Raw genomic sequence first — 144,179 nt, 5'->3', positions numbered from 1 at the left:
CTCTATGTGTTTGTATCTTATGGCACCTCCCTTCTAGCATTATGAGTTTTTGTCTCTTAAGCTATGGAAGAGGAATGATCACAATTATATGTGTGGAGATATTAACATCTACAAACTACCATCCAATGGTAGAGGAGAGTTGATTGAATAACTTGTCCAAGTGAGACTCAATGTATACTTCATAGTTACCAGAATTTCTTATAGAAGTCATCATAACCCAAGTGAGAATGTTCTTTTATATATTTTTGTTTACTCTATTGGCTAGCTAGGAAAATTACTTTAAAATGTTTGGTAAAATTACACATTTTGAAGAAGCAATTTCCACAGAAGCCACTTTTCTTCCTACATCACCCCAAAGGCAGTGGTTTCAAAGGACAAAATTTAAAAACCATTTTATTATTTGTGAATTTCATATCATGCACCACAATCCCACTCACCTCCTTGTCCCTCCATATCTTCCTTCTGTCCTAGCAACTCCCCCCCTACAAATAAAATCTCTCTGTGGAAGCTGTAGTGTGTCATGGTGTGTTCCTCAGTCTGCCCTTTTGTCTAAGCAGCTTTATTTGCAAATTTTCATTAAAAGGATTCACAAGGATTAATTCCTCCAATTTCTGCTATACTCTCAGTTGGATCCTCATAAGGACACCTCTTGGCTATTTTGTTACTGTCCTGCATTGGTTCTGCAGGACCAGTCTCTTCACATGCTCCAGAAGTCAGATGTTGGGTACACCAACTCAAAGCCCTGGATCTAGGTCTGGTTAGTAGCTGAGTTGGTCAGCCCACCAGCTCTCCTATGCCCATGCCACTTGTACCAGCTCTCCCTGATTGCCCAGGTGAGAAACAGAGCTAGCTCTACTGCTCTAGGGTGCAGGACAAGCCCTCTGGATCTCAAGCCATCAGAACCAGCTATCCTGCACTCACAACACCAGGGCCAGCTCTTACATGGATTCCAAGTTCATTTAGAATTACTCTTATATAATAGGTCACTGAATTATATAATAGTTCAGAGAATTTCAGTGTGATGGACCAAACTTTTGTCTCATCACTCACCTCCATACACATGTTGACATGGAATATTGACATGGAACATGCCAGAATTAGAAAATGGAATGTTTAGGTGTACGTGAGGTCATAAGGTTGGGACTCTAATGAATGAGAATTGTGTCTCTAAGTTTCTCAAGAAAGCTCTATAACCCTCTCTTCTCTCCATCTGCTGTCGAAGTTAACATTGGAAATTGTCAGTGTGCAAGTCAGAAGTGAACTCTCACCAGAGCCCAATCAGGTTGTTGCCCTAATTCTAGGCATTTACTCTCCAGATCTGCGAGGAATAAATTTCTGTTGCTTAGAAACTAGGCTATAGTAACTTGTTATAGCAGCCCAGACTCTCCAAGACTGAAATTTTTACACAGAGTGAAGGGCATCTGTTTCAAGTGCTTAAAAATAGGAAAGTTGTTTTGGAGGTAGATAGTGAGTAGAGGCTGGAGGAATTTTGCAGTGATGCAGAAAAAGTAAAATGATTAACACCAGGACTGATGAGAGTGAGAGATGGAGAAACTTTTATTTATTCTTGGAGCTTAATTAAGAAGTCATGTATAATATACTTGTAAAAACATGATAGGTACGGTGCCCATGAGGTAGTCTTTCAATGTGAGCTTGAAAGCCAAAATTTTATCCACTTAAGTATTTAGAGGGTGGTATATGGCTCCAAAGGAGATTAGAGATTACTCATTATTCTCCAACCTTAGAATATCAGAACTCACCTCCAAGTTTCTTAGGTCCATTACTCCTTCCTTCCTTTCTTCCTTCCCTCCCTCCCTCCCTCCCTCCCTCCCTCCCTCCCTCCCTTCCTCCCTCCCTTCCTTTATTTCTTTTGGTAGTAGGAATGTCTTTCTTACCATTGGTTATGTGTGTTTCTGTTTGTGTAAATAAACATGTAAAACATGTATTTCTGTTTCTGTGTAAACAAATATGACTTTTGTGAGGTTGTTAACAGGAATACGGGTGAGAGATTACATACAAAAGCAGAGACTGCTCAAAGACAGCTGCATCACCCAAAAGCTCACCAACAACCTGGGTGACAACTCAAGAAAGCTACATCACTGTAGCTCTCTGCACAACGTACATGCAGCTTGCTAGATCAAGAAGTTTCTTCTGGGTAGCTTCATGGTCTAAGAGCCTCCTCCAGACAGTTCTTCCTCCTCTCTTCTCCCCAGCAATTGTTATTTTTGAGAGCACACACTGACTGATTTCTCAGACTCAGGTTGGATTGGAAAGGAATTTTTTTTAGAATAAACAATGTCATGAAACTCACCTATATGTAGATTATATTTAGATAAGTTTTAGACATTAGGCTTCTGATACTGATATGCAGCAAACACATTGGCCTTGTTATGCTGAAAAGAAGACTTTTTACATGTAAGGTGAACATGAATTTTGAGGCGTAATGGGTACAATGCTGTGGACTTTTACATGTGACTCTCCAAATTTAACTTTTCCATCTTATCACCATTTCTGAAGTCCCCTGAATGGATGTAGAGAGCTCACCAGCTTTCCTTTTGACCAAATGAGGACACAATGAGATATGAATAACCATGACCAGGAAGAATTCCCTTACCAGAATCACCTCTGCCACTTGATTTTTAGATTCTAGCTTTTGGAAGCATGAAAAAGAAAATACCGTTGTTCTTAATCCACCCAGTCAATATTTTGTTATAGATCGCAAAGTAAAACCTTCCTTGTAGCTGGGTGGTGGTGGCACTTGCCTTTAATCGCAGAGGCAGAGGCAGAGAGGCAGAGGCAGAGAGGCAGAGAGGCAGAATCTCTGAGTTTGAAGCCAGCTTGGCCTACAGAGCAAAATTCCAGGAGAGGCTCCAAAGCTACACAGAGAAACCCTGTCTAGAAAAATCAAAACCAAAACTACATAAAACAAAACAAAACTTTCTTGTGCTTCATGATGCATTGCTCTGTTGAAACCAAATAGGAATATATGCACAATATTGTCAGTCTGGGGAATTCAACTGTGTCTTTGGCATCCAGAATTTTTATTGGGGCTCGACAGCATGCAAATAACAAGAATAATCTTTATACCCAATCGGTACAGTTAATACCTCCATTCTCCATTTCCTCTGGAGTTTTAAATTGCTATAGAATATCTCAAACTTCTGTAAGAAACCAGTATTCAAAGTGCAAGTCCTCTAAGCAAACAACTCACTCTTGTGAGGCAGGATGCTGCATCAATTTAGAGATCACCTCTTAGTAGCTAATGGTACATGCCAGACATTTTAAATGGTAAGCTTAATTCTTCACAGCATCTCCTCAAGACACATAACCTTGACCAGATATGCATTTGGTATGAAAACTGAGACACACAACAGCTGCTTGAGGTGCTATCTTTTCTTGGCACATTACTTTCCCCTTAAAGTCAAGGATGTTCCTCATGGAGGAAGAGTGAACATAGAAAGCACAGACACTGGCTGTATTTTGCTATAGCATTGACCACACACATAGAATAATAAACACATTATCTTTCTGTCTGTATAGCTATTCTTTTCTCCATCATTCCTATTCTGGGATATTTGGTCCATGACACCATATTTATTCTCCCAGGGTTTAGACTTAAATTTTTGTTTGCTTATTTTTTGAGAAAGCATATCAAAACACCTCCCCTGTAGTTCTGGCTATCATGGAACTCACTCTGTGGACAAGTCTAACCCCAAACTCATAAAGATCTTCCTTCCTCTGCCTCTTGAGCACTAGGATTAGAAGTATTCACCACCACTTCCTGAATAGATTTCTAATTTTTGTGAAGTTAGTTATAATAGCCGATGGCTCCCTTCAATCCTCTTCCGTGTGTGTGTGTGTGTGTGTGTGTGTGTGTGTATGCATGAATTCACAAGGGCATGAAAAAGATAATGTTGTTTGGTGTTCTTCCTTATTTCTGAGACAGGGTCTCATTGATCTGCACATGGCTGAAGATTTAGGCTGGCTGGCATAAAGTTTGAGAGATCCACTCTCTTGCCCTTCCTAGTACTGAGATTACAAAAGCATTACACTGTACTCATTTATTTCGTGTCATTTTTGGATTAAAACTCAGGCTCTTTTGCTCACAACATGTGTACTATATTGAATGGTCACTCGGGACCTTGAGGATTTGAGAATCTACAATAATACTCAGGAACTGTTGTTGGACCTCATAAATCATGAGCTGCCATCATGAGTTTGTTGTAGGAGAAGTGTAGATACTACATATTCTCTTTCAATGGCCATATTCAAGCCATTTGTGTACAAACTTTGTTTATTAATAAAAAAGAAGCAATATAAGAGGATCAAAAAGAAGGCTAAATACATTGGAGCACCGGTTATCCTTCCAGAGGACCTGAGTTTTATACTCAGTGCTGATATGACAGTTCACAACCATCTACAACTTCATCCAATCCTAGGACATCTGTAACTCTCTTCTGGTTTCAGACATGCAAAGTGCACAGACAAACATTTAGGTAAAAATACTCATACATATAAAAATTAAAAAATTATATTAATGAACAACTAGTAAATCCTTAAGTTTAATAAACATGAGGGTTATAATCCCCTTACCAGCAGGAAGTAGTTTGAAAAGAACGACGCCCAAATTCCCAAATATTGTGTATAAATGTTTGTTTTCATTTAATTGGACTGTTATATAAATTAAATAAAATTAAAAAAAATAATGAGTATTTTGTTTTATCAAGTGGCTAGTTTTTTTTATATTCATCTATGGTAGTTGTATCACAAAGCCTGATCAAAGTGTCCCCTGAAAAACAATTTACTTGAAGTGGCAATCTACTGTTTTACAGTGGGTCTGTCCTATACTACTTCAGGTCATTGATGTGAGGAATAATATGGTAATACAGCTTTACCAATAACAGCTGTTTTTTTGACTTCTATTGGAATTCCTCTAAAGTTTCTATAGCTATTTATCTAAAGAAAAGATTCATATGCTTTTCAAAAATGGATATTTACTAGTAGTTTTTAGAACAACTCATTTAAAATTATCTCTATTGGAGGCAGAAGTAGAGTATACTCCCAGTAGTTCCCTTTCCCAGAGTTGGAGATAATTATACTGAGTATGACTGATACCATAAATAAGTACTTTTGAGAATTAGGGAAGGTAGCAAATATGTAAATATTGAGGAAGGATGATAGCTTGGGTAAAAAGATGTTTTGTAAATAGGAAAATTTATTTAACATCCAAGTTATTTGCAATAATTTGAACAGAATTAGCATGGGATCCCACTGTAGATAGTTTAGATGATGGGAATATAATGACTTAATTTTGAAAATGACAATGTACAAGTAGAGATTTTCTATGTACTTAATAATATATTTGAAATTGCACTTTTTCAGGTATACATTTTCTTGTTAGTAGTTGAATAATCTCCATGAATTTCCTAATCAGAAGCTGAGATGTTTTCAAATGTTATTCTAAGGATCAAAGTGTCTCTAGATATGATTTAGAAGTTCACTGTTTTCAGTTTCAGAATTATTAAATGAGTTACAGTGATGGTTTGTGGATATTCCAGATTAATTTAAACTACAGTGACATACTTCTACTGTGTAATATATACTGAATTTTAATAATTTAAATCCTATTTAAAGAACTTTTTCCCTGTGGCTTTTATGGCATCTTTGACTTCCTTGTTTCTCAAGCTATAGATCAGAGGGTTCAACATGGGAATCACAATGCCATAAAACACAGAGGCTACTTTCATATTCTCCTCAGAATTGTCAGAATGAGGCTGTAAGTACATGTAAGCGAGAGTTCCATAGAAAATGGTGACAGCTGTCAGGTGGGAGGCACATGTGGAGAAGGTTTTCTTCCTCCCTGCAGTGGAGGACATCTTTATGATGGCAGCCATGATGTATATGTAGGAGAAGATGACGACCAACACAGTAAATGTCAGGTTAAATCCAACAAAAATTAAAATTAGCATGAAGTTAGTGTCATTGTTGTAGCATGAAAGAGTGACAATTGGGGGAATGTCACAGAAAAAGTGATTGATTTTTGACTTACAGAAGGACAGTGAAAATGTAAATCCTGTGTGTACTGAGGAATTTATTGATCCCATGAGATAAGAACCAGCAACCAACTGAATACAGATTTCTCGAGACATGATTATGGGGTAGCGAAGGGGCTTACAGATTGCCACATAACGGTCCACTGCCATAACAGCAAGGAGGTAGCAGTCACTGGTTGCAAATATTGCATAAGTAAACAATTGCACTAAACATCCCTTAAAAGTTATTGATTTATCGTCTACTATGAAGTTCTGCAGCATTTTGGGAGTGATGGCAGATGTGTAACAGATATCAACAAAAGCCAGATGTTGCAAGAAGAAGTACATGGGGGTCTGAAGTCTGGAATTAGTGTTGATGAGGAGAATCATCCCAGTGTTACCCACCATGGACGTCACATAAATGATGAGAAACACAATGAAGAGGACACACTCAGTATCATGTTGGACTCCAAATCCAAGAAGATAGAAGTCAGCGACTTCGGTGTCATTTCCTTGTGTCATGGCTATTAAGAGTCTGTAGGTGATTAAGAAAAGAAGCAAAATAAGAAAGAAAAATCTTTCATCAAATTTAAGAGAACCTTATATTTTCATTTCATTCTTTATTTTGACATCCATAACAAAAACTCACAAATGGGCTTTTGCTTTGCATGCATATTGTAGCAATGGATTCATTTAAAGGTAAGGAATACTTCATGGAAAAATCTACTCTGAATACACAATTCTAAGGAACACAAATCTCATACTTTTCCATTTTATTGTACATTCTTTTATATTTGTATAAGGCAATAAACAATTATAAATTTGGTCCTTTTTACTCACTTATATTTTTAGTCTCTTAATTGTACTTCAAACTCTAGAATTTAGTAATAAAAATTTTTGAGACATTTATAAGGTCTATACAATTTTATTGGCTTTATGGCCTTTTTTACCTGTTTGTGCTAAAAGAGGCTAATTTGCATGGCATTGATGATTTACTTTTTAGCTCTTACCAAGGTTAAGGGAAAACTATGTGCTAACTATTTTATATAAACTGGTAGATCATTTTAAAATCACATATATCTTTTTTTCTTTAGATTCTCTGTGCCTGGGTGAGTATAGAGCCAATGTGCATTCATATATGGCCTTTCATATAGTGTAGAATTTTCAACCCCAAGATTCAGTGTCTTTACAATTACTCTCTTCCAGATATCAAAGCACTGTTCAAGGTTGGAATTGTCTATTGTCACCCCCAGTGTGGCAGAAATTGGTTCCCACCCCACTGATACACCTGTCTTCTTTTCAGGGAACAGTAATGAGTTGCAGTTCCAATCACACTGTACACTGAGATGATTTCAAAGCTCACCATTATGCTGTTAGACTCTGTCCATTAGGACACTAACGAAGGTAATGCATGTGACATGGTAAGCTCATCTAGGCCTCTCATGCCCATTCCTATGGAAACTGAAATTATACAAATATCCACTTTTTAAAATTCCTCATCTGCTATATGGATCAACATTTAAGAAAGTTTTGTAAGTAATATATTAAGGTGCCTGCATAGCAGGAAGGACATCAGGTTAAAAATGTGAATTTTATCAAATAACATGATTTCCATCATAATGGGCCTTTAGATTTTTTTTAAGGGATGCCTAAAAGTAATGTTATTTACTCTTTATATGAGTAAATTTTTAGCATCAAGTTTATCTTTTTATGAAGTCTGATATTTTGCTTCTGTTGCTTATTGAGGCCTATTTCAAATGTGCAACAGATATCAACAAAATCCAGATGTAGGAAAAGGTACACGGAAGTCTGAAGTCTGGAGTCTGTGTAGCTGAGGATGAGCACCACAGTGTTATCTGACATGGAATAAATTTGTAGAGCAGGCATCCTCTCTTACTATATGTTGTGTTATTATAACACTTGGTAATTTATAAAGAAACTTGATAATTCATGCATAAAAATAGATGTGTTTGGATCACAGTTCTGGTGGCAGGTGAGTCCAAGAAGAGAGGCTATACATCAGGTTAGAGCCTTCGTTTGCATTGCTGCATGGCAGAAGGTAGATGGGCAAGAAATGGTGACAACAGGGGAGAATTAAATCTCTGGCATGACAAATCAATTTTACATGATATCTGACTTTGTCCAACAGCAAAGCCATTAATTCAGCAGCAGGCATAGAACCTTCACAGTCTAATCACAGTTTCTTAGGGAATGAGCCAACACTGTTGCCTTTTGAGATATTTTCAGAGGTGAACACCGGGGGAACACTGAAATTAAATAAGTCCTACAGTGTACTTCTTTCATAGTACTTGATATGATACAGAATTCTGTTGTTTAGGTCAATGAATTTTAGGATTTTCTTCTTTATAACTGTCTCATTTATTTTTTAAAGAGCTATTTTGTTATTTTTAGTGTGTGTGTATGAGAGAGATGGGGGGCATACACAATAAATGAGTAAAATTGAAAACATATGGAGAATTCACCAAAATTAAAGAGCAATTAAATACTGCATGGAAAAATGATTTGTGACATATACCGAATGACTTCTCCCTATTATTTATAATGCTAAATATGGAGAGCATGAAAAGAGAAAACTGCTCTCCAACATTTCACAGAAGCAAGGATTTTTAAAAACCAAATCAGCAGTTTAAATTGAACACACATGTAGAATTGCATTCATGATCAAATGGGCTTTAGTCCATGATTACTCTGGTCTCAGATATGGGAGTCAATCAGTGTAATCAAATATATTCATAGCAGAAAGAAGAAGAAATAGTTACATATATTTATGAGCACAAACATTTGGAAAAATTCAACACTTCTTCACTATTGCAAAAAAAAGCTCTTAACATTAGTTCTTAACTTGATGGGGAAAAAAATTGCAGAAATCACCTTTGATGATTAGAGATTAAATGTTTACCTTCTAAGATGAAGAAGGTGAACATATTCTCACCCCTGTTAAAATATTTGTCATACTTCTGAAAGTTCTACCCAGTGCCTAGATGTATGAAAATGACACATTTCAGGAACCACAAAACAGTACTGTCCATCTTGCAAAAGACACAATGCTCTATGTTAAGGAGCTGAAGAAATTTCAGAACAAAAGATGACCATATGAACATCAATAGTATTTCTATACTAGCAATAGACTGGTGGGAATTGAGACAAAACATATTTTTGCTGATGGCTAAAAAATATGATATTTAAGTATAAATGTAATAAAATGTACATAAGAGTAGTACACAGAAAGTTAGAAAATATTGACAAGAAAATAAAATATATTGGAAATGAACACTTTTAATGGGTTGTAACACTCAACACAATGAAATATGAGTCTTAAACTAATAAACAAATGTGGCAATGACTATTAATTTTCAAACATTATTTAAAAATTGATGCTGAAAAGAAAATTTAGAATAAACCAATTAATAAAAAGAATTAAGTGCATGAATCACGCCCTTCCCCATGTCCAAGACTCTTAACATTTGCGTTGTCAAATCCCAAGGGATGATTGCCAAATACTGCCAATTTTTGGCTATCTAGGTTTTAGGCCATAGTGTAGAATCAGCTAGCATTATTTTGTAGAATTGAAATAGCATTAAAGCAATTCCCAATAGCTTACCATTATGTCCTTAGATTAATGTATCTCTCAATTCTTAACAGAGAAGCTTCTTTATGTGGTAGATGGCTATGAATACAGATACCCACAACTTGTCAAGGTGAGAGAATGAGACTGCAGAATTAGCCTTAAATTGCACATCTATACCACACTTCTTCTATACCTCAGGGATCATCAAGGAAAAGAGGGCATAAACAGTGTAAGATCCAGCGACAGTGGATGGCAATAAGGAAACTGTTTTCAGGGTATAACGGTTGCACACATAAACTAATAGTAGTTGTGATAACATGCACAAGACCTGTGCTAGCTCAAGCTAGACAAAATCCCAGCGTGGAGAGAGGAGGTGAGCATGAAGTCAACTCTACTAGCAACTGATAGCTGCTGAGAGAAGGGCAGTCAGTTTTCTTTATGGGTGTGGCTCCTGGTAAGCTGACCATGCTTCAGTGATGACCTCACATCTAAAAGTATTTCTGTAATGCAAATTGGATTTAACATGTGTGTGGGGGGGCATGAAACAAGGTTTGATTAGTAAGAAAGAGGGTATGGATTTTGGAGGAGTTGGGGGGTGAATGTGCTAAAAGCACATTACATGAAGTTCTCAAAGAATGAACATAAAATGAAGAATAAAGGGCATGCAGCAGTCCAGTTGTTTCCAGGATGTTTTGTGCCACTGTGCTAATGAACACTCCAATACTAGAGGTGCATAGAGGAAGCACAGTAGGGTTCCCAAGAGTAAACTACATGCAGGCACATCCACCGGCTTTTGATAAAGATGCAAAATTATTGAAAAAAAGAAAACCTAAAATTTGGTAACATATATGAAAAGACTATTTCACCAGAAGGACATATGTATAAATATATTAAACCTGTCAGGCTTATTAGCCACTAGGAAGATGTGAATTATCAACAGAATAGGATATTATCACACTAAGCATTCTGAGTTATTACTGCACAGGCATCATCATTGCTAACTAAAAACAGTGACAACATTAAAGCTGGCAAAGACTCAGAGCTCTGGGTCTTTTATAGATTGTTGTGAACATGGAAGATGGCATAATCATTGTGCAAAAATAATTTGGTAGTATTTAAGGAATCCAAACATACAGTCCAGTTTGTACTCAGAGCCAATTTTGCTTACATGAAACTTATGTTCATGTCAAAATGGGGAAATTTTTAAGCAAGTTTCATTGGCAATAATTTAAGAGTGTCAACATTCTTCAGAAAACTGTTGGTTAAACAAATCACATAACTACACTGTGAAATAGCACTTAGAATCCATGAGAAAGAAACATGGACAAATGGTGGCTCTCCAGTGGCAACACCTAATCTGCAAAACTCCTATAGTATATGATTTTGCATATAACCTAATCAAGATGTTAAGATTTTTAAAGTAAAGTAGGGACTAGTGATTGACTTGGGTTAGAACTAGTAGGTGGTTGGGGTGGTTGTATTTGTAAGATGCAAATATACAAGAAGTTTGTATGGAAGAAGATCTCTGATGGATATTTGATGTCTTGACTAACATGGTAGCCATGGGAATATATATAACAAATGAGAACATGTCATCTAACTACATGGATACTGTACCAATAACAAGCTCTGGTTTTGATGTCTAGAGTTATTATGGAAGATGAAACCATGCAGGGAGAATCTTCCAAAGGTGTAAGTGGTATTTTCTGCATTATCTTTCAAATTTCCTATAAGTCTCTAAGTATTTAAAACCTGAAAATAGAGTTAGTAGAAAGTCAGGGTCTGCTGTGCAGCGATGCAAGCATCAAACAAGCAAATTATGCAAAATTCTCAGCATAGGAACAGACACTGAGTTGAGCTCACCCAAATGGCTGTGATAACACATGCCAACCAATGGTTAGTTGGCTTTTACAGTTATTTGTTCTCTATCTTCTTTCACAGGAAGCACTCAGCCAGATGAAAACAAACCCCTCACCCCACTGCTAGTGGTGGAGTGCATCCTCTGGGCCTTAGGTGAAACATTCTGGAACTTTATCTCTGACCCTTCTGTTCTGCTGCTTCCTGTTCACACTGCAGTGATCACAGCAGATGCTGAAAAATGACATTTGTTTTGTTTTACTTACACTGGCGTTGATTCCAGTTTTTTTCTCTGCACTTGGTCAAGCAAAGCCTCTGTTTCTTTCTCATCTGAGAGTTTATATCTGGGGCCTAAAGGGATTTATATTCTCTTGACAATCTGAGGTCTCCAGGGCTGACATGGGATTGGATAAACAGCCATCACTAGTGATTTTAAAAATTATGTTAATCATAATAAAGGGTTTCATTATGATAATTTTGTAGGGACATATATTTTGATTATGTTTCCTATTAACCTCCCTTAGTCCCTTCCACTCTTTCTGCTCATCTTTATCTTTTATAGTTAGTAATTTTAATTTTATTTATTCATATGTTTGTGTGAATGTGTGCACATGTGTGTGAAGGTGCAGGAACCTGTGAGTAGGCAGAGTCCAGAATGAGGCATCTAATACTTTGCAGCTGGAGTTACAGGTGATGTGGGACTCCCTCCTTGTTAGGAAAGTCCTAGGACTTGAACACTGGTCCTTGTGAACAAGTGTACTTAACTGCTAAACCTCTTCATTCCTCTCTTGCCACTAGTTACTCATTTTTGACTAATTAATTAAAAATTTCCACATAAGGCTTTTTATTTAATATTATTTTATTTATAGAAAGAACACTTCTTTCTATAAATACTATCTCTTGTCATTAATCAAGTTCAGCATCTTTTTATATTGTTCAAGGACCAATATTAATAAAGATATTGGTGTAGAGAAAAATATAAGTCAATGTAATCAGTGAAAAAAAAAATCAGTATCTAAACTAAATGTAAGGGCATTTTGTCCCCAGTGTGACAATGAGGGAAAGTGCTTTGTAACATCACATTGACTAACACTATTTTACATTTCTTCTTTCATTCACCCTAAAAAATTCTGTGTTCCTTTAGTTCAGCCCTAGGCAAAGACATGTTTTCCACCTGTACTTTATAAAAATACTTCTTTTTGTGATTATAATTTCATAATTTCCTATTTCCTTTTCCTCCTTCAAAATCCTCCCATGTACTCTCATTTTCTGTAGCTCTTAGTAGTGCAAACAGTCATTATTTACATGCTCTTTATAAATGCATTGTAGTTCTTAGACATCTATTTCTAAATGTATTTTATCTACAGTAGCAGAAAATACTTTAATGAGTTCCTCCTTGGACAGGAAAAAGATGGAGTAAAAATGATGAGGGTAATTAATGACAGAAATAATTGCTCTGAAGTGCTAAGAATATAAGATATGTGAGATATATTTGGTCGGAAATACTACTTGAACCGTAAGATAATATTAAAGTGACATGATTTATATATAGATTTGTGTAACAATTAGAACTAAATTTATAAGAAATTTTATTGCATGTGATTTAGGAAATTTTAAATATTAATATTGATTATATAGAATTTGTAGCATGAATAATAAAATTCAGAGACAGATATTGGGGTTCAAGCTGAAGATCAGAGAAGCGTAGCAGCCAGTCAGTAGCTCTTACCTCTACCAAGGCTGAAATGGAGATCCTGTCTTCCCTGTGACTGGAAATTACATCTCACATGAGACCCTTTGCTTCTTCCTTATATATCTTTCTAGTGCTGGGATTAAAGGTGTGAGCCCTGTGACTCTCTTAGCTTCAGTCTTGTGTAGCCATTGGTGGTACTGGACTCACAGGGATCCATCTGCCTCTGTCTCCTGAGTCCTGGGATTAAAAATGTGTGCCACTACTGACCACAAAAATGTGTGCCACAGCTTCTATAGCTAACTAGTGTGGTTTGCTTTGCATTCTGATCCCCAGGCAAGCATAATTAAATCATAAACAATATATTACCACAAGAATTGGATGATTTTCTATCCATTAACATATTTGAAACAATATTTTTTAAACTTTATGTATGTTTCTTAAATTTTCAAATAATGCCTATAAAGACTTCATCCTGAGAAATGTTACATGCTAATGTAACATGCTTTTTAAATGACATTACATAAAAAGTCAGTTTTGGGAGCAGGTCTTGGGGTATTTATTTTCCACAATCTAAGTTATTACATATTGATATATGTAGCACTGATTCATAGCTGAATATGTTTTCAGATTCAGATTATTAAGTTGTGTTAACACATGTTTAACAGACACTTTCAGTTTCCCATTTCAATGCTTTGCATCCAATGCAAAGAACTTTTTGCTCATTGTTTTTAAACCTTCTTTGACCTCCTTGTTTCTCAAGCTATAGATCAGAGGGTTCAACATGGGAATCACAATGCCATAAAACACAGAGGCTACTTTCATATTCTCCTCAGAATTGTCAGAATGAGGCTGTAAGTACATGTAAGCGAGGGTTCCATAGAAAATGGTGACAGCTGTCAGGTGCGAGGCACATGTGGAGAAGGTTTTCTTCCTCCCTGCAGTGGAAGACATATTCATGATGGCAGCCACGATGTATATGTAGGAGAATATAATGACCAGCACAGTGAATGTCAGGTTAAATCCCACAAACACCATAAGTAGCATGTAATTAATATCAGTGTTGGAACACGAAAGAGTGATGATTGGGACAACATCACAGAAAAAGTGATTAATGCTTTTGGAATTACAATAAGACAATGAAAATGTAAATCCTGTGTGTACTGAGGAATTTATTGATCCCATAAAATAAGAAAGAGCTACCAACCGGATGCAGATTTGCTGAGACATGATTATAGGGTAGCGAAGGGGCTTACAGATTGCCACATAACGGTCTACTGCCATAACAGCGAGGAGGTAACAGTCACTGGTTGCAAATGTGGCATATACCAGCAATTGCATTACACATCCTGTGTATGGTATGGAGCAGACTTCTACCATGAAGCTCTGCAGCATCTTGGGAGTGATGGCAGATGTGTAACAGATATCAACAAAAGCCAGATGTTGTAAGAAGAAGTACATAGGGGTCTGAAGTCTAGAGTTAGTGTTGATGAGGAGAATCATCCCAATGTTACCCATCATGGATGTCACATAGATGATGAGAAATACAATGAAGAGGACACACTGAGTATCATGTTGGACCCCAAATCCTAGAAGATAGAAGTCAGTGACTTTGGTGTCATTTCTTTGTGCCATAGCTGCTAAAGAGTCTGAAGGGGACCAAGGTAAGAGGGGAAAACAGGAGTTATTGAATGAAAGGATTCTTATATTTTATATTGTTTATTAATAACTAATTAATTAATTTTACATTCCAATTGCAGTTACCTCTCCCTCCTCTCCTTCCATTGCCTACCCATCCTCCCCTCTGTCAACCTACCCCTAACCTCAATCTACACTTCCATTTTTATTCAGAAAAGGAAAAGCCTCCCATGCATATAAACAAAACATGGTGTATCAAGTTGCAGTAAGCCTAAGGACCTACCCTTGTATTAAGCCTGGGGAAAGCAACCCAGTATGAGGAATAGGGTCCCAATGCCAGCAGAAGAGTTAGAGACAGCCTCTTCTCCCACTGTTAGAAGTTCCACAAAAAGAGCACACTATACCACTGTCCCATATATGCAGGCTCCCAAGTTGTCAGTTCAGACTCTGTGAGCTCCTTTATGGGTTAGTTGATTCTGAAGGTTTTCGTGTGATGTCCTGACCTTCTGGCTCCTATAATCCTTCCCTTGCTAGGATTCCCTGAGCTTGGGCTAATGTTTGGCCATGGGTCTCTGTATCTCTTTTCATCAGTTGCTGAATGAAGCGTCTCCGCTGACAATTGGGCTATGCACCAATAATCCATCCTGAGACCCATGTCACATTACTTTTGAAAAAGCTTTATTTATTTTATTTTTTGTGTATGAGTGTTTGCCTACATAGATGCATGTGTACCATGAACATGTAGTGTTCACAGAGGCCAGAAGCAGGTGCTAGAATCATCAGAACGGGAGTTGTAGACAGTTGTGAGGAGACATGTGCATGCTGAGAACCTAACCCAGGTCCCCTGCAAGAGTAGCAAGTACCCTTCACTGCTGCTCTCTCAAGTCCCTAATATATTTTTTTTAACCGAGGTGTTTATCACAAGTACAATTATTTTTGATAGCCTCTAAGATAAGATGCTAGAGCCAGTATACAGTCAATGTATTTGAGCCAGGAATTCATTTTCAAATAAATTGTACTTGATAAAAGAATGCTGCCTTTTTATGCATAAATCCAAGAAATTTAGGCTGACATACCTTTCTGCTGTAATAAAAGTTTTTATGTTTACATAAGTTAATATAATTTTTTTTTATCTTTTTTTAATAGCCTATAATTTTTTCTATTCCTTTATTCTTTCAATCACGTAATTCTAGTCATAGATGTTGCAATTATTAGTCTATGCAAGAAAAAGGTTCTGAGACATATTCATGATCCTCACATTTTATCATATGACTTATTGTTACCTTTTTCTTTTACAGCTATCATATAAAGAGCTTGCCTCACAAAATGGATATGAGAGGTAAATTTGCATTTTCCATGCCATTTTCAATTTTGGTTCAGCCTTAAGAAAAAAATTCATGTGGTAACAGTTTAATATTTATGGTATCTTATTTTAAATAGTAACAATCTTTGTTTTTCTTCCATTGTCCTCTTAAGTATAAAGCAAACATGCATTCACACAATGTTAAACTAAAAACTGTGATCCAGTGCCATTATGCTTAAACTTCCATCCATACTGCCAAGGATTGCAGATTATAAAACTATATCTGATGGCCTTTTTATGGCGTAAATTGACTTCTTTCCCAACAATACTTGTGTTTTTTCTTATGGGACTAGGGATAGACTTCACTTCTTAAAAAAAAAAAAAAAAAACCTCTGATTATATATTATTTATTTACGTGTGTGTGAGTGAGTGTGTGTACATGTGTGTGAGTGTGTGTGTGCTCATGCTGCAGAGCATGTATGGTGTGTTATGGTCAAAGGGCAACTTGTGTGAATTGATTCTCTCCTTACTTGACTTGGATCTAGGGGATCACACTCAGGTCATCAAGCATGTCAGGAAACAGTTTGATGTTCTGAGCCAACTTGTTAGACTATAGACCCCATTTTGAATCACACTTGCTTGTGTGTAGTCATGACCCATATCCATACTCTACCCAGTGGAGCACAGACAATCTCCCTACAAGTTGAATCAATTCTTCATCTTCACTGTTACAGAAACTGGGGCATCTGGATATCAGCTCCTAGGAATCTTCCTTTGTTAGCTAGGTATTAATAGTTGTGGAACTTGGCATGATGTATGTTAAGGTTGCCATTTGTAAAACCAATTTAAAGTGTAGATTTCAGATAAACACTGTAATATTACTAGAAATGTGATCTAAATATTATATGAGAAATATTAAGAGATGAAAAATTTTAATGTATTTGGAATCCAAAATTAGCAGACATCCTATGTTTTTAAGTCTGGTGATGCTTCTGCTGTTTCATGGGAACATTGGTCTACTTCAAGTTATTTCTGAAATCACATTGGTCTTTTTTGTTTTGCTACATTAGAATATTAAATATTTGACAATTTGTATAGATAATGGAATTTTACTGGACTCACAGTTTTAGAAGCTAGTAGGTCTAAGATGGAATAACACTTTCTGAGGAACTTTTTACTGTATCACTCTAGAGTGGAAAGGCAAGAGGTGTGAGAAGAAGAAAGACTTAAGAACACATCAATAATAGAGGAGACCAATCCTCTCCCTTCATAACTTGAACATGAGAACAGAAGTTTCACAGACCTCTAATAAAGATTTTTATTTCTTTAATATGCACCTGCGAAGGATCCTATAACAATGGTACAACTTTCAACCTAAAACTCATGTTGATGATTCATTACTGATTTATCAAACACAAGAAGATAAAATACTGGGTCAGCAACAGGGAAAGTTGAGAGCATCAGCTAGATCCACACTACTGAATCCTCTAGGAATGGTAAGAGGGTCTGAAAGAATGAGGATTGGTTCAGATCCTTCGAGAATAGTTTCTTGGGCATTTTGGGTAAGAACCAGTGCATACCCTTTCATAACACAACTTATAGCTTATAAATTTTGGTTATAACTGACAGGCCAATAACTCAGGGGAGACACTAGAACTTCCCTGGCTTACTAACATTAGCTGCCAACATCTGATATACAAAGAATGCAGAAAGATACAAAGCCTATGAAGGAAGTAGAAACTTCCAGGATAAATGACCATTTTTGAAGCTCTCAAGCAACCACCAAACACACAAACAGACACAAACACAGACACACACTCACAGACATTCACAGACACATACAGACACACAAACATATATACATACACTGACAGACATACATACGACTGCTGTGGATTATAAATGTGAATTAATTATTGAAGGGTGTATCAGGTTATTCAAAAAGACCTTAGGCACTGTGGAGTATTGGACTCAAGGGAATACATGCTAGGCAAACACTTTATCCTTGAGCAATATTCACAGCCCCAGGCTATTAAAAACTAGCTATCTAATTATATCATGGCTAAATATGTGATTTAATTTTTGCTTAACACTTTTGTTCATTTTTTGTATGTGTAATGTGTTATGTTGTAATGTAACCTATAGAGGAAAAAATGTCTCACATCCCCAGCACATCAGTAGAGCATTCCATTACTCTTCTATCAGTAACTCTCAGCAGTGTTGTGTCATCATAGAGAAACTGGTCAGGAGCAATTGATTTTTAGTGACAGAATATGGAAAACTATGTCAGTGTTCACAATGGCTTCTCAGGTACTTTCAATTCTTTGAGAAATAAACACCATAGGACATATATAATTAATAAGAAAGACACTGCTGATTTCAGCTTCAGTTTAATGAGGGCTGAAAAGAAGTAAATTCTAGGAAAATTGTTTTGTCATTTAAATCTGTCAGAAAATAGGCAAAATGGAGTTCTTCAAAGGACAGATTCTACCTTGAGAGGAAAAGCAATTACCAGGCAGATCTATACTAGGTCCACTCCAGATAGACAAGGCTTTATAAAAAATATATGTGGGATGTGACAAACTTTGATGACTCCCTATGAGAAGCTCCACCCTCCCTGAGGAGTGGATGGGGGTTAGGGTGAGGGGCTGGGGGATGAGGGGATGCTGGGGATGAGGGGCTGGTGGGGATGAAGAAAAGGCATGTTACAATTCAAGGATTTTTGGTAAGATTGCCATTTTTACTATGTTCATCCTACCTATCCAAGAGCATGGGAGATCTTTCCATTTTCTGGTATCTTCTTTAATTTCTTTCTTTAGAGCCACAAAGTTCTTATTATATAGGTCTTTTACTTGTTTGGTAAGCATTACACCAAGATACTTTATGTTGCTTGTGGCTATTGTAAAGGGTGATGTTTCTCTGATTTCTTTCTCTGTCTCTTTGTCGTCTGAAAAAAGTAGGGCTGCTGAATTTTTTGAGTTTATTTTGTATCCTGCTAGTTTGCTGAAGGTGTTTATCAGCTGTAGGAGATCCCTGGTAGAGTTTATTGGGTCACTTATGTAAACTATCATATCATCTGCAAATAGAGACAGTCTGACTTCTTCCTTTCCAATTTGGATCCCCTTGATCTCTTTTTTGTTGTCTTATAGCATTAGCTAGACCTTCTAGTATGATCTTGAAGAGATATGGAGGGAGAGGGCAGCCTTGTCTTGTTCCTGATTTTAGAGGAATTGGCTTAAGTTTCTCTTAAGGACCTTGAGAACACATCCCCCATGGAGGGATAACTGCCTTAACCTAGAGACAGGAGAGAAGCCCTAGTCCCTACTTCAAATGACCTGTCAGATCTACATGACCCCAACTGGATGGCATTGCCCTACATATGGAATTGGGGTGGGGGGATGGGAGGGGAGGGTGGTTAGGGTGCATGTGAGAGGGCTGAGTGGGTAAAAGGGAGAAAGGGAAGGAGGGAGGAAGGGAGAGAGGGGGGAGGGAGGGAGGGAGAGGGAACTGGGATCGACATGTAAAATAATAAATTAAATAAAAAAACAATTCAAGGATTTTTTAAAATGCACATATACAATTCTAGACTTTGCATGGAATGTTAAGGAACTCTCAAACTGAAATTTTTAAAAAGTCAAGTTAGGAAATTAGTAAGCTACATGAAAAAGTGTTTCACCAGAGTTCTATATGAATTGTGATTGAATATATGAAGTATTTCCAATGTCATTGCCTGTTGTGGACACACAAATTATGAGTACCATGAAACCATCACACTAACATGATGATAGTATGGAACACACACACACACACACACACATATATATATACATACATATATATATATATATTATATATATATATATAATATATATATATATATTTAATCTGGTGCTTCATAATTCTGTTTTTTTTTTCATAGCACTTTTGGTTTATTTATTTATTTTTTTTATTTTACATGTCGATCCCAGTTTCCTCTCTCTCCCTCCTTCTTACCCTCTCTGCCCCCTCACATACACCCTGACCACTCTCCCCTCCCATCCCCCCACCCCAATTCCACATGTAGGGCCATCCACATGGGGTCATGTAGAGCTGTCAAGTCATTTGAAGTAGGGACTAGGACTTGTCTCCTGTCTCTAGGTTAAGGCAGTATCCCTCCATGGGGGATGTGTCTGCAAGGTCCTTTTGTGCACAAGGAATATATTCTGGTTAGTATGGAACACATATTATGATTGCCAAAATAAAAATAATGACAATACCAGATACCAGAAAAGATACATGATTGCTGAATATCTCAACATTGTTGTGGACTGTAAAATGGTAAATCACCTGACTGAAAGTTTAATAGTTTCTAAATTCTAGAATTCTAAATATATGTTCACCATGTGGCACTGAGTTTGTTCTTTTGGTTTGTACAAGACTTACCCCCACAGAAGCACACAGAACCAAATTGTTAGAACTTTTACCTGTAATGGTTTCCACCAACCCAAATGCTTAATAAGAGAGTATTAGTGAAGCAAATGTTGAACAACCATAGTGTGAATTAGTACTTAAAAAATAAAGGAGATTCCACTATTGGTATATGTGACAATTTGTATGAACTACAATGAAATTTTGCTAATTCAATGAAAAAGCTTATTTCCAATATTTATATATTGCATAACTTCCATTTCATAACATTTTGGAAATTGCAAAAAAAGAAGGGGAATAAATTAGTGATTAACCAGGCTTGCATGTAAAGATGGAGGGAGTTGGTGTGTCTATGCATGGTAACAAGCTAATAGTTTGTATGGAATACAAGATCTGTGATGGACTACCTTGTATATTGATTTTTATGATGCTAATATATGAATTCACTAAAGTGACAACTGGGTAGAGTCATGTACACAATAGTAACATCAAAGTCTTGACTCTGGTGTTGTAGTGCAATATATAAGATGTTAACTATTATAGGCTTGTGGGAGATTTCTGCTGTATCTTTGCAAACTTCCTGTGAATCTACACATTTTCAAAATAAAAATATAATAAGAAGGAAAGATAGATTAGGCTTCACTGTAATGTGCAGTTCATTTGAGCAGTGTATAAAGTTTCTGGAACAGGAGTCCACACTAAATGAATGCTCACCAAATGGCCAAGCTAGCACACAGGCAACCATGCTATGCTCTTCACTATTATTTGACTAATGAACTGGAAGTTTCACTCTCTTATTCACTCATTCACTTTCTTTCCCAGGCAACACTGACACAATTCAAACCTCTCACTCCATTTCATTACATCACCAAAGATGAGTAGTGGCCTTCTGGTCTTGAGAGAGTCATGCTGGACTCTACTTCTGGCTCATTTGCTTTGCAGTTTCTTGTTCACTGCAGAGCAGTGCAATTACCTTGGTGACAGGCTTTACCTTGTTTGATTTACCTTGACTTTGCCTTTGCCTCCAGAGTCTTTTTCTTTGTTGCAGCTGGCTAAGGTAATTGCCCACCTAAGCCTCTCTGAGTACTTTTATCCTTCAGGAAGTGAATAGCTTGGGCCTAAGGGATTAGTATTCAGAGAACCTGAGGCTCCTGGGTCTGAGATGGAATCGAATCAACAACATTCATTTGTTATTCCCTGATGAAAATCATCACTTTCCTGAGGGGGCAAAATTTGTTTCTGTGTTACTTTCATTAGTGTCTGTCTACTAGACTTTTGAAATATTTCAGTTTATTTCCTCTCTCCCTTGCATCCTCCATCCCTCCCTCCTCTCTCCATTCTTCCTTAATCACTCTTCTTCCTTTGTATTCCTAACTCTTCCCTATCCTCACTTCTTGTCTTCTTCCTCCTTTTCTTCTAGCACCCTCCCTGCATTCCTTCCAGTTTCTGTCACTCTTGCATTTCTCCTGTCTTCTCTCTGAATAACAAGTAATTGTATGTCAACAATTTGAAATGCAAATGTACATAGTATAAGAACCACATCATCCTCCTATAGGGAGAAATTTCCAGTTTTTCCTCCTTGGTGATCACCACTGCCTTGGCATCTTGTTACTTGGCAAGCTATAAGCTATGCATTGTGTTTGAAACATACTAATATTTATATTCTTTATGCTGGCCCCACATATGCCAGTGCTCTTCACAGTACTTTGCAGCTAGCATTTCACATTTCACTTAGTGTTCTGTCTGATCTAAGTCAATCTGTACCCAGAGAAGCCACAGTCCTTTGTGGTTCCATGGTATTTTGCTGAAAGCTTTATTTCCTCATCTGCTTAATTTATTTTTTTCTCAATTGTGTGACATGTGGAATGTCTCTAACACTTTTTTACTAACATAGGTGATGATAAATATCAGTATGTATCCTCAATTTTGATATTTTATATGTCATGCTTTTTTTTTTTTTTTTTTTGCTCCTAATTTCTATTATTCTTTTAAAAGCATGCGTTGTGCCAGGTTGTGGTTGTTCATGCCTTTAATCCCAGCACTCAGAAGGCAAAGGAAGGTGAATCACTGTGATTTCTAGGCCAGCTTGGTCTACACAGTGAGTTCCAGGACAGCCAGGGCTACACAGAGAAACTCTGTATCAACAACAACAACAATAACAACAACAACAACAATGAAATAAGAAACCCTAATGACAACAAATAAAACCACATGTTGCTTTTGTATCTCAGCATTCAATTATCTTATTTTTTTGTACAATTAATAGTTTAAATGTATAACAATCTAGTGAGAATTCAACTTCAATCATTCTTGACTTATTTACTTGACTCCTAACCAAGTTCCTCCTTTATTTTTCCTCTAAATGTGTGTTTCACAGGACTATGCATCAAATGCTAAGCAAGCATGCTGCCAGTGTAACTTCTCAGCACTTCCCCAAACATTCTTGCTAAGGTATGTACAATTTATAAACAAACTGTGCACATTTAACAAATATGACCAATGTTTTGGAGGCATACTACATTTTTAAAGTCAGCTACAATCAGTGACATTCATCAACTCCAAGTGTTTTTCAGTAATCCCTGTATATGTGTGGTAAGAAAACAAGTTTTGTCCTACTAACATTTTAAAAGCCTAATTTTTGATTTAAGACATTTATGTGATTACAATCCCATATCACTTAATGATGATGAATCAATGCATCATGAGGTGATTCCCCTGTTGGACAAACACCAGTAGTCGTACTTCCATAACTGGTATAGTTTTGCCACATACTTGAGCTACATAGGATAGCCTATTGATAGTAGGCTACAAAATTATGTTGCTGAACTAAGTTCTTTAGGGAATTGTAGTACAATGTAAGTATTTGTACATATAGAAAAAAGTACATAAAATATAATATATAAATCAAACATGATAACTTGCTGTGATGGTTAATATTGGCTTTTAACCAGATATAACTTGGAGGAAGGAACACCACTTGAAACAGTGTTTCCATCAGATTGGCCTGTGGGCATTTTCTTGATTGCTAATCTATGCATGAGGGCCCAGCCCACTGTGGATGGGCCTGGATTATATAAAATGGTCAGTGGAAGTGATCTAGGGGAAACAATCCAGTAAACATTGCTGCTCTATTATCTCTGTTTCAGTTCTTCCTTGAAGTCTCTGCTTTGGTTTCTGCCAATGGTAGCTTGTGAACTGGAGGTATAAGGTGAAACAAACACTTTCAATCCAAGTTGATTTGGTTGTGGTGGTTATTACAGCAACAGAAACCAGCATTTATAATCTGAGTAGGATATTGATCACAAATAGTACTTTGAGCCCTGGAAGTTTCTTTGAGTGAGTCAGTGACTAATAGGTGGGTTTTTGTGGAAGTCCTGAATGTAGTCAGACTTTCTAAGCACTGTACATTTGGGTCACATGTGTTTTATTAAAAATATTAATAATAATTACTAATAAATTACCTTAAAGATTTTAAACCTTTTGACTCCTGTAATAGCACAAACATGTTATAACCACAAGAAAATGTCTTCTTCATAGATTTTTCTTCTATAAGCTTTTCCTGTACATTTTTGTCCTTTCAAAACTTAATTAAAAAATGAGCATACAGATGTTTTCATCTAATGTCTATGGAAGGTGCAGAAGAGGTAGGAGAATGGAAGATGTCATATGCCCAAGAGGGTAGAGAGGAGTGCTATGAAACTGCCTTTGGGTATTCTATGGCTATTGCAATCCTGAATATTCCACAGCTGTGGTTACCTGCAGAAAAACTGCATATAAAATAAGACATCAAAGAGGGCAGGGGACTAGTTGGGAGGGGAAAGAGAATCAGTGTAAGGAAGAGAGAGATTTAATGATAATGCGGAATTATTATTATGAGGGTCACTATGTGTTGTACACCCAAATGAAAATTTTAAAATGTTCTAAAATCAAGCACACATATGTGCACACATGAACCTCCCCCTTACCACCCACATGCACATGTCTAAGCCTACATAAGATGGAGATTATTAGTATAGTTTTCTTCCACCCCCACAACTTGTTTTATTAAAGATTTAAATGAGTAAAAACATGGGTGGAGCACCGCTGTCACCTTATGTGATGACCACACCCTGTTCTGGAATCCTTCCTGAGGGACCTCCCTGAGACTCTTGTGACTCTTGATAAATATATTTATCCTAGTTTGCCCTTTCTCCTCCATTACATATTTGAACTCTGGACATTTTGTTCTACTAGTGAAAACATTTTTGCTGTGGGGTCCATTTTCTCTACCTCAAGGAGCTGGCTGAATTCTCCAAGAAATATTTGAAGAGATTTCTGTGTTTGTCTTAGAGTTATTTTCTTCTGCCATGCCCTTTCCTCTTCTGAGAGCTTCATGTTCCTGTTTTAGTGCCAATAGCTCCTCCTTACTCAGTTCCTTGGGAACTACACCTAGGAACTCCTCAGCATCATCTTTATCCAGGATCAGGCTAGGTGTATTCATCCAGGTGTATTCTATCTGAACTATAGTCTTAATGAGTTTTGGAAGCTCTTTTTTTGAAAAACCCTTTGAAGGCATGAATGAACATTTTCAGTGCTTTCTTCCAGCAGTGTTTGACATTACATTACATTCTGGTTGACGTTAGCCTGAGCCCATGAAAGGTTCTTGGTGTAGTCACTGATGTTGCAATCCTTCCAAAACTGCAGCTATGTGCTTTCTGTGTCTTTCAGTTGTAGCAATGGCCAGGACAAAGGTTATTTCAGACAGTAAATAGGTTTTAAATGCTCCTTGGTATATCGTCCTATTATATAAACAGTGATATTTAAGGAATTAAATACTGCTTTGATGTTGGTATGAAAATCAACAAAATGAAAATGTATAGAAATATTATGAGCATAAATAAAAGAATAAAAGGAATATTATTTTCCAAACAATACTTCTCAGTTTTATTGGCATGAAAATTTGAGGGAGCATCATGAAAAAAGATCTGGGTCCTCACTGCTGCCTTACTGCTCCTGTGGTACCCTGAAGATATTTATATATGTAAAAAGACTGAAAGTTCTCATTGCTTCAGATCCCAGAGTATCAGTTTGTAGTTAGCAATAATAGCTATAGACTAAATGTCATCCTATTTTTAAAGGTTTGGTACTAGGTACTGCCTGGGTCTTCCTGTAGGTGAAAGTCCTATGTCTCCAACATATGGAGGTCTCACAAACACTGAAGGCTGACTCTGCTAAAGATTTCTAATAGCTCCCTAAAGTCTTCAGCTGATCTCTTAGCAGCACTTGCAGCAATACCCTTCATCTTCACATTGGGCAATGCACAGTAATCATTGGACAATTGAAATCATTCATATTCAGTAGTAAATCAATGTGTGTACAGATGTGGCCTTTCCCAACATCTAATATTGTTGCTTTGGCTGTGGCCCTTATGGTGCTGAAAGAAATACACACCTGTGACTGTTCTTAAATCAGCTCTTCACAAGTTTCTTTGTATCTGATACCAGCCTTTCTGAAAATTTAACTATAGATTTTTTTTTTTTGCCTCTGACAAAGAAGATCCTTCAAGAGCTTCTATCACTTCACTTTGTTTTATTATTTCTCCCTCTACTCTTCCCAATACCTCCCACTTCCCCTCCCATCCAGATCCACCTCCTTTCTGTCTCTTATTAGAAAAGAACAGGGTTCTAAGAGATAATAACTATACATAACAAAATGAAATAAGATAAAACAAAAACCATCACATCACTTTTGTGGGCCTACATAAATTTTAGTAGTAGTTTTTCCTTTGTTCATTAACAAAGAAGTACATTGGAGTTTCTTTGGTGACAATATGGAATTTGTAGGTCACCTTGGGAAGTGTGGGCATTTTATTCAATATTGCAACTCATAAATAGATTTTCACTTGATATTTCTTTTAGGAAGTGGCTTTGCTTTCTCTTGTGTTGTCATGGTCACATATTGAATATCTGCATACTGTGTGTTCACTGACATATGTTTATGATTATTTTGCATTAATTTTATCTTTGAAAGTCTGTAAGATAAAATAAAAGTGTTAAAAATAAAAAAAATCAATACTATAATACAGCTTTATCTCTGTGTGAGTGTGTGTGTGTATGTGTGTATTTGCATGAACATACACAATGTCTGTGTTGCGGTGGCTAGATGTTGGTGTTATGTTTCTTTACAATCATTTTCCACCTTGTTTTTTTTCTTAAAATGACTTTAAAATCTTTCACTGAATTTGTTCTTTGACAGTTTCATGAATGTGTGAAGTACATTCTGATTGTGGATGGAGTTATTTTCAGACAGTTCTTGCTTGTGCAGGACATATTTGCAGATGTTTCTCCAATGTTCTCTTCTACCAGTCTCAGAGTTTCAGGTTTTACATGAAGGGTTTTGATTCACTTGTAACTGATTTCTGTGCAGGGTGAGAGATGGGATCTGATCTCATGATTCCTTGTGGACACTCTGTTTCCTATCATCATTTGATGAGCAGATTATCTTTTCTTCAGAGTATGATTTTGTCATCTTTGTAAAATAAACACCCCAAACAAACAAACAAACAAACAAAAAGCAGGTGATCTTCCCTGGGAAAGAAAGACTATTTCTCAGCATTCTTTACTTGCCTGTAGTACTTTGTCTATGGCTGAGGTCTTGTGTGGCCTCTGCCTTCCAGGTTAGCAACGTTATAGAAACTGGGCAGTTCTTTTTTTTTTTTAATTTTGTTTTGTTTTGTTTTGTGTGTGTGTGTATGCGTGTGTGTAGAAAACTGAAAAAAAGAGGAGGCCATGAATTTTAAAGACAGCAAAGTGGGGGTGTGGTATATGGGAGGGTATGGAGGAAGGGGGGAAGGGAGAAATGATGTAATTGTGTTATACTCTCACAAAATAATATATAAAAATAGGAGGTAGCAGACCTCTATTCTATTGTTCCACGTGTCTCTTTTCTGTCACCTCCACACTGCTTTGCTACTATGGCTCTGTAGTATGATCTGAAACCAGGAATTTCATTACTTCCAGTATAGTTCATTTTACTTATGGTTGTTTGGCTTTTCAGTCTTTGCGCTTCCAGATGAATTTTAGGATAGCCTTCACTATTTCTGCGAATAACATAATTGGAATTTCATGGGGATCATATTGTATCTCTAGATGACATTTGGTAATACAGATATTTTCATGACATTGATTATAATAATCTAGGATCCTGAGAAATCTTTAATTTATTTCTTCTGTTTAAAAAATTTTTTCTTGGTGACAATTTTTCGCTTCCTTTGATTTATTCCCAAGTACACCTTTTCTTTCTTTCTTCCTTTTTTTTTTTTTTTTTTTTTTTTTTTTTTGTATTTTATGTTTATGAGGTGTCTTTAGAGGCCAGAGAGATTGTTGGCTCCTTATAACTAGAGTCACAGATAATTATGATCTGCCACATGGATGCTGGGATTCTTGTTGGAATGGTAGAGAGTACACTTAATTATGAAGCTATCCCTTCAGATCTGTGTTCTAGACTTTTAGAAGGCGATTTTGAATGGATTACTCTACTGATTTCCTTCTCAGCATGTTCATTTTAGGTGTGTAGGAAAACTACTGCTACTTTGAATGTTGATTTTGTATCCGGCTGCTTTGCTGGAAGTAAGTCTTTAGAATCCCTGGAATAAAGGATCATGATACCTTCAGATAGCTATATTCTGCATTTTTACTTTCCTTTTATTTTCTTTTTTTTCCCTCTAGCTAAGACATCAAGCATTATATATTGAATGGAATGAAAAGACTAGACATATTTATCTCAGTAAGACTTGTCTCAAGTAGACGTTAGGAGAAGTGTTTTAATTTTTTCCCCTTTGACTTTATTATTTTGAAAAGTGTTCATTTTACCCCTAATTTCTTCTAGGCTTTAAACTAAAGTTCTATTGGACTTTGTCAAAGGTCTACGTGTATCGAGATTATCATATGATTTCATTCCCTGAATACATTTGTAAACTGTTACATTTATTGATTAGGCACAATGAATTATCTTTGCATCCTAGAATAAAGCTTGTTGGTTTTGATGAATGATCTTTTGAATATGGTGCGGTACTGAATTCAGTATACAAATGTTCTATTGAGAATTTTAGCGTATGTTTTTGTCATGGAGGATTGTCTATAATTCCAGTTTTGTTGTGTCTTTATTATTAGGATAATTCTTCACAATTGTCATCCCATAATTTACATTTTAACTGTTTAATCCATTAACACACTGTCCAAAGTTTGTTGCTGATGTTGTGACCAGATAACCTGACAAAGAGCAACTAAGGGGGAGAAAGAGTTTATTTTATTTCACAATTCCATGTTACAGTAAGTCAGTCATTGTAGGGAAGTCAAAGCAAAAGGAAGTCAAAGCAGCTGTTCACATCACTTTCACAGACAAGATTAGAGAGAATGAATGCATGAATGTCTATTTGTGCTGAGCTTCTTCTCTACATTTATGCAGCCAAGGCCCCAAACCAGAGAATGGTGCCCTCCCGCAAGAGGTGAGTGGGTCTTCCTACCTCAATTAGCAGTATCCCCACATATATGGCCACAGCCCAATCTAACCTAGAAAAGCCTCATTGAGACACCCTTCTCAAATGATTCTAGAGTGTGTCAAGGTGACAAAACTAACAACCACATAGATATTTTTGTAGTTGTAGTTATTTTAAGTTTTCTCCTAATGTTAAGAGTGACTCATGGGTTCCTATTATAGTAGTAAGAATATTCTGGATATTGGCATACTCTGTCTTTACCAAACATGTTTTATATTTCACACATTTCTGGTGGTACTAATTAAAACCCTCTAATTTCTTTTTTTTTTTAATTTTTTAAAATTTATTTTATATAACAAAGTCCATTTAAATGAAAACAAACATTTGTAGACAATATTTGGGAATTTGGGCATTGTTCTTTCCAAACTACTTCCTGCTGGTAAGGGGCGCTGTCATGGGGGATTTGAAGAAGATTCAGAAATCCTGGCTGTAGTCTGTAAGGCTGCTTTGTCCAGCTGTTTTGAATGTAGGATCACCTCATACTCTGTAAAACCCTCTAATTTCAATTGGAATGAGCCTCTTTAAAATTTCTCATAAAACAATTCTGGTGGTGCTGAACTCCATCATTCTTGTTGGCTTGGAATATCTTTCTTTACCTCTCTTGTGTATCTGGAGAGCAGATTTTCCAGGTACAATATTGCTAATTTTCATTTTCCCCTGTTAGCACTTTGCATGTCTCTCCTTTTCACTTCAGACCTACCAGCTTCTGCTGAGAACCTGTTGTGGGGGTTCCTCACATACAGGATTTTTTTTCATACTGCTATAAAACATCTTTGTCATTGATTCATGACAAATTGATTATAGAATATTGGTGAATTCCTATTTGGTATGAATGTCCTAAAGGAAAATGAAATGAAGCTTTGTAGACATTCATACATTTTTATTGCTTACATATTTCCCTAGAATTGGTGTGTTTTCTATTTTTGTTTCCTTAAGTCATCACTTTTATTTCTCTCATTTTCTTCTGACACTTCAGTAATCCATGTGTTAATTTTCTTGATGGCATCTCTTAAATGACTTAGGGATCTACTCCTTTACAGCCCTTCTCTTCACTGACTATAAAAGTTCAAATTGTTTATCTATTGCAGTTTCCATTTCATTCACTGTATTATTCTTATATAAGATCTTGTTCTTTTAAGGACACACACAACTCTATTGTTTGAATATCTACCAAGTAGTTGACAATCTTTAGTTTTATTCCTGTTGATTGAATGTTGACTTTACTAATCATTTCCTGGAGGACCAATCTGGGTTAAATTTGGTTGTAGTGATTACCATTGTTTATACTATCTTACCATGTTAAACTGTCCCACTATATCTCATCTCATAGCTATTTACAACATTCTTCTTTTCTATATTTGTTTCATTGTTTTAAAATTGCTAAACAGTAATTATTCAGTGATATAATAGAATATATTGACAAACATATGTTGTGCAGCACTTAAGATCTTCAACCTGTCTTCACCTCATGGTCTTCGCCTCATGGACTCAACCTCATGGACTTCAATTCATGTGCAGTAATACTTAATACTTTACAATGAAAATACCTTAAATATATTCCTTTAGCAATAAGGATATGACTTGTTTTATTGAAAGATTTAAATGAGTAAAAACATGGGTGGAGCACCGCTGTCACCTTATGTGATGACCACACCCTGTTCTGGAATCCTTCCTGAGGGACCTCCCTGAGACTCTTGTGACTCTTGATAAATATATTTATCCTAGTTTGCCCTTTCTCCTCCATCACATATTTGAACTCTGGTATCTGTCTTTGTGTGCCTGAAATATTTCTTTTAGAATGTTATCCCGTAGATTGATCCACATTGTCACAAATGAGAGTTGTTTATTTTAAAGGCCACGAAGTAGTATTCCACTATCCAAGTAGATTTGAAAGATGGAGGATATGTTCACAATGACCTTTTTACCTGGTCTTAGAACATGCCTTAGGAGAAATTAAAGTTCTCAAATCTGCAACTGAGGTCGATGGTTCTTTCCCACTGGCCTTAGTTATTGAACTTCCTGAAGTAATTTTGGAATCCGTGTTTCATGTGTTTTCTACTTTCCATCCTTTAGCCATTGTTTCAGTTCATGTTTTTTTTGCTTTTCTTTCCTTCTTATTTTCAAGAGATGGTTTCTCTGTATAACTACCCTGCCCAGGCTGTTCTGGAACACTTCCTGTAGACTACTCTGGCCATGAACTCACAGAGATATGCCTGCTTCTGCCTCCTAAGTGCTGAGAATAAAAGTGTGAGCCACAACTGCCCAGCTCATATCTTTCTTATTTCTGCTTCTCAATCAACTCCTTTCATACCAAGCTCACTTTTTTACAAATATAGACTCTTAAATACACAGTTGATGTTTCTCCTCAATTCCTTTCATCACTCCCAAGCTCTTTCACTATAAGGTTAAACACTTTGTCTCAGTAAATAGGACCTTTCACAATTTTCTCACTACTGATTGTACTGTTGCATCTCCTCAAACCAAAGCATTTCCTGCAATGAACTCTGAAAACTCCTTCTTCCCTTTCTGTAGACAGAAGTTTCTTTCCTGCCCAGTCCTGCAGCCCTTTAGTCCCAAATAAACACACAGAGGCATATATTAATTATAAACTGGACTATTGCTCAGTCTTATTACTAACAAGCTCTTACAACTTAAATTAACTCATAATTATTATCTATGTTTAGCCACATGGCTTGGTACCTTTTCTCAGTATGCCATTGTCATCTTGCTTCCTCTGCATCTGCTGGTGACTTAGTCTTTGCCTTTCCTCTTCCCAAAATTCTCTTAGTCTGGTAGCTCTGCCTATACTTCCTGACTGGCTACTGGCCACTCAACATTTTATTAAACTAATACAAGTGACAAATCTTTACAGTGAACAAGAGCATTATCACGTATCACCTTTCATTTCTCATCATTTACCCTTCTGGTTAATCAATACTTGTCCTTTAATTTGTCCCCTACTGTCACTGTCTCTCCATGTACTGGCTGCTGATTATGAGCATATCCATCCATGGTCCTTGTATGATAATTAGTAAGTGAATGATTTGCTTGCATCATATATTATATGCACCTTAAAGGCAAGTGCAGTGCTGTTTTGTGTAGTTGCATGCCTATGGAGTTTTATAGTGTGTCTGTAGCTAGTATCTTCATCTAATGAATGTGAATAAAAATACATGATTTGTGATAGAGAAATAAACCAAATTCTTACTTTTTGATGATAACAGCTGTGAACTGAAAACCAACAATAGCAACAATAATAAAGTTTACTGAGAGTTTAACATTTCAGGAGCTTATAATCTGAAAGATATATGTGTAGTGTTGTGTTCAATATATAAATAATATTGTCCTAAGGACTGTCAGTACCTGCATTTTACAGATAAAAGATCTGAGGTTCAGAGGCATTTGAAGGCACCAGTTGAAAGGATTGACTTTAGTGCTTTCTTTAATGTGTAAATCACTCTGTGTCATAAGTATTGTTCATATCTGCATTTAACAGATAAGGGAGATGAGACTCAGGCTTGAAGTAACTTGCCCCTGTTCACACTGATAGCACCTGTCAAAGCTAGAATTTAGATAATTAGCAAGCTAAGCAGTACTTAAATTTGATAACCATAGACAATGTACAAGCAACTAATGACTGCTGGCAGAAGGAGAATTAGCCTTTCCCAAGGATGAGGCCCATTATTGGTTGTTCAATACAGGCTGGTCAGCCCTGAAACCATATACACAGAAGCAGCAAGATCAGACACATCCAGTTGTGTATATATACATTTGTACAAATATGTACAAGTATGTATACATACTTTAATGTATAAACAATGCTGGGTCATGAGAACTATTAGTGTCTGCATTTTACAGATAAGTGGTCTGAGATTCAGAGACATTTGAAGGCACCAGTTTGAAAGAACTGATTTGTAATGCTTTCTTATATGTAAAGCATTTGATGTCATAAGTATTGTTTGTATCTGAACTTTACATATGTATATAACAATAAATATCAGAGTAAAAAGAGACTATCAGCTTTAGAGTGGGAAGATATTGAAGGGTTCTAGGGAGAATAAATGGGAAGGGCTGCAGGGATGAAAGGGAGAGGAAGTGATATAATTCTATTTCAGTTTCAAGCATGATAAAAACAATTATTTAAATAAAAAGAACTCAGATACCTTAATATCTTTGAGGAAGACCATAAACTCAGTGATCCCATGTTAAATGCTTCATGTTGTAGCTGGATCATGAGGTAGATCAATTCCCAATTTTCTGAGGAACCATCATACTGATTTCCAAAGTGGCTGTACAAGTTTTCACTCTCTCCAGTAACAGATGAGTGTTCCCCTTATCCCAAGTCCTTGCCAATATGAGCTGCCACTTGTGTTACTGATATTAGCCATTCTGACAGTAGTAAGATGGAATCTCAAAGTTGTTTTGATATGCAGTTAATTTATGGCTACGAATGTTAGAACATTTAAGTATTTCTCAGCCATTTGGGTTAGGGAATTTTGTTTAGAACTATACCCCATTTTTTATTGGATTATTTGTATCTGTGTGGGTTTCTTTTTTTTTTTGGTATCTAGTTTTTTGAGTTCTTTATGTATTTTGGATATTACCTCTTATCAGATTTGGAGTTGGTGAAAATCTTGTTCCATCCTATAGGCTGTCACTTTTTCCAAGCAATGGTGTCCTTTGTCTTCAGAAGCTTTTCACTTTCATAAATGACGCCTCATTTATTGTTTATCTTAGTGCTTGCACTATTTATTGGTGTTTTGATTAGGACACCAATGATTTCAAGGCTATTCTCCAGTTTCTCTTCTATTAGGTTCAGTGTATCTGGTTTTATGTGGGCTTTCTTTTTCCAATTGGAGTCGAGTTTTGTGCAGGGTAGTAAGTATGGGTCTATTTGTATTCTTCAATAGTAGACATCTTTTGGGCATACATCCAAAGGATGCTTCACTCTACCACAAAAATACTTGCTCATCCATGTTAATTGCTTCTCTATTCATAATAGCCAGAAACAGAAACAACCTAGATGTCCTTCAATAGAAGAATGAATAAAGAAAATGTGGTACATTTACACAATGGAGTATTAATTAGCTGTTAAAAATGACACCATGAAATTTGCAAATGGATGTAACCAGAAAAAAACAAAAAACAAAAAACAAACAAACAAAAAAAAAAACATCCTGAGTTACATAACCTAGACCCAGAATGTATTTACTTATCCTTGGATATTAACCATTAAATAAATGATAACCAAGTTACAATCTGTAGGTCCAGAAATGTTAGGTATAGATGAAGGAACTTGCAGTGAGGATGGACCTCTTTGAGAGGGGGAAATAAAATAGATTTATGGGTAAACAGTGCAGCTGGTGGCATGAACTTGAGAAGCAGGTGGAAAAGGGGAGGGGAGAGAGGGTTGAAGGAAGGAATAAGGGGGACAGGAAATTGGAATTGAAGGATGTTTGAGGAATGGCGTGGAAACCTAAGGCAGCAGAAACTAGAAACTTTCTAAAACATAGGAAGGTGATCTAAATAAGGTTTCCTAATAATGGGGGAGATGGAGCCCCAACTGACCATGTCTTATCACCAGCTGAGGCTTCCAGTACAGGGACTGTACTGGAGTTCAACTGAGTTGTTGGCTAAGGGGGTCTCATAGAGATTCCCAAACAATCAAGGCTGTTGCTATGAAACTGATTGCTCTCCACAAACTGACAGCAGGGCCTCATTGCTGAAGACAACACCTGAGCAAATCATGAAATCTGGAAAAGTCAAGCTGGTGCCGATACAGAGCCATTACCCCTGTGTTCTAGTGTCTTTGGGGCAGGGAGGTATTCTGCAGGCTACCAAATAGAAATGTAAACACCATCCCAGTGACAAAACATTTGACTAGATACCCCAGAGACCTAGGGTAAAACCAAACATTACTAATCTAAAAAAAAAAAAAAAATGTAGTGACAAAATGGATCCTAATGATGATCTATCTGCTTGCTATACTCATAGATAAGTGCCATCTTCAGTCATCGTCAAAGAAACTTCCTCCTGCAGATGGAAACAGATGCAAAGACTCATAGGGCGACAGTACACACACACACACAGAGACAGAGATGATAGATAGATAGATAAATTCATAGATAGATACATAGATAGAGTCCTTGGAACGCATCGCTCTAAATGGCACGTCTCCATCAATTTCCACTCCTCAGAGTTTAGGGAATTCTAAGGAAGAAGAGGCAGAAGGAATGTAAGAGACAGAGGGAATGGAGGACCCCAGGAGAACAAGGTCCTCTGAATTAACTGAGAAAGGGTCATATGAACTCGCAGAGGCTGAAGCAGCAAACACGGGGCCTACACTGGTCTGCACTAGGCTCTCTGTGTGTATATTATAGCTTTCTTCTTAGTATTTTTATGGTACTCCTGAGTGTGTGAGCAGGTGGGTCTTGGAGTTACTTTCCTTCTGTTTGGTTACCTTGTACAGCCTTGATGTGATGCCTTTTGTGTTCTCTTATTGTGTCTTGTTTGGTTATCATGTTAGGCCTTAGAAACATGTTATTTTCTAATGAGACAAAAAGGGAGTAGATCTGGAGGGTAAGAGAGATAGGGAGGAACTGAGAGGAATAGAGTGATGGGAAACAGTAATCAAGATAAGTTGCATGAGAAAAGAATCTATTTTTTTAATAAAAGGAAAAAAATGAAAAAATACTTCATGTTAACACAAAATTGTCCTGCATTAATGTAATAAGTATGAGTATTACTTGCATCAACTGTATTTCAGCACCAGAACAGGTAGAAAACATGCATGTATGGCTGTGACTATTGAGGAATCTGTATTCTACTGTATATAATAAAATATATAAATAAAGAAAACCATTTGTGGGTATTCTAATTTGTTGCTATGATCAAATACTCTGACCAAAAACAACTTAGGGAAAAAGGGCCTTACTTGGCTTATATGTCTAGGTCACAATACGTCATTCAAAGAAATTAGGGTAGAAACTAAGTGAGGGACCTGGAAGCAGGAACCATAGAGGAACACTACTTTCTGCTTGCTTGCTGGCCCATACTCTGTCTTGCTTTCTGCTTTTCCCTTAAATAGACAGATTTTGTTTTGTACAACTCAAGAACTCTTGCTGGTGGAATGATATTGCCAGCAGTGGGCTAGGACATTCCACATCAATTAATAATCAAGACAATGCCTCATAGACAACCCCAGAGACCAACTTTATCTAAGAAATTCCTCAAATGAACCTTCTCCTGTCAGATTCTTCTAGGCTGTGCAAGTTGATGTTTAAGGCTAACCCAGACCCTGGGCTATATAATTTCTGGGAGGTACAAGTTCTGTAATACCAATAATGTACTGTGATCAGTGATTGAGGGGAGGCACAACTATAGTTAGATGAAACTGTACAGAGTTGGCACACTATGAAGAGCAAACACAACCAAAGGGAACATAACATGGCATAATGTATAAAGAGGACTGAGCTTGATTTGCATTTACTGAGGACAAGAAGACAGGCTGATCATTTACATTGCATCAGGGACCCAAGCAAGGACTTACCTTGGAAGCCTGGATGTTATTCTAAGTATGACAAGGAACTGCTGTAGGAGAAGAGGGGTGAATGACACAAGATAAGTTAATGTGCTAGGGATATTGTTGCTACTGTTGACTGGAGTATAGATGTGAGAGCAAGCATGGAAGCCAAGATCATTTACAAGACTTTTGTTATCATTTGCCTAAAGAGTATGAAAACTTTGTACAGTGGGAGGGACTGGAGACCATGGTGCCTTATTACTCCAAGAAGGCAGAGTTTATACTGATGACTTTCAGATTGAATTCAGGAAATAAGATTTACTTTGACTCTTAGATTATAACTGTAATCATTCATGTGAGTGATAGTGCTGTTATCTGTGATGAAATGATGGAAAAATGGAAAGAAGGGGTTAAAATGAAATGCAGAAAAACCAGCTATGATTTTATAAAGCAACCAAGCATGAATGAAAGTAACCCCCTAGTCTCAGTTCTCATGGTAATTAAAATATAATAAAGCATATTACAAAAAGATATAAAAGACTTGGTAAAAATTGAAAAAAATGGTAAATGGTAAAAGGCTGCTAACAGGGATCCAAGGAGACAGAAATTGGATCTAACTGGCCCTTTCAAGGATTTCCTCAGTAGATGTTTAAGGCTTGCTGGAAGCACCTCTCAGCAGGATAGAGTATGTGCTGATTTAGACAACCTGCTGCAAAGGCTAAGGTCCTATCCATCTTGCTTCCTCATTCCTTAAAGTATCTTAAGGAAGAACAACTGGAGTCCACAAGGATTAGGTTAGCTAAGCTGTAGACAGCTTCCTGAAGACACAAACAGGTTTCCTACAAGAAATTCCAACACTTTGAGTGGCAGGAAGGCATATTTAGTCTCAAGACTATATCATTGCTGACAGTTTATAAACTTGTATTATGGAAGCATGAGTAAGATATATGATTCTTTTTTACCATAAATGCCTACTTGCTTACTGCCATACCATCCTGTTACACAGAGAATGTGAAACTTACTATAACACATGGCTCTTGTACTTTTTATTCACCTTCTTTATGTTAGCTAACACTGTGATTTAGTGCTCAGTTCCTATAACATTTCTTAATAGGCCATTCCCTGAATCAGTAATTCCTTTCTGAACATTTAAACAGTTAACTGGACACACACACACACACACACACACACGATACAATTTTATTGGATTTTTCTGCTGTCCAAAATGATTGATTATACATAATTCCTTTATGGTTAAGAGGTTTTATTACATAAAGTGGGAAGTTAAATTTATCTATTCAGTCATTCAATAGCTACTTATGAAGGCTTTGACTTAATTCTGGTGCTGCCCTAGATCTAACAATTAACAGAAGGTGGATGTGGGGCTGAGGATATTAAAGCATTGATTAACATACATGGGGTATTTTGCTTGATTATAAGAAAGAGAGAAACACACACAAAGATGTACAGATACATAGACACACACAAAGGGAAAAGGGAGAGGGATGGAGGGAAGGAGAGAGAGAGAGAGAGAGAGAGAGAGAGAGAGAGGAGACAGAGAGAGAAATTAGATTTGGGTTCAATAAACAATTGTCAGGCAGCCTAGCGTGTTTATTGAACTCCTTGCCAATGAGAGACTGTCTCAAAAAACAAGGAATTACATTGAATGTTGTCCTCTGACACTCCCCCTCCTAAGTACACACACACACACACACACACACACACACATCTGCTCATAGATGCACGTACTACATGAACACATAAAATAAAAATTGAAAGTAATGGTAGCTGTGATTATTCTATAAAACCATGCTAACCTGGGTATTTTTAATAGGCAAATTGAGTCCATTGATATTAAGGGATATTAATGACCAGTAATTATTAATTCCCGTTATTTTTATTTTTAGGTTTTGTTGTTGGTAGTGGTAGTGTGTGTATGTTTCCCTTCCTTGGGATCTACTAGTGCTAGATTAGCTATTGCCTATGTTTTTCTTGGTGCAGCTAAACTTCCTTGGGTTGCAGTTTTCCTTCTAGTACTTTCTGTAGGACTGTGTTTGTGGATAGGTATTGTTTAAGTCTGCTTTTGAAATGGAATATCTTTTTTTCTCTATGTGACTGAAGTTTTTCTGGGTATAGTAGTCTTGGATGGTGTCTGTGGTCTCTTAGTGTCTGCAAAACATCTGTTCTGGACCTTTTGGCTTAGAAAGTCTCCATTAGAAGTCAGGTGTTATTCTGATAGGTCTGCCTTTGTGTATTACTTGGCCTTTTTCCTTTGTAGCTTTTAATATTTATTTGTACTGTATGTTTAGTGATTTGATGATTATGTGGCGAGGCAGCTTTTTTTGGGTCAATCTATTTGGTGTTCTGTAAGCTACTTGTAAGCATGTCCTTCTTTCGGTTGGAAAAGTTTTCTTCTGTGATTTTGTTGAATATATTTTCTGTGCCTTTGAGCTAGCATTCTTCTTCTATCCCTATTGTTCTTAGGTTTGGTCTTTTCATGGTGTCCCAGATTTCCTGGATGTTTATAGAAGCACTATTGTTAATAGCCAGACCCTGAAAACACATAGATGCCCCTCATACAAAGAGTGGATAAAGAATATATTTACATAATAGATTATGTAATACATTATGTAATCTATTACATAATAGATTATGAGGATTACTCAGCAGTAAAAAACAATGCTATCATGGAATTCGCAGGAAAATGGATAAAATTAGAAAAAAAAAGTCATCCTGAATGAGTTAACCCTGAACCAGAAAGACAAGCACACTACGTACTTACTCATAAGTGGATATTGGATATAAAGCAAAAGATAACCTGTAAGGAATAGGGTTTTTCCTCCCTGCGGCCGCTGGTCTTGTCCCGCCGCCGTGCCAGCCCCAAATAATGCACAGAGACTCTGTATTTGATACAATGCTATTGGCCAGATGCTAGTTTCTTATCGGCTAGCTCTGTCTTAAGTATTAACCAATTCTGCTGATCTATGTATTTCTCTTACCGGGGAGCCAGCCGGCATACTGCTTTCTCCCAATTCTCCATCTTGGCTCCTCCTTACTACTTCCTATTTCCTCCTTGTCTCCTAGTCCCTCCTATCTTCCTTTCCTATTGGCCAACAGTGCTTTATTCATTAACCAGTATGAGAAACATATACAGAATGATATTTCCCATCAATAACCAGAATAAAATTCAAAGCACCAGAGAAGTTAAGTAATAAGGAAGACCCTAAGAAAGACGCATGAACCATCCTGGGATGAGACCTCCTGTGTAAACTGGGAGTGAGGGGGAAAGAGGGGAGAAGGTGGGTGATGGGAACATGAGTGACCGGGATAGTCTAGTTGTGAGAGAGATGAAGAGAAAGAGCAATGAAAGCAGTATCTTGATAGAGGGGACCATTTTGGGATTAAGGAGAAACCTGGTGCCAGAAAAATTCCCAGGAATACACAAGGATAATCCCAGATAATACTTCTAGCAATATTGGAGAGGATTCCTGAACTGGCCTTCTCCTGTAATCATATTAGTAACTACACTAATTGTTATCATAGAACTTTCATCTAGTAACTAACTTATGGAAACACATGCAGAGATCAACAGCCAAGCATTGGGTTGAGCTCTGGGAGTCTAGTCAATGAGAGGAGGGTCTGGATGAGCAAGATGGGGTCAAGATCATCATGGAGTCAAGATCATCATGGAGAACCCACAGGGACAGCTGACCCAAACTCATGGGAGCTCACACACTCTAGACAGACAAGCAGGGATCTTACATGGGACCAACCTAGGTCCTTTACATGTGGTGACAGTTGTGTAGCTTGATCTGTTTGTGGGGCCCATAGCTGTGGGGCCAGAATCTGTTCCTGGTGTATGAATTGGTTTTTTGGAACTCACTCCCTGTGGTGGGGTGCCTTACTTGACCTTGATGCAGGGGGTAAGAGCTTAGCCCTGCCTCAACTTGATATGCCATGTTTTGTTGACTCCCCTGGGAGGCCTTACCCTTTCTGAGGAGTGGATGAGGAGGTATAGAAAGGAGGTGGGGGGAGGGAACAAGAGGAGAGGAGAGAGAGGAAACTGTGGTTGATATGTAAAATAAATAAAAAAATGAAATTTAAAACCAAAACAAAATAAAAAAACATGCTGACGCTTACAGTTTATAGTAACTTTTCTTTAGCTGCCATTACTTTTGATATTGCCATGGTCAATCTTAATTTTATATAATGTGTTTTTAAAATTCTGTATTAGCTTTCTCAATAAAATTGTCAATTTCCCTATCAAAAGCAGAATGATTGCACTCTGAGTACTTGGAATGCACCTTGGCCACCATAGAGGCTCTCTTCAGTTTCTTTGAAGCTTAACATTAGAAGCATGGCTTTAACTTGTATACTCTTAGATATGCCTGGTCTTTGTAAACCACAACTTCAGCCTGGCCCAGACCATAACACCTCTTTGGATTACTATGAGAGATGGATGATGGCTTCAAAAGGGAGCTAACCAATCCAAGAACAAATTATCATTGAGTATGTACTATAGGTTGAGTACTGGTGCCAGAAATAAACTAGCAGGAGATTTGTTAAAAAACAAAAAAACAAAAACATGCTGTCAAGGAATTGATGCTCATTTTCCATTCTTATTTTCATTTATGCACAACAAGAACACACTAAAATTCATCCAACCATTCATCCATTCATCCACCCTTTAAGCACTCTTTGGGTTTCTGTGTTAAACTTCATCCTTCAATGGGATGAGATGACCATCAGTTCAAATGGTGCTAGATATGAAGAAAACAAAACAGGATGGAAATGATGTTATGACAGTCATGGTGAATAATATATTTTGTTTTTTTGATGAGAAAACAAATAGAAATTGGTAACCGACAAAGGTCAGAAACAGTACACAGTTTTGAAGGCTGAAAGCATAAGGCTCCAACAAGTTTGTTGTGTAGTGAGAGTCCTAGCCTTTACTTTTAAGATGCCACCTTGAACACTACATTTCCAAAGGAAGAAGGTAGTAGGCAGAAACCTCACTCCCCCAACTTTTTATAACATGGCATCAATCCATTCATGATGGTCTCATTACTTGAACATATATACTCAAAGGTAAAACTTCTAACATTACTTCACTGCAAATAAAACACCAATACTTGAGTTGGGGAACACATTATAGATTGTTAAATATATTATAGTGGGTCAGGGTGTAATGGTTGCATGTTTAATGACTAAATTCTGGTAAATATTATAAAACAGATTTCTATAGGAGGGAACATGAATAATGAAGAAGGACACGCCACATAAGTATGTGGAACAGCCCAGGCAGATATAGCACAGGCTTGAGAGGTGCTGATGACAGAGGGAAGGAGAAACTAGAAAACTAACACAATAGCTAGGCATCATGCTGAGTGTTCAAATACATCATAATTTAAAAATCAATCTGAAGATAAAAGAGGGCATCCATGGAGATGAAGTAGTATAGTAAGCTTATGACTACACAATGAGTTAGGACTATGGACTAGTATAAGTACTAAGAGATCCACACCACGGCGGGTTATTATACTCCTTATACAGCTATCCATAGAGTGCAGCAGCAAAGATTCATGGTCTTATCTCCCCCACGATTCATATCCCAGGTCTTTAACAGAAAACCACATATTAAATAACAATTCTTTTGGTACTATTTATTAGGTTTGCCTTAAACAAAAGGGGACCCAGAACACTCTTGGGACATCTTCCTCAATTAGTGGAGCAAATGATCCTAAGTAAAGGATTTAGAAATTCCATCTACTCAGAATTATTGTTTTGATCCACAGAATTGAATTCTGGGAAGCAATTACCAGGGGTTTTCAAAAAGTTTTTTAATGAGAAGAAAGATCATTTATTATTTCTTCTCCATGTTTGGACAGTTTGCAGCCACAATGATTGTCTTATTAGGAGGTTTTGTAAGCCACATTGAAGTGTGCAAGCTCAGAGCATCTAAGAACTTAGAGCTGACATTTAATTTTTGACAGGGTATTATTTTGCTGCAAGTAGAGTGCTTTTTGAGGACATTGAACAGGGATATACAGAAAATTATGCCCTACCTCCATTTCTCAGGATTATAGGTATGTATCATTTATGTCTGCCACCCCCATTGTGCAGGACTATAGGTATGTATCACCATGTCTGCCACCCTTATTTCGTGGGACTACACATACGCACCATTATGTCTACCACTCTCATTCTGCAGGGCTAGCACCCCATTCTGCTGTGTTAAAGGCATGTGCCACCCTGTCTGATTGTTGTATCTTCTTAAGAAAAATATTTGCTTTTATATTTGTGCTGGTAACATTTGTAAGTAAAATGGAGACACCCTGAGACATTTTATTCATTGATGTGTGGAAAACACTTCTTCCAGGCATTGACTTGTACTTCAGATGAGGAAGACATTTCATGGTTGCAGAGATTCTGACTCATGTTTGATGCTGAAGACATGCTTACTGTTCATTATCAATTGGGCTCTTAGTCTTTTTCTTTTGGTAGTTTAATTTAAATATTAAATCTAAATGTACTGCAGACTTATTCTGCAACTAGTGAAATTCCTCTAGGTTCATGCATGCTACTTTGTAGGTATCTCCACTTAGGGCTTTCCTTTAATGCTATAAATTTCATATGTTTCATATGAAAGCAACTCATGCCTTTTTTTACTTTTTAAGTTTTTTGAAATTATAACATAATTACAACATTTACTTCCCTTTCCTCCATCCAAACCTTCCCTGCCTTGTGTGAAATAATAATTCAGTTCTCATCTTCTTTTCCCTTTTTCCATTTAACTTTAGCTTATGTCAAGTGGACAAAAATCTAACTAGGAGACATGATCATAGATATACATCTATTCAATACTTTAAAGTAATATTTGTTTCAATCTCAGGGATTTTGCACTTGCCTCTGATCATGTCAGGTTCACCTTATGTTGATCTCCTTAATTATTTTCCTGTTGATGATTATGATGACTGTTATCACTGGAATTTGTGAGATAAGATCTCACTATATAGCCCTTGGCTTCTTGGAAAATACTATGCAGACCATGATGATCTCTAACTCACAGAGACCCAACTTCCTCTGCCTTCCAAGCTCTAGGCTTGGGCCTGACTAGCTTCCTGATTATGAACATCCTGACATTGTTCTTTATTTTCTTTATATGTGATTATTTTTATTTCTTTCACTTATATGCTTTTTAATGGATTTCTTCACTAGAGTGAAAATTCCTAGAATTTGTAGGGTTTCCCATCCAAGTCAAGGTGCTCAAGAAATGTCAAATGAAAGAATAATTAATATACATGAAAGATATATAGACACATGCAAATTGAAAGACACACACACAAATCTATATGAAAGTTTGTTCTGAATTGAGTTAATTGACAGTAACTGCATTATAATTCTATTGAAAAAAAGCTGCAATACACTTTTTAAACCAATTCTTTAATAAAGAGGACAAAACACATTATACATCTGATTACCTGAGGCTTATATTTTAAAGTGGCCCTTGGAAATTTCTTTGAAATGTATAAAATAGAATGGTAACATAGGTAGACTGAGGAGTAGTTAGGGGGAGAAATACAGGATGAAGCAAGTTTGCTAAAATATTGATGTTGAAATCATGTGTTAGCTACAGAGATGTTCACTGGAAAATTCATTTTGTTTTTCTGTTTCCAAGCTACATAAGCAACTCTGAGAAACAAAGTTAATACTCAGGTATATTCATACTTTCAATAAGTAAACTTGGGAAAGAAAAAAAATACCCAAGGATATTCACACTTTCAATAGAATTTAAATTCAAGCTCCTGTAATTTCTACAGCCCTAAAATTGAAACAGAGTAGCAGGCTATCAAAGAAGCATTCAAGAAAGTTCTTTATTATATATTAGTCAAAAAACAGTATTAAGTTTGGTAAGATTTTCTACAATAACAACTGGGCACTCATATGGTTAACCAGGGGTTGGGTAACTAGAATATTGGATCTCTTCTACCCTTTCAACCTAAGAACTGCATGCTGGTTCCACAGGACTGGGTACAGTCAGAACTTGTAGGTGGGTCATAATTAGTACTTGCTACAACAGGAAAAATCATGTTCTTATTTGTGACTCATTATCCTCTCATTTTAAGAAAGTGTCCTCGTCATCGAAAAGATGAGTCAGTGGCTTTCTATCCTGATGGTCTGTGTAACTTGTATCCCCTTTTGATATTTGTACTTCTACTATGGGGAAACCCCTCATTGTAATAATTATAATAAGAATGTAAGGGTATTCCCATGAATGTAAACATTCTATGTGCCTGACTTTTGATTATTACATTCATGATAGTAGTACATATAACCACATATTATGCACCATACCTATTTTACAGATGTGGAGATTTAGGTAAGTGGTCTTGATAATTTCATTGTATAGTATAAAGACAATGACTTAGAATTAGAATATAGATTCCTAACGCTAATTCATTTACCTAGATAAAAGCCTAGACCAAATTTTTATTCTTTTTTAAGCAAAAAGGATGAGGAGATATGATATGTGAGAATGCCGTCAAAACAGTACCACAGGAATTATGGATTTTAGCTGGGTTGATTCACATTTGTTACAAATTCTTAGATCAGTCCTAATATCCTGTTATTCTATATTTAATACAGGATCTACCTTTTTGAAAGGAAGGTTAAGAGCTAGCTTGAGTCTCTTCATGGGAAATTACCCTGATATTTAAAGGTTGGTGAGTAGAAGTCAGCCAAGAAGGACCTTTTCTGTGTTGTTTATTGGTAACTACTGCATCCTCCTTTCATATCTTCTGTGTAGGTCTCCATCCTGGTGAATCACTCTGATGTCGAGAGCTAAGTGGCCTTCTGTGCATTCTATCATCTTCCAGAAAGCTGTCAGAAATGTTCTAAAGATGCTCACATCTTTGAAAACCTCACCCAGTTCCCTCTCACTTGGGTTTCTTGTCATGGGAATTAATGAACATTGATGACAGACTCATATATTACTAGTTCTAAAATCTCCTCCAATAATTTATTAATTCATGAAAAATGTTCATTGTCTTTAAGCTTCACATTTTTAATTTTTATAATGCAATGAACTTTAGCATCTGCTACATAGGGCTGTGGTTATTAAATGGAAGAGTGTCCATTAAAATTATAGCTCATTACTCAATGCCTTGAACCATTAGTAAGAATTTTGTGCAGTTTTCCTTGTGTCTGAAATAATTGAAATTATGATGTCAAAAAGATATTAGTTTCTCATCTTCATTGCAGAAATATTCATTATAATTAATATGTGGAAAGAACCTGTTTGTCTTTATCAGTAGATGAGTGGTTTAAAAATGTGGAATGTGTGTACAACAGAATGTTATCCAGCTTCATGAGAGCAGAGAATTGTGTAATAAACAATAATATGAATTAACATCAAATATAACATACTAAATGAAATGAGAATATAAAACATACGACATCATTTTAATTTTTAAAAAGTCATTAGTTCATTTCTTGTGTGTGTGTGCTCATGCACAGATGTGTGCTAGCATTGTGTGGTAGTTAGAACACAGCTTGCTAAAATTCTCTTGATCATGTGAGACTCAGGTTGTCAGTCTTTGTGGCAATTACCTTTACCCACTGAATTATCTTACTGACCCTAGAAATGCTTCTTATATACTCAGTAAAACTTATTTACAAATGAAATAAGATTGGAAGAAATTACTTCAACATTTTTAATTCGGAAAAAGAATACTGCATCATGAAAAATATTAATGGTACTCTAGCTATGAAGTAAATTTTAATTTGTTTAGTATGTTGCTAGTCAATAAAATTATCATCTTCCTGAATTCACAATCCCAAATAATTTTAATTTTCACTGTGTTTGTACTTATGTCTTTTTATTGTTGAACTGTTCTGTAGAGGCAGAGAGCATACACCTGTTGTTTTTGCAACTCCTCTGACCAATGATCACAAGATGAGAATTTATTAGACTGATTCCATTGGTAACTTTAATTCTGCCCTTCACACTCCAAGAACTAAATGTGTGTGTAAAAAAAGAGAAGGTGGCTCAACTATCCTGGCTCTGGAGATTTTAAATGCAATGACCTTGAGAGTTATATTATAGGCCTATTGTTTAGTGGACGCCTAATGCACTTGTAATAAAGATAATCGCTCCTTCACTCTGAACCTCCCTGGCCCTTGATCATGCTACATTTTTAAGTCTTCATCTTCTTTCTTCCACAGGGTCCTTTCTCTTAATCCCAGTGTCTGACCTGTTCTATGACCTCACTTTTTACCCAGTTGAGGTGTCATTTATCTCTCTTCTTACTCTTTTCCACATGCCAATCCTCAATTTTGTTTCTATAATTCCTTTTGTTCCTTTTCTAACTACTCCTATGAATTACCATATAGTATATGGCTCAGTATATATTATTTTTACATAGAATTACAAAGGATGGTAGTGTAACACTACAAAAATTACACACTGTCAAGCTAACATTGATATAAATTCTTAGAATAAGTTAGCAAGACTGAATCATAATCATATAGATTAGGAAATATAAAAGAGTAATAATGACTAAAGATATGAGAGTAGAGTAGTAACCATGACTGGCCAGAAAATTAATTTTTGCTTAAGTTGTATAATATTGATGAACAGAAATAATAATTCTCAGTCACAAAGACAGCTCACTTTAGACTTCAGAACAGATTCAAAGCAGGCTGCTTGCCCCGAAATACAATATCTGGTTGCCCCTAGAGACAAATACACAAGGTAATTTTCACTGGCATTGTTTACTGATTGAAAGCCAGAGCTCAAAACAACTTTAGTCTGCATGTACTCCCTACCACTCAATGTCCAGCTAATTAATTGTTATTGTTAAGTCTTGATTTCCCATGTCATTTTCTGCCTGGGAACCCTCATCAATTTAGAGCTACCTGCAAGGCTACTTGCTCACTGGCTGGTCATTGTGACATTCTTAGCCTAAAAGAATCTATGTGACTTAACTTGTGTTTTGAGTTTGGGTAGGGACCTGGAAAACAACCTATAATTGTCCAGAACTTGGCTGTGAGAGAGGAGAGACAGCATAGAAGGCAGAGAGACAGAGTGAGAGCAGAGGAGAGGCAAGAGAGAGGGAAGGTAAGGCGGAGAGTGAAGGAGCAGCAATGAATAGCACCAGAGACAGAAGATAAGCAAGAGAAGGCTGCTATGGAGGAGAGAAGTGTGAGAGTTGAAGAAGCATGAGAGAAGTGTGAGAGAATGAATGAGAGTGATTAAAGAGTGAATGCATTGTGTAGAAGAAGTATGTGTTTGTGAGTGTGAGATGGGTGAAAGAGCTGCTGACCTACAGAAGTTGTGTCTAGGAGTTGTGTAAAGTGCTGTATGATGAGAGGATATATAAACGAGATATATAGCTATGGCTGTGTGGAGATTTGTAACTGTAACTGAATATAAAAATGTGTAACGGGCAGGAGAGAAATGTTTATATATAAAGGGAGACTGTCAAGAAAGAGTCTCTAAAAGAATGAGGTAAAAGAGAAGGTTATCATCAGGAAAGTGCATGCTTGTTCCTTGGTTCTTAGATTGCCAGTGGAAGGTGTGTGCTTATTTATTTTCCTCTCAGATAGAAAAGTCTAGTAACCCTCAGATAAGAATCTTTCCCACTACTCTGAGGATTTCTCTTCATTACCCTGGAGTGTATCTGGTGTGTGGGGGGAGTGGACCTCCACAGTCCATGATAAGTAACCAAAATCTTCCAAGAAAGAAAAGCCTAGGACTAGCTGTATAGATCTTTTTATTTATTTAACTAATTTTATATTACCACAATGTAGTCTTTCTACATTTCCTAATGTTTCTTCAAAAATTCATAGTAATGAAATGTTTGTAGAATTTCAATGGTAGCCAAACTGACTAGTAATTCCTTTGAAGTAGTTATGTTTGGCTATCAAAAAGGACCCCTAAAAAGAACCCAAGGAAAAACATGGCTTGATAGCCTCTAGGAACTGAATCAGTTATAAGTAGAGAAACCCACCAAATTGTAACTTCACCCACATGCATGTCTGAATCTGGACAGGAGAAATTACCCTTGGCTCTACTAGCATTAGGAAAAAAAATTCCCTAAATTGACAGAGCTCTGCATCCCCATCTTCTTGCTCAAATTTCCTATTGGACATTATGACCATGTCATCATTTCTTGTGCAGAGAGTTTTTCCTATTTTCTTTCCTTTGGTATATGTGTTTGTGAATCAGGAACAGTGAAGGACTGAATGTGCTTTTCTTTGCAAGGAATTGAATTAGAATGCAAACAAATGTAGAGTATTTTTAAGACCTTTTGGAGAATGAGTGAATGCCTACTGAAGATGTCAGAAAACAGATAAACCAACAACACTGGTTTGCTTAGAGCTATGGAACAAAACCTTGTCCTTACAGGTTTCCTCCCTGCAAGTAAGGTCAGGTTTTATTGTGCCCTTTATGAATGGCTTAACAAAAGAAAAAAAAAAAACACTGTGTACTGAAAAAGCTAATTCATTAGTGTTTGGTAACCCATAGACAGAAGATCCTACAATTAATAACGAATTAGAAAATCTGTAAAATGAGTATAAGTTCCTAGACACTAGAAATATGATGTGAAACCAAGACAGAACAAAAAGAATGGAAATTGTGATCACTCGTGCAAATAACTCATGAGAGAGAAAATGGTTAAAAGTAGACTTCATTTGCTTCAAACTTGAAAAAATAACTAGATATAGTCCACAGTTCCCAATATAGTAAATGCAGTTCTTCCCTTTATCCCAATGATCCAGTATGAACACTTGGGGACTTCTACTTTGCTGGGTAGAGGGTAGGAAACCTAATCCTATACTCAAGGGACACTCTATTCTTTATTCAAACAGAAGCTCCTTTAAACAGATATTCATCACTTGCTATTGGGTTTGGTTTTTGGTAATTCTTCAAGGAGACTTTATAGAAATTCTAGTTTCTCCACATGGAAACACATACATATATATAATAACTACACACATGTTTTAACCACAACATAGAAAGTCCAAATGAAGACAAACATTTGAAGATTTTTTTAATGTTAATTATGACCAATATTTGAAGAAGTTCCCCTATTTGAAAGTAGGTAAGCAAAACAAACAAACAAATAAACAAAGAAAAAATGGTACTTCAGCAGGGATGTTTTAAATAAACAATTCTCTTCTAAGGACAAGTACACTGATTTCCAATGGACTGTGTCAGGGATCTTTGCTTTTCTCACTTCCATTTCTCTCCACATCATCTTATACCCCTGTGGAAAAAATCTCATTGAGGTCTATAGGAACCATGTCCAAGATTATAGTGAAAAAGTAGGAAAAATGAGCTACCATTTCTCTTTTGTTATTCTGACCAAAGTCACCTTATGTTTCTTCCTCCTCTCGGTTACGGAGAAGACCTTCAGTGAGAGGTTATCATATGTCTTTGGGATTCACATTCTTGGCACACTCACTATGCCAACATTGCCAGTTAATTCTCAGTTAATCAGAGAAGAGCTCTTGCACAGCCACCACCCCTTTCAGAGATACCAATAAATGCACGGTTCTGCATCATTCATAGTAAGCATCCATCCAGAGGGAAGAAGACTTCTTCAAGGACCTAGAGGAGTAAACAAGATTGTCAGAAGGTAAAACTAAAAAAGAAAAGAATTTCCCATGAAACATTTATTGGATGTTTTGCTTGTTTTAAGACAATGTAGTTTCTAGCTATATTTAATAAATGTCACTGTTGGTTAATCATGGAAGGACATTAAATGCACTGAATTCCTTTCAGCAAATGAGTTTGGCTTTCTTCCAGGGAGTAGGTTTGAGTTTTGTTTTTATTTTATTCCTTAATATTCTATATACTTAAATATCAACTCATTTCGTATCCACCTACCTACTCTATTTTATAATGGAAGACATATTTCTAAGCTCTAGGCACACAACATCAAAAGGGACAGAAACAAGTTCTATCTATATAGACTCAGTCTTATTTTAAAGATAAGCATTAAATAATTGTTTACTTAGCAAGCTCTTTAATCAAGGGTGTGATAAGGACTGTAATAAGGATAGATTTAGTCTGGTGACTGGTGAAGGCTGACATAAGGGAAAATTGCAATGAACCTTAGAGAGTGATTGGGAATTGAGGAGGTGAAATGAGAAGTGGTAGTTTTGAAGAATGTTGCAGGCAGGAGAAAACATGGCTAAGGGATGAGACACTCAGGCATAGGGAGGTTTGCAGCAGCTGAAGGTAGATCAGATATCCATATGACAGGGAAGAAGAATGTAGAGAGACTGACAGAGATAGATGACACATCACCTCTGTCACCTCTGTGACCAAGATGGCCTTCACAATATTCACCTGATATTTTAAAAAGCAGGACATTATTAAACTCAGGCCAGTTTTATAAATACATCCAGTACCATGTCCTGCTGGAAAACGCATATGTATGCATATGGATTTGCTGTTAGACTCACTAGGCATGGCTGGTTACCCAGGCTGATTCTTGCCATTGCATTCCCCTAGATGGTAACAATTTCTCCAATGGATCAAAAGATTTGATGGCCTTTCCTACCATGTTAAATTCTAAAGAATGTCTAGAGATGTAAAGGAATACAAAGACAAATCCTACATTGCTATGATTTTAAGAAAATTGAACTATGTAAAACGCTGGGGTATTTCTACTAAGAAATACCTAGAGTCTAGTAGGTAAACAATAAATATGTGCCATTGTTATTGTTTGTACCTGTGTCTCTTAATGAATAGTTGTTGGATGAAAGATTCAAAAGCTGCTGAAAAGTTTGGGGGCTTGGGAGAAAGGAAATGAGAGTTATGAGCAAAGATAAGGTATGTTATTACCTGACAATATCTCCAAATGCCTTCAGTATAGGCTTATTTATATACTGCAATCCATGCTTGGCACACAGTGACTTCACCAGAGGTGCCACTTTGTGATAATTATGGCGTGGCATTGTGGGGAAGAGGCTAAGGGAACAAACAGGAGATGTGAAATTTACACCTAAAGAGAAATCCAAAGGAGTTTATTTATTTCTAAACAGAATCTTAACAACAAAGCATACCCAACCTTGAACTTGTACAAGCTTTTGAGCAAGCCAGATTGCCTACTCCAAAACTCTTATCTTTTAACATCTCTGTAAACCATGTGGATGGCAAATGTTTGGGAAACGCTAAGAGAATAAATAAGCTTCATTTAATATGCTTAGTTTTGGTCAGATCAAATGAGAATGTGGATTAGCTAACATTGTGATTCGCCTGTCTCTCGTCTCCTGTTCTTCCTATCTAAAAACCTATCTGTTGAATAGCTAAGTATTCACTCAGGTCTAGTTGTGACATTTAAAAGGAAGTTGTCAGGTTGAAAACTGAGGCAAGAAGATAATGGATTTTATCCAAGGTTTGGCCCTAATTAGCAAGGTAATCTTTCAGGACCTGAATACTTTCTTTAATAATATATGAATTGTGGTTCTTCTTTTGCTAGGGTGTTCAAGGATTGACAAAGCACAAAGAATGAGAAAACAGCATTAATATCATGAGAGCTTCTTTCTCTGACTCCTAGAGACAGCCTTGCAGAAGGAACCATTGTTTCTTGCTGTGTTTTCTGGAGGGAAATCAATTATCCAAATATTATTACTTCCCACTTCATTATTGTACATCCACTTAACTGATTAACTGGAAAAGTACCTTTATATTCACCTGGGAATTACAGAATTGGCTGGATTTCATTGTGGATTATTTTATAGTTACATTATACATTTCAATAAAACTTGATTACTCAAGTGCTATAATTTTTTCAGATTTCATTAACAAACCAAAAATGCATGGACAAAATGTACTCACACATCCAGATACTTTCTCCTCCTGCCCTATAGACATCACTAATGCTCAGTAACACAATATATGGAAACTAAGTTACTACTCCATTTCTGTTATTCCACTTCACTTTCCATAACTGTCAGATTTTGCCTTTTCTCCTTCCCAACCCAGCCACTGGCACTAATGGGCAACAGTCTTTAGAGAACCCTGGTTAAATTTTTAATTCTCTGAGATCCTTAATGGAATGGTTGCAGGATCTGCTAAATGGGTCAGCCCTTGCTCCATAATGGATCATTTGTATCACTCACTGGTGTTCAATTTGGAAGTTCAAGTGCCCAGTGAACCAGTCATTGAAAAAGGACTGTTCAATATTACAGGTGGCCACAATCTGTAAAGAAAAATCTTGCATTAGGTATAAGTGAGTCTAAGTGTTAAAAATTCTAATTACTTTATGTAATTATCTATCAACACATGGTTATTTTTTTATTTTTAGCAACTATGAGTGATATATAACAAAGTGCCAGCTTTCATGATGTTTACCATTTAAAACATACTAAGATATTTTGCTAAAAAGTACATGGAAAGCAAGATATGAAGGGATATGTAAGACTGAAAAAATGTCACAAAAGATACAGAAGGCTACTTGATCAAGAATGAGGAGCTTAGCTAATGCAGGTTCTTTTTTTTTTCAGGATTGTTGAAAAAATGTATGGTTAGGACATGCAGGCTTCTGAATGAGGTGGAATAATAAAATATTAATAAAGTCCTTCTACAATAAAATTACAGGGTTAAAGGCCAAGTAGGAAAATGTTTGTAATATATATTATGAGCAATATTTTAAAAGCCCTAACTTTTTGCATGACATCAAAAAAGTATTAATACTCACATAAACAAAGGGACAATGGTACTGGGAAACTATTTATATAAAGTGATATGCAAATAACTAAGGAAATGATGGGTAAAAACTAAAACATACAGAAGAAGTTCTCTGACTATACACCTGGCAACAATTCTTTGACTGTAAGGGGTTGGGGTTCTCTGAGTTTTTAGTATGTGTCTGGAGAAAAAGCAAGATAATGACCAAATTCCCCATTTTTGTAACAGTTAGTGGAAAGGACCATGACTTAGGAGGCAGGAAGGTTTTGGGTGGGCCATAACTTTGCTAAGCGTTAACTGTGTGTGAAAAGCATGCTATGCTCTGTGAAATGTGTTGTCCATATAGTAAAATCATGATTTTAGTGTCCTTACTACTGTACAACTCATCTTTTAATTTTGAGTCTTTGATTCACTTGAAAGGCTTTGTTAGATGAGTGACTAGAATAGGATGTCAACACACATTTTCTATAAATTCCCAGCTAATAAATCTTATCTTTAGATTTTTTAAACATATATATATATACATATATATATATATATATATATTTTACCAAAAGGAATTGTGTCACTTTCCATTTTCTTTTCTTTCCTACAGTACTTTCTAAGTATTGTCCTTTCATGCTCCATCCTATTCTCAAAATTATAGCCTTTTTCTTTGGTTGCTATTTTTACATATACATGTCCATGTATATATTTGTATATACATGTCCAAATATAATCCATTTCACAAATATATAAATATAATCCATTGAGTCTATTTTTATTGTTTGTGTATATATAGTTTCAGGGCTTGTCACTTTGTATTAAATAAAGGAGTGGTTTATAGTCTCAGTATAGTCTCTTAATTTTGTCATCAACAATTTTGTTATAGCATGAAAGTGGCCATTGATATATAAATAACTGAAAATGAACATGCATTAGAAAAACTTCATATACACAAACAATCTGTGGGTCAGATTTGGCTGCTGGATTATAGCTGACTGATTTTTACTTTAGGCAAGACTCTATAATTTAACTGTTTAAGTTTAAAACTTGCTGCTATCACTCATTAGTAGTGTGCCCATATACAAGTTACCAACCCCTTTTACAAGCCAGTTTTATCATGCTGTAAAGTAAGAATAGTCGTTATGTCTACCTCGTGGAGTTATATGTAAACTATTGCACAATGCCTGTCCTTAGGTAAGTGTTTTATGAAGGCAAGTTATTATCATTATTTGAAGTTAGCAGATTGTAAGCCAATCTGGTTAGAAGAATTGTCCCTTGGGAATGCCATCATCACCTGAGTGCTGAGCCAGTCATGGTTCTCTTCTCTGCTCATTTTCATTGGTATGTGGCTCATCTGGGTAACATAGGCAATCCAGGGGCTCTCAATAAACCTTTGGAGGAATAGAAAATGGTGACTCCTTTAGTGTGTTTTAGTTGCAGTCACTGAGTTTCTGTGACCTTTGGCTGAACTGGCCAAACATTGGAGGAAATTAAAGGGGTTCCAAGGTTCCAGTGGCTGTCCATTTCCTCTAAGAATGCCATTTGCATCTAGTGTTGACACACAAGCATTTGACAATGTTTTCTGTTCCACTTCTTAACTCATAGGAGCACTGCCTGTAAATAGTCTATTCTAGTTTTAGTGCAAGGATAAAATATAACAGGAACTGAGAGCTAGCCTGGTTCAATTCCCAGCACAAGAAAAACAAAAAACAAACAAAACAAACCAAAACAAAACCCGAGTTCTTTAAGGGCATTCATAAAGCAATTGACAGTTTGTCATCAGATAGAGCTGGATTCAAGTTCTGCTTGGCACCAGTCTTGGCCCTTACTTGTTCTGTTACCTTAGGCGAGTGATTTAATCTCTCCAAGCTTCAGTTCCCTGAGCAGAAAGATGATGCTATCTACATCATAAGACTATGTGAGGATTACATCAAATAAAATGACTGTCAAGCCCTTAACTGATTGTCTAATGCACAGTTGCTCTCATTATCTTTACAGCTAGTAGGTATTTATTATAGCAATGCAACTGAATGAGAAAGAAACAAATTAAAATTTAGAAAGTGCTATATATGCATGCTAGTGGTTTAACCCATTTTGGTTTGGGGGAAATTTTCTAGTGACAGAGCTTAATTTTTTCTTGCTTTACCATGATTGTTGACAGAGTTTATGATGCCAAACCACTTAAGCTTAGAGAACAACTGACATGGTTTAGTTAGGAAAATAGAAAGAAGGGGAAATTCAGCCTGGACAAAGTCTTATGTGGAACTGTGTTGTTCAATCATTTGAACTACTGTCTTAGCTTGCTTTCAAACTTCACATGGGAGTGGGCCATATTGTTAGCATATTTTGCTAACAACAAATAGCTCTGGTAAAAGAGGTTATAGAAATAAGAGAATATTCTTACTTGACCAAATATATGAGCAGCATTGTTCCAAAAATTCCATAGAAAGGGCCAAATGTGATGAAATATCGAATATAAAAGCTGCTAACCCAAGCGATGTCCTGCAGAAATAAGCATTTTGGTGAGAAGACTTGAACACGGTTTGGATACTGTCTCAATCTGATGTCCTGTTACTCGAGTAAGCTACACGTGGAGAATACTCAGCATGCTCGACTCATTTTCTATCAGGTCTAGATTTAGAAAATGGGAAGAGTGACTCACCATCCAGTACTTTCGAAGATACATCACTTGCATGGATTGGAGATTAAAGTAGACAGGCATGAGGAGGGGAAGTGCGACTGAAAAAGATCCAAAAGAGATTTAACAAAAAAAAAAAAAAAAAAAAAAAAAAAAAAAGAGCAATATGAAACCCAGTGCCAGTGTAAGCCAGTAGGTGTTCATTCTGCATGCCCTCCCCAGTGTGTTGGCCTTGAGAAGGGATGAAAGTTGGACATCCAGAACCATGATGTGGACTCCACTGGGTATTCATACCTCAGTGGCAGGAGAAAGAATTTGGCCAATAGTTCTGGGCTCCAGTTTCCTGAAGTAGCTAATGAAATATTGAAAGCAACAGTCATTTTGATAGACACTTCCTCTTATCTTCTGTTGGGACTTTTCAATGTTTTCTTAGGTCCTGGAGTCTTTTAAGCCCCCTAAGTCCTCAGAGATTGGTTCTATCACAGCACATTGGCATGACAAGATTGAGGTCAGAATACTCATTTCCTGGCTAGAGAGCCAGGATTTTTCTCATCACATCAGTAAGGCTTTCAAGAGCAGAAAACAATCTCTGGGACACCCTTTTGGCTTTGAACAAATACCTTCTGCCTGGTCAAACTTTAGTTAGCTTCCTTTGAGCTTTGTTCTCAATTAGATCTGAGGCTTGGCCAATGAGGATTGTAACTGTCAGCACAAATGACTTCTCACATAGTCACTGTAGCAGCTCAAACCAGAACACCCAGTCTCCTGAAAGATCCCGATTGGGAAAACTAAATGCTGGTTAAACAACTTTCTTTGTGGCATTCAACCTGACAAGATGAACCTGGCATCATTATTCTTAGAGAATTACTTAGAATATGAATAACTGCAAATTACTTCTCTCTTCCTTTGATATTGATTTGCTATAACTCAAAGAACAGGGAATCTTCCTTTTGAAATATTAGGCAGAACAAGGCCCCTCTTTCCCATTGAGACCAAAGCCTAGCACCAATTAACTACAGACTGCAAACAGAGATGGTCTAACTTTAACACATTCCTCTACCTCCCAGTCAATATCTTTGAATACATCTCTTCAGTATTTGGAAAATTTCCCTTGCACCAGGTGTTTCAGCAGCATTAAGCTCAGTTGATACTGAAATTTCTCAGCTTTTGCATTAGTCTGAATAAAATTTTCCTAACCATCTCTGACAGGTGTTTGACTATGTTTTCCCTGTGACAATCTGAGTCTGATTTATTTGCATTTTATGAGACTCAGCTGGCATTCCAAGAGAAGGGACACCTAGAAACTGGAGGATTTGTTTCATAGGCATCCTGGAGTGAGGCATCATTTCTCATAAGCTAAGGAGATGCTTCACTATTATAAAGATGTGTTATAAAGATACATTACTTAGTAAAGTTCAGAGAATAAACATTTTTGTCAAACTACATGTCCATTTTGGCTGGTGTCAGCTACCTTTTGGAATGTGACACAAAAAGGGTGCAATGATGGGGTACCAGGTTGAGAGTTCAAATCCTAGCATGGAAATGAGAGCTGGGATGGGTAGCCCCACTTGCCAAATAACTCATCCAGTCGTTGTCTTCTATATGCACGTTACATGTGACCACTTGTTGCCTGTGTGGGCAGATGGGAGCCTATGAGGACTTCTCAGTCTCAAAGTATTGATTTATATGCCTAGGTAATCATTTATTATGATTCTTGTGCATTATAGGATTTTTGTAAATGTCCCCCTTCTCTTCCATATTGAGAAGCAAAAAATGTCTCTAGACCTTGCTCAATTTTCCCTGGGAGAAAAATATTCTCAGTTGACAACCTGTGCTATATAGGTGGTGTTTGTTTCCTTTTCTGATATTGGTTTGTTTCACAGATATGAAAGTGTATTTTAGATCAGTGTACTTCTGAGCTACTTGAAAAATCAGTTATAAGTCACCAGGAGTTTGATTTTGTTTAGTAATAATAATATTGGTATCAGAATTATTAAACTAAATAGTTTCATTTTCAAGCTTGTCATTATGGTATCCATCCATCCATCTATCTACTTGCCTATCATCTAAGTGTCTGATTTGTGTGCATATGTTACAGCTATTTGTTGATCTCAACAGCTACAAGCTTTCTTCTATGTAAAAACTTATTGGATGTTCCTTTATTCTTCGATATATTTTTTTCTGGTATCACACTGCAAATTCTTCAGTATTGTTTTTCCACCCTTTTTCTCTCTACAAAAGTGATATTATTCTTTTATTTCAATGTTGTTTAATTTTTCTAAGATGAGGATGTTGATGTCCTCTTTAGCACTTTGCTTTCTGATCCTCTTTAAGTATTTATTTATTTATTTATTTATTCATTTATTTATTTTTGCCTAGTACCTAGTATGATGAGACACCTGTTAGAAATGCCTATTTACTTTTCTCTTTTCATTTCATGTTTTCCCACCAGTGAGTCTGAAATAAGATCTGTTTATTTTCTCACTAACAAATCAGATATGGCTTGGTTTCTGTGAGACAGTTCTAATCATGTCTTCAGCTTGACTAGCTCTTACAAGAAAAGTGGCTACAGGAGACTCACCCATGTAGAAGTACAGGTGTTGCTTCTCATAGTCAATGTATTTTATCTTCTTCTTGCCATACTACAAGAGCATAGAATAAAAGTGTCATTATTCTCTAGCATATTGTTGTGTGTGTGTGTGTGTGTGTGTGTATGAGAGAGAGAGAGAGAGAGAAAGAGAGAGAGAGAGAGAAAGAAAGAAGGGTTGAGGGATAGAGAGGTATGATTTTAAGACTCATTGCCTGTCAAACTTGAGACACTAGAAGAACCAGAACAGGCTTGGGAATAAATAGTGTGCTTTAACTGAGGGTAATTCTTGCCCAGAGTTTAATATAATTTTAAAATAATCCTCATATAAATAAAAATTTAAGATTGCTTTTCCTTGTGTGATTTTAAAAAATGAAATTTATCTCTTCATCGGCAATGTTAAATTCAAAATATACATTTCTGTAGAGTCTTTTAAGCACTTTTTAATTGTAGCACTTAGACTTTGGCCTGAACTTCTGACTCTCTCTCTCTCTCTCTCTCTCTCTCTCTCTATCTATCTATCTCTCTCTCTCTGTCTTTCTCAATTAATGGATGCTCAGTAAATGGTTTTGTAATGAAAGGATATACATGCTCCCTCCTATTTAATCTATTTTCTTTTATATTCTTATGGACTTCAATTAACTTACTACTTCTAAGACATCATGGTAGTACATATAATATTACAAACATTATATATACTCAAGTTACTCATCATGTGTAACTGTAAGATTCCACTCATAGATTAGAATTTGATTCATTTCCTGGGCTTCTTGGTCCATCTGATCTGACTCAGGACATAATGGTATAGGATTTTGAGGCATAGGATTAAAGAATGTATATTTCTAGTATCCAGATGGCATCAATTAAGGGATTAAATGAGTGAATGGTAATTCCCACAAACTCTCCTTTTCCCTCTCATAAGTAAGTTACAACATTAGAGGAAGTGTTGGACACATTTTACTTAATTGTTCCTTGCCCTTCTATGTATAGATATCTTCCTTTATTTACATAACTAGCACCTCCTTTTATTACCATAAGTAAAATTAATATTATGGTAATGATATATTAATATCCAATTGTACTTTCTCTCAAGTCTCCAAATACCTAAGTAGAGAAACAAGGAAAAGGGATGAGATGCAATAAGCTTGGGACTTGATAAACCTAGATGGACTTAGTTGAGAATTACCCTGAAGATAGATGGTAAGATTTTCTAGGCAGTCAGCCTGGGTTAAGAAATTCCTGTTTGACAATGGAATCTTGAAATTCACAGGTAAATGGATGGAATTTGAAGAAACCATCCTGAGTGAGGTAACCCAGTCACAAAAAGAGGTACATGGTATGTACTCACTCATATATGGATTTTAGACATAAGCAAAGGATCACCAACCTACAATTCACACCACCAGAAAAACTAGGATACAAGGAAGGCCCTAAGAGATTCATATAAGGTCCCTCACAGAAGGGGAAAGGGACAAGATCTCCTGAGCATATTGGGAGTTGGGGAGGGGAGTTGGGCAGTGAGTGGAGAGGGAGTTAGGAGAAAGAGAAGGGAAGGAAGGAGGAGACCATGTGGGACCAGTAAGATTGAGTCTGGGAACAAATAGACAATAGCAAAAGACACACACACACACACACACACACACACACACACACACACACACACACACACACAGAGAGAGAGAGAGAGAGAGAGAGATACTATAATAGAGGGAGCCATTAGAGGAAACTGACTCTAGAGAAATGGCCAGAGACGTACAAGGATGACCCTAACTAACAATCTGTAACAATCTGAACAACAGTGAAGAGAGGCTACCTTAAATGCCCATCCCTGATAATGAGATTGATAATTAACTTATATGCCATCATTGAACCTTCAAGTAGTAGCTGTTGGAAACAGAAGCAGACAGCAGACACCCACAGCTAAACACTGAGATGAACTCCTGGAATCCAGTTGCAGAGAGGGAGGAGTGATAATAAAAGGGGTCAAGACCAGGCTACAGAAACCCACAGAGACAGCTGACCTGAACAACAAGCAGCTCATACCCCCTCCCCCCACCCCTGACTGATAGCTGGGAAACCAGCATTGGACTGACTCAGACTCCCTGAACATGGATCTCAGTTAGAAGGCCTGGGCAGTCTAAGGGACCTCTGACAATAGAACAAGGATGCATTTCTCGTGCATGAAAAGACTTTGGGAGCATATTCCTCATGGAGGGATACTCCCATAGCCTAGAGACAGGAGGGAGGGCCTAGACCTTACTCCAAATGACTTGACAGATTTTGATGATCCCTCCTGGAAGGCATCACCCTCCCTGTGGAGTGGGTGGGGAATGGGACAGGAGGGGGGAGTTGGGTGGTATGGGAGGTGGGGAGGGAGGGTGAGGGAATTGGGATCAATAGGTAAAATAAGAAAAAATAAAACAAAAATGTAAAAAAAAGAAATTCCTGTTTGAATAAAGGGTTAGAAATATTTTCAGGAAAGATATATGAAAGGAAAACCACAGGAAACACCACTGCTATGGAGCAAAACTCCTGAGTTTCAGCGGTGGAATAACTGTGATTCACACTTTAAGCTATAATGCCTAGAATTTTTGTGAATGGGCTCACAGGCAGCTTTTAGAATTGATGGAGATGGCTTCTATATTTGTGATGTGGCAGCATGAATACTAAATGCAGCTCTCTAGAAGGTGATTTGGAGGGAGTCAGGCTACTTCATTACCTATGCTCCAAGTAGGTGTGTCAGAGACACCAACATATTACCATTCTGGTGATGATCATGGAAGTTCATAAGCATCAGGGGAATCAGTTTGAAAAGCCATTGTCAAAAGCAATTCATTTGTGATAATAGGTAGCATCTTTAACATATACATAAGCAAGAACCTTCATTTTCTACTTTATTTTGGGGCAGAAGATAAGTTCCTCAAAGGTGGTAAAAACAATTATGTAAAAGTTACACAGTCTTTGGGTTCTGTGTAAGAAAGATCCAGGCAATAAACAACAAAGATGGAATCAAATTTCCTAACATTCTTAAGGTCTTCTACAAGACAGAGATCTGTTTGAAAGCATGTGGTTCTCAGAAGTTATCATTCTAGATAAGGGATACACTTTTGCTTTATTTAACCAGTATGCCTCCTTTGTTTAAGAGACATTCTTTTTGTTATAAAGTTCAGTAATTTAAGTAGTGTTTTAGATGAAAGAAGAAAAATAAATGACTGAAAAATTTAGCATATTATTGTATACTCCATCTTTTGTTTAAAATTTCAAATTATGAGTTGGATCTACAGCTGTCATATAAGTCATTTATAGGAATGTGGTTCCTATAAGTCAACACACTAAAATGAACATGAACTAAAAATAACAACATTGTCTCTTTTAACTAGACTAGAATGAGCTGAGTTAACCAGTTGTTTAAATGTTTGAAGTTTAGAGTGAACCAAATACACCATGTTTATTTTCTATCAGTGACCATTTCTTCATATCCTTGCTTTGAAAACTAATGTTGGTCCCTTTCATCTGATTCCCCTTCCTGAGGATGATTTATGTTGCCTCAGAGGTAGTGATGAGGACTAGAAATGAAACTGTCATTGGGATTGCTCAAGCAGTGACATAGGTTATCATATATTCTGCCGTGACTGAGTGACTTTTATGGTCAGAGAGCATGACTCTTCAAATTCTTTATGTTTATAACTCCAGACTCTGTTATTTTGGTCTTTATCTGGACCTTAAAAGGGAAAAAGGCTCTGAGATCCTTTGTGAAGTCAGAACAATCCAAATTGATCTTTCCATGATAAGGGACCACTTCCAGGAACATTTTCCTAATACCTTGACAGGCTGAGTATCTCCAATCAGGAATAGTGGGCCCACATCAATGTCTGGATCCTTGGGGTAGATGTTTGGTTTTACATGATGCTGGAAGTGTCTGTAATTCCACCAGTTAGCTGACAGGCCCTGAGGAGAAAAGAGAACTCATTAACTAATAGAATTATCTTCCTAGGTACCCCTCTTTGCTGGAGTGTTCTGCATCTTCAAAGTGAAAATAAGAGATTTGGTTTCTCTAGTTGACCCTGATGCTGGGCCACAGGGTAGCTTATTAGAAAAAGGTGCTCAGAGCTATGAAGAAATACTTTTCTAATTCAGGAACATGACTGTAGGCTCAAAAGAACTCCTGAGAATGGAAAGATAATCAACACATATGGGATAGTTTACTAGCCTTCTTTTATAGGAGCCAGTCTGAAAGATGATTATTCTGAAGGTATATAGAACAGTCTTATTCTTGTTTTTCATATAAAGGAATTTCACAGCTATGATTTTTCAATTAGTTCTTGGGGGGGGTGTCCCTAGGAATCTGGATTCAATCTGTGTTCTCTCTACTTGGAGGACTCTGCTCATATCATTGCAAGTCCCAGCTTAATGCTCTCCTACAAAAGTAAATGGGAATAGAAACATTCTAGTAAGTACCAAGCTAGAAACATCTTTGATTGAGCTGCTGGCGACTTTCTTACCCTAAGTCTGAGAGTTTTAATAGAGCAATAGATTTGGAGATCTGTCAATCTTTCATATACTAGCTGTTTAAATGATGATGCCTAAGTTTTGGCAAATCACTTATCTTCAACATGATGAGATTTATCCATGGGTGGCTCAGGGAGATATGAGATGCTGGAGATAAAATCCTGGCCTTTTGAGAAATCTAGTTTCTTTTCCTTTGTGTTAATTGTTTATAGAAGAATGAACAGCAGTAATATTTTTATTACCATATTTTCCTTTCTTAATAATTCACATATATACATTATGGATCAGCTCTGTTCAATATAGAAGCTACTAACATAGATAAACTAAGTCTCAAGATTCACTTTGAAAAGTCAGTATAAAAATTAATGCAAATTATTTCACTAATTTTTATATTAATTACAGGTTTAAGCCATAATAATTTGGATATTATACTATAGTTATAAATAGGTAGCTTTAATATAGCTATGTACAACTGAAGATGAAGGTTGTCATTTTAAAAAAATTTATTTTGAGAATTTCATATATCAACATTGTCTTTCTATATCATTCTCACTCCTCTGACTACTCTTGTGTACCCTCCCAAGCTCATGGACCTCTTCTTTAATTATTACTGATATATATATATATATATATATATATATATATATATACACCCATATACATTTATACACTCATAAGCATACATATACATCCCACTGAGTCCATTTAGTGTTACTCATATGTATATGTGTCAAGTGCTGACTACTTGGGACTAGACAATCTATGAGGAAACTGATTCTTCCTCCCTCAATAGCTATTGATCACCTCTAGTTCTTTATCCATGAGGAAGAACTTGTGTTATTTTTCATGTCCATGTTGGCATGTCTGCTGGTGTTGTCATTATGCTACTCTTGTTTAGGTAGTCTTACTGTTAAGAGTCTTTACATGCATTTCCCTTGTTATGCCTAGGGCACAGTATCTAACAGCAGTTGCCTTGGTTTGTTCGTGCCATTTTAATGTAGCTTACATGTTATTTCTGCTGGATAATATGGTCTATACACTATGAACCTCAAAGGTGATGGATATGCTTTGAAAACCTGTAAACATTTGCTCTGCCTTTCCGTATTCTTTCTGGAAGCTCTACTATAAGACATTACAATTATCTACTTAGTCATAAACAGAAAGAATGGGCTGTTTATTCCCCTTTCACTCCAATACTCCCTAACACTTTTATAGTGAGGCGTCAAGCTCCAATTCATTTCTGCTTCTTGACTGTCAGGGCAGTCACTTCCCAGATATCTTATGCTAACCCAGACTTGTTTTCTAAGTTGTACTTATCACTTACCTGTGGGGTCTCATTACACTCTGTCCTAATCCTGTCAAGCTACACATTCACTCACTTCTTAACTTGTTTGTTATTTATTTTGAAGTATATCAGATTCTGAGCTAGATAGGCACTTGTGATGCTAAGAAAGACATGATATAATGAAGTTCCCACACTAGTGATATACAATCTAATGGGAACAGTTGACAGCAAAATGTAACATGATAAGAAATGAATCTCTTGTAAAATGATCTCTTCCCACAGCTGTTATTTTGGCCACTTCTACAAGCTGACTGTATTCTTTTAGGCAATGACTACCTGTGATAACTGGTAACATGGGAGACAGGTTTTGATGCACAGTAGATCAGGGAATAGATCTTAGCACAAAGCCCTAGAGGTTAGAACAGTGGCCAACATAATGAAGGGTGTGATCTAAACAACTAGTTCTACCTGAATCCCTGTGTCTGGAAAACACTCTTACCAGAGACAGAGTGGAGTTCTTCATGGGCAGGGGAGGATTTTTTAGTCATGTGCACGGCTACCCTGAGACAGTTCTACATGGGTCCTCTTTAAGCCATTTCTTATTCCTAAATAATGTCCTTAGTTCAGTGTAGGAGAAAGGATGTAGGCGTTGGACTGTAGTCAATTGGAATTTAAATTCTTGTTTGGCCATCTACTAGGTGTGTGACTTAGGAAATGTCCTTAACAAGGAAGTGGAGGCAGCTCTGAGGGATTACAGAAAACAATTGCCTGACACTTCCTCTTTCTGCCCAACAAATGTTTTAGGATATAGTCATGGATGTCAGACCAGGTCTTAATCTCAAACATTCTGCCCCGTTGTCTCCATAGTGATACAGAATTCTTGTTGTTTGTAAAATGTTCATATAGAGAGATCTTGAAGAAAAATGCTACATGATGTCCATCTCTGGAGTCAGTAGTATCTTTAATTTCATAAAAAAATTCTTTTGGGATATTTGTACATATACAGTGAAATATGGAGATGAGAAGAGAATTAAATCTAAATATAAAACTCATTTGTTTCATATATCTAGTATTTTAAAGAATTTATTGGTGTGAAACAAAGTTCCATGCTATGAAATTTTCCATTCCTGTCATCATCTTGGTGTTACTATATTTAGAAACATTTTGTATGTAGATTTTTAAATGAATAATACTATCTGTAATACACAGAAATGTAAAATGTATATAGGCACTTCATATTTCATGGTTCATTTTCAGAAAGGATATTTGAATGTCTGTATATGTAAACACTAGAACACACACACACACACACACACACACACACACACACTGGAGAGATGCTGAATAATAACCCCAATGCTACCTATGATTTTCTGAGTTATATGGAGAAATGATATTAAGCCTAGTATCAGAATTTAGAATTGTAGTGATTTAAGATGCAGGGATGTCGCTGCCTATAATTTTCTTTGTCATCTCCTTCCCTCCCACTTCAGCATCCCACAAGTAATTTTCTCTCCAGTACACACTGAAGCCTATATTTATTTTGTTCATGAATCACTGGCTTTGCCTGCTAAAAGGCAAAATATGCTGGCTTTGCTTTTAGAGTCACTTCCCATCTTCTTATTCAAGTCAGGAGTCATCAAAGATATATGCATTTCAAATCATGAAAACTGCTTTTTTAGACACATAGCAGAGAAAGGCTTATGTGTAAATTAGGATTAGTGGGAAAACATTGACTTTAAAAAGAGCCAGCAAGGGTGGTACCAAACCAACTGTTAATTACCTTGAGGCCAAGTGACTTTTAATGCCTTTGTCTCTTCAGCACAGGGGAAGGGACACATACAGCTTCACTACCTGACTCTCAGTGACATTAAAAAAAAAAATCCTATACTTTTATTTCATGATATTTTGGAGTGAAGTCAGAGAACTTATCTACTTAGCAATGGTGGATACAGGTGAGGAAGAACATGCCTTTTGGAATACTCCAATTAAATGAATCTTGTCATATAATGTGAAAATTACTTTCTGAGGGACAGATATGTCTCTAATAGGAATTCAAGTCCAGCTCTGTTACTTAGTCTAGTCATTGCTCCATAAGAGAGCTATTGCTCCATAAGAGAGTCATTGCTAAATAAGAGAGACAGTGGCTAAGAGTAGATGATTTCTGTAAGTCAATGGTAGTTGATAGGCCTCTTAGTACTATTGTGTTCAAACATTTTTCTTATTGATTCTGGATCCTCATTTTGGTTCGGAAAGTATTTTTCTTCATATTAGCAGCACCTTACATGACTGTTTCTAGACACTGTGTTACACATGGTACACAAATATCACATAGATAATAATCCCACAGGTTGAAGCTTTTATCCATCTTATCAATGTTTTCTTTTCAGTGAAGAAGCTGAAGTTTGCAAACATTAAGTAACTTGTTCAAAGTGGACCAGTTCATGAGAGGCTGAGTTTAAGTGTAAGAGGATTTGTTGTTGGAATAGTAGTTCTCAGGGCTGGTTCTAGGTTAGAATTATCTGAAAAGCTTCCAAAGAGCTTCACCTATGCTGACATCCAGACCCCACTGAAAATAAATTCAGTAGGATTGCCTTTAGTAATCTAGGAACACTTACTTTTACAAAGATTCTCAGTTTCTTCTGGATGATAGTTCAAACTAAGAAGCTCCACTTTGGTCTGCATTATTTAATACTGTGGTATTAATTTCTCTACTTAACCAGTTTGTAGACATTGTTTTAAATAATCAACCTGTTTTAAGACTTATTTTATGTGAAAAATAGAAGTGCTATAATATCCATTTTGCTAGTCTTACATGAGACAAAAGCCCCAAGGGGTCTCTGCACTTGGCATCTGGCAGCTTTCATCTCCTTCAAGTTCCTGACCACCATTCCTTATCATTTGTTACCCATGACTGTGGCTCACTGCTCTCCAATATTTTAGCTCCAGCATTTTCTTCACTCTATTATTTAGTTGCCTATTTCCAGGCTGGGAAATCAAGTGGTTATCTTTGAGAAGTAATATAAAGAAACCAGTTGATCCCCCATAGAAGGCCTCACCCTCCCTGGGGAGTGGATGGGGGTGGGGTGGGGGTCATGGGAGGATGAGACAGAGAGGGAACTGGGATTGGTATGTAAAATAAGGTTGTTTCTAAATTAAATAATATTAAAAAAGAAAGAAAAAAGAAAGAAAAAGCAACCTGAGTCAGTGTCTGAAGACTTTTCCTAGGAGGTTCTAGCCTGAATGGACAGATTTGTTTGAAATGATTTGGTGGGTGGTTGGGCACATGCTTTCACTTTCTGAGCCAGAGTAAAAAAAATGTAGATAATTAGAGAAAAGCAGTGTTTTAGCTCACCTCCCAGTGTTACCAAAGGTCAGAGACAGACATGATGGTCTTGGAATGGCATACTAAGAATTGCCAAAGGCAAAAGCCTTGAACAGTGTAGTCCTATTGTCTCTGTTCATTTGTTCTTTTCAGGCACAAGAAGCTTATTGAAGAGCTATGCACAGGAACTCACTAGTTACTGTATAAGATAATACATTCCCTTCTCAGAGAATAATGTCAGGTCTTCAGTTCTTACAGAAATCTGTTTTATAATCCTCCTCTTCAATAGTGTCACTTAGCCTTCCTTAACTATTATTTAGCTTCATTTTTGTATGTCTTCTGTTACTCCATTTTTTCATTTATGTACTCAGCCTCAACCTTACAGGATTAATTAGTTATGCAGAATTCCCCTAAGGAAAATCTTCACATTCCTTCTAAAAAGATTATTTTCTAAGGTATATCTAGATTTTTAAGGACACAAACATTCTTCTGTGAACATTCCTTAGGACAATGTGAATTGAGCCAAATAGTTTATCAGAGTCATAAAAACAAAACACTAAACACTTTCTTCTTAAAATTTAAAATTTGATTTTGCTGTATATTTTGCAATGCTATATTAAATATTATTATATATAAACTATTAAACCTATCTTATAAAGACATTTTTTACTCATTTGTGAATTTGTGAATGTCAACTCTTTTTTTTTTTTTTTTTTTTTTTGCTTTGAATACACATATAAGAGATAGCAACACCTGCCTTAGGGAGTTACATTCACAATCTCCATCACACTCTATCACACTCTGTACCTTTAGGTGACACATTACAAATTTGTGCATCAGGTGGTTCCACTTGGACTTCTTAAACATGGAAAGGTGTCCTATATCATGTTGTAAAAATGAACTTTGAGCCTAAGAAAGAAAAAGAAGTTAGAGACGTTGCAAAATCAAGAAGGGACTATCAAGCCCAGAAGCAGACTTGTAAGCCTGACAGAGAAGAGTGGGAGATCTCATCTGCTCTCCATCCAAGTTTCCTTTCAATTTCCTATACAACCTCCATCTAAATATACAAATGGCCTTTCTTGTCCTGAACACTTTCTTTGTCATCCTTTGATGTCTTCTGTGGTGGAGTAGGGAGATCATGCATGAAACTTAATGTCTAATAAGTTTGGAGTCTTCAATACTTAATAGTTGAACTCTGGACAAGTTATACAGCAGCTCTGATCCTCAGTCATCTGTCTGATCCCTCTTGGATATAATGCCAAACCCATCGGATTCTTGTGTAATTTACTTACTCTAAAGAGTCAACTTTATGCTAAGCATCAAATGAATATTTGTTTCCAAAAGTGACTTCCTAAAGAAGAGAGAAGTTTAACTTTTCAAGAAACAAATGTAAATAATATAAACAATGTAAAATAAATGTAAAAATTCTGGGATCTGGTAACATTACTCTTTGGAAAACCTTCCTGAGTTATTCTACCGAGTATGGATTGTCCCTTCTTGCTCCAGGAGTACATGTTTCCCCTTTTTACCATGTAATATCCCTTTGAGTGGCTCTCTCAGTCCAGGAAGACTCCTTCATCCAGGACAAGGAGCATGTGAATATTCCTTCATATTTCTACAAAGCCTGTGCTTATATGAGAGGTCACATTTAGACACTTATAAAAAATTTAATAAAGATTTATCAGATGCTCTAAGTTCCAGCTGCTGATGTCATTTATACTGGAGTGCTTGTGTGTGTGTGTGTTTTTTTTTCTTTTTTATGTCACATATAAAGATGCAGTTTTCACACTTGAAGAAATAATGGGCTGGTGTATTGTGTTGGTGGATTAATCAATGAAAGATAAAGATGGCTGTTATATGGCTGAGGATAGAATTTTAGTTATTAGAATTCGGATAAAACAGGGTAAAAAATATCAGCCTGAATTCATTTAACCATTCCCATATGATAGACCTATTAGATACTATGCTCATTTTATTTATTTATTTATTTATTTATTTATTTATTACAGATTGACCTGCTTAGTCTTCTTCAGAATAATTCCATACTCATTGCCATCTTCATCTTATAGATGAAAGAACTGGAGTCCATCACTTTGGAAAGATATGAAAACTCATGAGTAGTGTGCCAGGATTTGCACCAGCCCATCTAAAGAGGATTAGAGAACAGTACAGGAGACAGAAAGAATGTAGGAAACAGAGGATGAAGAAGGGAGCTATGAACTGCTGTCCTCTGCATATGACATGTCTGTTACACACATGACACATAATAGCTGTGGTTACCACTTGCACAAGACCAAACAAGTTAAAAATTCCAGCTTAGGGGGTTCCTGAGGCACCACCCTAGCTGAGAAACTGCTGGCTTCTAGAAGAGGGAGAATCACTTTAATTTGTGGGTGTGGCCCCTGGTAGGTTCCAAGTGTCCCAGTGGATGATCCCACACCCTTGTGATTATGAGCAGCACTAATAGGACACAGTGGGCTAAAAATATCACTTAAAAAGGAGGACATGGCATTGGCAAGGAGATACAATGAGTGGTGTCCTGAGTGGGCTAGGAGGGGGTAATAGTGAGAAGTGAATATGATAAAAATACATGTATGGAGTTTTCAAATGAAAATAAAAGGATGAAAAAAACCCAAGTCTTTTGCTGAGGCCACTACCTAAGCTTAGAATACCTGCTTACCTGAGAAACTGTAAGGAGAAAAGAAACGAGTATGGTAATAGTCCAGCCACTGCCGAAATGACGTACTATTAGCCATGCTAAAACTTCCAAAATCAAGATCTGGGCAAGGTGGAGAAAGAAGAACCCCAGGTTGGCACTGAACATATCCATGGTCTCTAATGTCTTGCGCAATTCACGGAAATCTTTCACCAACTGTGACTGTGAAATGAATATCAAAGTTTGGGATTAGTTCCTTCAGGGGACTGGGAAGACAAATGAATGCAAGTAGTTAGCTACTAAGTTAGTAATAAATTGCTTTATTAATATGAATGTATTTGTTTGGAATTTAAACTCAATGGTTATGAAACTTACAAATGAAATACTTGAAAAAGTGGTGATGATGTCTTATTTTTTTTTTAAAAAAAAAATGGGTAAGAAAAAATAAGTTGTGCAAATATTTCCCCAGATGTTAGGGAAGACAAGTAAATGCAACTGTTTTCTGGGCTGGGGAAAGGCAAAGTGGGGGCAGTTTGGGTACGTATAAAGAAACCCAACAGTTATTTTGGAAACCACCACTATTATTTCAAGTGCTGACTGAGTTGAACTCCGTTTACATTTGGGAGAACTTGTTGCACATGAGGATATGTATTAACCACAGTTACTGCTATAGTGTGCAAGTGTTTTTTCAGTCATCGGTTCTTTACTGAACACAAATGAATCATTTACAGATGAAGATAAATATAGAACAATGTGTTCTGGGTAGATTAGCTTGAGGGATAAACTTTCAGAGACATTCTCAGTGGATATCCTACGAACAAGACTGTCAGCATCAATGTGTGTTTGCTGGTTAGCACGCTCTACACGTGTGTATTATGCATATGTGCATGTGTATGTTTGAGTATAGGATACTATGATCAGTTTGAAAGCTTGCTACATTGTACTGGATGTTGAGCAGAATCATCATTTAGGTTAATGAGTATAAGAGTTTGGAAGTCAGAGCAGTCGAGTGTGTGACTGGGGCAAGAGAAAAGTCGCAGGGAAAGAGAAAGTAGCAGGGTTTTTGAGATTTATAAAAGGAGTACCAGAGTGGAAAGGGGAGAGCTGTAAAAATAATTCCAACCACAGATGTCTCATTTCAAAATTCATTGGTATAACTTAAAAATATTTATTATTATTATTATTATTATTAGTGTGTGTGTGTTAGTCTGTGTGTATTGGGGGTGACACATATGTCATATGTGTGTGGAGATCAGAGGACAGGCATTGCAGACCTGGTTCTTTCCTGCTCTTTTATGCTGGTTCTGAGGATCAAAATCAGGTTGTCAAGTTTGTGCAGGAAACTCCTTACCTGCTGCATTATCTTGCAGGCTATTGAAGACATTTTAAACTATATTATCTACATATTTGCCGAAAACCTTAGCTTTATTATTGGATAATATAGTGAGAAGCATAGGAAAAACATAATAATATTTACATTTATTTATGGAAATTTCAATGAAATTCATCAGAGTTAAACATAGGAGAAATGATGTTCACTTAACATTTCATATACATCATACATCTTTACTCTTAGGGACAACTTTCCAATCAATAGATTTGTGCTTCTGACGAGTTTGGCATTTAGTATGTGGAAATTTGTGAGTGAGGTCTTGCCCCTAATTCTTCTTAAGAAGGTTCAGAGTTGACCCAAGTTTCCTTATGTGCTCAAGCATTCATACCTGCATGACCATTTCTTATTAAAGTTAGAAGTAAACACATTCATCCCTAGGAAGGAGCTGTCATGCCACGAGCCACGAAACTGCATATTAAAAATCTTCCCCCCCCCCTCTTGGTTTTTCAAGACAGGGTTTCTCTGTATTACTTTGGAACACGTCCTGAAACTCTCTCTGTAGACCAGGCTGGCTTCAAATTCACAGGAATTCTCCTGTGTCTGCCTCCCAAATGCTGGGATTAGAGGTATGCACTACCAATGCCTGGGTCAGAGGGTTTTTTGGTTTTGTTTTGTTTTTGTTTTTATTTGTTTGGGTTTTTGTTTTTGTTGTTATAAAGGAGAAAGAGGAAGATCTGGACTGTGGGGAGGGGGAGAGGAGAGAGGATTTTGAAGAATATGGAAGAAGGGGGTTCTTAAAGAATTCTAAGTTTGTAAAAGACTACACAGTAGATTCCTTTACTCACAGAGAAAACACACTAAAATAATCAGTGTTTGAGACAAAAGACAGTCCCATCTCATAGTTAGGATGGCTGGAAAGATAAATGGGTAGGTAATTATACACTTTGAATTCCCTGGATAAAGAGATGATTCATATCCTAGAAAGAATAAAGGGGGATGCTAAAAATGTCATCATATTACTCAGAATAGTTGAAGATGAACATATTGGATTTTTCTACAATTTTCTAAGGAATGTTTTAGGATTTTGGTTGATGATAGATCACCAAAACTATAGAAAGTAAACCTTGGCTAAAGGGGACCTACTGTGTGTTGTTTTCAGTGACATAAACTACGTATACATTTCAGTAATGAGAGATTTTCATCTAGAAATGAAGGGCCTCACTTTGGGTAGATGTATAGACAGATAAGAAGAATTACAACTACCATCAAATTTGGAATTCTGGAAGCATTGGCAGTTTTAATTAGCTTTTGCTTCAATTTGTCTCTCGGGTTTCTCCTGGACTTTTCTTTTCCAGTACAATTATACACAGTAGAAGGTCAGTGAAATTCAGAAGAGCAACAGCCTCAAAATAATTAATAAGCCAGTGCAAGACACTGTACTTAAGCTCACATGTCCTGACACTCCGTTTTACCAGTTTTCTATAGTAGTAGCCAAGCAGCTACACAGATGTCAACCTTAATGATCATTTCTCAGCCCTCAGAAGTTAGTTGAGTTTGCTTTGCCTTTTGGAAACTCTTTAGGAATAACAAATTTTGCTATTACTTTTAAACCAGAGGTTATCTGCTACAAGTAGTAGGGACATGTTTGGAGGTTTGTAAACTCTGCTACCACCACTGTGTTCACGATAATGATAATATCTTTATTGCAGAGCTTTTACTATGTTTTATACACCATCTTACATGGAAAAACACTGGGTCACAGAGAAGTTAGGAAACTGCACTAAATGGGTTTGAGATGAACAAGGTTAGGGTAAGACTCATGTTGTCCACCCTCAGAGTCTTATCTTCTAGATAGAGCTATGCCATTTGATGCATGGCTGTGTATGCATGCGTACAATGTGAACCCGAGTATTACAGATTTGAAACAACTTCATTCCCTCAAAATAGTCTTGTTTCCTGAGTCCATGTCTTCATTTTTAAAGAGAATAAAGCTTTTACTCTGCTTATTTCATAGTGCTACATAGGTCAGTACTCTGTACAGATGATTTCTAGTTATTATCAGACACATTTAAGTTTCTATAAAAATAAATTCCAAACAAGTGAATTGTTTGCTATTAAGTAAAATACCTTTACACTTTATGCAAACTCATCCAAGCAAAGTTTTAACCATATAGTACTATTAGAAGACAGTATTTAAAACAGTCAAACTAGTAAAGAAAGAATAATGCCTATCTTGGGGAACAATTAAGATAGAAGTAATTTTGAAGCCCAGTTTTTTTGATAAAGTAGATGTCTTCAGAAAGCAATTTATTCTTCGTGAATGATAATTTCTCTAAACATAAAGAGGGCCGTGGTTAAGATTTATTTACATCTTTCACTTAACAATTAGTTGTAGAGGTCTTGCTACATGTCTGATCCTATGTAGGCAGGCTAGAGGATAGAAGAATATAAATTAAATAGCCTGTTCCCATGCAACTTAGCTTAGATAGGCTTTAATGAATAAAAGCAGCCACAGAAATAAAACAATGTCTAAGTTGCCTGGCATGAATTAAATGCTTAGAGACTCAGAACTTATATAGACATTAAACTTTGTTCTGAGCATAAAATATGATCATATTTCATTATACTCATATTTGAAATTATAAAAAAACTCCTCCTAGGAAAATATATTTGAAATATGCAGAATCTACTTATTTAGAGATCAACAAAACAAGTAATAGCTCATGCTGGAGAACATGTGGAGTAAAAGAAACACTCCTCTATTGCTGGTGGAAGTGCAAACTCATACAGCTACTGTGGAAATCAGTTTGGTGGTTCTTCAGGAAGATGAGGGTCACCCATCTCAACATCTAGCTATATCACTCTTGGCGGCATATACCCCCAAAATGCCTTTTTCTACTATAGAGGCACCTGTTCAACCATGCTCACTGCTGCTCTATTCATATTAGTAAGAATTTGGAAACATCCTAGATGTCTTTGAATAGAAAAAAATGTGGTACATTTACATATTTGAGTATCACTAAGCTATTAAAAAATAGCATAATGAAATTTGCAGAAATTAAATAGAACTAGAAAAACTCATCTTGAGTGAGTTAACCCAGACACAGAAAGATAAATATAGTATGTATTCATTTATGTATAGACAATAGTCAATGATAATTAAACCTACAATCCATAAAACCACAGAGGGTGAATATGGAGTAAGGGATTAGAGGCAACATATAGATCTTGTTAGGAAAGGCAAGTAGAATAGATAATGATGGATCAATGGGTGAGGGGCTGGATTGGGAAGATCACTAGGGGAGGGGAAATGGAGATGAGGGAGGAAATATGAGGAGAGACAGCTAGAGTTAAGGGACATTTGAAGGGTAGTATGGAAAACTAATACAATAGAAACTTACTAAAAAATAACCATATATGAAGATGATACAAATGAAGTTGTCAAATAATGGGGGAGACAATCACAACTGATCATCTCTTCTCATCAAATGAAGTTTCCAGTACCAGGATTAGGTTACATCTAATTGAGTCTTTGATAAATGGGGTCCAATGGGGATCCCCAAATAATTCAGGCCTTTACAAAGGCAATAATAGATTGTTCTCTGAAAACTGACAGGAAGGACATTCTTTTTGTCTGAAAAAAAAAAAAAAAGAAGGCTGTTTTTCTCTAATGAGAGAGACAGAAAAGGAGTAGATCCTGATGGAAAGGTAAGTGGGAAAGGAACTGGGAGGAGTAAAGGGAGGGAGAAATTATAACCAGGAAATAGTATATGAGAAAAGAATATAACTTCAATAAAAGGGAGGAAAAAGAATAGTGTCCTCTTACTTTCCTGTGGTTTCACTTACTTTTAGTTATCTTTAATCGAAATATGTTAAAAAGAAGATTCCAGAATTTGCAAGTTGTGCATTGTTCTGAGCATAATTACGGAATATTCTGCTTCTCTGCTCCAGTCTGTCTTTAACCAGAATTGCTACTTTATCTATTGTATCTATCGTGTACACACTACCTTCTGTCCACTTACTTTGCAGACATCCTGGTGGTCACCACTACTCTCCTAACTTCACATTGCTTGTAGATACTGCTCTTATTATCCAATTCTCAGGCCTTCACTTGAGGAAAAACAGGATGTGCACCCTGAAGATAATAAGGAGCTACTATACTTTACTATGGACTCATATTCCCACAGGATACAATAACTTGGCCTCAAAATATACCTTATCCCCATCCTTATATGCCCTTGGATCCTGTACTTACATTTTTGTTTTTCTCCTGGCTGGGTTCTTCTGGAGAAAGTTCTCCAATGAGCAGTGGCTTGAGGTACAGCTGCACAATGCTGAGATCCAGGTGCATGGCCTGGAAGGCATCCTGGAAAGCAGAGATACTTGTTAGAAGTTTGCAAGAGATGTGTTTATCATCAGATCTGTTACTTTCTTGCTCAGCCAGGGCCCAAACTGGCAACAGCATAGACCCTGACACAGAGCATTCTAAGCTGTCTCATCAACTTTATCCTTGAGACTCTTCTACAAGGCTGGGGATCCACTCAGAGCAGGCACTGTCTAGGGACAGGCAATTCTTAGAATATTGATTAAATCACTGCTTCTTTTTTTAAGCCTTGGAAGGAAACTTTGCTTGAGTTAATGAGCTTTGGTGCGTCTTTGAAGTTCAGTATCAGGTTTCATGTGAAAGTTTCTTAAACTAAGGCATGCAGTAAACAAGATTGTCCATACAAATTACATTTTCTATTGAGGGTCCTCTTTTGGCTCTTGACTAAGGCTTAGAAGAATGAGGCCTCTTTGATTAGTTATTCCAGACAACAATAGATTAAATTTGATAACAACATCCTAAAATAAAGACACAAATGATTGGGGGAGCATAGTCCTTGAGCCCTGGACTGCCTTAAATATCATACTCTCATGTGTAATCAGCATTGAAGACTCTCATCACTCCATAGAAATAATGTTGCTAAGTAGTAATTCCACATTAGAGTTCTGATATTCTGTAAATGTCTGGAAGTAAAAGACTTTTTCCTCCCAAGTATTTTTATGGTTTCTTTTGGGGGGATGTTTTTTACAGGATGGAGATGATTAGCTGCTTGATATTATGGCATTGAGGTTGTAGTGATTAAAACTAAATAAATATAGCCAAAGTTACACCTTGAATATATGGATGGGATATAGGTACTCTGGAGCAGAGGCTGTTGCACAGGACAGGGAGCAAAGAGCTGATCTTCCTACAACCCAGTTCTGGTTTTGCTGTTTACAGGCTGTGCAGCTGTGGACCTTATCCTTCGTCACCTTGCATGTATTTTTATATTGCCTTCCCTGAATGGTAGTGATAGTTGCCACTCAATTTGTAAGTTGTTTCGAAGTGGGAATGAATTAATTAGGATGCTGGTTGGCATTTACTAGCTATACACTACTTTTGTTGTTGTTTTTCTTTCTTTCTTTTTTAATTTTACATACCAATCCCAGGTCCCCCCCCCCACCTCTATTCTCCTCTCACTCCCCTAACCTTTTCACCACCCCATCCCCCACTCACTCCACAGAGAGGATGAGGCCTCCCATAGGGAGTCAACAATATCCATAGAGGCAGGACTAAGGCCCTCCCACTGTATCTAGGCAGAGCAAGGGAATTCCATAGGGAATGGGCTCCAAAAGGCCTGTTTTTCAATATAGGATTTCTTTGGCTGTCCTGGAACTCACTCTGTAGACCAGACTGGCCTCAAACTCACAGAGATCCTCCTGCCTCTGCCTGCAGAGTGCTGGGATTAAAAGCATGTGTCACCACTGCATGGCTTATATAGTACTTTTAAAAGAAAATTTATCTTATTATCAATTATATGTATAGATATGTCTGGGTCTATGTACATAATTGTGAGTGGCTGCAAAGGGTATCAGCTCTCCTGGAGCTAGAGTTATAGGTTATTGTAAGCTTCTGGATATGGGTGCTTAGAACTGAGTTCTACCATAGCAACATTTACTCTTAACCACAGAGCCATTTCTTTTTCCAGGCAGATCCCACTTTACAGTACTTCTTAATCATCTTTATTATATATATGTTCTACCAGTGATAGGAACTCACTATCTTCTCTTTAATGTAGCAATTCATGTTTTTATTAATATACTCTAACAACCAATATGGAGTGGGTTTGATTATACAAGTGAACTTATTGAATTCTAGATCTCCAATACTATGGAACTTTGCATAAGCCTATCTCTGAGGAGAAGCATATATGAAGAATATGGTAATTAGAAGTATGCAATGTCAACTTTGTGGATTGACTTCACCAAAAGGTACATAGATGGAAGGCTAGAATTCTTCCAGGCTTTATGTCTACTTTATTGTGCACACCTTTCACAAAACCTTTGGACAACAGTGAGCTACATTGTTTAGAAACATTTAAAACATTTTTCACATTCTGTGACAATACCAAAGTTTAGTTCTCTGAACCAGGCAAAGAAATACTCAGTGATGAAGGGAGTAGTTTATCTATTTCATGATGATCTGTGTGATTAAATTGTCAGTCAGCTGTTTCTGAGCAGGTTAGAATGGGAAAGCATATTGGTGGGTCAATTTTCAGAGCCCAGAAGAATATAATACAATTTCAGAACAAGTAGCACACATTATAAGAATATAACCTAGCACAATTTTAACCCATGTTGACAATCTACTTTTCTGAGTCCCTTATTACTTTTGAACCCAAGATGATCGAAAGTCTTCACTCTGAGGACAGATACTGAGGAGCCACAGAGTTTTATAGAACAGTAAGCATGCTGATTTGCAGAGCCCTTTTCATTGTATTGTTGAGGAAGTACAACAAATAAGTTTTTTTTTTTTTTTTTTTTTTTTTTTTTTTTTAGTCTTAAAATACTCAATGCTTTTCTAATAGAATCCATGTACTAAGTTGTGAAATCCTACTTGGAAGCTGGCAAAAACAGGTTCTGTTACCCACATTCTTGGACAAGTATGTTCTCGCTGAAGGAGGTGGAGTAAAATGAAGGGAGAAGGGGAAAGTGCCAGTATTTACACAATTCACCCTATGTACAAGGAGTACACCAGCTCACAGCTACCAGCTTATTCCTGTGAGGATTTATTGCTTCTAATGCACAGACAGACATCAAGCTTTTTAGGAATATGGGATAGAAGTCTTTCCCCCACAGACCATATGGAGAATCAGAGCTAATGTCTGAATTTGGGGCTAAATATAGCAATAACACCCTAAAGATACACCCCAGCCTTCAACATCTATAACCCTTTCCCTGAAAGATGTGCTGCTAGATCACTTTGTGATGATACTAAAATCAGTCTGTATCTTCTTGACAGATGGTGACAGTATTCTAAGTGTTAGCCTCATGTAGCATTTGCCTCTAACTCCAACCTGCCTCCTCAGGCTGACTCTTCATAGACAATTTTCTTGATTGGAGCCTTAGATCACATAAATTAGAAGGTTTACAGATTTTATACTCTTCCCTTCACTTCCTTCTTCTGTTTTTCTTCACACAAAGGTCTTTCTTTAATTGTATACTGTTATTAGACATTGTTACCCCTTGAACATGCAGGAAAGTTATTCATGAGTACCCTGCAAGTTCATAACAGTTTGGTCAATTTTTAAAGAAAATACATATTTAATTATTTTTTGTGGGGGGGCACTACTTGATTCATCACAGGGATCAAACTCATGACATCAGAGTGGATAGCAATCTTCTTTACCCATGGAGCCATCTCATTGACTCTAAAGCTTTTCTTTATACTGTAGTGAAACTATATACTTGCTGTTTACTTGGTGAGTTTTGCAAACTGAGACTATGTACGATGCCTCGATCAATGCAGACGTAACATCTACCAGTGTGCCTGAAATAAACCATGTAGTGAATACACCCCTGATGAGTAAGGGAAAGATGAGAAACAGGTAGGTAGCACAGTTCTGTGTGAGGAGTTGGGATGATTGAAGCGTGAATAACATGCTGCTCCCATTTTCCTTATACTCTATTTTACTTCCTTCTCAGTCATCACTTTGTTTTTCAAGATCACTATGAATTGCATAATATTCCAGCTCATTCTGAAACTGATTATTTCCAAAAATCATATCAACAAGATGTGAATATTGAATATTACTTTATGATGGCCATTCTTTCCTGGTCTGTGACTGTTTATTGCTTTGTTACAAAAGCAATAGAATTGCCCATGGAAAAGAGAATAGTAAAAGTATGTAAAATCAGAAAGCCTCAGCCAAAATTCTGATATTTTAGTTTAAATACTATTGTATAGATTGTAACCTGCATAAAGCTACCAGGCTAAGATGGGAAGGTCGCTTGCAATTTGCCAAACCTGTTGTCTAAGGAAGCGCAGCCACCCAAAGACAGTTTCCTAACTTCTAGCATGGACAATGGAGGGCAGCAGAGGGGTGGGCAGCTTCATGTTAGGAATGCTACTTAAATTTTAAGTAACACATTTGCCATTATTGTTGTTGTTTGTGTGTATATGTATGCACACGTGTATGATGGTACATATGTGAAAGCCACAGGACATTTGTGAGTCAATATTTTCTCCTTTACCTTGCAGGATCAGGCTTGGTGCCTTTGACTAGACTCCCTCTCAAGCTTCAGTCTTTATGTAAATACACACAAATCACCTGCTCCTCCCCCTGTGGTCATATTTACTCAGGTGTTATACAATCTATGTAGGACCTAACTGGTAAATCAGAATTTAATCTTTGCAATCAGATATCAATAAATTATTTATTGTTATTTACAGTTAGTGTTATGTCTCAAATTGGGACAAACATCTAAAACCTAGCAGTTTGTCTGATAAGGATTGAAATTTCCCCCAAAAAATGTTGGTTAAGAGACAGACTTAAACTCATAAAACACCAGTTGAATGTTTCATTTCCCACATAGCTCACAGATTTATAAGCAAACCCGGCACTTGGGAAGTGGAGGCCAGAGGTTATTGTTGACTAACTAACGAATTCCAGGCAGCCAGGGATACATGAGTTACACGAGTTCTTGCTTTGTAAAAATGAACACAAATATCAAGCTTGCATTCCTTTGGGTAATTCCCTTTTTCCTCTTCTGCTTCCTTTTCAGAACTTGTGTGCTCCCAAGCTGTGGCTTGCACAAGCCAGGTATCCAAATGGAAGATGAATTGTAAATAGGCTGTGTTATGGGGAGAGAGCCTAGGGATACTCAGGAAGGGTGAGATCACATATGCCCCTTTCTCTTAGCTGTCATAGAGCATGAACTCTCTTCTGTCTGCCTTTCTCAGACATCAATCAAGCCTGAACTTTTGGCAGGTGTTATGCTAAGTAGAGGAAGTGGATGCCCATGTTGCTTGGGTACTTATTCATGACTAGTCACATGGGTACAATCTGTCTGCTTACACCCTTTCTTCCCTTTGCCCTAGCTTTGCCTCAGTCAGCTCAGCTTATCCCAACCCACTTGGCTTCTTCCTTTTGCAGTTGTATACCTGGTGCCCTTTTTCCCTAGGAGCCCTCCAAATAGTTGAAAAGGACTCTGCCATATTTCCAGTAAGCTTTTGTCATCTCTTCCTTATATAAGAAAATACTTGACTGTATATATTATGAGTGTGCATAGTGCTTTCTTGTGAGTGTGTGTGTGTGTGTGTGTGTGTGTGTGTGTGTGTGTGTGTGTGTGAAGGCTGGAGGTTGAAGTCAGGTGTCTTCTTCAGTCACTTTTCACCTTATCCTTGGAGATGGGGTCTCCCTAGATAGTGCTGTTCGCTGGCCTGCACCTCATTAACTCAGCTAGGCTGGCTGGCCAGAAGCAATGTTCAGTAATCTTCCTATCTCTGCCTCTCCAGCTCTGGGAGTACAGATGCATGTTTCAGTGTCCAGCATTGTAAATGAGTGCTGGAGATCCAAACCCAAGTGCTCATGTTTGGATGGCAAGCACTTTATTGACTGAGCCAACTCTCCAGTCCTGTCATTGCTTCTACTGTGGTGTGATGTTGAGAGATGAATAGATCGACCTGAACGTGTTTTCTTTATTTCAAACACCGCAGCCTCGGCATAACCAGTTCTTCCTGTTGAAACTACTATTTACTGACTTTTCCTCAATAAACTCACATGCACAGAAAGTCCTGAGCCCCAAACTCTTCTAATTGGCCCTGTTACCTAAGCTTGAAATTATATAGCTGGTAAATAACCAGATATCTCATGTATGCAATAGCAGAGACTTATGCATCAATTTTGTTTAATAGATTTATTAAACTACTGTGGAGACCATTAAAGTCCATCTCAGAAGAATGAAGTGTTGATAAAATGCAAACACTGTCATTTGATGAATATTTAATCTCTGCTGAGCACCATAGTGGGGCATTTTATTTGGCCCTCGCTGATTTTTATAATAAAACCAAGACTAAAGTAGTATTATCTCTTTTTATCAGAAACTGAGACTTGAAGAACTTAAACAGTCTCCTCAGGACATCTCTAATAAATGTGGATTTCCAATGACCACTGAGCCTATTCTATTCTGAAACCTATAGTTTTAAACATTAGGCCACATTCCTAACAAAGGTTTAGAAAAATCAACAAGTGGTTTAATGACCTCCCCGGTACTGTAGCCATTGCTTAGGTACTATTATCCACCTTTTAGGAGGCCTAGAAAAGCATTTGTAGGTAAATAAGAGAAGGTTGCCTTGTCTGTGCCAGTGCAGCCATGGGTCTAATATCTATAATGTAGAGATTATCCTGCAGTCCCCAGTTGTCATTCAGGAAAATTGTGCTAATACCTTCTAAGCTTTAAAGTGAGCATTTGGCCTTGGGTTTTTGGGCTTGGTGTTCTGTTTCTAATTAAAAGGCACAAATTATAATCAAAATTCCTATGCTGATGGTAAATTAACTGAAAGTAACAATCACATTTGAGAATGTGGATGCTAAACTTCATTGAGTGTTAATGTCTTCATTACACGAGATACTTTGAATTCGTTCATCCCATTTACCATAGACCAGACAGGTGGGCAATGTTATTTCTGTTTTGTACATCAAGGAGATGAAACTCTGGACATTTCAGCAATTTCCTTAAGTTCATACAATCCAACCCAATGTATGTGTTCTCCATCTTCTGAGTAGCCAGGAAGAATTAGAATTGTACTGCTTTTCCTGTCTCTCTCCTATCATTCTTGAGCGACTTTTATTTGGAGAACATTTTATTTGAATGCTTTTGGATTAATTTTCCTATAGTATGTGGTTGATCAAGTACAAGCTTATCTTCCCTTATCTGTCCCAATACTAAGTTGGCCTGGACATGCCTAGTAGTTTCTATTATATAGCTGTCCTTCTCACTGGCTAGGGTTGGAAGCAAAAGCGATCATTTCCTGGTTTCTGGGGAAATAAAAATCATTAGTAAACTTCAAGTCTATTGCCCAGGCTACTTAAAACTCAGTGAGATTGTTAGCAATTGTCAGTGTGATTGAAAGCTAAAGTCCTTGCCAATACATCTTTGAACCGTCTTTGATTTAAGCTAGAAAACCCTGACCCAAGTCAATCATGATTGTGTATGCCTCTAATTTCATCATTTGGGAGGTGGAGGTCAAGAGTTAAAGGCCAGCTTGGGGCACATGAGGTCTTGTTACAAACAAAGTTGCTTACTGTCTCTGAACTATAGAAATGAGGGGCTGGGCTAGCTAGGGAACTGTGGCTATTCTATTTTCATTTATTAATATTATTAGTTTTTTTTTTGAAATTTGTTAATTGTCTTCTTTTATTCTCATGCATACTGTTCTCCTTTGCTTCTTCTCCACTGGGTCTCTAGATCTCTGCTGAGTGTGCTTTTCTGACACCTAAGATACCGCCTCCCTTGTTCTCAAGGAAAGACTGAACGTTGTTTAAAAAGCTTATCAGAACTGAAACAGTGTGGCTGTGACAGAGCCTGACTGGACATATGTTCATCTGACTGAACATGAAGCCAATAAGATGATACAAGGACAAGAGTTGGACAGAAAAAGGTGAGAAATATGTTGATGGCATTAAAATCTAACTTCACAAATCAGGTTATCTACCACGTTCTATTTCTAGAACATGCCATCTTCAGATAGATGTCTTCAGTCCTATGTGTAGAAACCAGTTGGGGAACTTCTTTAACTATGTGTGAAATGAATGAGTGCAAAAATATCAAGTCTCAGAATAATTCCTCTTTTGCCATGTACTGATTGCCTGACCTTGAGCTTATTAGGGGTTCCAACTCTTTGCTTATGTGTACTGTGACAGAAAATCATACAAAAAGTATTTACAAAAGGGATTTTTAAAAATAGGATCTTACTAAGTTGTTTTGGCTGGCTTGGAACTACTTGTTTAGACCTCATTGACCTTGAACTCACAGAGATATGCCTGCCTCTGCCTCCAGTATATGCACCGCCACACCCATATTAAAAAGATCATTGAATGCACTGAAAGAATCCAGCAGACTTCCTTATCAAACATTGAATGAAATTTAAAGTATTTTCTTATTAGCATTACTTATGTAGTGTGAGTGTGTATGTGAACTCATCCATGTGGAGGTCAGAAAACAACTTGCAGGAGAAGTTGGTTCTTACTTTCTACTAGGATCCTGGAGATTGAATCAACCAGATTGTCCAACTTGGTGGAAAGTCTCTTTATCTGCTGAGCTATTTGCTGGCTCTAACTTTTATTTTCATATTTTAAAGGAACCAGATATACAGGACTTTATGGTCAAAACAAAGCAACTTGAAGCTTAGCATTGTCACTATTAATACCTGCTGTGCACATGGCTTACCTCTGAGTATCAAGTACATCATCAGTGATGTGGGAATATGTGCACACCCCTGGCAAGAGTACCTAAGGTGGTGCATTTGAATGCATCTGCAAGTGGGAATTGCATCATCACTCTTGTCAAACTGCTTGAGCTACGCTATGCAAAAGAGAACTGTAAACTCTCCAAGTCCATGCAGTTTTTGGCTTTCAGTGTTATTAAAAATGTTTGATGCCTATGATTGCTTATTTAAATTCCCGTTTAAATCAACAATGACATGCCTTCCTCCAGATTTTACTCATCGTTTCTATAGCCTGTTGTTTATAAGACAGTTATTCTACTTCAAGAAGAAGCAAAAAGAAAACACCGAAGTGGGAGGAGAACAAAAATCCAGAATGCTAAAACACAATCTCCACCACAACATTTGTATATACCCCACATTGTGCAACAGCTAGACCCCGAAACCCCAGTTTGCTTTCAGATTCTTTTAGAAAGGAATCCTGAAAAATTGGTTTAAGAGAATATAGTGACCGTGGAGTCCAGGCACATACTTCAGTGTGTTGGAGATGAGAACCAAGATCTCAGCTACTCAGCTGAAGGGAGAAGGAGCAGGAGAGCAAAAGGAGAGGAGGGCGAGGGGAGGAGGAGGGGTGGGGGAGGAGGAGCGAAAGAGGGGAAGGGAGAGAGAGACAGAGAGTGACAGAGAGAAAGATGGGGGACACATGGATGTTCTTACCGTGGCATCTTCCCCAGCATAGTGGTTGAGGACCCGATGCCCCCCTGGATGTTTGCTTGCCCAGTCAGTTACATTATAAACCTTGCGATCAATCACCAGCCACTGGTCGGCCTCCGTATTGTGTTTCTGGATCTCCTGCCAGGTGTACAGGTTGAGACATTTCCTGAGCCTGTCGCTCTTGCCATTTGCCTCCTGTTTTTCATAGACCTCTGCTTTCCCATTTGCTCTAGGTTTCCCATTTGCCTGGAGCGTGTCATGTAGACATGTCTGACTCCTTCCAACAAGGCTCTCACTGTGCTCAAGCTTTTCCTCCAACTTCATTGTCCTGAATCCCCGAGGCTATCTAGGTTGACTCCTGAATTTCCTAGTTCTATAATTGGGCCGTAAAATGACGCCTTTCCTCCTCTTACATTCTTCTGAAGTCCTGATGCCTACACAGAAAGCCCCTTGCCTAAATTGTCTTTTCAGTGCCTGACAGTGAGCACCTGCCCAGCCTGGAGCTGTTTCTGTCTGTAGTTAATCTTTTCTGCGCCTAGGACATCTAGCTCACATTTCTCTAGTCACCTCTCTCCTGCTGGCTGTTCTCTTAGCAGCATCCTCCTTCATCATTTAATGTCCCAGAGTACAGAGCTCGAACCAATCGCAGGCTGGATGGATTAGAGGCCCCACCTAGTGGGAGGAGGGGCTAAGATCTGATCTCTGATCTTTCAGTGACATCATCGTGGGTTGGGTTTACCTGTTCTCTGGTATACCTCCAAATACCGACCTTTAGATTTGTAAATTCAACATGTGAACAAAAGCTTTCAGAATTTCCTGGATGACTGGAATTGTTGCTTGGATTAGGTAAATGTTCTTTGGACAGCTGTTATCTCACCTAAGGGCTTTCAAATTCATTTAAACCACCCCTCCTCTTCTTTTTTAATGTCATTTTTTCTTTTCAAAGGGGGGGGGGTAAATAAAGGATGTAAATGACTCCTCCACTTCACTTCACTCCCCTTAAAATCTTTTTGAATCTGCAAATACTTCTAAAGGCCACATGAGTGACACATGGTGATTTAGAGTCCGTGTCACCTGTTTCATCTCTTAATCTTCTCATCCACGTCTTTCCGGTGAGGCTTGTTAGTGCCCCATTTTCCAGCTTAGAAAACAAAAGGCACAGAGTCCAGTTAATATCACCATACCACAGCCACCTCATTAAAAGTAAACTGAAAGAAGCCAGATGTGTCCACCTCTTACTCCATGTCTTTTCCTCTCTGCCCACATCTGGGTTCTAGATTTGCAGCAACTGAATGAGATGGTTTGGAAACAAGGCAGAAGAGGAGATTCCCAAGTGATGGTGAGAAGCTTCTGAATTTTGAGAAAAGAAATATAGCAAAAGCTCACATTCGGGAAACAGAACTGAATCTTCAACCCAATTCAAAATTTTTACAAAAGAGGTTTATTGTACTAAGGTGTGCTACTGCTAGAAGTGGTCTCAACACACAGCTCTATGGAAGAAGAATGCATCTGTTTTGTGCATTGAATAAGATGTTACTTCATGGAATTTTTGTTGGTAGGCACTCATGACTGCAGTATTATTAATACAAAATAAAAGGTGTTCAACAAATTGTACTTTAAAGAAATTTCCCATGGGGAGGGGGAAAACAAGTTGCATTTACTGAATTATGTATCATGGGAAGGAGGTATGTTAAAATGTTGGCCTAGTTATCTTTGGATTGCAGGGAGTTATGTGCTAATAAGCATTACAATTTTATGGCACTTTTCCCAAATTTTGACAAATTAATGTATGTTTTTAATAATTTTTAAATAAAAAATTTAAAGGAAGCTCCCCCAAAATAAAAGTAAGTTTGAACACTAAATAGAATGATATTTTCTTTTAAAGTACATCTTCACATTTTGGTTTTCCAGTTGTAAATGAAAGGAAAAGCACATTTCTCATGAATTCATTAAGCCAATACCAATGCTGTGGTATTTCCATAAACTCTCATGGTTTCCATGATTCCTGTTTGGAGGTTTTCTAAACACAGCTAATGTGCCTGTGTGAAATATTTGCAGATCATATGTATACATTTCAGAAAACCCAAGAGGTGCAGTATTAGGGAAGCATGGAAACAACAGTAAATTTAGGGCATTAGTTGAGGCAGGTCAGCTCTCCATGGGAGTGGGATGGCACACTTTATAAGCTGGAGAAAGTGTTGTCTTCACCATATCACATGATGCAAACTTACCACTGAGTAAGGTACCTACAGACATACACAACCCTCATGTCCACCCTTCATACCCTTCTTAGCAGTCTGGAAGCTTCAGAAGGCACTGATACTGGGGGTTTGTTAGCAAAAGTCCTCAATACAATTGTCCACAAATGGGTGTTCTTTTTCAGAGTAGATATAATTCTATCACATATGGGGGTCTTTGGACTACCTGAATCCTTCTGGAACTTGGAGGGGTTTGTTCCAGAGGTACAGAGAGCTGGCCCCTTCTGCTCTTGGCTTTCTCACAATGTTCTGACTCTTCCTCAGGGGAACAGTTAAGTATAACCTTCATATTCAAGGTAATCCTCAAGCTGATTATGATTACAAAAAGATGGGTACAACCCAAAGCTTCTTGTAAGGATAAGATCATGAGATATTAATCCTACAAAGAGCTTTTTGAAAGCTGCCATTTGTTGCCAGGGGACTGTGAGTCAGTGGTTTATTTACAAATTCATTCATGAAATCTATATTGAGCAGCTTCTGTGGGGTAGCCTTATGCTAACCTTGAAAATCAACTGGCCTTAGACATCAACACTGAACAGGACATGCCTGAGCAATGCTAGGTACTGAAAGGGTTCAGGTGGCATTTCTGAACCATTTGGGTTCAACCTTCAGAACACTGGTGCCCCTCCCAAACTCCCACCCTGCCTTTCCCAGCTCAGAAGTAATTTTTTAGTTTTATATTTTTGTTTGTTTATTTGGAGACAGGGTCTCATGTATCTCAGTCTGTCCTCAGACTCCCTGCGTAGCCATGGATGACCTTTAGCTTGTGACCATTGAGCTTCCACCTCCTGAGAGCTAAAGGCTTGTATATGCCCCAATCTCCTAGTAAAAATGATGATGGGGATTGAACCCAGGGTCTCAGCATGCTATATCCTCATTCTACCAAATGAGCCATGCCCTCTTCCCTAAGCTCAGAACTCTTTAGAGGCATCAGAAAATATTTTCCTGCCCTTAAGAAAATTCTGTAATTTTTTTTAAAGTTTCTCTGAGAACTTGTTTTCTTGTTGCCATTTGGAGTTGAACAGTGAGTCAAAAGTTCATTGATTATTTAGAAAACTACTAAAAAAGGAAAAAAAAAAAACAAATTGAAACAAAGTTTCACTTCCTGTACTTGAACTTCTTTATGGAGATAGGCAACCCAGGATTAAAATCAACAAGTTCTAATGAAATAAATTGGGAAAAGTACTTTAATTTCATCATGCCTCATTTTAATTAATTAATTTTGAGATAGGTTCTGACTCTATATCCCAAGATGGTGTGGAAGTCACTATGAAGCCCAGGCTGGTCATGAACTCAGTATTTTAATGCATCAGATTTCTAAGTGGAGGGATGACAGGTGTGTCATCACATCCAGCTTAATTCCTCACTTTAGAAACATAGATGATGGGGTTACAGACATTGCTCAGTGCTTAAGAGCACATCCTATTCTTACAGATGACTCCAATCTAGGCCCTTAGTTCCCACATGCCGTGGCTCAACTCTACAATCCAACTTCAGGAGAGCCAATGATTCTAGCTTTCTTAGGCAACTGTATTCATGTATCTATACAACATAACCATAAAAATATTTTTAACAAAAAAACATGGGTGAGACTACTATTAATGTTTCATAGCATAGCATTTTTTAATTATATATTTTTATTTAGTTTAGAAACAGTCTTATTTTACATATCAATATCAGTTCCCTCCCATCCTCCCATGTCCCCCAAGAAGCCCCCCAACCCACCCCCATCCACTCCCTAGAGAGGGTGAGGCCTTCCATGGGGGATCATCAAAGTCTGTCACTTCATTTGGGGCAGGGCTTAGGCCCTGCCCTGTGTATGTATATAGGCTGAGACAGTATTCTCTGTGGGGAATGGGCTCCCAAAGTCCACTTGTGCTCTAGGGATAAATACTGGTCTTTCACTTGTTTGGTTAGAGTTACCTCAAGATATTTTATGTTGTTTTGGGTATTGTAAAGGGTTTCTCTGATTTCTTTCTCAGCCCCTTTATCATCTGTATATAGTAGGGAAACTGATTTTTTTTTTTTTTTTTTTTTTTTTTTTTTGGTTAATCTTGTATCCTGCCACTTTGCTGAAGATGTTCATCAGCTGTAGGAGTTCTCTGGTAGAATTTTTTGAGTCATTTATATAAACTATCACATCATCTGCAAATAGTGAAAGTTTGACTTCTTCCTTTGCCATTTGTATCCCCTTGATCTCCTTTTGTTGTCGTAGTGCTCTGGATAGAACTTCAAGTACAATACTGAAGAGACACAGAGAGAGTGAACAGACTTGTCTTGTTCCTGATTTGAGAGGAATTGCATTGAGTTTCTCTCCATTTAGTTTGATGTTGGCTGTTGGTTTGCTGTATATTGCTTTTATTATGGTTAGGTATGTTCCTGTTATCCCTGATCTCTCCAATACATTAATCATGCAGGGGTGTTGGAGTTTGTTGAAGACTTTTTCAGCATCCAGTGAGATGATCATGAGGTTTTTCTATTTTGGTTTGTTTATAATATAGATTATATTGATGGATTTTCATATTGAACCATCCCTGCATTCCCAGGATGAATCCTACTTGGTCATGGTGGATGATTTCTCTGATATGTTCTTGGATTCAATTTGCCAGTATTTTATTGAGTACTTTTGCATCAATGTTCATGAGGGATATTGGTCTGTAGTTCTCTTTGTTAGTTGTGTCTTTGTGTGGTTTGGGTACCAAGGTAATTGTAGCCTTGTAGAAAGAGTTTGGCAATACCCCTTCTGCTTCTATTGTGTAGAAAACTTTGAGAAGTATTGGTATTAGCTCTTTGAATTTTTGGTAGAATTCTGCACTGAAACCATCTGGCCCTGGCTTTTTTTGGTTGGGAGAGTATTGATGACTGCTTCTATTTCATTAAGGGTTATAGGTCTATTTAAATTGATTATCTGTTCTTTAATTTTGGTGATATCTATCCAACACACACACCTGCACATATCTTTACCTTTACACTCATCAACAGACATATGCATATGTACATATAATGCAAAAATAAACGTTTCTAGCCTTGTCTTAACTACGGCACATGAATTTGCATGCTTAACTGTCACAAAGTCACAAAGAAACATGGAAAAGGGACTTTTTTTTTCCCTTTTGGTTATTCTAGACAGAATTTCTCTGTATTGCTTTGGAGCTTGTCCTGGAACTAGCTCTGTAGACCAGGCTGGCCTCAAACTCACAGAGATTGGCCTGCCTCTGCCTCCCAAGTGTTGGAATTACAGGCATATGCCACAAACACCTGGTTTGGAAAAGGGACTTGTAAGGAGGAGGGCATTATTGACAAAGATGGAAGGGAAATAAGATATTGTGTCTGGGGTAACAGAAATCAGAATGCATTATATACATGCATATAACTGACAAAAAAGAAAATTGATAAAATTGTAAAAAGTATTAACTGATAAAGCCATTGTACATATTAGTGGAGGTATTCTATGATATACAATGATCAGATCAGGGAGCCTGTGTGACCATGACCATTACCACATAGTGTTATTTTGTTTACTGAGAAAATTTTCAAATTGTCCCTACTGACTGTTCTGAAATGTATAATTACCTTTAGTCTACTATAGTTACGCTACAGTAATTATTTTTATCTACCTGTCCCTGTTTACCCATAAAGCACCTTAATGCTTTGCACTCTTTACAGCCTCTGATAAGTACCAGCTTGTGCCTTACTTCTGTACCTCACAAAGCACCTGTCGGCATCATTGTTACAGCAATAAATCATAATTTTTTATTTTCATGTCTGATTAATATTCTATACCGCCCTCGTGTATGTGTGTGTGTGTGTGTGTGTGTGTGTGTGTGTGTGTGTGTGTGTGTGTGTGTGTATGTTATGCCCAGACAGTGTGAATCACATTTTCCTTATCTACTAATTTCAATGTGTATCTTGTTTGTTTCCACTTCTGTGATAGTGTGCTAATGAACATGAGAGTGCAGCTGTCTCTTCGACCTACTGATTCTCTTTCCTTTGGCTACAAAAAGAGTTGCTAGATCATACAGTAGCTCTATTTCTTTCTTTAACCGAGGAACATCCAATGCTGCTTTACACAGTGGCTATACTAATTTGCATTCCTAGTAGCTGCCGATGAGCCATCCACTTCCTTCAAGTTCTTGACTGCATTTACCTCTTATTTAGCATGGCATCCTGTGACAGCACATACTCAAAGAACAATTGCTCTGGTCTTTATAACAATTTGATTTACCACAAGAAATGGGAGGACAGACAGAAATGAGTATGACAAAAGATAAACATGCAAGAGTTTAGTGAATAAATAGATAGAAAAGTATCAGGTGAAAAGCATAAATCAGAGACAGGTTGTTGTCTCCTTTTTCCATTGACAAAGGGTGGGTGTGTTGAATCTCAAATAATAGGTTACATTATGATATTTATGCACGTGTGTGTGTGTGTGTGTGTGTGTGTGTGTGTATGTGAGAGAGAGAGAGAAAGAGAGAGGGAGAGAGAGTATGTTGGTCTGTGGAGACTAAAGGACAAAATAAAATATTGTTTCTCAGTCCAGCTTACCTTGTTTTCTGAGTTAGTGTTCATACTGACTTGGAGCTCATTCATTACTTTAGATCAAGCCATGGGTAGCTACCTGACCCAGCATAGCACTGTAATTACAAATATGAACTGCCACACCTGCCTGCCTTTTTTTTTTGTTGTTGTTGTATTGTTTTTTTTTTTTTTTTTGTTTTGTTTTGTTTTTGGTAGATTCTGTGGCTTAAATTCAGGTTCATATTCTTGTATGGCAAGCATTTGATCAGTTGAGCCAACCAGCCATCCATCTCCCTCATCCCTCCTTGTGAATATATGTATCTATGTATGTATGTATGTATGTATGTATGTATGTATGTATGTATATGATGCATTTTGGTTATAATCATGGCTCCATTACCTTCTTAGTTCTTAGTTTCATTTTCCCTTTCCTGGCTCATTCTTTTTCTTCAATAGTCTTGTTTATATTTTCATTTTATTTTATGTTATTTAGATATAGGTCACATCAATATGACTATTCTGTAGTTCTGCAATGTCTTAAGCCAACAAAAGGTGAACCTCATGACAGTTTTGTAGTAGTGCTCTATAGAGGATATCATCGCTCTTTGGAGTGAAAATGGAAGTCATATAGCAGATTCAGATTTCAGCAAAAGCTGCCTTTAGGTACAAGACCCAAACTGAAAGTCACAGAGCTTGTAAAAGCTCTGGTCTTGGCAATAGCAAAATTGTCCTCAGCTTTCCAAAGGTACTTCCTTTTGAAAAGCTACCATGTATATCCTCAGAATCTCAGTTATCCATTTAGAGTGTATAGCACATCCACAATGCCATCCCTAAAGCCCTCAAGAGATAATGGAGGTACAAACAATGTTGTTACATGGTAATTGTAGTTTTATAATGAGTGGAACAATTTTCCTGGTTCTCAGTGAGAATTTATTCCAGGAGGATGCACCATGAGACACAGAGAAAAATATAACCATTCTTCTTAATCACAGAACCATAAAGAAAGTTGGACCCAGTATAAGGGTATTCAATTGTGTTGACTCACAATCTACCCACCTTCTTGTTCAGAACTGTGCTTTTAGTGCTTTGAGGTCTGATCTGTACCTGTGAGTGCAACTGTCATTATAACTGGCCTATCTGCTTTCCACATGGCTTCCTTTCACCAGGACACACCCTGAATCTGTGAATAAGCCACTGTGCAAAGGGCACACCCATTTTCCCTGGGCATTTTTTCTGAAGCACTGCTTTATCATTCCAACAAAATTTGTTTGAAAAACATTGCAATTATCTGCTAGTGCCTAGGGTTAAAACAACCTCATTGTTTTGAGGCTGACATTCAGGATGGACCACTTTAGCTGGTCCCCTCTCAGCCTATGATTGGACTGGTGAGTCCTGCTACTGCCAAGGCAGGAATCAAATGAGGCAACACAACCCTTTTCTGTTGTGATCACAGCTACTGCTTTATCTTACTCAGGAAAGCAGCACTGGAAATTTAGTCATATGAAGAATACCTATTCCTGTACTTAACCACTCAAAGAATCGTTAAAGCTCCCTGCTCTCACTATCCTCCACTGTTATTTTACCTTATTTTTAAGAAGCCCCTGATTCAGAATCTCAAATTGGATAGAATTTGTGTGATATGGTTTGCACTCCATAATGAAAGTCACATTTGAAAGTATTTATAAAACAGTTCCTCTAGCCACTGTGGCCACATAAGATCATTGTAAGTAAATATGACTGCAATATGATTTACCGAGACAGAGCCTAACACCTCAACTGGTGTTTTGATCTGCCTTCTCTCCTTGCTCCCCCTTAACTTCTTCTTCTTCTTTTTTTAACCCTCTTTCTTTTTTACTTCTTTCTCCTTATTTTTGTTCTTCATCTTTTTGTGAACCTTCAAGAAGATAATAAAGTCTCCTTTATCTTCATGTTTCTTCAGATAAAAATGTGTTTCTCAGGATACAGATGCTACAGCTATTGAACTTCTGTGCTGAAGTGTTTCTGTCTTGTGTGATCATGTGTGGTAGCTGGTGAGGGACATTTAAACTGGCTGGTTAAACTGGCTCTTCTGGTAAATTCTAGGCAGATATTTGTGTGTGGAATAAAATAATCCACTGTCATAACTCATATGGTTTAAGTGCAGGGGGTTGTATTTGTTGGATTATTTTAACTTCTAGTATTTCAAAAATTTTATTTAGAGGTAAGGTGGTAAAGTTCTTGCCTGGCATCCACAGGGTCTTGGGTTCAAATCCTAGAAATATAAAAGAAACGCTATGTATTATAAAAGTTACAATTATCAAACAAAAGCAATTAACCTTATACAGGAATTATTTGTGACAAAATTAACAATGATGGAATGGGACTTAAAAGTTTTTTTATTTCAAATAATTCATCAGATGAAAAATACAACTACAGATTATCAAGATGAGATCTTCCTTAATCTGTGATCATTGTATCTTATCATTTTAAAAAGAGATGAAATGTTTTTATCAACCGGAGAGTTTCTGAAACCCACAATCCACAACTAAGAAATAAGTAGTAAGATTTACTTTTATCTAGATTTCATTTTTTGAAATTTCACACCTATAGTAATGTTGCAAGAATGGAAAAGTGATTACTTTTCTAAAAGTGATTCTTATCTAAGAATATAATATCCCCAAACCTGGAACATTTTATGCTTCAACACAGTGCCAGAAATGGATAAATCCGTATTTGACCTCATATGACAAATATGCCTGAGAAGGTGTGCATAAAACACACATTAATTCTATGTGCATACTCGAGTCTCATCATTAACATATTTCTTGTTACGTGTGGTATGTTCTAAAATGCAAACCTTCTATTTGATACACTTATAGTACTAAATGTTTCTGATAAAAAAAACACTCAACCTGAAGTATATACTCATCCCTTGTACTAAAAATTGTTAAAAGTTAGCCATATTTAATTTTTACATTTCACTTGTTTATTTCAGAATGATCAACACTAATGAGAATGACAACAACAATTGAGTGAAAACTAGGCATGTGACACCTTCTCAATTCCTCAGACACCCAGAAGATCTGAGAACCACACAAAGGGACAGAACTGGCAACATCTGATTTGGAAAATTCTTTCCCACATTTGGTGACTGTACCTATATTTATTGTGATTTAGAAAATCATAGAGTATGTTCTGTTAGGATGATGGTTGAAATTCTTAGGAAATTTAAAATAAAATGACATGGCAACAGTTGAGGAGGTGGGAATTATTATTATTGTAGGGTAAGAAAACAAATTGTTTTTATAGAAAGATGATTTCAACAGGACACATATTTATTTTAAGAAACTTCAGTGGTCTTTTGAATGCTTATCGTGAGATTTCTAGGCCTATTAGCCTAGGAATTAAAAAAAAATCTATTATACTACCTTCAGATTTCCCACACTATGCCTGTAAATACCCAAGTTTTTTCTAGTGTGTCGTCTCACTTTATTATTCTTCCAAAGCTCAGTTCCTATTTCTTGAAGAGTTTGGACATGACCTCTTGCCACCCTCATTCAACAGCTTGACCTATGAATGAGGCATGTAGCAGTAATAACTCTTAAGAGTTGAAAGACAAACCATACAGACATTTTATTGAGGGGAAATAAAATTTACTTGTTTACAAACTTAAAGTAGAAATGTTTTATTGGTTAACGAAATAGGAATGTCTAGAACTACAAATGTTTCATACATATTGGGAACAGAAATGTATTTACCAGATTCTGCCCTTGTGTTTCTCAACATTCAGTTTGTCTTTTCATTGTTAGTGTCATTCTCAGACATATTACTACTTTCCTGGTAAAGGCTAGGGGTTTGAACATTAGTTCATACAGATAGATTCTCTCTTCCATTAGTATAAACTCAGGACCTGGTTTGTCTCTCATTGCTTCAAGTTGATATTCAGTATCTTGGTTGAAAGATGGCTTCATGAATATATTCCTATGTCAAAACTCATTCAGTTGGACTTATTTTTTCTAATATATTTATTAACATGTGTAGAGGATGAGGCTAGTGTACCACCCTACACTGTGTGGGAGTCAGAGACAGGGGCAATCAGTGATGTTTGCTTGATGCCAGTGTGGTTCCAGTCAGAGAAGCTGTCTCAGATGAATAAGGCAAAGTGATAGATTTGGACATCTGCTGTTTATGACCTCTATGAGTTCACACATACAGATGCATATACCACTCACTCATAGTCTCACAGACACGAATAAGTTGTTTCCATTATTCATAATGCAGCAATAGAATCATTTTAAGTAAATACCTATGAGAGACCCAGGTGCTAGAAAACCTCTGATATGCAACCCCTATATAGACCCTGAACTACTTGGTTCCCAGCCCCAAACCAGTGAAAGAAACACAACCTAGATTCGGGACCCGGACCAGCAAAAGAGACACTTTATCTCCACTCTAACTCTGAAACCAGCACCAGAAGAACCCACCTGACCCCTAGATTCAGGACATGTAAAAGAAATTCACCCAGACCCTAGAATTGGAGGGGAAAAAAACAACAAAAACAAAACAAAACCCACCCCCCCCCCCCAGTAAAACCAACCACCAACAAAATCACAGAGAGAAACATAGTTTGACCCTGGAATATGAGCCATCTCTGCCCCTCAATTCTAGCCAATCCCTGAGCCAGGAAAACTGACCAGGCTAGCCAACTTGGAATTTGCCCTGGGTTTGGAATCTCCTCAGGCTGAGGATTTCCCTAGACTGTGACTATCTGACACTTTATGGGGGCAGCCAATCACCATCCAGAGGGCTTGGAATTCCCCTAGACCCAGGAAAACCAGGATAGCCAAAACAATCCTGTACAATACAGAAACTTCTAGAGTCATCACTATCCCTGACTTCAAGCTCTACTATAGAGTTATAGCCCTGAAAACAGCTTGGTATTGGTGCAAAAATAGACACGAAGACCAATGGAATCGAATTGAAATCACTAATATAAACTCACACACCTAAGAACACCTGATTTTTGACAAAGAAACTAAAAGTATACCACAGAAAGAAGAAATCATCTTCAACAAATGGTGCTGGCAATACTGGATGCTGGCCTGAAGAAGACCGATAGATCCATGTCTATCTCAATGCACAAAACTTAAGTGCAAATGGATCAAAGACCTCAACATAAATCCAGCCACACTGAACCTCTTAGAAGAGAAAGTGAGAGGTACCCTTGAACGAATTGGTACATGAGACAGCTTCCTGAATATAACACCAGTAGCACAGACACTGAGATCAACAATTAATAAATAGGACCTCCTGAATTGAAAGCTTCTATAAGGCAATGGACACAGTCAACAAGCCCACAGACTGGGAAAAGATCTTCACCAGCCCCACATCTGATGGAAGGCTGATTTCCAAAATATACAAAGGACTCAAGAATCTAGTCACCAAAACACCATATAATCCAATCAAAAAATGGGGTACAGAACTAAATAGAGAATTCTCAATTGAGGAATTTAAAAATGGTTGAAAGATGCTTAAGGAAGTGCATTCACACAATGGAGTACTACTCATCAGGAAAAAAAAAATGGAATCTAGAAATTTGCAGGCAAATGGATGGAACTAGAAGAAACCATCCCGAGTGAGGTTAAAAAAAAAAAAAAAAAAAAAGACAAAACAGTATGCACTCGCTCTATATGGTTTTTAGACATAGAATAAAGGATTATCAGCCTACAATAACACTACCAGAAAAGCTAGGAAACAAGGAGGACCCTAAAAGAAACATACATGGTCCCCTGGAAAAGGGTAAAGGGACAAGATCATCCAAGCAAATTGGGAATAAGTGGGGAGGAGAAAGGGAGGTAGGGGGAAGAGGAGGGGAGAGGTGGGCATGACAGAGCAGGATGATTGAGTCAGGGAAAGAACAGAGGAGAGCAAGAAAAGAGATACCATAACAGAAGGAGCCATTATAGGTTTGAAGAGAAATCTAGTATCAGGGAAATGCCCAGAGATCTACAAGGATGATCCCAACTAACAATCTAAGCAATAGTGGAGAGGCTACCTTAAATGCCCTTCCCCTATAATGAGATTGATGACTACCTTATATGCTATCCTAGAGCCTTCATCTAGTAGCTGATTGAAGCAGAAGCAGACACCCACAGCTAAACACTGAGCCAAACTTTTGGAATCCAGTTGCAGACAGAGAGGAGTGATGAGCAAAGGGTTCAAGACCAGGCTGGAGAAACCCATAGGAACTGCTGACCTGAACAAGGGGGAGCTCATGGACTCCAGTCTGATAGCTGGGAAACCAGCATAGGACTGGCCCAGACCCCCCCTGATTGTGGGTGTTAGTTAGGAGGACTGGGCAGTTAATGGGGCTTCTAGTAACGGATCAGTATTTATTCCTAGTATATGAATGGACTTTAGGAGCCCATTGCACATAGAGGGATACTCTCTCAGACTAGACACATGGGGGAGAGCCTGGGCCCTGCTCCAAATGGCATGACAGACATTGAAGACTCCCTATAGAAGGCCTCACCCTCCTTGGGGAGCAGAAGGGAATGGGGGTTGTTTGGGGGGCAGGGGAAGATGGGAGGGTTTGGGAACTGGGACTGATATGTAAAACAAGCTTTTTTCAAATGTAAATAATAATATTATATATATATATATACATATATATATACATACATATGTACATATGTATGTATATAAAGCTTAATAGTTACAAAAATCAAAGGATGGAACCTTTTTCATTGTCTTAACTCACCTGTCATTATGCCAATTTTCAGAGTTGTCTATTTTATTCCTATACCTCTTCAATGTTTATTGTATGTTATCATGAGATACTTGTAGATTTGTGTCTGTTTTTAAGTTTCCCAGACTGGACTGAATGAAATAAATCACAAAGACTTCAATGTTTATTAGCTAGGAAGTTACCTCTGAGTGGCATTTCCAATAGCACACTAGTTGAGATTATGCGAGGAGCAGATAACAGGGTCCTGGGGAGATGTACAAAGTACTTGATGTATAAATCAGCACAGAGACTTGAATATGGAACACCAGAACTCACATAAAACCCTGCTGCTCAGGTTCACACCTGTTTCTTTAGCACCGGGATGGAGTGGGTTCACACCTGTAACTCTAGCACTAGGATGTAGGGTGCCAGAAATAGCTTGATCCTAGCCATTCTAGTCAATTGACAAGCTTTAGGTTTTATGAAAGACTTTCTCAAAAATAGTCTAGAGTGCTTGTCCTAGTTTTGTTTTTGTTGTGCCAAAATAGCTCAATAAAAAGCAACTTATGGTAAAGGTTTATTCTTAACCACTGATCTCTCTCTACTCACTACTGCATTTTATTTTTAAGCTCACTCCCGTGTACTAGTGTTATATAATAAAATAGTGTAGGCTCTCTGGAAAAGAATTAGGCTGGTTTTTACAAATGTAGATATGCACTTACTTCAATAATGACTCAACAATTACAATCCTACATGTATTTTTCTAGGAAAATTGAAATTATGTCCACATAAGGATCTCTACACAAAACTTACAGGAAGTCCATTTATAAAAGCCTTAAATTAAAAACCATCCAGGTGTCTTCCAAGAAGAAAATGATTAAATAAATGGAAGGATGGTCATATAAGGACTACTGCTTATTGTTAGGAAGTACTAAATATCAAAATTTGTAACCAGGTCAACCTGGAACTCAGTATCCTACCTCAATTCTCTGGGTCTTCTATTTCAAGGCATTCACTACTATGCTCAGCTTTGGATTACTCTTAAGTACATTACATTGAATGGAAAATTTTAAAAAAAAATCAAAATCCTCAAAAGTTTTCCACTCTGTGATGTAATTATATAACATTACTGAAATGACACCATAACAACAGAACAAACAGATCTGTGATCACTTAAGAAGGTAGAGGAAAAGTATATTTAGTAAGTGTTTCTTTGTGATTGGATACCATTCTATTTCTTTTTTTTCCTTTTGAAAATTTAAATTGGAAACAAAGTGGTTTTACATGTCAATCCCAGTCCCATACCCTCCCATCCTTCCCCCTATCATCCCCACCAAACTCCAGCTCATCCCCTTTCTGCTCTCCAGGGAGGGTGAGGCCCTCTGTGGGGTGTCTTCAAAGTCTGTCATTTCACTTGGGGCAGGGCCTAGGCTGTCTCCCATGTGTCTAGACTGAGAAAGTATCTTTCTATATGGAATGGGCTCCCAAAGTTCATTTGTATACTAAGGATAAATACTGATCCATTACTAGAAGCTCCATTGACTGCTCAGTTCTCTTAACACTCAGAATCAGGGGGGGGGGGGTCTGGGCTGGTCCTGTGCTGGTTTCCCAGCTATTAGGCTGGAGTCCATGAGCTCCCTCTTGTTCATTCAGGCCAGCAGTTCCTATGGGTTTCTCCATCCTGGTTTTGACCCCTCTGCTTATCACTCCTCCCTCTCTGTAATTGGATCCCAGGAGTTAGGCTAGTGTTTAGCTGTGGGTGTTTGCTTCTGCTTCCATCAGCTACTAGATGAAGGCTCTAGGATGCCATTCTGTTTCTTGATTATGGTGATTAATTGACTCTATCATATGATATATGTCATGAAATTGTACATCAAAAGTAGACCCATGACAGAGAAAGATACTGTATGCCAACACTGATGAAACCCAAAAGCTGTGAGCACCCGAGTTAATGGTATTGATACTGACTTTTTAAATTATAAACATCTACTATGGTTACATAGCTTTATTATAAGGAGAAGCTTGATGACAAGTACATGGGAATTCCTTATTCTGAGTCTTAAACTGTTTTAAATACAGGGAAATATTAGAAATCAACATTCTGTTTAGTTTGAAGTTCCCCCTATCCACCCCAAATTAGGTCCTGGGATTGAATGCTTCCTTTTCTGTTTAGTTGTTTTGTTTTGGACCAGAGAGAGGGCATAAACTTATGATTATAGTTGTTCTTAGTGAGGTGAATGACACTTTCTTTGTTGTAATTGCTATTTTTTTTTTTACATCAGGGCTTCTCATCTTGAGCATTACTGACATTCTGAATAAGATCATGCCTTTCTGCTTAGATGTGGAGTATCGTGGTTTCATAAGGATCAGGAGAAACAAATAGGCCAAATAGATGTTTATTCAGGGAGAAATAACTTACAACATAGACAGGTTTCTGGTCCCAAGGATGCCTCAGGATGCTCTCCTGTCCCAGTGCTGCCAGCAAGAGAGTGCTCTGGGCTCCTCCTCAGACCTAGTTCCCCCAGGTCACTTCCACCCCTGTCTTCACCCCCAATGGGCATGGTCAGTGCCAAGGATGCAGTATGGAGAAAATGAATATCTCACTACAGTGGAGGGCAAGCATATGCCCCTAGATACTATGGTCCCTGTTCATTGGATCTTAGTAGAAACTTCTGCCTTTCCCTCCAGCCAAATGATAGCATTTAATCTGTTCCAAGCATTTCCACTTGCTCATTTAAGTGCATATACTCAAAATTGAGAATCAATGCCTTACATGTGTTACAGAAAATGTACAGGAAGCCATTTGTTGCCCTGAGCTCTGGTGAGAAGCCCAACAGACCAAAGTAAAGAAGAATCTTTCATGCTGAAGTTTTGAGATAGCAAGATCAGAACTAAACTCTTTCTCTGTCTGAGAAATTAGGAAAGGGACCAATAGCAGCCCATCCCCAAAAGGGTTTCTTTTATTCAGCATGAAAAGGAAGTCTCATCTATTTTACTCTTTTGTGACAGAGTAAGACAATGCAGAGGTTCCTCTGTCTTGTATTCTTGCTGAGACCATTTCAGGTTTAACAAAAATTTGATCTTTTTGATAGAGATACCATGAAAAATTACCCAACTCTATTTCAGGAACCCAAGGTCAAGATGCCCATCCAACTTATGTTAGTTTCTTTTGCAGAATCCCTGCCAACTATCTGCTTATCTTAGCTTCTGTCAAACTGCCTGCTTGTGCACCCTGTAGCACTGCAGCTGCTGAGTAAGATACTGGGATGTGGCTTTTTACTTTAAAAGTTCCTTGATCTAAATGCTTGGCTACATTTAGGACCTGAATACCTGAATGTAGTTCTAACCAGCTAAGATAAAGATCTCAACTGGGTATAAACTGTGTCTGACTGGTCATTTCTGGTGGGTTCTCTGTAACACTTTAAAAGATTTTAACTTTGAGATGAACAATCCGATTTTATTCAGTTTCTGGTCTCCTTAATCCACTTCCTTCTGTAAAACAAGTCTCCTTGATTCACCTTATCAGCACACTCTCTAATTTACAGAATGAAGTATTATTCAGTTACAGGATTACAAATAAAAGCCAGTGAAGATGCTTCAACTTTAAAGGGTGTGACAGTACTTGGGAGGCAGAGACAGGTGGAACTCCGTATGATGAAGGCCAACTTGGTCTACATAACCAGTTCTAGGACAGTCAAGGCTACATAAAGAGACTATGTCTCAAAAAAGGTACAAGCGTCACTAGTAATTTTAGCATATGCTTGTGTGCATAGTGATAGGGTGTGGGGGTAAGGACAGGATGAATGAAAATCTCCTATAGGTGGTATGGGTAAATCAGCCCTGAGGTTATAAGCATGGGAAAGCTGCCCCTACTGCTCATCTGTTTAGTGGTGGCATGGGCAGGGGAGAAGTATCCTCCTCCCACACATCAATGCCTGAGGCAGATGAGAGAACTGTCTCTACCACCCCCCAGCTGCAACACTCAGGAGAGCAGGCCCTGCACTTCGCCTGGATAGCAGAGGAGAGCTGATCCTGTTGGCGGAAGTGTGGGTGAGCCAGCTTTGAAGTTGAGAGAGCTGTCCTTATTACTCATTTGTCTTGAGGCAGTGTGGGTGGAAGAGAGATTGCCCCCTAACAATGCCTCATGTGGGTGGGAAAGCTGGTCCTGAAGTCATAAGAGTGTCCCCAACACCTGTCTGGGCAACATATTGGAACTGGCACTGAAGGTGTAGGTTTGGGAAAACCTACCTTGATATGAAAGCTGGAGAACTGCCCCATCCTTTCCTCACTGAGGCTAGGGGTGAACCAGCCAGGGCAATGCTGGGGAGCCCACCTTGGTAGGAAAGACTGGAGAACTTCAATCCTGTTTACCCCGTCCCAGAACTAGGGTTATGTGTCGGGCCACCCAGACATCCACTCCATCTGTGGTCTGGTGGAACGTGGAGGGGGGCAGTCCTGTGGACCCAGAGTTGCAGGTTCTCTACAACAACAGATTGTCCAGGAAGATTCCCAGTGAGAGTCCAGTGTAGATGATGTAATGGAGACCAGTGGCCTCAAAACAGACCTGTGGTTCTTTTTGATGAATGCCTGCATGTAAAAATGTATGGATAAAGGGGTTTACTGTATCAACCTGCAGCTTCCATGATGAGACTTTCCCCTACCTCCTTTCCCTCTTTTTCTCTTAAATTTTATTTTGTTTTACTTTGGAATGAAGTGGGAGATGGATGAGATCGGTATGATATGAAAGACAAAAAGAATAAATAAAAATAAATAAAGAGAAAAGGCTCCTATAGGCCTTCGTAATGAAGGAAGACAAACTCTGACATCTGTCTGCAGCTTTAGAAAACTGATATCACATGTCCCCATACTGCGCTGGAGTGTACTCAGCATTAGTATAGAATTTTGTCTCTCTGTCTGGCTCTTTTGGTCCTTAGAAGATTCTTCTTTACTGAAGGGATAGAAATTGACTATTACTATCATCATTATTATTGCTTCTATTACCATTGTTGTTTGGTCATGCCACACTACTATGTTATGTTAGAAACAACTTAAATATTTCTAAATATAATGATTGAGGAGAAAAATAGTAAAGGATATCCTGAGTAGTAAAATAGCTCAGGTCTATCTTCTTCACTTTGCCATCTGCTATTTCTCTGTGATTCTTGTGTCCTGCAATACCATTTAGGTTATGAGTTCTTCATCTAATCCGTAATTCATTATTATTGAATAACATCTAGCTATACAACAATAACAAAATGTGAAAGAACCCAGAGTGCAAGCCCTTTGGGAGGAAGTAAGTTGTAGGCTCAGATATTCTCTCAATAAAAAATATTGTAGATATGATTATTAACTATGAATCCAGAATCAAATTCAAATTTTAATCCCATATTGAAATTCCCTCCAACTCCTAACTCTATTTACAAAATGGAAACGATCACAGAATCTAACAGATGTATTGGTGAGGATGATTGAGACATTGTATTTGAAATGTTTAGGGCAGAGCTTGCCCCATTACAAACTCATAACCATTCTCATTATCACCTCATAATCAGCACAACTAAGTGATTTGAAGTTTGGAAAATTCTTTTATGTATATTTAATCTTCTCAACCCACAGCTGGCTTTTTGAAACAGGTGCTCCTGGCATTTGATAGATGAGGTAACAGTTTCAAAGAAGTGAAGACACTTGTCTAAATCCACACATCCTGTTAACATGAAAAGCAAGCTCACATCTTCTAAAAGGTAGATTTGTGCCTCTCCCCCTAGGCTTCAGCCTTCCTCTTAAGAATTTTTGTCTTCATTTCTATCCCATGGCTTTGCAAAGACTTCTTAGGAGGCAATTCTTCTGTTGTTTCTAGTGTGCCTATTTCATTCCCTTAGTAGCTCATTAGATTAAAATATATTATTGTGAAGACCTTTTCATTCTCAGGAAATATAATAGGTCAGACACAAATGGTTTGGAGCCAAACCAGCCACTTGTTTTCATATACATACTTATTTACATCTAAAGGTTGTAGTAGCCAAGGGGCAAGTGATGTGAACATTGATGCATTGGAGTCTTATTACCTGAGGAACACTGATGACATCAGAAACAGAGATTGAAATGGAGCACAGGCCAGGCAGGCAGGATGGGGCAGAAGGTCATGAGGGCTAGGGTTCAATCTGTTACATAGATTCTGGGCAAATGTCTGCTGTAGAGTCAGAGTGATCAGTGGACTTCACAAGAATGTTTTGCAAAATGGCTACCTTGTGATCATCACCTGGGCCTATTGCTCTGTGGGATAGTGCTTGTGGGAAGTGAAGTTACAAAGTTTCCTCTACTAATCCTGTGAGATACACAGTAACTTCACCAGTCACCTGGAACATAGAATCTCTGAACTCACAGTTATGTACTCAGGGCTGAGTCCAAATCCTGATCACCTTGGCATAACAGGAAGAAGAGCTGGCTTTCCATTCAAAATTAAGATTGTATAAATACATTTAGGTATTGTGCATATATTTGAAATGATGAAGATAATGATAATGGTACTGAATAAGGTAGAAACAACACATCTTTTTCTAGCACTTAAGATGTGCCAGAATGACTCTAAATACTTCAAATGCATCAGAAATGTTAAATCTGTACAACAATGCTGTGGGCTGAGGAGAGAAAATTTCAGGGACTTGCCCATGTTTATAGAGCTGAGAGTGGTAGGACTGGAAAAACTACCTCCCCTTCTCTTCCATCCAATAATTTCCTCTACCTTTTGACAATGAAGCTCCTTTATGCCATGTATTCCTCGACTTTACTTTTTTGTAGATTTATTTACTTTTATTTTATGCATACAAGTGTTTTACCTGCTTGGATACATGTGTACCATGTATGTGCTCTGCCTACAGATGCCATAAGAGAGCATTGGATGCCCTGGAAAGGGAGTTAGAGACAGTTGCAAGCAGCCAGAAGTGTTCTGGGAATTGAATCTGGGTGTTTTGGAAAAGCAACCAATTCTCTTAACCATTGAGCCATCTCTCTAGCCCCCTTGACTTTAATTTTGTATATACATTCTATGAAAGCATTCATAATCTGTCAAACCTTAACACTCTTTAAAATCCATTTAGATTGACTAAAGACTTCTGTAAGTTTATACAAACTCTCCTCTTTCCTCTGTAGTTGCTACATAACTATAATATTAAATTATCAGTGTGCCTGACTAGTGGCCTTTCTCATTAAATTTTGTTTATCATTTAGTTCAATGACCAGTAAATGTGTATTCATGAGTAGTGAGATTGATTTGTCTGAACAGAATGAAATTAGCGAGCAGAACACAATTCTGAGCTGTCTGAATGGGTGATGTAGCAACATACTCTGAAATATTTCAGAGAATCACAGGTTAAATGTATTAAATCATCATTCCATTACCATTTTCTAATTGTATTGCTGTAACTTCTCTCCAAAGTCATGGTCCCATTGGAGCAGTCATGTCCTTATAATACTACATCCTTCTTCCTCACCACAGTGATCACTCCAGAATAATCCCTCACACCCCAAAATGAAGCTGAGTTTGGAAGGGATTGGTAATTTGATTGGAGCATACATGAATCCTGCAATTGTTGGTAGCAGTTACTTTCTGTTGTTTTGTTCAGCAAGCTAAAGAGATTTATTTATTGCAAGTGTGAAAAGTAAGAGGGTGTCAGGGGACAAAGTTAGGTGTATAAGTTCAAGAAAACTTGATAGTTGGAGCTCTTCTATCATTGTAGTGATGCGGACCTGCAGGGCCAATTAGAAAAAAGACTGCTTACATAGTGTTCACTGTTACATAGCAAACTTGATCATTGATTTGTCCAATGAATTCATATGTGCAGATGTTGTGTCTTGAGCATGGGGACAAGTTGGCTGGGGGAAAGGTATCAAGTGTCTTGACTTTTAAAAGTTTTAAATTTCATGTAGGATCCTAAGTAACTGCTATGGTTGAAATTACAGTTTGTTTTTAAAGATGCATTTTAATTTTTTATTTTTTTTTATTTTACATATCCATCCTAGTTCCCTCTCCTCAGACCCATGTTCAGGGGGTCTGAGTTGGTCCAATGCTGGATTCCCAGCTATCAGTCTGGGGGCCCATTAGCTCCTCCTTGTTCAGGTCTGCTGTCATTGTTGCTCAAATTGTTAGTTGGGAGGATTCTAAGAGATTCATATAAGGTCCCTCACAGAACAGGAAAGGGACAAGGTCTCCTGAGCATATTGGGAAGGGGGGACAGTGAGTGGAGAGGGAGCTAGGAGAAAGAGAAGGGGAGGAGAGGAAAGCACATAGGACTAGATAGATTGAGTCGGGGTAAGAATAGATGAGAGAAGAGAGGAGAAAAGAGAGAGAGAGAGAGAAAGAGAGAGAGAGAGAATGAATAAAAGAGGGAGCCATTATAGGTTTGAAGAGAAAAATGACTCTAGAGAAATGTTCAGAGACCAAGAACTTACAGTTTTAACTAAGACGTTTTTGCTTTGAGAATGAACTGAGTTTATTTTGATGGACTGGATAAGCATTAGAATAACCTGAGAACATTTTAAAATGTTTAAAATGTGTTGAAGCCTCTGTGGATTCTGATTCATTTAGTTTGGGGTAGGGTTTAGGGAGTCTTCCACTTTCCAGAAAGTTCCCAAGTAATTCTGCCAAGCTTTTGGGCTTGAAGGGTTCTATAAATCTCTATACCCTATAGTTCCCTCCTGTCATGCCTATAAATTATTTATTGCATTAACTTTATATTCTGGCCACATCAACCTGTTCTTGATTCAGTGAATAACTACTGACTGAGAGACTCAGGCTCCAGAAAATCCGTGGTCTGAAGCCCCTACACAGAACCTGAATGGTTCATCCCCAAGCCCCAACCCAGTAAAAGAAACACACCTTGGATTTGGGACCTGAGCCAGTGAAAGAGACATTTTATTCCCGAACTTAGAGCCAGGGCAAAACACCCTAACTCTGAAACCAGCTCCCAAACAACATACTTGGCCCCTTGGTTCTGAACATGTAAAAGAAATTCATCTAGGCCCTAGATTTGGAGCCCCAAACCCCTAAAACAACCATAGAAAGAAATACAGTTTGGCCCTGGAATAGGAACCATCTCTGCCCCAATTCAAATCTAGCCAATCTCCGAGCTAGGAAAACTAACCAATCCCAGGCCAGCAGACTTGGAATTCTCCCTGGGTTTGGAATCTCCTCAGGAATTCCCCTAGACTGAGAATTCCTGACTTCATGTGGGCAGCCAATCACCTTCCAGAGGTCTTGGAATTCCCTTAGATCCAGGGGAGCCAATCAGCTCAGTCCAGGCTTGAGCAAATTCCAAGGCAGTTTTGGAGGGCTTAAGCCAATCCCAAACCTTTAGATAGGCAGATTGGAGTTCCCTAAACCCCTCCTTCTTGCCTGTCTATTTATAAACCCCCTTTGCTCTCTGCTCTGGGAATCTTGGCTCTGCTTCTGTCACTGCTGTGGTTGCTGCTGCTATCAACACTGTTGCATCAGACAGATGGAGGAACCCGAGTTAACTTGTAAATAAAGACTCCTTGTTTTTGCATTGAAGTTGGTGGTAATTCTGGTTACAGACTTTGGGCTTTAATACTGACAAAAGTGTGTGAAGCACAATGCAGAACACCTGCCTGCTCTACTTTTAAGTTTTCCTATCAGGAACACAGTTCCTCTCTCCTTCCAATTAATTACAAAAGGTCATATTTTGTTTAGAGTGAAAAGTTAGGGTTCCATCTCTTTACAGTGTAACCAAAGTCTCTTCTGTAAGTATGAAACCACAAAGTTCATGGCATGAATGTGACAGAAAAATAAATCTAGTTTTTGTTTATTTATTTATTACATCATGGATCTTTTTAAATTTAAATTTAAAACAATCTTATTTTACATACAAATCTCAGTTCCCTCTCCCTTCCATCCTCCCAAGCCTACCACTAACCCCCCATTCCATCCCCCATCCACTCCTTAGGGAGGGTGAGGCCCCCATGGAGGTTCATCAAACTCTGTCACATCTATTAGGGTAGGGCTCCCAAAGTCGTGCACTAGTGGATTCATTGCCAGAGGTCCTATAGACTGCCTTGGCCTCCCAACTGATATCCATGTTCAGGGGGCCGTTCCATCCTATGCTGCTTCCCCAGCTGTCAGACTGGGGTCTATGAGCTCCCACTTGCTCAGGTCATCTGTTTTTGTCTGTTTCCCTAGTGCTCATCACTCCTTCTTTACAACTGGGTTCCAGGAGTTTGGCTCAGTGTTTTGCTAAATCTATTTTTATCACCCTAAATTAGAATAAATTATTCTGACTTGTTCTGTCTGTTCTCTGAGGGGTGAGGCACAAAACTCATCCAAGATAAACCAGAAACAAACTCTGACCATAAAGCTAAATTGTACCTTTGTGGGATGCAAGATGATCTCCAAGATTGAGTTCTTCATTTAAAGACTGGAGTGTGGCTCCCTCTTCAAAAGGATATCTACTGAACTCTGATACAAAAAAAGCATTGATCTGAGAAACTTGTGTTCTTGTTCATGTTTCTGAATACCTATACACAGTTATTTTCTGGGTCTTTATGACTTCTTTTCCTATTGTGGAGATCCTAAAGACTAAAGAAATTAGAAAACCAAACCTATCAATTTAGTCTATCATTTGGTATCAAGATTTGTAAAACCAGAAAGACAAAACTTGAGTGTAAAAATTATCCAGATTTCACAGAGAGTGTTAATAATTAGGTGGACATCTTAACATGTGTACTGTTTTTATAATTTGAATGAGAATATTTTGTAGACTAGTTGAGGAAATTACGCTGAGAAATATTTTATTGATATACCAGACCTTTGAGGTTATGCATTGGTCAATCTGTCCTCAGACAAAGTCTACTTTTGAATTTGTTCTATAGCAAGTCTACAAAAACCATCAGGTTGGATAATATGTATTTATCACAAAAAAATACATGCTAAATATCCTGACTAGGGAATCTTGGAAGACATGGATGGGAAATTCACTGCCCTTCAGTGAATAGAGAGCTTGCCATGGTTTTCTTCAGTGGACCCTTTGCCTAAAGTATTCTTCACTATCCATTTGCCTTCCTAGGAAACTCCTTGCTCAGTGTTCAAAATGTAGTTTAAACAATGCATTCATTTCACAATGAACATTAGTTTGAATTGTCCTGAATTTTGTCACTCATTTGAAAAAATTTAAACTAAATTATTTTTACTCATATATTTAATAACTTAAATTGTACACAACTGATGAAGCATGATGTAGTCCTTTTAATTTAAAAAAAATTTTTAATGTATTTTTGTTATTTGTGTGTGTGCATGTGCACACCCTCACATATGCATGTGCATTTGCAAAGCCAGAAAGGTATGGGGTTCCCTGGAGGTAGGATTATGGGCAGTTATGAGCCTTCCCACATGAATGCTGGGAGCAGAACTCAGGTCTCCTGGAACAGCAGCAAATGCTCTTAATTGCTAACTATCTCCACAGCCCACAGCCACCAGGTATTTAATATTTCTGATTTATGTATACATTACACAGTGCTTAAGTCACTTTAAGCATATCTATGTACTCAAACATTTATAATTCTTGTATAGTAAAAAAACATTCAAAATCCTTTAAGTGTAAAAAAAAAAAACATATGTTCCATTTTTGTTTTCTCTAACTACTCTACTACTGTGCTAGAATGTACTCCTGTTTGTAGCTTACCTCCTGGTGGTCATCCTGTTGCATATTCTCTTCTTTCCTTCTCTGCCATGTCTTGAGTAACCACCTTCTACTTTTGACTTCTAAGAATTCATCTTTTAGATGGCAGATATGGGTGAAGTAATCAGATATGGGTGAGGTCAATCATGATCCTTCTAGATAAGACGGGAGCACTTTTCTGTTCCTATTGCTTCTGAACATGGTGTGATTATGTATTATTCATTTGCATTTTCTTGCATATTAGACTATGAATTGTGGGATGGTAAGAACCATACCTTCTCTGCTTCTGCATTTCTCAAACCTGGAGTTAAGTGACTCTCAGTACTTGATTACAGAGGGATGTGTGCATTAGTGGCTAAGATTTGGAACATTCTTTTCCTCCTCTGACATAGACTCTAAAGTTAGCTTTTCATTTGTGTAGTTCCTTTATTTTTGTTTTTTTGCTTGTGTAGTTGGTTGATTTATTGAGAGAGGTTTTTTTTTTTCTGTGTAACACTGGCTGTCCTGGAACTTCTTCCATTGACCAGAGTAGCTGCAAACTCAGAGGTTCACTTGCCTTTGACATCTGTGTGCTGGGAAAAAAGATGCATGCTGTTTTATTCCTTTACTTATTACTGCATAACTACAATGCTCTAGAATACCAGCAGCAATTCTGTAAGCAGAATCTATAGAGGGTCAGTAGTCTTTGTTTCAAAGGGAAGACTCAGAGGGACCTTAAAACCACTAACCAGACATGACTATTATTCTGATCTATTCCTGGCTGGCTTTATGACTGCGGCTCTTTGTGTTTTCACAATGCCATTTAGCTATGGTGAGTTTTATTGACTCTACTACCTAATTGCATTCCAAATAGCCTCTATATCCTTTTCTTCTGTTTGGGCAGAAAATAGGGGTATTTCATAAAAGACTTTCCCAATTCTTAAACTTTTGAACTTTTCTCTAAGTGCCAAAGGAGTAAATACTAAGGATCATAGACATGTTTCTTCATCAGATATGATAATGAGCCCATCACTGTACCTTATTTCTAGCTCAGTCCTCAGAGAGTTCATAATCTATAATTGGGACAAAATAATGACAATTCAAGTCACCACCTTAATTTAAGTCTGCATAGATGAGTATAATCAACCCATTGTGGAGTCAAACTGTAAGACTTCTCACTTGCTTGTCATAGTAAAGGAAAGGATGTATCAAGGATAAGACAGAGTTGGATGATGAAGGGTGGAGAACTTTCCAATAGGAATGGTCAAAAGAAAACACATGGGCAGGAGGAAAAAATGAGCAAGGGGCTACTTTAGTGATAAGGCAGAGCTTCCAGAAGGAATGAGAAACAAACATATTTTTCTATATTACAGTATGAATTATAACATTGTGGCCATAAAATGAGAATTACAATATGAGCAATGAATTGGAAAAGGTTTTAAATGTCAAGTTCAAGTAATTAAATCCTAATGTTCTTAGAAATCTTTTCAATTGCTATAATTTTATTTGAAGGGAGAGCCTTAGGGTGTTTGAAAGAGAAACATTTCTATAAGAGATGAAAGATGATAAATTGGGCAAGGTTATAGAGGGATCAGAGAACAATCAGGAGACTTATGCAATGGTTAAAGGTGAGAAGTAATATGACTTGAAGAATGTAGGAGGTGGTGAGGATAGAGGGGAAAGGTTATGACAGTTCCTAGCAATTGTATTCCAACCACAGACATTATCCTATAATCCTCTTGCAATAACAAGAAATGATATTCCCTGCAGAAGTTGAAATTGATAGAACTACAATCGTGAAACACACTTTCCCCTATCCAAATTGTGTTCAGGTAAATGGGGAAATTATAAACATTTCCCTTTGTCTCATGAGATGGGAAGAAAATATACATGGATGAGAGTATGGTCTCATGTGAATACATGAAAGAGCATCATGGGACATGATAGAGTATCCTGAACAGTTCTTGCCATGGCTCTGTTTGCATCTAACTATGGATCTTGGAAAGTCATATATTCTTCCAAATCTTCAGTGTCCTTCACTATCAAATGATATGATTAGGGTTCAGTGGTTTCCAACTTATCTCCATATTAGAATTTTGGTTTAAGTAGATTATTAGGGGAACTATGGTAGAAATCAGTACACAGGAAATATAGTAAAGCAGCTGGCATGGAATTTGAATCTTGCTCAACCTCTGTGCTGTCCTCATTCATCAAAGAATAGTGGGGCATTATCAGAAGTTCAGAAAACATTGTGAGCTATGAGATAGTACCAGATACTCCTTTAAGGTCATAATACTTATCACAGTTTTCAAACAGGAATGATATACCTGGTTCCTTAGCACCATTGGCAGAAAGATGAAGAAGCTTCATTTCTTACTAGCTTGTTCTTCAGAGAATTAAGCAACTCAGATTTGCACTTTCCTTGAGCCTCTTATTAGTGGTTAACTAAAAGTCTTTCTTTTTCTATTTTGCATGATTTACTGTTTTCTCATTATCGACATCTTCAAACAAAAACACATCACAGAGAGTCCTTCCTTCACAAAGAAATTGCTTAGAAGCTCTTCTCCTGTAATTTACTCTAGCAAGACTACTTAAGGTAGTCTATAGAACACCAAAATAGCCTGCCAAGAACCCAATAACAGGGAAACCAAAATGATTTTTGAAATGATTAGGTATATATTTTGGAATTCTGATTAATTTTCTTTTGACATTACTGCATGGCTTTGGGGTACCATTCAAGTATGTAAGCAGATGTGAATTCATATTCCAGTTCCTAGAAGCTAAATCCATATATCATACTATACACAATGATAAACTCCAGAAGGTAGAACAAACTGTTTATAAAGCATAAAACAAAAACATTGCTGTGTGCATGAGTGAGGGCTTTCATAATCTTTAATGGTTTCAGCTACTGTTGGTATTACACAAGCATCTATATGCCAGGAGGTCTCATCTTAGAGACCCAAAGCTCAAACTATTCAAAATAAAATCTTACCAATGGTAAAATAAAAAAGCAGCCCAATACATATGCCATGACTAAAAGCAAATGATGAATGTCAAAGTGAGGAAAATGTAGCAACTCCTGTCCTACATAAAAGATTGATTTCTTTGAATATAACAACAGCTGCTGATCCACCAAGATATACCACTCTCATTTATCAACAATAATGAACATTGTATTAGCAAAACCTAAAGGAAACTTAAATTTTCTTCATTGGGGGTTGAGTACATGAGCTTCTATTCACCTTTAGGGAGGTGTGACCAATGGCAGAATAAGATACCTTGTAAGTGTCCAATGGAAAGTTCTCCAGTACATATCTGCCAATGAAACAAGAAATTTTTTATATTATATGTTATATTTGAATGTGGAAGGTAGTCAGGAATATACAACCCTATTTTCCTGTAAGTACATAATAAATAATTGAGAAATATTTAGGGTATATATGCATACAATTTTAATTAATTGATCAGTATTGTGTGTATTTGTGGGCATGCCTGTGGATATGTGGAGATGAGGCATCTTTTGTGGAGTGGTTTTCTTTTTCCATGTTTACATGGCTTCTAGGAACTGAATTCAGGTTGCCATGATTGTGTAAGCACTTTTAACCACTTAGCCGTCTTGCCTGCCCTGTAAACTATTTAAAATTAACTCCAGAGACTAGACATTATACATGGAATGTACTGGGTGAAGAAGTGGGAAACTACACAATAAGTACCCTGTTATCCTGTGTCTTAGTTAGGGTTTTTACTGCTATGAAGAGACAGTATGACCACAGTAACTCTTATAAAGGAAAACATTTAATTGGAATGGGTCACTTATGGCTTTAGAGGTTCATTCTATTATCAGCATGGTGGGGATTGTGGAGGAATGTAGACAGATGTGGTGATGGAGAACTTGTTGAGAGTTGTACATCTTATAGGCAAGAGAAAGTCAACTGACATACTCAGTGGTATCCCGAGCATAGGAATCCCACTCAAAGCCAACACCACAGACAGTGGCACACTTCCTTCATCAAGGCCATACCCACTCCAACAAGGACACATCTCCTAAGAGTACCACTCCCAATGAGAATATGTGAGCCAGTAACATTCAAACTGCCACACTACTTTGATTTAATTGTATGCAATCAAAAACTAAAACTAAGGATGAATAAGTTCCCATCAATGCCAAGTACTTACAAAATAACTTTGAAGAAGTTGTTTGAACTTGAGCTTCAAGTTTCCTGTATACAAAATCAGGAAAATGCTATTTAAAAAGACTTCCAATCCACATAAAGTTTGTCAGTGTTTTGTATTTTATTTGACCTCTGATGTTCTCCCTGCCTCATTATATCTTGGCCTGAACTTGTTCTAGCAGTCAATTCAAGGACCAAGTCCTCCCCACATGCTCAGAGTGAACAGAGCCCTACAGCTGCACTGCCTTGCCATTGGATAATTGCTCTTAATCATTTGCATATGTTATTAGAGAGAAAAGTCTAATTATCTTCTCCCTGGAAAGGGCTCCAGAGAAAAAGTTTTAGGCCTGTTTCCTTCTTTGCTTCCTATGAAGAGTAATATTTTTAACTTGATTTTACCTTGGAGGAAAATACCCATGCACATTTGTATATGAGCATTCAACATTCATGCAAATGAATTTTAAAAACTCTGATTTTCTATGTTTAAAGATACTTAGATTGGCATAAGGGAAGTTGGCATTTCTTAAGAACATTGAGGTGTATGTAAAAATCTCTCAGTTCACACATCACTTCTTTAAACTCACTGACTCCACTCCCAAGCTTAGAGGCTTATGGACTCTTGAGTCTCAAGCTTAATTTACCAAGTATACTTCCATCTTATGTTAAGGTAAAATTATATATACTCATGTGTATAATTCTAGCAAAATGAGGTGGAGAGATGATATTTTGCAATATTTTTTTCTAATGCCAGTAGCATTCTGGCTAACTTCAGGTCCCTCAATAACAAATGTTAGGTGCTCATTTTCTGGTTGATTACTTCCATCCATATATATATGTATATGTATATGTATATGTATATGTATATGTATATGTATATGTATGTATATGTATATATATATGAGATGTGGGAAACAACTTGGAAGATTGATGTAAAATATTGTAAATATCTGACAAGAGAATCTTTAAAAATTTCCTCCTTACACACTGGAACATGACAGATCTTCCAGATGAGAGTCAGGGGAGAAAACTACTCTTTGAGCATTCATGTGAGTCCCTAACTCTGCTTAATAGTTTCCACCCCTTCATTGGTTGAATCCCTTGCCTCCTTGGTGGGTAGAAAATGTCTCTCTGTGCAGGTGCTTCTGCCAAGGATCAGGGAATTCTAAATGAAGCAGTGATTCATTTGAAGACAAGGCATTGGAGACTAGCCTTGTGATTTTCCTCAGTGAAGACATTCTTTCCCAGCATGAAATAAATTAATTTCTGAAGTTTAGGATTGGTGTACCATTCAATGCTTAACTTCTTATGGAGCATACATGAAGTCTTGGGTCAATCCTCCAAAACTGAAAAATAAAATAAATAAAAAGATCAAGGTCATTCATATTCAGTTCCTTATATAACCCAAATGAAGTATTCTAAGGCTTGTCATTATCTTTGTTTCCTTGACAAAGAAACAGATTGAAATGGTTAAGGAGTTGCTCAAAGCCATAAAATCAGTGGCTCCAAGGTTTGGTGACAGCTCTTCCATCTCTAAACAGATTCTTTTTCCAGTGCTTTATATACCCTCATTTATTGTACAACTGAAAGAAAAATGCATGCATGCAAGAGTGAATGAGGAAAGGAAGCAAGGCCCATGCTACTCTGGCAAAGTAGACCCAGACAGAAGACCCATCAAGATCTCCCTAATAAATCCAGGTTGTAAATGTTAAGAGACATATTCCAAATGAAGCAGGGGACAAGGATTCTGTTTACATTTTATCCAGATGTATAAATGGTCTGTAAATTTTTGCTGTATACAATTTTATTTATTATGACTGTGTTTGCTAGATGCCCCTCAACTGAAGAATGTATAAAGAAAGCATAGTATATTTACATAATAGAATAATACTTAGCATGGGGAAAAACAAAACAAAACAAAAACAATGGAATCTTGGAATTCTCAAGCAAATGGATGGAACTAAAAGAAACCATCCTGAGTAAGGTCACCCACTCACAAAAAGGCAAACATGGTATGTACTCACTCATATATGGATATTAAACATAGAGCAAAGGATAACCAGCCTACAGTTCAAAACTCCAAGAAGCTAATTAACAAGGAGAACCCTAAGAGAGACATACATGGATTGCCCCCATATGGGGAAAGAGACAGGATCTCCTGAATAAATTGGGAGCATGGGGGGGGGATAGGTAGGAAAAATAGGAGGGGAGAAGGGGAGAGGGAGGAGAACATGGGGGATCAGGAAGGTTGAGTAGGGCAATGAACAAAAAAGAGAGCAAGGAAAGAGATATCTTAATAGAGGGGGCCATTATGGGCTTAATAAGAAACCTGGCACTAGGGAAATTTGGAACCTACAAGGATGACCCCAACTAAGGATCTAAGCAATAATGGAGAGGTTACCTTAAATGCCCTTTCTCTATAATGAGATTGATAACTACCTTAAATGTTATCATAGAGTCTTCATTCAGTAGCTAATGGAAACATAAGTAGAGATTCACAACTGAGCATTGGACAACTCCTGAAATCCAGTTGTAGAGAGGGTGGAGTAATGAGCAAAGGGGTAAAGACCATGCTGGGGAAACCTATGGAAGCAGCTGACCTGAGCAAGTGGGAACTCACATACTCCAGTCTGACAGTTGGGGAACCAGCATAGGACTGAACTAGGCCCCTTGAACATGGGTGTCAGTTGGGAGGCCTGGACAGTCTATGGGGACTCTGGCAGTGGACAAATTGGTTTTGGGAGTCTCCCCAGTACACAGATTGGTTTTGGGAGTCCACACCCTATGGAGGGATACTCTCTTATCCCTATGGAGGGATGCACAGGGAGGGCCTATGTCCTATCCTAAATGATGTAACAGACTTTGATGATCCTCCATTGGAAGTCTCACTTTCCCTGAGGAGTGGATAGGAGATGTGATGGAGGGATGGTGGGGAGAATGGGAGGACAGGAGGTAATGAGAACTGGGATTGGTATGTAAAACAAGATTGTTTCTAATTTAAATAAAAATTAATTTAAAAAACACAACATGAATTTATTTCGCATTTTTTGTAAGTGTCATGTGTTGGGCATGGGGCCTGCCCTCAAGTGTAGTTAATATTTATATTATATATTCAGTATTATATATTGAAGAAAACTAATTTTCCTTTGGAAGTGGATGCCAAATGGAGAAAGCTTTAGAAACTTGAAACCAGCCATCATTCAGAAATTAAACCCTGGAATATTTATCTCTAAATGATGACTGGTTTCATTTCAAGTTCATATGTATGATGCCATGCCCACAAAATCACCAATATGTCTTGATAGCATATGTTTTATATCAGAATTATTTATTTATTGTTTTGTTGTCTCATAAATGTTTGATTCATTCTAAATAATGTTAATACAATTTAAAGTTTTTCATATTCTAAGATTTACATTAAAGATATATCTTATTGTCATTTCAATTTACATTCCTTTTATAATGAACATCTTTAAAGAAATTACTGCTTTCATTTTATACATGACAATCTTCTTCTAATTTGGGTTAGCATTTACTTATTTTACAATTTTGTGCTTGTGTGCATCACTTACTAACCACTCTCATCCACAACCTTCTACCACTTCCATACATCTTCTAACCTCCCTACAAATTTTTCTCATATTAATATTTCTTGGTCATGCTTTGGATTCTGTTGTGATTAACCAGGGTCACATATGTGACCATGGATTTGGAGCTGTCTGTTAGAACCTGGTAAGTTCATCCTTGAGTACACAATTAAAGACAATATCCAATATCCCACAGTTCAGAGTTAAAGGATAGGGTCACCATGAACCCCTCCCCATCCGTGAGTGATTTTTTCTAGGTCTCAGTGCAGGTAAGTATAACTGTTGTGAGTTAATGACTACAATGGTTGTATGAAGGCTAGAGAATGACATCTTGCAGCCCATCATCCTAACTTCTGGAACTTACATACTTCCTGTCTCCTCTTTTGATATGCTTTCCAAGTTAGAGGGGGTGGTGTTATTTAGTTTGCTGCTGTGTCACATTGTTAACTATCTGAAATGCAATTGCTGCATGTGCTTACTACCCTTCCAGATGGGGGTTGTTAACCAGGCACTTGTGACCCACTCCCTATCATGGAATGGTCCTTAAACCAAAACAGAGAGCAGTTAGTTAGTTATCTCCCCAAGTAAAGCCCCTGCACTCACACAATGCTGACTTTCATAAGGCTTCTTTATTTTATCTGTTAACCCTTTTCCCTATCCTGCAGCATCATCTCCCTAGCCACCCTCTCTTCCTGCCTGGCATTAATGTTTTAAGCACAGTAGTTGCCTAGTATTATTTCTTAAAAGATTATTATTTTGATAGTTGTACTGAGAATCTTTTACTTAGAGGGAGAGCTAGATAGATTCTGAAAATCTATATACAATGGTTAATATATAGTTGGTGAATAGTAGTATTTTCAGTGAAAGAAATAGTAGTGGCTTCACCCAGATTTTGTGTGTGTGTGTGTGTGTGTGTGTGTGTGTGTGTGTGTGTGTATGGTCTGATGATTGGATAACATTGGTGAATGCACTGGACAGAGAATGAAAATAAAGAAATACAAAAAAAGAAAATGAGAAGAAGAAAGGAGGAGAAGGAAGAGAAGAAGAAGAAAAAGAAAAAGAAGAAGAAGAAGTAGTAGTAGTAGAAGAAGAAGACTTAATCTACTCATTGAGATGTGTAAGGCACATCAGCTTAAGAGAGAAGATCCAGAGTCTGGTTTTGGACATAATTTTAACATGCCTAGAAAAATCCCAAGACACTTATTTCAGGTCCATCTATTTTCCTGCATATTTCATAATCTCATTTTTCTACACTGAGGAATAAAACTCCATTGTGTATGTGTGCCGTATTTTCATTACCCATTCATCTGCTGATGGACATCTAGGCTAGTTTCATTTTCCTGCTGTAATAAATGGAGCAGCACAGTGGATGTGCAAGTATCATTAGGCAGGACACGTTACCCTGTAGTAGACAGTTTATCTCATGCTCTACTTTTCTTAGAAGGGTCTGTTTGTTTATATACCATTCCTAACCTTTCTCTTTGGAGAGACAAAAAGAGAACATGGTACTACACTGGCAATGGCTAAGTGTCTTGCTTGAACTGGGGAGATGAAGAAAGACAGTTGTAAGTCTAGATGCAGTACTTCTCTTTCATGTATTGTTATGGGAGGGTAGTCATACCCAGCTTGCTTCTGTAGCACTTGAAATAGCCTTATCCCCCACAGTTTTAGAGTTGCTGCTAGGCACAGCCTGCTTGAATGCACTACATTCTCCAAGAAAGCCTTAAACTTGAGTTTGTGTTTTTCTGATTTTTAAGTAATTAGAATTAGAATTTAATCTCCATTTTTTTGATGATCAGATTCCCTGGCTGGGATAAAGGAGAATGTAGTCAACAGACTTTAATTTCACAGGTTAGGGAAGTAGGGCATGGCCTCTGGGCTACCCAATTAGTCACATTGCTGGGTGACTCTTCCCATTTCAGTCATGGCTTTCCATACTGTTCTGGAAGGACCAGGACGTGCAGTTTCTAACGACTACTCAGTCTGGCAGTGGGGTGGGGATGTTATTTATTTATCTCTACTTGCAGGAGCCTTCTTTGAGTGTCATTCTTTATTTCTGCATTGTGAATGCCATTTGTTTTGTGTGTTCCCATGTTATGCTTATATTCAATTAACAGTTGACCCTTTGATATAGGGGTAATTTCAACATTGTTTAATAAGTGTGGAGCATAGATTGCTCAATCACTATCTCAAGTTACTTGCTTACAGCCTGAGTGCTAGTCTTTTGTGGTTGGAGAATGGCATGTTACAGTGGCCTTTCAAGTCGGGACTTGACTTACTAACTTGTCATACAGAACGTAGTTATAGTCCTCCATGGTTAACCTTGTTTCCAGATGAATGACTCAGTGTATTTCAGGTAAACAGTAATTTTTAATGGGTCTGAGTCTATCAAGGGTCCTCAGGAGAAGTCCCTTCAAGGACAACTCAGAGATATATCTGTGTGCCAGTGGACAGATCATTATGTGAATACCTAAAATCTGAGTCCAAAATAAATCAAAAGAGTGTCCTGAAAGCTTTTCAGGGGACCTATTTTACCCTAGAAGCCAAGTCTCAGAGTACCCAGCCTTAACCACTGTAGAGAACCAAAAGATGCTATCAGGGAGGGGCAGGGAGACAGTAATTCTCCTCCTTGAGCCTGAGAATAGTAAAATCATGCAAGTGGGAAAGAGAATCTCCCAGGAGCTGAAGCAGAATCAAGAGTGATCAGCTTGAGTAAGTTGTGCCAAGGGTCGTCGGCTTTAAGTCTGGTCTTAAGGGTAAGTGTGTGGGTATTAATACAGCTTCAGACAGGAGTAGCTAAGAAGAATTCAGGAACCTTTTGATCCCACCAAAGGACTAAAAGAGCAATACTGAAATACGAGGAAGGTAGGACATTATTCTCACTATCCTTTTAATTGCTTACTTTTTAGTTGTCCTCTGATTTGCAAAAATACTGTCTATATGTATAAATACATGAATACTATCAGTAGGCTTAATTCTTTTATCTGTTTTTTTCCTTTTCTTGAAAATAGCCTTTTTGCCCTCAAATATTCTATCCTGATTATAGTTTCCCGTTTCTACTACCCTGCATTCCTTCCCATTTCCCCTACCATTCAGACCTAATTTCTAGTATGAGGCCTATCTGTCTCTTATTATAAAACAAGCAGGCTTCTTAGGGATAACAGTAAAGTAAAATACAATATATAAAATGAAAATTATAACAGGACAAAACAAACAAACAAACGAAATAAAACAGGAGGAAAAAAGCCCCAAATGAAGCACGTGAAACAGACACAGATGCAGAGACCTACTTGTTTGCACACTCAAGAATCTCATAAAAATACTGAACTAGAAGTGACAATAATATATACGCAAAGGACCTGTGGGGGAAAAGAGTAAAAACATATAAAATAAAATCAAAATAAAAAAATAAGAGTTAAAAAAAAAGCCTTGGTATGACATTATGAGACAAGGAACATCTGGTGATGCTGATAAGTTCGTTTTCTGTTGGCCATCTAGTGCTGGGCATGCAACCTGCCCTTAAGAGTAGTTTATAACCCCATTGAGACTCCCTTAGAGAAAACTAAATTTTCATTTGCAACTGTTATCATTTGGGATAGCTTCTGGGTCAGGGGTAGGAACATGTGTTTACTTTTCCTTTTAGCTTAAGGACCCCGTCTGGTGTAGACCTGTGCAGGCCCTATGCACCAGCAAGCTTGTTTTAATCCCTTTTTTGCCTTTTCTATATTTTCTTTAGAGATTCTCATTCATCAAAACAGAATGAAATGAACTAATTAAGTGATTTCTATGCTAGGGTCTCAGACAGAGCAAGCGAATAGTCCACAACTCATTCATTAGCTTTGTTTATAAAAAACAGTTTTGTTTTGTGCCTGGTTTCATCTTTTTTCTCTTGACTTATTCTACTATGCTTGCATATTCAGCCTATGATTGTAGCTGGCCATGTGAGTAGAGGGGCACAAAGCACCCCTCCCTCCTTGCAAAAGGCTGTGGCTCTTCTGAGTGTCAATTGTATTTGTGTACCTGAAACATTTCCCACTTCACTCTACACCTTCTTTCTATTCTTAAGATTATTACATTATTGGCTTCCATAAAGTACTTTAAAAACCCCAAGGCATCCATACCCAGCTCCATTAGAACAAATTAATTTTCAGTCCTCTATAGGAAAAGCACATGTGTGTGTGAGTGTGTGTGTATGTGTGTGCATGCATGTTTGTGTGTTTTGTGTGTGTGTTGAGTGCATTTACATGTGTGTGGGGATGCAGGTGTTCATGTGTGCATGTGCACATAGAGGCCTGAGGTCACAGTTGGGTACCCTGGGTACCCTGCTGAGGACACAGTGGGGTATCCTGTTCTACACTTTTCACCTTTTTAGTTTTTTTGACACAATACCTCTAACTGAACCTGGAGCTCACTGTTTTGTCAGACTGACTGGCTAGTGTATTCCAGGAGTCATTCTGTCTCTGTCTTCTCAGAGCTGGGATTACAGGCACTTGACTTTTTATGTGGATACTGGGGCTCTGAATTTAATTCCTTACTTTAGCCACTAAATTATCTATCTACCCTCCAAACATATATTTTTTTTTCCAAACACGTTTTTACAAACCTACTATGATACACTGTGAAATATGTAGAGACAGCTGGATTTGCCCGGCTTTCAGAAAATCTCCAACAAGAGAAGGAATTCATTAAACACATCATAAGAGAAAACAGAAAACTAACTCTGATTATAAATAGCTCTTGGTATAAAATATACTTTTATTCTGAAGAGTTACTTCAACACTGAGTGACTGGTAAAATATCTCACAGCCACATTTGCATTCTAAATGTAACAGGTGGATAAAAGCCCAAGTTAAGCAATGCTATTTAAAACACGCTGTAGAAATTGCCAAACTGGAGATGAGTCACATGGATCAGATGTTTGAAGCATTTTGAAGTTGGAGCCCACAAACCCTCACAGAAACTCCAATGGATATGGATAATTGTGACCATTGACTGACTTTGGAACCTGTTAAAATTGGTGCACACTTACCTAATATAAGTTGGGATCCACTTTATGAGCAATGGAATCTTATGATTATTTGTATTTAGGGCATTGATACCACTCTACCAGTGTTCACCATGACAACCTGGAAGCCTGCCACCAATGATCCATGTGACCACAAGTCCGGATAATACATGAAAGCTTCACTTCCTTGTTTGTATATTGAGAGGTTGGATTCTATCATTTGGGGGTGCTCATCTCATAATTACAACAATGAATAAGTTAATCACTCAAAGATACCTGACTAGGAGGAGACAGGATTTATGTGAACTTGTCAAGATTTATCATTATTCATTCTCTTGCCAAATAGAAAGAAGGAGTATTGGCATGGAGGATTATCAAGTCACATTTGATTGGGAAAAAAAATGTGTGACATTTTTAGTTCACATTTTCTTTGGCATAAAGAAATATTAGACTCTTTGCTCCCTTTTGGACTACACAAATTGACTTTAATATCCATTCTGGAACATAACACCAATACCACAGACACTGAGATCAACAATTAATAAATGGGACCTCCTGAAACTGAGAAGCTTCTGTAAGGCAAAGGACAGAGTAAGACAAAACGGCAGCCCACAGAATGGGAAAAGACATTCTCCAACCCCACATCTGACAGAGGGCTGGTCCAGAATATACAAAGAAAGAACTCAAGAAGCTACTCACCAAAACACTAAATAATCCAATTAAAAAGTAAGGTATAATAACTCCCTCTTTTATGGTCTCTCTCTCTCTCTCTCTCTCTCTCTCTCTCTCTCTCTCTCTCTCTCTCTCTCTCTCTCTCTCTTTCTCTCTCTCTCTCTCCTATTCCTCCCCTGACTCAATTTTCCTAGTTCCATGTGCTTTCCTCTCCGCCCCTTCTCTTTCTCCTAGTTCCCTCTCCACTCACCCACCCCCCCTCACTTCCCACGTGCTCTGGAGATCTTGTCCTTTCCCCATTCTGTGAGGGACCTTATATGAATCTCTTAGAATACTCCTTGTATCCTAGTTCCTTTGGCAGTGTGAATTATAGGCTGGTGATCCTATGCTCTATATCTAAAATCCATATATGAGCGAGTACATACTATGTCCCTCTTTGTGACTAGGTTACCTCATTCAGGATGGTTTCTTCAAGTTCCATCCACTTGCCTGCGAATTTCAAGATTCCATTTTTTAAAAATTTTTCCCTGCAGAGTAGTATTCCATTGTGTAAATGTGCCACATCTTTTTTATCCGTTCTTCAGTTGAGGGGCATCTAGGTTGCTTCCAGGTTCTTGCTATTACAAATAATGCTGCTATGAACATAGTTGAGCATATGTCTTTCTTGCATGGATGTGGATCATTTGGCTATATGCCTAAGAGGGGGATTTCCGGGTTCTGTGGTAGATTGATTCCCATTTTCCTGAAGAACTGCCATACTGATCTTCAAAATGGCTGTACAAGTTTGCACTCCCAGCAGCAGTGGAGGAGTGTTCCGCTTTCTCCACATCCTCTCCAGCATAAGTTGTCATTGGTGTTTCTAATTTTAGCCATTCTGGAAGGAGTAAGATGGTATCTCAAAGTGTTTTGATTTGCATTTCCTGATAGCTAAGGATGTTGAGCACTTTAAGTGTCTTTCAGCCTTTTCGATTTCCTCTATTGAGAGTTCTCTATTCAGCTCTGAACCCCATTTTTTAATAGGGTTATTTGGTGTGTTGTTGACTAGTTTCTTGAATTCTTTGTATAATTTTGGAGATCAGCCCTCTGTCAGATTAGTGAAGATATTTTCTCAGTCTGTGGGCTGCCGTTTGGTCTTGTCAACTGTGCCCTTCGCCTTACAGAAGCTTCTAAGTTTGAAGAGGTCCCATTTATTATGTTCAGGAAGCAGTCTCCTGTACCAATTTGTTCAAGGGTACCTAGAGAAATGTCCAGAGACCTACAAGACTGACCCTAACTAACAATCTGAGCAACAGTGAAAAGGCTACCATAAATGCCCTCCCCTGATAATGAGATCAACAACTAACTTATCCACCATCATGGAGCCCTCATCTAGTAGCTGATGGAAACAAAAGCAAACACCCACAACTAAACACTGGGCCGAACTTGAATCCAAATGCAGAGAGGGAGGACAAGACCAGGCTGCAGAAACACATAGAGACAGTTTACCTGAACAAGGAGGAGCTAATGGGCCCCCAGACTGATAGCTGGGAATCCAGCATGGGACTAACTCAGACACTCTGAACATGGGTCTCAGCTAGAAGGCTGGAGCAGTCTAAGGGACCTCAAACAGTGGAACCAGGATGTATTCCTGGTGCACAAAACCCCTTTGGGGCACATCCCCCATGGAGGGATACTCCCTTAACCTAGAGATGGGAAAGAAGTCCTAGTCCCTACTCCAAATGACTTGACAGATTTAGATGACCCCTCTTGGAGGGCATCACCCTACATGTGGAGTGATGGGAGGGGAGGGTGGTCAGAGGGGGACATGAGAGTGTGGGAAAGAGGGAAAGAAGGAGGGAGGGAGACGGGACTGGGATGGATATATAAAATAAAAATAAAAAATTAATATATATTAAAAATGTAGGGTATAGAACTAAATGGACAATTCTCAATAGATGGATATTAACTGGCTGAAAGACACTTAATATAGTGCTCAACATCCTTAGCCATCAGGGAAATACAAATCAAAACAACTCTGTCAGAATGGCTAAAATTAAAAAAAAAATCAAAGACAGTTTATGCTGGAGAGGATGTGGAGAAAGGGGCACACTCCTCTACTGCTGGGAATGCAAACTTGTACAGCCACTTTAGAAATCAGTATTGTGGTTCCTCAGGAAAATGAAAATCAGTCTACCACAAGATCAAGCAATTCCACTTGTAGGCATATACTCAAAAGATGCACATTCATGCAACAAGGACATCTGTTCAACATGTTTATAGCATCATTATTTGTAATAGCCAGAACCTGGAAGCAACCTAGATGCCTCTCAACTGAAGAATGTAAAAGAAAATGTGGTACATTTACACAATGGAGTACTACTCAGTGGGAAAAACAAAGCAAAAAAAAAAAAAAAATGGAATCTTGAAATTCACAGCAAATGGATGGAACTAAAAGAAACCATCCTGAGTAAGGTCACCCACTCACAAAAAGGCAAACATGGTATGTACTCACTCATATATAGATTTTAGACATAGAGAAAGGATTATCAGCCTATAATACACACTGCCAGAGAAGCTAGTTAACATGGAGGACCCTAAGAGAGACATACATAGTCCCCCAGTGAAGGAGAAAGGGACAAGATATCCTGAGCAAATTGGGATAGGGGGTAGTGGAGAGATAATTAGGAGAAAGAGAATGGGAGAGAGCAAGATGATTGAATTGGGGGAAGAATAGAGGAGAGCAAGAAAAGAAATACCATTATAGAGGGAGCCATTATAGGTTTAAAGAGAAATCTGGCACTAGGGAAATGTCTAGAGATCAACAAGGATGGCCCCAACTAACAATCTAAGCAATAGTGGACAGTCTACCTTATAATGAGATTGATGACTACCTTATAAGATATTCTAGAGGCTTCATCTAGTAGCTAATATAAGTAGAAGCAGATATCCCCTTCTCCCTCCCCCCCCAGCTAAACACTGATTTGAACTCTTGGAATCCAGTTGCAGAGATGGAGAACTGATGAGCAAAGGGGTCCATGACCAAGCTGGAGAAACCCACAGAAACAGCTGACCTGAACAAGGAGGAGCTCATGGACCCCAGAATGATATCTGGGGAACCAGCATAGAATCGACCCAGACCCCCTGAATGTCAGTCTCAGTTAGGAGGCCTGGCAGTCTATATGACATCTGACAGCAGAACCAGGATGTATCTCTAGTGCAGGAATGAACTTCAGGAGCCCATTCCCCATGGAGAAATACTCCCTTAGCCTAGAGACTTACCCAAAATGACTTGACAGATTTTGATGTTCCGTAATGGAAGACCTTACCCTCCCTGGGGAGTGGATGGGTGATGGGATGGAAGGGGGCCTCTGGGAGGCATGGGAGGATGGGAGAGAACTGGGATTGATATATAAAATGAGAAAGAATATTAAATAATAAAACATTAAAACATATATTCGTTCTGACAACTTCCAGCTGTCTGACTGTCCATATGAATGAGAGAGACTACTCAAAAATTAAAAATAGCCATCTTGAAGTCTGTAAAGTAGATGGGTACTTTCATTCCTGCAGAGGGCATAAACCAGATAATATATGTAAATAAGCTGAATGTTCTCCAAAGTAATAGCAAGATGTTGGAAAGGAAAGGCTCATGACTTTTAGGTGACTTAAAAAGGAAGTTAGGTGGTTGTTAAAAGATTCTCTCTCTCTCTCTCTCTCTCTCTCTCTCTCTCTCACACACACACACACACACACACACACAGAGGCACACACACACACAAATTAGTTTGGAGAACTTTAGTCTAGGACCTAATTAGATTTTCAAATACAGAAACCCTCATCTTGTGGGAAATTGAATTTATTGGCACTGAATTGAACAAATAATATCACCCGATAATGATGCCTCAAGTCCCCTCCCCACAAAAGATCTCCCAAGAGAGTAGCTCATAAAGGTAGAGTGATAGGACCTCAGACATGAAGACTGCTTTGTTGACCTTGACCTGGAAATGGGCTCTTTGGATGTTGCCCTTACCTGAACACTTTGTAGCATCCCACCCAGATGCAATAAGAATAACACATCAGGGCTTTCCCTATACACTGCCAGCCTCCTCACTATTACCTTATTCTGATTTTTAATTTCACTTAATTATAGTTTTGTTTCTCCATTGTACAAGTCCCACCTCTGGTGGGTCTACTCAGAAAGCACAGTATTTTGACCTCATTCCTGTCTGGTATTACAGGATGGCTCCTTCAATAGTGACTTTGTTCTCAATTATTGTTTCACTCATTACATACTGTTCTTACAATTTGTACTATCCTAACTTCCTTTTCATTTTTTGAAAAGTGAGGGGACTGTGGTGTTAGAGATTAAGCATCATGATGAGGCCCATGCATCCTCCCTGTAAACACAAAATTTTGACGTGATAAACACTCAAATAATTTAGTAAGGAAATCCTAGGTGTGGCCATAATTCTGAAGGTCTTAAAGGGTGATTTAGTTTTGGAAACCAACAAAAAATAATTCTGTTTTAAAGTGTCAACTTTTTATAAACATCCTGTTTTAAAGCCAGTAGCAAAATTCACAATCAGTGTATTTGTAGTTGGTAACACGGGAAAAGAAGATCTGTGGCATGGTCTGAGTTTTAGGGTTTCTGCTGTGATTTGAAGCCTGGATTTCAGCAGGCAGGAAGCACATGGAGAGCTCTTAGTGTGTGCCTGTTTCGCCATCTGCTGGTGTTTAGTTGTAATTACACTAGCTATGTTTCAAAGGCAGATGCAAAGGTGGGATTCCCAGTTTTTGTATCTTAAGGGCACAGCCTTTGATAATGACTCAACTTTGAATAATTTATTTAGGATAGAAAAGGAGGGCAGAGAGAGTAAAAGGGAGGGAGGGAGGGAAAGCTGGAGGGAGGGAGGGAGGAAGGGAGATGGAACTGAGATCGACATGTAAAATAATAAATTTAAAAAACGCTTTGACTCCAAAATTTAAGTTCAAGGACAAGTTACTAGGGAAAGGATTTCTATTTTTGTTTCCACAGAAAATGAAAAGCTGTGGATTCCTTCCAGACTAATGTGGTTTGATCAAGCCAGACAGCCTGAGACAGAGTACCAGTTGATCCTACATTCAAAATAGCTGGACAAAGCAGCCTTGCAGACTACAGCCAGGATTTCTGCATCTTCTTAGAATCCCCCATGACAGCGCCCCTTACCAGCAGGAAGTAGTTTGGAAAGTACGACGCCCAAATTCCCAAATATTGTCTATAAATGTTTGTTTTCATTTAAATGGACTTGGTTATTAAAAATAAATAAAAAAAGAAAAAAGAAAAGAAAAGGAGGTACAGGAATGAGGAAGTTACACAGGGAAGAGATGATCAATGAAAGATAATGTAACTAAAGTTTAGTATCAGTTGACAGTTTGAAACACTTAGAGCAAACCTACTGGAGAAATAAGATGGATGGGATATTATACACCAACTCTCACCAGTCAGAAAAGCCAGGAGATTGTTAATTACTGGATACTATAGGACTCCCACAAAAATGGTAGTAAACACTGTCAAGCAGAGAATGAAAGATCCATCCATCTTAATTTGAAGTGACAGATGCCATCTTCTCCTAGACACTTCAAATTATTGTGAGACATGTTACTTCTACTTTCACCTCTTTGGATTTCAGGCCAATATGATGATATTTTCATCATTTCTAACCATCCTGTTATCCCAGACAACTACTCTAATGCTATGTATAAACCGTTTCAAAATTCAGTTTGCCAGTGGATTATGTATATGTGACCAGAACAGTGTATTAAGTTGATGGTCATGTGTCTATTGCTCTTGGTGTGTATGTGTGTGTGTGTGTACTTGCACATGTATACACACACACACACACACACACACACACACACAAACACACACACTGTGTGCCATCCTCAATCACTCTTCACTATGTTTGAGACAGGGTGTTTCACTAAACCGAAAGATAGACTGGCTGGCTAGCAAGCTGGAGGGATATGCCTGTCTTCCCCTTGCCTGTGCCAAGGTCATAGGTACATGACACTCTGCCTGGCTTTTTACATGGGTGCTGGGAATCTGAACTTTAGTCTTTATGTTTGCTTTGTAGGCATTTTGCTCTCTGAGCTGTTTTTCCTAATCCTTCATCTCTCACTTATCTTTGGTCTGAGATATTGTTGGATGGAATACTTCAATAACAATTTAAATACTTTGTGAGGTTTCAGATTTAATGCCAATGGAAAGCACTGTAGCCTGGGAGAGCAGGGACCAGGCCTGACATTTGTGTTAATACCAGTAAAATCATACCTCTGTTTCCTCCATTGTGTAAGGTGGCACATGATGAAAATCAACCTAACATCACATATATGGTTACTTCTCTTAATGAATAGGGCTTTATCAGTGTGCCAGAACCACTTTTATTGATAAGATGAACATTTGAAATCAGCAGTCTCAGCAAAGGTGTTTGATTGACCTTGGAGAGAATGAGCACATGCTGTTTATATGAAGCCCCATCCAGAAACTATTGTTAACTTTGGAATAGGTTCATTGTGGTAGCATTGAGGTTGCTGGGGGCAAAGGTCAGGTGCTATCACTTGATTAATTCATCCTGTCAATCTGCTTAGTGATTTCTGCTGAGAATGATATTGACACTGATATGAAATAGAAAGGTATGTGTGCCTATAGTTCATGTCACATGTGTCTCACACAAATTTGTCTCTGATCTTTATAATTGCTTCTTCAAGGTACTTGACTAAAAATTAAAGAGATGTATAATGTCTCAGAATTCTTACTGTATTTCTAACAAAGGCTACTCCCTCATCCACAAGCATGATGAGATCTTATAGAATTCTCACCTTATAAAGCTCAGTTCACAGTATCCTATATGAAACCAGGGTGTTGAAAATATTCTAGGGCAAGACCATAAATTAGGGCTGCAATAATTTCCAAATAAATTTTATGAATCTAAAATATTTTTTTAACCTTACACCTATTAGGAACTAAAGAGAAAAGGAAAGAAAAAGAAAGTAATTTCAAGCTCATTTGATGAGGTCAGCATGGTAAAAGTCACTCATAATACCTCAAGAAAATAAAATTGGGAAAAATTCAAGTGTTCATTAATATTCCTGGTAAACACAGATAAAAATCTCAAGAAAATACTAGCAAACAAAATCCCACAGCAAACAAAAAGAATCACTCACTTGGGTTAAGTGAGATTTTGGCATAAAACACAAGAACATTACGAAATGAATAAGTATGATCTTCCACAGTAATGAAGCAAAAGCTAAATTATATATGTATGTATGTATATATGTATGTATGTGTGTGTGTGTTTGTGTGTATGATGTATGTATGTATGTATGCACGTATGTATGCATGCATGTATGTATCAGAAGAAGAAAAGACATTTGAGAAAATCCTATACTATGTCATAATTAAAAATGTTCAACAGGACTCAGGGGAACAGGTGAGTGACCCACCTGCTAGCTCAACTGCCCCACTCCTACATTAGGTTCCCAGAGACCCATGCCATCTGCTACCCTTCCCAATTCATAACTGGCCCCTATGCCCAATGATGGCTCACTTCCATGGCTCAGGTGCAGGGCACACCTGCACAGTGTCCTACTCCCTAGATTCAGTTCTAAAAGACAAATCCCACCACCCTTTCCCCACTCACCATCCCACCACACACCACAGTTGGCCACACCCCTACCCGAAATTGCAGACCTTCCATTACTCAGGTGCAGGCTACACCAGTCAGAAGAACAGGTGTAGATCATACTAGTTAGAAGAAGAGAGACCCTATGCTGCACCTAAAGGCCAAGCTAGCCACTAGATGTCCAGCCCCCAACTGGGACAGAGAGTCCCTACTGGATCAGAGGTCACACCAGCTACCAGAAATCTAGGACACAAAGACCAGATGAACAAGAAGGAATCAGAAACCAAGAAACAAAACACACATCCAACAAAGATAAACTCAGGAATCAACAACTAGCCCTATAAGCATCCTAAACCTAGAAGCCTAAACACCAGTGTGAGAACACAACAACAGAAAGGGCAATGTGGCAACACCTGAGCCTACTATCCTATGACAGCAAGACCTGAATATTCCAACACAGCTAAAACCCAAGAAAAAAACCTTAAAACCAATGTTATGAAGATAGAGATCCTTAGAGAGGAAATGAAAAATCCCTTAAAGTAATTGAAGGAAAAACAAGCAAAACTTTGAGGAAATCTGTAAATCTACCAAGGAATGCTAAGAAAGAAAAGAAAAAGAAGCAAACAGGAGAAGGAAACTGCTCAAGATCTGAAAATACAAATAGAAACAATAAATAAAACACAAATTTAAGGAATTCTGGAAATGGAAAATCTGTGTAAGCATACAGGAATTACAGACACAAGCATCAACAACAGAATACAAGAGCTGGAAGAGAGAATCTTAGGTGTTTCCAAGTAAATGAACCTAAGCAGCAAGCTGTGTAGCTACTATAATAGCTAACAAAATAGACTTCAACCCTAAACTAATCAAAAGAGATTGAAAAGGACATTTCACACTCATCAAAGGAACAACCCACCAGAATGAAAAATGGATTCTGAAACAGACCTACAACCATTCATGAAATAGAAGCAGTTATTAAACATCTCAAAACCAGAAAAATTCAGACCCAGATGGTTTTAGTGTAGAATTCTACCAAACTTTCAAAGAAGAGTTAACGCCAACACTCCTCAAACTAGTCCACAAAATAGAAACAGAAAGAATATTACCAAATTCATTTTATGAGGCTACAGTTACTCTGATGCCCAAATCACATAAACTACAACAAATAAAGCAAATTATGGATGAATTGCCCTCATGAACATAGATGCAAAAATATTCAATAAAATACTCACAAACCCAATCCAAGAACACATATAAAAGATCATCCACCATGATCAACTAGGCTTAATCTCAGAGATATGGTTCAATACATGAAAATGAATAAATGTAATTCACTATTCACACACACTGAAAGACAAAAACCACATAATCATCTTAGTAGATCTGAAAAGATCTTTGACAAAATCCAAAACCCCTTCATGATAAAAGTCCTAGAGTAATTAGGGACTTTTAAGGGACTTACCCCAACAAAAGGCAGTTTACAGCAAACCTGTTAGCTAATATCAGTTTCAACAGAGAAACTCAAAGCAATTCCACTAAAACCAGGAATAAGACAAGGTTGTTCACTTTTTCCGTACTCATTCAATATAGTACTTAAAGTTTTAGCTAGAGCAGTAAGACCACTGAAGGAGATAGAATTCGAAAATGAAGATGACAAAGGATAATATATATATATATATATATATATATATATATATATATAAATACATATATGTGTGTGTGTGTGTGCGCGCACACGCATGTGTGTGTGTGTGTGCGCACACGCATGTGTGTGTGTGTGTGTGTGCGTATGTATGTATGTATGTATTTGGTTTTTTGAGACAGGGTTTCTCTGTGTAGCTTTGGAGCCTGTCCTGGAACTGGCTTTGTAGTTCAGGCTGGTCTCAAACTCACAGAGATCTGCCTGCCTCTGTCCCCCAGGTACTGGGATTAAAGGTGTATGCCACTACCTCCTTGTGGATACACACTGGAAAGGAAGAAATTAAAGTATAGAAATTAAAGTATCTTTATTAGCAGATGATATGATAGTAAACATAAGTGACACTAAAAATTCTACCAGGGAACTCCTACAACTGATAAACACTTTCAGTAAGGTAACTGGATACAAAATTAACTCAGTATAGTAGCTCTCCTCCTATATATAAACAACAAATGGTCTGAGAAAGAAATAAGGTATTTCCACAATAGCCTCAAATAATATAAAATATTATATTTTATAAAATATCTTGGATATGACTCTAACCAATCAATTGGAAGATTTGTATGATTAAAACCTTCAAGTCCTTGAAGAACTGAAGGAGATATCAATAGGTGGAAATATTCCCCCATGCTCAAGGAGAGGTAAGATTTAACATATTAAAAACAGTTATCTTACCAAAAGCAATCTACAGATACCGTGCAATCTCAATCAAAATTCCAACAAAATTCTTATATTTTTGTTTGTGAGCCTAGCCTTTAACTGCTGAACCATCTCTCCATCCCCCAACACAATTCTTAACAAATCTTAAAAGTACAATTCTCAGCTTCATATGAAAAAACCCATAACAATGAAAAAAAATTGCTGGAAGTTACCTTTCCCAATTTTAAGCACGCACTGTAGAACTAACTTCTTCTCCTTCTCCTTCTCTTTCTCCTTGTCCTCCTCCTCTGTCTTCTTCTTCATTATCATCATTATTATTATTAAAAGAACTCATGGTATTGGCATGAAAACAGATCTGTTGATCAATGGGACTAAATTGATGCCCCAAACATAAATTCACACAACTATGGTCACCTGATTTTTAGTAAAGAAGCCAGAAATATACATTGGCAAAAAAGCAGCATCAACAAATGGAGCTGGTGTAACTGGATGCCAGCCATAAAGAAGAATGCAAATAGATCTGTACTTAACCTTGCACAAAACTAATTGCAAATTAATCAAAGACTTCAAAATAAAACTAGGTACACTGAATTGGATAGAAGAAAACAGCCTTAAACTCATTGGCACTGAAGAGTTTCTGAAGGGAACACTGTTAGTACAGCCACTAAGGTCAACAATTGATAAATTGGACCACATGAAACTGAAAAGCTTCTGTAAGGAAAAGGACACTGTTATTCAGGCAAGGCAGCAAGTTACAGATTGGAGAAAGATTTTTATCAACTCTACTCGCAATAAAGGAATAATATCCAAAATATATAATAAGCTCAAGAAACTGTATCACAAAGCAAATAATACATTTAAAATTGGAGTATATATCTAAACAGAGGCCTTTCAATAGAGGAAATTCAAATAGCTGACAAACACTTTGAGATTCCATCTTGCACATGACAGAATGGTTAAGACCAAGATAAGAGACAGTGCATGCTGGTGAAGATATGAAATAAGGGAAACACTCATCTACTGTGAGAGTACAAATTCATAAAGCCACTATGGAAAGTAGTGTGGAAGTTCCTCAGAAAGATGGAAATTGATCTATCTCAAGATTTAACTATACCACTCTTGGACATATACCTACATGATACTTCATCATACTTCAAGGACACTTGCTCAATGATGTCCATTGCTGCTCTATTCATAATATCTAGAAACTAGAAACAACCTAGATGTCCCTCAACAAAATAATGGATAAAGGAAATTTGGTAATGTATACACTGGGATATTAGTTATTAAAAATGACATCATGAATTTTTCAGGCAAATGGATGATCTAGAAAAAATAATCTTGAGTGAGGTAACCCAGACTATGAAAATTAAATATGATATGCATTCACTTATATGTGATATTACCTGTTAAGTGATAACCAAGCTACAATCTTCTGCTTCCAAGGGAGGGTGAGGCCATTCATGGGGAGTCTTCAATGTCTGTCATATCATTTGCAGCAGGGCCCACGCTCTCCCCCATGTGTCTAGGCTGAGGAAGTATCCCTCTGTATGGAATGGGATCCCAAAGTCCATTCGTATACTAGGGATACATACTAATCTACTACCAGAGGCCCCATAGATAGCCTAGTCCTCCTAACTAACACCTACATTCAGGAAATCTGGGTCAGTCCTATGCTGGTTTTCTAGCTATCAGACTGGAGTCCATGAGCTCCCCCTTGTTCAGGTCAGCTGTTTCTGTGGGTTTCTCCAGCCTTGTCTTTTTGCTCATCACTCCTCCCTGTCTGCAACTGGAGTCCAGGAGTTCGGTTCAGTGTTTAGCCAAACTACAATCTTTAGACCCAGAGAAGAAGGGACTAAGGTAGATTTATGGATTTTCCTGGGAATTGAAATATAATAGATATTTTTTGAGGTAGTCTGTGGCCAGGATGGGGACACAAAAGCAGGAGCAGCAGGTGGGGAGGGGGAGGAAAGTGGATTTGGAAGGAATACAGGGAAAGACAGCTAGAATTAAGGGGCATCTTGGTGGGTGGTATGAAAACTTAGTTCAGTGGAAACTTCCTAAAATATATGAAAGTGATCCTAATGAATGTCTCCAAAAAATAAGGAACATGCAATGCCAACTGGCCATTTCTGGTCTCCTATATCAGGACTGGATTACAAAAAATTTAGTTGTTGGCTAAAGAGGTCCTGTGACAATGCTCAATAATCCCAGCAGTTGACAAAACAATAGGTTGATCTTCACAAACTGACACCAGCTCTGTTGCTGAAAACAATATCCACATAACTCATTGAACATGGAGAGTAGTTGAGCTGATGCCTGCTTAGAATCTTCACTCCTACATTTTAATGTGTTTGGTAAGGGAAAATATTCTTCAGGGCATCAAATAGAATTGTAAATATCCACCCAGCCACAAAGATATTGATCTACAATGCTGTCTTGTCTGCAAAATATACTAGGGAAATTGTGACACAAAGATTGTAGGTAACAAGCTAATGTCTGATTTAACTTAAGGCCCACTCCACAAGATGAAACCTTTATCTCACATTGCTTGGTTGACCAAGAATCAGAGCCTAGATATCTCAGAGATCTAGGGTGAAACCAAATACTACTGGTCTTTTAAAATGTAGTAATAAAATGACTCCTGTGATAGTCTACTATATTCAGATAAGTGCCTTAATCAGACATCAACCGAGAAGTTTCCTCCTGCAGCAGACAGAAAAAGATGCAGAGACCCATAGCCAGACATTACACACAAACAGAGTCCTTGGGACACACGGCTCTAAATGGGATGACTCCATCGAATCACTTTCCTCAGAGCTCAAGAAACCCTGAAGAGGAGGCAGAAAGAATGTAAGCTAAGGGGGATGGAGGACATCAGGAAAACAAGACTCTCTAAGTCAACTGGACAAAGTGCATATATGTTAACAGAACTGAAACAACCAGAACAGGGCCTGCTCATGTCTGTACCAGGTCTTCTGCATATATATTTTCAGTTTAGTATTTTCATGTGACTTGAGTGTGTAAATGAGTGGGTCTCTCATTCTTGTGCCTTCTCTTGGGGCTCTTTTCCTTCTGTTGGCTTTCCTTATCCAACTTCAGTGTGAAGCCTTTTGTTTTATCTTTTATTTTACTCTGTTATTTTTGTTGTTATCTCTTATAATCATGTTCTTTTCTAATAAGAGACAGAAAGGAAGTGGATCCAGATGGGTGGGGAAGTAGGGAAGAACTGGAAGAATGAAGGAGAAACTATAATCAGGATATATTGTATAAGAAAATAATACATTTTTACAAAAAGGGGGGTATTGGTCATAAGTATGGTCTCTCATGATAATTACTTGAAGTGTATTAAATAAATGGACATACCAGTATTGCTGGTTAAAATTTTCTGACAAGCTCCTGACCTGCAGTCACCAGACTCTTCTTGCCACCAATTCCCCTAGAGGGAACTGGAGGCAGAACAAAGCATCTATCATCAGCCGCCATTCCTGTCTTGCCCCTCCATCCTCTGGTAGATAGATATGTACCAGGGGCTCTTCCAGCCTACCTCTCCCTCTTCAAGTCCCCTGAGCAGACCCATTCTGCTACCAAATCCCCCAGAGGGATCTGGAGGCAGAATAAATCATCTATCATCAGCAGCCATCCTGCCTTGCCCTTCTACCCTCTGGGAGAGAGAGAGAGAGAGAGAGAGAGAGAGAGAGAGAGAGAGAGAGAGAGAGAGAGAGAGAGAGAAACACACATACACAGATACGCACACAGAGAGAGACAGACAGAGAGACAGAGAGAGACAGAAAGAGAGAGAGAGAGATCTGGTGGTAGAACAAAGCATCACATCCAGCATTGGTTGCCATTCCTGTCTTGTTTCTACATTCTCCAGGAGAGAGGAGAGGAGGGAACCTTGAATACATACTCACCAGAAGAGGAAGAGACCCACCTTTTCCCACTGGAAGAAGAGGTGGGAAAAGACAGTATAAGAACACATCTAACAGCAGAAAGACTTGTATGATACCACCATAGTCAAGGCATTGTATGCAAGAAAGACAAGTACATTCCAATGCAGATGAAGCAAAAGATAATGACCTTAAAAACAACTTCATTAAAATGACAGGGCCTCAAAGGGAATATGAGAAAATGCTTTAAAGAAATGAAAGAAAAAGCAAACCAAAAAATTCAAGAAATCAATAAATCTCTTAAAGAAAGCAAGGAAAGCCAAGAAAAATTAAATAGATGCAGGAAACAATTCAAACCTGAATAGTGAAATAGAGACAATAAAAAAAAAACACAAACTGAGGGAATGCTGGAAATAGAAAAACTGGGCAAATGATCCGGAACTACAGATGAAAGCATAACCAACAGAATACAAGAAATGGAAGAGAGAATCTCAGGCACTGAAGATAAACTAGAGGAAATAGATTACTCAACCAAAGAAAATATTAAATAGAACAAATCTTTAACCCAAAATATCAAGGAAATGTGGGACTCTGTGAAAAGACCAGACCTAAGAATAATAGGCATAGAAGAATTCGAAGAAGTCTAGCTCAATGGTACAGAAAACATATTCAACAAAATCCTGAAGAAGCACATGCCAAGGAAAGTACAAGAAGCTTACCAAACACCAAATAGGCTGGACAAATAAATAAATAAATAAATAAATAAAGTCCCCTCGCCACATAATAATAAAAACACCAATTATAAACAATAAAGAAAGAATACTAAGAACAACAATGAAAAAAGGCCAAGTAACATATGAAGGCAAACCTATCAGAATTATACCTGATTTCTCCATGAAAACTCTGAAAGCCAGAAGGTCCTAAATAGATGTTCTACAAACACTAAGAGACCATGGATGCCAGCAAAGACTAATACAACCAGCAAAACTCTCAATCACTATAGATGTTGAAAACAAGATATTCCATGACAAAACCAGATTTACACAATATATATCCACAAATCCAGCCTCATAGAAAGTTCTGGAAGGAAAATTCCAATCCAAGGAAGTTAACTAAACTCACAAAAACATAGGCAATAGATAATCTCACTTTACCAAAAGTCAGAAAAGGGGGAAAATTCACACACACTGCAACCACCAAAAACGAATCTAAAACAAACAAAAATCAGCATTTAATGGTCATTAATATCCCTCAATATCACTGGTCTAAAATTACCTATAAGAAGAAACAAGCTAAAAGAATGGATATGAAGTCAGAATACATCCTTCTGTTGCATTCAAGAAACACACCTCAACTTCAAAGATAGATGTTACCTCAGAGTTAAGGATTGGGTAAAGATTTTCCAATCAAATGGCCCTAAGACTCAAGCTGGTGTAGCTACCCTAATATCTAACTAATAGACTTCAAACTAAAATCAATCAAAAGAGATGAAGAAGGTAATTTCATATTCATCACAGGAAAAAGAATCCATAAAGATGAAGTCTCAATTATGAACATATCTATGCCCAAATACAAAGGAACACACATTTGTAAAAGAAACATTACTAAAACTCAAGTCACACATTAAACGGCACACACTTATAGTGGGAGACTTCAACATCGCACTCTCACCACTGGACAGGACCACCAGACAGAAACTTAACAAAGAAACAAAGGAAATAACAGAAGTTATGACCCAATTGGGATTAACAGACATCTATAGAACATTTCATCCAAACACAAAAGAATACACCTTGTTCTTAGCACTACATGGAATCTTTTCTAAAATCAACCACATACTCGGTAATAAAGCAAACCTCAATAGATAGAAAAAAATTGGAATAACCCCCTGTAAGTTATCCAACCACCATGCCTTAAAATTAGAATTCAACAACAACACAAATTGCAGGAACTCTACAAACTCATGGAAAGAGAACACTGCTCAATTGCACTACTCCTGGATAAAGGAAGAAGTAAAGCAATAAATCAAAGACATCCTAGAATTAAATGAAAATGAAGGCACAACATACCCAAACCTATGGTACACTCTAAAAGCAGTGCTAAGAGAAAAGTTCATAGCACTAAGTACCCACATGAAGAAACTGAAGAATACTACACTGGAGAATTAACAGTATAATTGAAAGTCATAGAACAAAAAAGAAGCAAACTCACCCAGGAGTAGTAGATGCCAGGAAATGATCAAATTGAGAGCAAAAATCAACAAAGAAAATAATACAAAGAATCAGAGTTGACTCTTTGAGAAAATCAACTATATAAACGAACTTTTATCCAGTCTAACCAAAAGACAGAGGGAGAACATGCAAATTAACAAAATCAGAAATGAAAAGGGGGACATAACAACAGACACTGAGGAAATACAGAGAATCTTCAGGTCATACATTGAAAACCTGTAAAAAATTAAAAAAATTAGCAGGAATGGACAATTTTCTGGATAGATAACAAGTACTAAAATTAAATTAAGAACATACAATGTAAATAGATCTATTACCCCTAATAAAATTGAAGCAGTCATCAAAATCTCCCAACCAAAAAAAGCCCAGGGCCAGATGGTTTCAGTGCAGAATTCTACCAGAAATTCAAAGAAGAGTTAATACCAATACTCCCAAAAGTGATCCATACAAAAGGAGCAGAAGGGCCATTACCAAACTATTTTTACAAGGCTACAATTACCCTGGTAGCCAAGCTACACAAAGACACAACTAAGAAACAGAACTACAGACCAGTACTTCTCATGAACATTGATGCAAAAATACTCAGTAAAATATTGGCAAATGGAATCCAAGAACACACCAGAGAAATATCCACCATGATCAAGTAGGATTCATCCCAGGGATGCAGGGATGTTTCAACATATGAAAAACTATCAATGTAATCCACCATATGAAAAAACTGAAAAAGCAAAACCACATGATCATTTCACTAGATGATGAAAAAGCCTTTGACAAAATCCAACACCCTTTCATGATTATGGTCTTGGAGAGATCAGGGATAAGAGGAACATACCTAAACATAATAAAAGCAATATACAGTAAACCAACAGCCAACAAACTGAATGGAGAGAAGCTTAAGGCAACTCCTCTAAAATCAGGAACAAGCCAAGGCTGCCCTGTTTCTCCATATTTCTTCAATATTGTACTTGAACTTCTAGCTAGAGCAATAAGAAAACAAAAGGAGATAAGGGGGATACAAATTGGAAAGGAAGACGTGAAACTTTCACTATTTGTGGATGATATGATAGTTTACGTACGTGACCCCCCCCAAAAAAAAAAAACTCTACCAGGGAAGGCCTACAGCTGATAAATACCTTCAGCAAAGTGGCAGGATACAAGATTAAGTAAAAAAAATTCAGTAGCCCTATTTATACAGATGATAAAGGGGCTGAGAAAGAAACCAGAGAAACATCACCCTTTTCAATAGCCACAAATAACATAAAATATCTTATGGTAATGCTAACTAAACAAGTGAAAGACCTGTATAGCAAGAACATTGTGTCTTTAAAGAAAGAAATTAAAGAAGATACCAGAATCTGGAAAGATGTTCTCTGCTCTTGGATAGGTAGTATCAACACAGTAAAAATGGCAATCTTGCCAAAAGCAATCTACAGATTCAATGCAATTGCCATCAAAATCCTTGCACAATTCTTCACTACTTGCAAGAACAATCCTGAACTTTATGAGGAAAAGCAAAAGACCCAGGATAGCCAAAACAACCCTGTATAATAAGGAAACTTCCAGGGACACTATCATCCCTGACTTCAAACTCTATTAGATAGCTATAATTCTGAAAACAGCTTGGTATTGACACAAAAATAAAAAGGTAGACCAACTGAATTGAATTGAAAACCCTGATATTAACCTACACATATTGAACACCTGATTTTTGACAAAGAAGCTAAATTTATACAATGGAAAAAAGAAAGCATCTTCAACAAATGCTTCTGGCATAACTGGATGTTGGTGTGTAGAAGACTGAAGGTTGATCCATATCTATTGGCATGCACAAAACTTAAGTCCAAATGAATCAAAAACCTCAATATACCCATCCACACTGAACCTCTTAGATGATAAAGTGGGAGGTACCCTTGAATGAATTGGCACAGGAGACTCCTTCCTGACCATAACACCAGTAGCACAGGCACTGAGATCAACAATTGAAAAATGGGACCTCCTGAAACTGAGAACCTTCTGTAAGGCAAAGGACACAGTAACCAAGACAAAATGGCAGCTCACAGAATGGGAAAAGATATTTACCAATCCTATATCTGACAGAAGGTTGATTTCCAAAATACACAAAGCACTCAAGAAGCTCGTCACCAAAACACCAAAAAAATCCAATTAAAAAGTAGGGTACAAAACTAAATAGAGAATTCTCAATGGAGGAATGTAAAATTGCTGAAAGATACTTAAGAAAGTATTCAACATCCTTATCCATCAGGGAAATGCAAATAAAAACAACTCTGAGACACCATTTTACTCCTAAATTAAAAAACACCAAAGACAGTATATGCTAGATAGGATGTGAAGTAAGGGGCACACTCCTCCTTGCTGGTGTGAGTGCAAACTTGTACAGCCACTTTGGAAATCAGTATGGCAGTTCCTCTGGAAAATGGAAATTAGTCTACCTCAAGATACAGTAATTCCACTCATAGGCATATATCCAAAGGATTCACATTCATATAAACAAGGACACTTGTCCAACATAAGTGGCATTATTTGTAATAGCCAGAACCTGGAAGCAATCTAGATGGCCCTCAACTGAAGAATGTATACAGAAAACGTGATATATTTACGTAATGGAGTACTACTCAGTGGGAAAAAACAATGGAATCTTGAAATTTGCAGGCAAATGGATGGAACTGGTGGTAACCTACTCACAGAAAGACAAGCTCATATACAGATATTAGACATAAAATAAATGTTTACAAGAATACTATCCACACCTCCAGAGAAGCTAGGAAACAAAGAGGAACTTAAGAGAGACATACATGGTCCCCCAGTGAGGGGGGAAGGGATAAGAGCCATTGAACAAATTGGGAGCATGGGGCAATGGGAGAGGGAGGTAGGAAAAAGAGGAGGGGAGAAGCAAAGGGAGAAGAGAACATAAGGAACACGGAGATTGAATGGGAAGATGAATAGAGGAGAGCAAGAAAAGAGTCACATCCATAGAGGTAGCCATTACAGGTTTAAAGAGAAATCTGGCACTAGGGAACTGTACAGAGGTCCACAAGGATAACCTCAAATAGGAAGCTAGTAGTGGAAAGGCTACCTTAAATGCCTCTCTACTATAATGAGAATGCTAACTACTTTGAATGCTATCCTAGAACCTTGACCCAGTAACTAATGGAAGCAGAAGTAGACACTCAGCTATACTCTGAGCCAAACTCCTGGAATCCAGTGTCAGACAAGGAGGAGTAACAAATAAACTGGTAGATGACTTGGGAAAACCCACAGAAACAGCTGACCTGAGTAAATGGGAACTCATGGACCCCAGTCTTATATCTGGGGAGCCAACACAGGACCAAACTAGGCCTCCTAAATGTGGGTGTTTTCTAGGAGGACTGGGCAGTCTATGGAGCCTCTGGCAGTGGAAACAGGTTGTATCCCTAGCACAGGAACAGACTTTGGAAGCCCATTCCCCATGGAGGAATACTTCCTTAGCCTAGAGACACTGGAGAAGGCCTAGGCCCTAACCCAAATAACCTGACAGATTTTTATGATCCCTCATGGAAGGCCTCACCTTCCCTTGGAAGTGGATGGCAGATGGGATGGGGGAGGTCAATATGGGGCATGGGAGGATGGGAGAGAAAGCAAACTGGTATTTATAGGTAAAATAAGAATGTTTCTAATTCAAATATAATAAAAAAGAAAAACAATTTCTGACAATATTTATATTTCTATTATTGCACAAGTTCTTATACTCTTACTGATATTTAAGTTGAATTTGTCTGTCAATTATTGAAAAAAATATTGATATCTTCCACTCTACTAGTGAATACTTGTTTATCTTTAGAGTTCTATCAAGTTTTGCTTTATAATATGCTGAGGCTCTGTTTTGTATTGTGTAAACTTTTAGGAGTATAACATTCTCATTATAATTTAGCCTCATTATGACTATAGAATTATATTTTCTTCTTGCTAACATTTTTGGTTCAAAAATTTTCTTAGTCTAAAGTTAACATAGCTACATTTACTACAAATAATGCTAATGAAATCTTGTAGGACTTTGTGTTAGTTCTTCCTGATGGGACAGAGACAGTAGTGATTGAGATAGGTAACCTGTGTCACCCATCCTTATACTCTCTTGTCTTTAATGGGATCCTTCTATTCTTGCTTTCTTCTTTCTGTTAATCTTTTTTTGGACTTTATTTCCTCTTCAATTTATCAAAAAAATTCTTACTTTTCTCGACAATTTTGACATTTGAAAAATAGTTTTCGCCTGCTCTAGATTCCCTTGTAGTTCAATAGCTGTTTTTAACTTTTTTAACATAGAGAGAAGCAAATGGTACTTTAATATGTTCTTTTATATTTATATGTGGTCATAATCTGTTCATCTATGCTCCAGATCTCTAATGATAATAAACAGCATTT

At 37.6% G+C, this 144,179-nt stretch overlaps 3 protein-coding genes across 4 annotated transcripts; all 3 read right to left on the bottom strand.

Annotated features, from left to right (window-relative positions):
• Positions 1-5,624: 5,624 nt before the first annotated feature.
• On the bottom strand, positions 5,625-6,554 carry LOC127222313 (putative olfactory receptor 5AK3). The gene has a single exon (XM_051184322.1). The coding sequence runs from the start codon at positions 6,552-6,554 to the stop codon at positions 5,625-5,627; it is 930 nt and encodes a 309-aa protein (XP_051040279.1).
• Positions 6,555-13,855: 7,301 nt separating this feature from the next.
• On the bottom strand, positions 13,856-14,803 carry LOC127221861 (putative olfactory receptor 5AK3). The gene has a single exon (XM_051183837.1). It carries the CDS (start codon positions 14,801-14,803, stop codon positions 13,856-13,858), a length of 948 nt encoding a protein of 315 aa, XP_051039794.1.
• Positions 14,804-49,911: 35,108 nt separating this feature from the next.
• LOC127222298 (fatty acid desaturase 2-like protein FADS2B) lies at positions 49,912-85,472 on the bottom strand. 2 transcript variants are annotated; one of them, XM_051184307.1, is made up of 12 exons: positions 85,063-85,472; positions 75,853-75,963; positions 70,289-70,486; positions 68,416-68,517; positions 62,312-62,437; positions 58,484-58,544; positions 55,927-56,003; positions 55,669-55,766; positions 54,559-54,655; positions 52,712-52,791; positions 51,432-51,557; positions 49,912-50,189 (listed from the first exon to the last, which is right to left on the bottom strand). In XM_051184307.1, the coding sequence occupies exons 1-12, from the start codon at positions 85,381-85,383 to the stop codon at positions 50,141-50,143; spliced, it is 1,446 nt and encodes a 481-aa protein (XP_051040264.1). In that variant the 5' UTR covers positions 85,384-85,472; the 3' UTR covers positions 49,912-50,140. The 2 variants fall into 2 exon arrangements, with proteins under 2 accessions (XP_051040264.1, XP_051040265.1); XM_051184308.1 differs by lacking the exon at positions 70,289-70,486.
• Positions 85,473-144,179: the final 58,707 nt, after the last annotated feature.

Source organism: Phodopus roborovskii, unplaced genomic scaffold (genome assembly GCF_943737965.1).
Source record: "Phodopus roborovskii unplaced genomic scaffold, PHOROB, whole genome shotgun sequence".
NCBI classification, from domain to species: domain Eukaryota; kingdom Metazoa; phylum Chordata; class Mammalia; order Rodentia; family Cricetidae; genus Phodopus; species Phodopus roborovskii.
Note: the sequence above shows the minus strand (reverse complement) of the source record. Positions and strands in the feature narration are given on the sequence as shown.

Excerpts from the sequence above, each read along its gene's own strand:
- LOC127222313 (XM_051184322.1), bottom strand. The coding sequence starts at position 6,554 with ATGACACAAGGAAATGACACCGAAGTCGCTGACTTCTATCTTCTTGGA.
- LOC127221861 (XM_051183837.1), bottom strand. The coding sequence starts at position 14,803 with ATGGCACAAAGAAATGACACCAAAGTCACTGACTTCTATCTTCTAGGA.
- LOC127222298 (XM_051184307.1), bottom strand. The coding sequence starts at position 85,383 with ATGAAGTTGGAGGAAAAGCTTGAGCACAGTGAGAGCCTTGTTGGAAGG. Across the intron at positions 56,004-58,483 it reads ACACCTGTACTTCTACATGG|TCGCACTTCCCCTCCTCATG; the intron begins GTGAGTCTCCTG and ends GATCTTTTTCAG. Across the intron at positions 55,767-55,926 it reads ATCTTCGAAAGTACTGGATG|GACATCGCTTGGGTTAGCAG; the intron begins GTGAGTCACTCT and ends TTATTTCTGCAG.